This window comes from Thermobia domestica, chromosome 6 (genome assembly GCF_964235325.1).
Source record: "Thermobia domestica chromosome 6, izTheDome1.hap1.1, whole genome shotgun sequence".
Classification (NCBI taxonomy): domain Eukaryota; kingdom Metazoa; phylum Arthropoda; class Insecta; order Zygentoma; family Lepismatidae; genus Thermobia; species Thermobia domestica.
In genome coordinates, this window is record NC_137459.1 from 4,602,314 (window position 1) to 4,720,151 (window position 117,838).

Sequence of the window (117,838 nt, forward strand, 5' to 3'; positions counted from 1 at the left end):
ACCCAGGTTGGTCTATACTTTTTGTCTTATCTTGGTGTCAGGAATCACCTCCCAAACGTTGTCAGTATTGTTTTCAAACACCCTGTATATTACGTTCATCAGGTCTTCATTCTTTGTTTTTCGATTTATTCAATTTTGAAGTTCTGTTTCCAATAGTGTGAATTACCAAATAATTTTCCTTTTTTATTTTCTCTTTCCAAAGTTTCACATGATGCAGTATTTTTGTGATATAAAATACATAATGGTGGATCTGTAATACTGAATATCCGAATATATATTTATTTTTGATAAGTGATATTTCTGCTGATTAGCAAATGTCTCGTGGTTTATTAATATATATATATATATATATATATATATATATATATATATATATATATATATATATATAAAATATATATATATATATATATATATATATATATATATAAAATATATATATATATATATATATATATATATAAATATATATATATATATATATATATATATATATAAAATATATATATATATATATATATATATATATAAAATATATATATATATATATATATATATATATAAAATATATATATATATATATATATATATATATATAAAATATATATATATATATATATAAAATATATATAAAATATATATATATATATATATAAAATATATAAAATATATATATATATATATAAAATATATAAAATATATATATATATATATATATATATATATAAATATATATATATATATATATATATATATATATAAAATATATAAAATATATATATATATATATAAAATATATAAAATATATATATATATATATATATATATATATATATATATATATATAATATGGAGAAAAAATAATCATGTGACTTTTCTTGGTACAGATCCAGAGACTGGTTTAGTGCTCGAATGCAATCCCCTCCCAGTCAATTGTTCTCCATTGTTCGTGTCGAAATGGATTGACTACTCGAACAAGTACGGATTTGGTTTTCAATTGTCGGACAAAGCTGTTGGAGTGCTGTTCAATGATGGGACACGAATAAGCTTTACAGCTGATAGAAGGTGAGAAGTGGATTTATTATAAATATTTCAGTATCACAATATCGTATGTGAATATTACCGGAGTAATAGAATTCTGCTAGTATTATTAAGTGGTAAGAGCTATAGATTGTTGTGAAGGTAATGGAAACACATGTAGTGCGGCACTAACCCTGAGGATGCATCTGCGGCGCCTGGACGTTGCTAGTGATGTGTTAAGTGATCATCTGTAATATGCTAGGCGTTGGCGGGCAAAAGGTGGAGATTCAAAGTGCGAAATTTTCTGAGTATGCAGCATGTGTTAAATGCACGTGCATGGAAAACTTCGGTTCGCACAATGAAACTACCCATGTAAAAAGCTAACTTTTATATTGTAACTTTTTCTTTTCTTTTCAACGTTACATTGTAACAAAGTTTTATAACGAGGTTCTTAAACATTAAAAATGATGCTAACATACTTCAAAACTAGTAAATATGAGGAGCGAATAAATTCAAAACAGTAGCCCCGCGTTACGTAGTCGCTAACGCTCTCCCCTTCAGTGCGAGCGGTCCCGTGTTCCATTCTCGGTGGGGGCACTCGGTCGGAAAACTGTAAAACGCGCTGAATGAGGTTTCCTGAGTTTTCCTCATTCATACCAGGCAAATGTCGTTGTGGTACCTAACTTATACGTCCCAGGCCGCTTCGTTCCTTCCCCAATCCCTCACTCCTTCCTTCCTTCCCTTTCCCCGGATAGTGTGCTCGCCGAGGGACGCCAACCCTCAAACGTGACAGGTTAAATGGCCTTAGATGTCGAAAGCCCAGAAACCTAAAACCCTAAATCAAAACAGGTTAAATTTAGAATGAATCGACTGCTGCATTAACTTCAGTTAATTGGTCCTTGCTTTTTCACGTAAATAAATTTTGCGCGAAAATTTAAACAGCATTTACCAAATAACCATTACTGAACGACATATTAAATTAATAATCACCAAACTCAGATATAATTTCACTGGGCAAGTCGAATCATGACACACAAGAAAGTTGGGCAAATGCATCACCAACCTGCATTTAAATTTCAACATTAAATTTTGATTAGGTAGAATTACTTGTTACTTAAAAAGGGAAATGGATTACTACACATGTAGTAGTTTAGTAGTATCTTTCTAAAGTATTTAGCCCCCTTTTTCAAGAAATAATTCTACTACTTTTTTTAACCTGTCAATTGCTTCATAACCAATTCACTTTACATTATGCGTATATCGAAGAACAAAACTCAAGACGTGTTGTTCGAGTCACCAAAAGACCGAAGTAAGGCGCAATGTACTCAGAGGCCAAATTGTGGGTGCACGGTTGGTTGTTGAAAGATTATCTACAATAGCTGATGTGTTAGATTCATTGTGAGGAACGGTGTGCAAATTGATAGCCTACAGAATGCATGGCAGAACATCATCGGTGAGAGGAATAAAGGACGGAAGAGAAGCCTCACCGAACATTAGAGAAAGTTGTTTTCAAGAACCGTAAAATGCAGTGAAAGTAACAGCACAACTCAATCTTCACCTGAAGAGCCTGTTGCGATAATGAATTAGACACGAATCGTATATCCTGAACATCCGCGGTAGTCAAATTTCCCAACCCCTGATCACTGCCAATGTCTTTGCTCAACGAAAATTATCCCGAGGAATTGCAAAGTGGACTTCTGATGATTGGAAACTCATATGGTTGTTCTTTCATACTTCCAACGAACTCTGTTTATATGTGGCAGACACTCGAAGAATCTTATGCCCCAAACTGCCTCCTCCGTACTGTGAAACATGACAGCGACTCAATGATGCCGTGGGTTGCAGTTACTGGATATTCTGTAGGTGCTGTGATTACACTCACAGGATGCATTATGTGGACATTTTAATTTTAGGTGAACACTTGCATCCTAATATCCAGATGTTGTTTTTCACCAATACGCAATTTTCCAATGTGAGCTGTTGAGCCGTAGTTTCATGAACTAGAACACCTTCCGTGGGCCACCCAATCTCCAGACACCCGTGGTCAAACTTATCAGATATCCTCTATCCTCGATCAAGGAACTGAGTGCTATCCTCCGCTCGTAACTTATACGCCTCAATTTGAAGAGGACGAGCTGTTCTGTAGGGTAATGGTAGCCTCACAACGTTTTAGTCAGGTAAGTTTTTTTTTTTTTATTTTATTTATTTATTTATTCAGTGTTTCCATTATTTTGAAACTATATTGCATATATTCATGTATTAGATCTTTTTGTTTTGGTGATATTTTTAAATTGGGAGCATTCATATGGCTTCCAGAAACGAAGTACTTTATTTTCCGTAGCGCCAATATGTTTATTATTATTATTATTATTATTATTATTATTATTATTTTACATACTGACATTGTAGTAATCAGCCAGAAACTTGCTGAACAACAACTTGAACTACATTGTCAGTGTAACGCTTTTGTTCAATAGATTCTGCTTTCATTATCATAAGAAAATGAATTGCCTCGTTACGAATGTTGTAAACAAGGTTTGGACATGAGAATTTTCAGTAGCTGCGTAACTTTGACAATAAAGAGTAATGTCGCAAACTTTGAATGCTTCCGACAAGAAACTTCTCTCTCTCTCTCTCTCTCTCTCTCTCTCTCTCTCTCTCTCTCTTTCTCTCTCTCTCTCTTTCTCTCTCTCTCTCTTTCTCTCTCTCTCATTAATATGGAAAAATAGTAATTTCCAAATATCTATCCTAATCTGGGAGGAAAAAAAAAACTGCGTTTAGGCACATGCCTAGTGAGTCGATTTGGTAATCTGCCACTGTGTATTTGCCAATAATTATTAGGATGAGTACTGGTATTTGAAGTTATAGTTGCAGTGATTTGATTCGGATCAAAAAAAAAAAAATCCCCGTTCTAACAATCAATGAATGGTTTATTAATTGAATCAAACCTAGAAGGAAGGTTGTAATGTACATACGTAATTAAATATTGCGGTCCAGTTCGACTAAAATTACTTTAATAATCACCAAAACTTATCACGATAGTTATTTGAGTAAATTAAACTACTTTTGTTACTTTTAAACGTTGTATTTTCTTAGTACTTATAATTCATTTTGCAGAAATTAAAAATCCATTTCAATCATGGCTTCCTCACTTTATTATATCTTTAACAGCATATATATATATAAAAAAAAAGTTTAAACAAGTCTTATAAGGTACCGACTATTGTCCTTGTCTTATAACTAAATATTGTAATATTTTATGTAGATAGAATCAATAATGGACCAGGAATCTAGCTTTTCACTGATTTATTTATAAAAATACAAAATTCTGTGTGTTTTACAAAGTTAATATATCAGAATCTGGCTTATGACCAAGAGTGAATTGAGTAACGTTTCATACGGGAACCCCTTCGCTCATGGCAGCCACCGAGAGATGTCTTGTAACGACTCCAGGTTATGCTCCTAGGAAACCACGTCGACTGATGGCAGCCTCGTGAGGCATGGTTTATGCTGAGGAATCCCCTTCGCTTCAGAGCAGCCTCCAGGGATGTTAGGATAGGTAGAGTCCCTTAGTCCAGTGCGACCTTCAGAACTGTTGTGGGGAGGCGATCAGTGGTGAACTGATGTCTCTTTCCTCTGTGGTTCCCTTTTATAGGCCCTCTTCAGGTGGCTCGTCCTCTTTTGGTTCCCATCGTGTTGATTTTCGAAACTTCCTGTTCAGTGTATCGCCTGCTTGTTTATAAACGTTAGCACGTGTTGTCTATAAACGTGTGCTCACATTGTGATGTGGGGATCCTTACAATATACATAAATGTTATCGTTGCAAGATGATTTATTCTCTTTTCAAATGTTAAGCCTATAATCAGTAGTAAAGCTTCAGGATAAGGAAAAGTTGCGTTTACCCAAAAGGAAACAAGATATGGATTGTACAGTTTGTTGCTCTATTTTTTAAAGCTTGACAGCTTTTCATCAACACACAGTAGCATAACTTCTATTTACTCAGCCTAACAGAAGCGTAACACTGGAGGTTTGCGGGATCCAGGCAGACAGTGTACACGTATCTTGCCCTACAGCATAGAGCAAACAAGGTAAACTAGCTATTCCTGTCACCATACAGGCATGGAAATTGTACTGCAGTTACCATATTACGATAATTTTATTGTATTATCCAAGGTTGCATGCATATATATATATATATATATATATATATATATATATATAATATTAATACATACTTTAATAAATGTTGTAGTGCATTACTGGGTTTCGTTTTAAATGACAGAATGAGTAGACGGTGAAGTCACTGGAATTGATTAACATTGAAATGAGCTTCACTGCTTACAAGAAGTTCAATTGTTTGAAAATAATTAAAACTTATTTTAATTCTAGACCAACCTAGCTGCTCAATTTATATATATATTAAAAAAAAAAGTGCGAAAAAAGCAAGCAGTAGAAACATAACCTTTTAGTATTTTTAAGACACTGCCTCCAAAGATAAATAAGAGGTCCTTTTGCAGAAATAACAGTAATAACTGAACATTTGTTTAGAGGAAGCGCTCTTGAACTGAAGTGGAATGCACTGTCTATATATAAGTATATAATATATATATACTTCAATTAGATATTTACGTTGAAAATTCTGTTGATCTAAAATGTGAAATTACTGAAATATAATTAGTTATGTTATTGTGATTAAAGTAAGAATTTTGGGAATGCGCGTTCAACTTAATTTATATAAATATTATCCCTCTCCGCTACTGCTAGTAATTCTATTCAGCATATTAGACACACCATTGTCCATATAGATGAAAACTTTGTTAAACGCTATAATCCAACTGTGTCCCCAATTTATACAGAGTCCGCCAGAAAACTGTATACACTCTTTGTCATCCTGTATCCTTTGGCATTGACAATTGTTCTGATATTTAAGTATGTTGTAGTACAGCTTTTCGCCCAACAGATGTCGGCATTGTTTTCAGTTAAAATTATGTTGTAGTACGTTTTTTCGCTCAACAGATGTCGGTACTGTCAGTACTGTTAGTGAGATAAGAAAATATCGGGAGAACGCTTGACGTTCGAGCAGCATATCGAAGTGTTTTATCAGGTTTGAGAATGCCATCGAAGTTCAGTGTCAGTGCAGAGGGAAGATTGATACTGAACCACCAACCCGCCTAACAATCAAACGCATTGTTGACGAGTTTACACTCGAGAATCTTCGCCATTCATACATTGACCGATGTAGCTGCAGTGACCATTCGTCGTTAAGTGTTCGGCCGCCAACGGTCAACATTTTGAACATCTAATGTAAATATATGCTTACTTGAAGGTTTGTAACACATCTTTGAACAATAATTAAATGTAATTACGAAATATATTATATATATATAGATTTTTTTTTCTGAAACCGTGTATAATTTTTTCTGGCGGACTCTGTATTAGTAACGATAATTTCATTTACAGGTAGTTGTCGAAGTCATCACCACTTCTTGTTTCCTTGAAGTATTGGTTTTCGTATTTAGTGTTCATTGTGTGGTTTTCATGGGCGCGAAATAAGATTCTGTCGGAAGCATTGATTATGCGATGTACAGTTTGGGTTTTTATAGACAAAATACGCATTCAAAAGTATTGATCTGGTTGTTGTTGTTTCAAAACTTAAACTTGTGTTAACTTAGTTTTCTTTAAATTTCAGCCGTGTTGAATTTCATGACCTCCATGGTAAAATTACAGCCCACCCTGCCCACTCAGTTCCTATTCCTTTGCAAGAACGCTTTACGTTACTTCGCTCATTCAGTCAATACATGGACGACAACCTTACAGAAGGTGGCGACATGAAGCAATTGTCTCACAGACACAAGTCAACAGTTCCTCACATGAAACGCTGGGTCAGAACCAACACTGCCATTGTCATGGAACTTTGTAATGGAACGTTACAGGTAGGTCTCTTCACAATTTATGGTAGGAAGCTCATTTAAGAAGCTTCTCGCATAATAACGTTAAAATCTACATATTGGACTGTAGTTTTTTTTCAAAATCTTAATTAATGTATTTACCAGTTAAGAGTAATGGTTCTTCTTACAAGATACGTTCGTGAAGTGTCCTCTCGGAATCCGTGCAAAATTGATTCAAATGGCAAGTTATCCGCGGTCATTGTGTATTGTACTAATTTTAGCTGCCCATACCGGTACCCAGATATGACCAGATTTGGGTGAAGAGCCACGATTTCTGTATTGATGTCTGTGTATAAGTAAATTCAGAGAATATTTCGTCAACAATAAATCACGTAAAAGATTACATATACACACGGGGCCATCAACAACTTCCTATTTGGTTCAATATTCGTGAAGTAACTAACATTTAACATGTAATACCGTGTAAACGATACAAGCTACGATAAAACTTACTACACCAATGAATTTCCGAGAAAATTTTACATGAATTTGATGTATCACTTGCATCTATTCCCATTTGGGAAACCGAAAGTTGAATCCAAGATGGCGGATCCAAGATGGCAGCCCGAGTGGGTAACATTTGTCAGAAGCAGTACTTGATCCAATTTGTTTTGCGAATACCCACATTAATGTCCAGTTACATCTAAAGAAACTAAAAGCAATTTTGTATCCTAGCATTATAGTAGTGAATATTATTCAATTCCGGATATATGAAGGCCCATAAATGTGTAAATTAGCGGTATCGGCCGCTAAAATTAGTACAGTACATATTGGGCCGCGGAGAACTTGTCATTTGAATCAATTTTACATGAATCCCGAGGGCACACTTCGCGAATGTACAGTGTTAGGCAAAATCACTTTATCGCGCTAATTTACTGAAGTTTAGCTATTTACCATACGAGAAGAAACTGCTTTTGAACGTGGTTGTTGAAGTTTCGAGCGTTAAGAGTCGTAATATGTACGTTAACGATACTAGTAATTTTGAATAAGTCTGAAAAGAGAGGAGGCTCTGTGCTCTATTAGGAATGTAGGTAACCTAAGCTAATTTGACAGGTAACAGAATAGATAGAGATCTCGTCCAGAGCTTGTATTAATCTTGTTAAAGGTGAGCATATGCATACTATTCAGAGCAGTGAAATATTCCTTCTCTATTTTACAATGTATGTACTTATCAAGTGGTAATTCTTAGTTGAAAACAGTGTATCCAATGATCTATTGTTTCAAAGCACTTTCTAAGTTTCAGGGAGCTAATGTTCTCCAGAACTTAAATTCACTTGAAATAACTCTTTCTTCATGTTGTCATTTAAGGTGGTGGTAAACTAATGAAATTTCAGTTAGTTCATTCTTTAAAGATAGAACCACACACATGGTTAGAGGTATACCGCATCCATCTTTTGTATTTGTACTTGTACGTACAGAATTTGATTATCCGTGTATGATGTAATAAGTGATAAAAAGAAAAGTCTCAGGCACTCACCAGCAACACCTAGTTTCATAGCACTAGATACTACACCCCTATGAATTTTCGAATCGTCTGTGGCTTTTTGTTTAGCTTTGAATTCTTTATAAGAAAGATGATTCATTTACAAATACAATTACTAATTTAAATAATAATAATTTTAATAAAAGAAAAAAAAAAAGACTAGGCAATATTGTAACAGGTTTCCCCAAGGTGAGACATTGAAGAAACTCTGTACCACGTGCTCAAGAGATCGTTTCTGTTTATACTAATTTCTTTCTCTTTTTTCTTTTTACTCTTTTTCTTTCTTTTCCTCTGTTTCTTTCTGTTTCTTTCCCTTTTTTGTTTCTCTAGTTTCCATTTCTCTCTCTCTCTGTCTCTTTTATATATATATATATATATATATATATATATATATATATATATAGTTTGGCACGACCTCAGCAAAAGAAAATGGACATGAGATTTGGAACATGGAATATTAGGAGTCTTTATAGGGCAGGCGCGTTAAAATTCGTAACGAGTGAGTTAGAGAAATACAGGATGGACGTAGTAGTTCAGGAAGTTAGGTGGGAAGGAAATGGATCTGTGAATTCCGGAAATTTTACGTTCTTTTACGGGGAAGGAAATAAAAATCATCAGTTAGGAACAGGGTTTTTCGTTCCTAAACGTATATTACCAGCACTTAAACGGGTTGAATTTGTTACTGACAGACTTTCTTTTATTACTCTTACGGGACGGTGGTGTGATATTGTTTCAAATGTACATGCCCCAACTGAAGATAAGGATGACGATATGAAAGACAGTTTTTACGAAGAAGTGGAACGGATATTTGACCAACTCCCGCGATACCATATGAAAATTCTATTAGGGGATTTCAATGCGAAGGTAGGACGAGAGGATATTTTCAAACCGATTTTAGGGAACGAAAGTCTGCATAAGGAAAGTAATGACAACGGTGTTAGACTCGTGAACTTTGCAACATCCAAAAACCTAATCGTGAAGAATACAAAATTCCCACACCGCGACGTTCATAAATACACTTGAACATCACCAGAGGGGAAAGCACATAATCAAATTGATCACGTTTTAGTAGATAGAAGAAGGCAATCTAGCATAATTGATGTCCGGTCGTTTAGAGGAGCTGATTGTGACACTGACCACTACCTGGTAGCAGCGATAATACGAGAGAAGCTATCGTTGAATAAACGTAATATTCATTGTCCGAAAACGGAGAGATTTAATTTAAAGAAATTAGAAGAGAGCCAGGTAAGAGAGAAATACCAGATTGAAGTTTCGAATAGATTCTCGGCTTTAGATTCTGAGTGCACTAGTGTTGAGAATACCTGGATTGAAATTAGAGATAGCATTAAAATTTCAGCCAAAGAAAAATTGGGTCACGCGGAAATACGTAAGAACAAACCATGGTTCGACCAGGAATGCACAAAACTAGCAGAGAAGAGAAAACAGGCAAAATTACGCTGGCTATAAAATCCGAATGAAATAACTACACAAAATTTCGCAGATATCAGACGGGAAACTTCCAAAACTTTCAGAACAAAGAAACACGATTTTATGAAAGCCAAAAATAAGGAACTTGAAGATAATAGTAAAAATAAAAACATCCGGGACATGTATAAGGGAATCAACGAATTTAAGAAAGGCTATCAACCTCGTGCTTATATATTAAAGAAATCTGACGGTACAGTTCTCACTGACACGGATAGCATCTTAAATAGATTGAAAGATTTCTTTGACGATTTGCTTAACACGCAACCAAAAACTAGTGTGCGTGGAGGAAAGGAGATACACACCGCAGAACCCTATGTTCCAGAACCCAACCGAATAGAAGTAGAAACCGCTATAAAGAAATTAAAGAAACACAAATCTCCGAGTGTAGATGAAATTCCGGCTGAGTTAATTTTAGCTGGAGTCGAAAAATTGTGGAACAAGATACACAAACTCATTCTCCTTATCTGGAACAAGGAAGAATTGCCACGAGTGGAAAGAATCAATCATTGTTCCAATTCACAAGAAAGGCGACAAAACTGACTGTAATAATTACCGAGGCATTTCTCTTCTGTCAACATCCTATAAAATCCTTTCAAATATTCTATTAGCAAGACTGACCCCATACGCGGATGAAATTATTGGAGATTATCAGTGCGGATTTAGATGAAATCGATCAACTATCGACCAAATATTTACCATTCGCCAAATAATCGAAAAAAAAAGTGGGAATACAATACCCCGGTACATCAACTATTTGTTGATTTTAGAAAGGCGTACGACTCGGTTAGGAGAGAAACATTATAAAACGTTCTTACAGAACTTGGAATACCGAGAAAGCTAATTAGATTAATTAAGATATGTTTAAATGAATCCTAAAGTAAAGTCCGGGTAGGAAAATTTTTGTCCACGAGCTTTTACATCGAAAATGGCCTGAAACAAGGAGATGCGTTGTCGCCATTATTATTTAACTTTGTGCTGGAATACGCTATAAGGAAAATCATAGATAGCAACCAGGGCCTACAGTTTAACGGTATTCACCAGGTTATGGCATATGCTGATGATGTAAATTTAATAGGGGATGATAGGAGAACAATAGGAAGAAATGCAGAGATCTTATTAAACGCTTGCAGGGACATGGGTTTAGAAGTAAATGCAGAGAAAACTAAATACATGGAAGTGCGTCGGGACCGGAATACAGCAAATTATGGATGCGTTAAAATATTAAATAATACTTTTGATAAAGTGGATAGTTTCAAATATTTAGGATCAGTATTAACAGAGGAAAATCATATTCACGGAGAAATTAAATGTCGACTAAAAGCAGGAAATTCGTGTGTTACTATTCGGTTCAAAATCTCTTGTCGTCGCGAATTCTGTCGAGGAATTTGAAGCTTAAAATATACAAAACGATAATAATGCCTGGTGTTCTGTATGGCTGCGAAACATGGTCACTTACTCTGAGGGAAGAACATAGACTGAAAATATTTGAGAACAAGATCCTGAGACGAATATTCGGACCCAAGAGGAACGGAAATGGGGAATGGTGGAAACTTCATAACGAGGAACTACATAATTTATATGGTTTACCCAACATTGTTAGGGTCGCCAAGTCTAGGAGGCTTAGGTGGGCGGGTCATGTAGCTAGAATGGAAGAAAGTAGAAACGCTTTCAAAGTCTTGACTGGAAGACCAATCGGAAAACGACCATTAGGAAGACCTAGGCGCAGATGGGAGGACAATATTAAGATGGATCTCGCAGAGATTGGAATACAAAGTAGAAACTGGATGCAGTTAGCTAAGGATAGAAGTCAGTGGAAAGCTTTTGTGAACGCGGCATTGAACCTCCGGGTTCCATAGGCCACAGAGTGAGTTAGTTAATATATATATATAGCTCACAATTGAAGACTCACTGTAGGAAACAATGTAAGTGGCACGTTGCAATTGTTTCACTTACTTTATTTTTTTTTCATACGTTTATGCCTTAGTTAGATTTTCATACATAGATAGCTTCACTTCGTTATATGCTGGGTTGTATTTCTAAGCAATAATATTTTCTATTTTGTTACGCTTGGGCACAATTTACTATCTTTTGTCTTTACTGTTTCAGTAGCTATTGTTCTTGGCACTTGTTTTCTACAGCGAGTCTTCAATTATGTCATTTAATGTAAAATAAAACCTCCCACCAACGAAGGAACCCGTCACGGTTCGTACTATGAGCGAGCGTGAACCACTTGACTGTTGGTGAGCGCAACAGGTAGTTATGAACTATAGCCAAGATGGAATTATTTCGTATTATGAAGAAGTATCAAGTATTGGGTAATGGTTGCTGGGAATGAAATTGCTACTACCACATCTAAGCTGCTATAATTCACCCAAGTCATGTGTTGTAATACTTCATCAGAGCTTTGTGTATAATACAGATTATGTTGCATAAGTGTTATTTCTTAGAGTGAGATCTTAGATTTTCTGTAGTATTGAAAACTAAAAAAGAGTAAATCAGCGGGATTGAAATGATCTATTAAATAGCTTTACTACAGTTCTAAATATAGTTTTATTTGAACAACAATGCATTAACAATTAATATAATATTTGATTTTTTTTTCCCTCCTCCGTAGATAAACTTTTTCAAGGACCATACCAAAGTAATACTTTCTGCTGGGAAGAACGGTCATCTGGTAACGTATATCAACAGTGAACGTCAAAGTACCTCGTATAGGTTACACCAATTGGCTCAAACTGGTTGCGAGTCCGGTATCTTCGATCGGTTACATTTTGCTCTGGCGGTCCTGCGAGAATTTGCAGAGTTGGATGGCGAAGAAGTCTAGCAGTTGGTGAATAGACGTGTCCCAAGATCTGGTCACTTGAAGACTGTGATTTACATGAAGTGCATTTGTTATCGTGCTGAAGTGAAGTGTGGAAAAAAAAAAAGCGCTAAAGAAAGCAGATTTAAAAAAATAATACACTTGTAATACAAACCTAGTGGGTGTTTCGTTTGCCTCTGCTTGTTAAAATGAGTGTTTAGTAATCTTCATGCTACTATTACTTGGAAGACATTGTCAAGTGCCAATCACCCACTGTGGATGACTTTTTTGATCAGGGAGGTCCTAAGGATGGATCTGATAGTTGTTATTAAGGCCATACTATTTTGTTGGCATTATTTACTGTTTCAGCCAACAAAAATAGCGTCACTTCAATCCTGTCGTCGTAATGATTTAGTTTCGTTGTTTTGTCTTTTTCCGTAGAATAGGAAGAGTTTCCTTCGCATACAATTAGTTCTATTTGTATGTTGCAGATTTTTTTTTAATTTACTTCTTTCAGAAAAAAATAAATCATTTTTACTGGCTGAAAATGTAAAATGACAGGCTGTGAATGAACCATTGAGAAAAATTCTTGTGCTACATAATTCAGCTGTGATCTCTGTAATTCTCACTTCAGTATTGTACAGACCATTTAATGATATGGTGCAATTTTTTTTTTTTTTTTTTTTTTTTTTGTCACTATGTGAAAAGAAATCTTAGGACAATAGAAATCAGATAAAAATCTATATCAGTGAAGTGCTTGTTTTGTATGTAAATTTTTGTAGAGTACAAAATGTATAATTAGTATAAGCAAGAGTGCTTTTTGTGGGAGGGCGAGAAGGAAATATGATAAAAGCTGAATACTTACAAAAGATAGTATTTGAATATATTCTAATATGTTGTTAACAGCATACTTGAAAGCAAATATTTAGCTAGGAAAGAATACTACTTTTATTGTTGAAAATAAAAGAATGTGTGAAGAGGATCGCATTTGCAAGCGATTGAAATATATTACTTTGCTACTTCATACAAACTGATTATATTTGCAAAGATTTTTTTACATATATAATGTGGTTTCGTTTCGTTATTAAAATAAAATAAAACTCACAGCTATTAAGATTTGTATTTAAAATAATAAGTTTAATGTATTGAGGGGGAAATATATCAAGTGTGATACTTGCAATAAACTTAAAACCTAGGTATGCAGAATGGTAGTAGTTGGTTTTCCTTTTTTTTTTTTTTCCTTTAATAGCATGAAACAGATTTTTTTCGTTTCATTCTTAAGTAGTCTATTATCGTTATTTTTTAAAGTGAGCTGTGTCACAAATATACCATTTACGTCAGTTAGAAGATTCAACTGGAATTTTACCAAATTTCTATTCCATTTAACAATTTGAAACTTCATACTATAAACCAGAAGTTCATTATGTTATCATATTTATTATAGTGTTCTGATGCTCTTATTTGTAATAAGTACTTCCTATAAGCTGTCCATAATTTTCGGCTTGATGGATCCTAGAAGTTACGTCCATTAATTATATTAAGTCTGTCCGATTTTAAGTTACCTCGTTCGCGATAATTCTTAACATATCCGTTGAGATTTGTTTGAACTGAAATGCCGATTACTTTTTTTTTTTTTTTTTTTTTTTTTTTTTTATGGTAGAGTTGAGGCCTGAGCACAAGAAAATTGAGAAAAATCTCTTTTTTTTTTTTTTTTTTTTTTCCTTTATGCATTCAATTTGGAGTCAAGCTAGATTAGTTTTTTATAATGTATGTGACTTAATTGGAAATGAGTAAATTGTGTAATCATTTAGAGTCAAGATTTCGAAAATCTCAACATGAGTATTTTCATAAATGTCTTGTTAAATCAATTAAGCTTCGAAGTTATGAAGTTAAAAATTGAGTGGTGAAAAAAAATGCTTACAATAAAATTATTAAAAATTCAGTAGACAGCTAGAGCATTCAATACTCTCAGATTGGAATGTTTTTGGATTATTGGATTATAACAATGTAGATAACGAAAAATCTTTCGTGATTGAGTTTCGACTTTTTGCTTATTTCTAGTCTGTCTAATATTGATTCATAGCATTATTCCCGACAACTGATAGTGTTATCAGCCTTGCGCAAGAAATTGTATGGAAAAGATTAAAAGAACGTACTTGTACTTATTTATAAAAATGTGTTTAAAAATAAAAATGGACGGAAGGATACCAAACTTATACTTGTCAATTAGGACTTTAGACGAAACAGTATGTAAACCTTAGGAAACTAATGCTTGCTGCCTGAGTCAGTTTGAGATTTTGCAAGACAAGTGTTCGAGCAGAAACCGAAATGTGTAATAAGTTTTTTTTTTTTTTTTTTTTTTTTTAGTTGTTAATAACTGCCCTGTTATTTTTTTCTCCCTACAATACACATCAATCACAGGTTTTGACTTTGGAAAACGAGTGAAAATTCAGCTCACTTTTTCTTTTTTCTTTCTTTCTTTCTTTCTTTTTTTTAAATGGTAATTATAGGAAGAACTTACGTAAACAAAATCAAAGCTGATAAATTACTGAAAATTGTTGAAAGGTTATTTTGCTTATTTCTATTGCTAAGCCATAAATTTAGTTTGTTTTGAAGAAATATATAAGAATGCAGAAGGATTTATTAGTAATGTTGTTAAATAAGGTATATACCGGATTTTGCAGGGTTATTTCTGTATGTATGTATTAAAATCAGAATCCTATATTTAATTCCAGAAAACATAAGTAATCTTCACTGTTCCACGTGTGAGAATATAATGCAATAATGCTGAAGATAAGAATTTAACCTGTATATAATCTTAGAGCTTCCTGTGGTAGTCATACTGTAGTATATTACTTCGTTAGGAAATTGTTGATAATATTGCCTTATGGACGCAGTAATGTATGTTATCAAGCCAATTTGCCACTTTGAAAGAAAAAAAATCTTAACATACTATTATATTTACTATATAGTGTCTTGTGATATCATGTTTATAGAAACTTCTATATATATTTCCTATACTTTTCTTCCGAAACATATTTTCTTTTTCCAATGTCGAAGTGTTTTGCGAGAATTAGTTTGTAATGGTATTACGTACGAGAGAGGTGAGTGAAGGTCGCTGTGAAAGTCTTTTCCTTTTTTCTGATGCAAGCCCAAAGCAAGTTGTCTGGTAACAGTATCATTGTTCATGCTCTTTGCTTGCTGTTCTTACCCCGTTTGTTCAGGGTGCTGTATGTAAATTGGATCAGCTTTTAAGTTACGTTAAATTTGTTTCTCATTCATGTTCATCTGCATGTAGCAAGAGAAAGCCATTTTGTTGAAATGTAGAATTGTGAATCTACCTAGAAATTGCAATGAGGTAATGCATAAGACGTTAACAGTACAGCTAAAGTACTTCCTAAGATCTAAATCCAAAAGAGTGTAGAATAATTTATATCAGATTTCTTTTTTCCAGTCTTATTGCCAAAAGTTCCTACGATCGGGTACCAATATTTTATCCAATCCATGCGTTGGAGAATTAAATTTTGTTCTCTTCATTATAGTAAAATAAAGAAGAAAACGAAATTGAATTTGAAGATCGGAGAATTGGAACACGGCCTTAGGAGCCTTCGCCGCAACAACTGAAAAGAGAATCACTCATATATTGTTCTACACGAACCTGTAGATTAGTGAATTAGGATATATACTGTTAAAATTTTTGGTTTCAAGGTCCCATATCCTATTCCTATAGTTTACTTTCCACGATAAATCAGTTTTCCAGCGAAGGTTCATAACTCGACTCTAACCAGTAAAATGGAATGCATAACAGTAAGCGATAAAGCTGACAGTTCAATTACCTTCTGCGATTTCAAAGCACACAATTCAAGAATCCTAGGTTTCAGTAATACAGAACTTATACTTGCATATGAAATTATTTAGTTGTAAGAACACCATGCATTTCAGTGCCGAATTAGTTCGGTCAATGTTTTGAAATTCGAGAATTCAATGAAACTTCAGTGCCACTGAAATGGGAATCGATGATGTTCTCAAGTTCATTCTCCGAAGTCGCAGAATTTTTCCCTTTTTCTGATTGGTGCTGAGACATCAGATTAGGACTGCCGTACAAATGCTAAAACAGCCTGTGTCTATATTAATGAACACAATTGACGGTTGAATTTTATATTATATGAGAAAGGAGAGCAAACATTTTTTGTTACAGCATATTCTCTATTGGAAGTGCCGAATTCAATGAAAGTGCGACTGAGTCTGGGGGTTTGAATGAGCACCGACCTCAAGAGTAAACAGTATGTGGTTATTCAGGGAACGGAGTAAGTAGCCGAACACTTGGGTTCTAATTTCCACTCATTTAGGCTTTTTGAATTTTCATAGTTCCGTTGAGTTATATGGGCGAAACTTGTATTGTCATATGCAATACGATTGAAAAGTTTTTCTTGGAATTATTTTTCATACTGTACAAGGATTATTTATTTTCTTGTTTTTCTTCGTCTTAATCTTCAAGGTGATCTAACATATAAATTTGCTAAGGTTTTTATTTTCGTGCCTAATCAGTTCCTTGCTGTTTCTTGTATGCATTCGCTGAATTTGTTGCCTAAAACCTTTAGAAACAATGACACAGATAAAATTTATTACAATTAGTCTACATATATTTTTCTCTTTAGCTTATGTTCAGAACACTTAACTCAGATTTTCAACATAACATGCATTGAGTATATTTAAAAGTAGTTCGATTACCACACATTTATTAAGAATTGATCTATTAATGATAGTGTGACGTAACCTTGTTAGAGGAAATTAAACATCATAATTGCTAAGTGTAACAAATCCAAATATATCAGCTGCAGTGTTAATTTCCTTATATTGACAAAAGTTGTATTTAAAGAAACCTCGAAGCTAACAACTTTCAAATATTTAAAATTTATCTCGTTGGATATTGTGAGGAAAGTAAACGTGTAGTCATATCTGTTTATATCCAATGCTTTGTCAGTAATTACTTTCTCACGTAAAACTATTCATTATGCTATTTTCAGTTCTTTCAGTCTTGAAATATTTTTAAGGTATTCTAAAATTAAATAATAATTATATATTAACATACATGTTATTAAAATTTAACGATTTTAAGTAGTGCACGGCATTAATCTAGTATTTGACAGGGATTAAATACTTGAGTAAACTAACACAGCTTGTACATCTTGCGTTTGAGCTCAGCAACGCCAAATTAAACTTTCTTACTAAATAAGATTTATCCATAGTTGATAAATTATTTGATAGCTTCTGTAACTAATTAGTTCATTTGGATTTTAGTTTAATTTTACATGCAGCTATATTCAGAGGCATGTTGAAGTCTTGAAAACTCGTGGTGTGTCAAATAACCTCTGTAATCTTTATTATTTATTAGTTCTTGAATTAACAGGAAAGTAATAAGAATTAGAGAAAACTTGTCAAATCAAGAAGATTAATTTTACATATATCTGCTTAAGACAGTTTGCATATTATGTCTGCATATTATGTTAACATGCCTCTGATATTATGCATTTGAACCACAGATTACTAACAATGCTTTATACCTTTTATATTAGTTTGAATCAGTCTGAAACATACTTCTTGACAGTTGTTTAAAAGTATATGGAAAAGTAATTTTTTCAAAAGCTGTAAAGAGCTAACATTAGGAACGAAGTGCTTTTAAAAATAATTCAGTAAGTTTGTACAGCTTCAAGAATGTATGTTTAAGAAAGTAATAACACTTGCAAATCCCAGCAGCTAACACGAATCTGCTGTTTACCTTGCATTTGTATTTGTATTTAGAAGACTGCATTTTGTACTCATGTATGGAGAGTTTACATAAAATTCTCAGAGCTTTAATTTACTATGTACCTCCTATAAGAGGACGGGGAAACTTAGTTTCGTTTTGAAATCTACAAACAAATATTTTTGTGTTGTGTACTTGTAGTTCGCAAATGGTGATTGGTCTTCCTTCACTTTTCTATAGGAGTTTCATAGTATATTTTTACTTCTATTTGCCTTATTGTACGTTTTTTCTTTCTGTTAAGCAATTGCCAATCTCAGTTGTCACCAGGCAGGATTGAACAGTCAAATATACTTGCACACTGATAAGCAGTGTGCTGTTTATTTCTTTATCGTTTGTGTTCATGGAAAAACTATTTTTTTTTCCAAGAATTGAAATGTAAGTATTTGTTTGTAATTCATATTTCTGTATGATTGTAGTCTTTCATTTTTGTGCCTGTGTGAAATACGTTTCAAAGTAAGTAATGTATTTTGTTCAGTAACATATTAAAGTATAAATTAAAGAAACTAAAGTGTTTGTAGTGTTTCTCTTTTGCACTTTCTTCAAGAAACTTAGAAATATCCTGAAAAGAATTGTTAATCATCATCATCATCATTAGACTTCCAAACTATGCTATGCATAAAAGTCAGAAGACTTACAGAACGGCTTTGTCCGTCCGTCTGTCGACAAGTATCAAAGAAGAAAGAAAGAAAAAAAAAGTGCTATCGAGAAGCGGTTGTTTGTAATCGATTCAGCATCCTGAGTAGGTTTCATTTTCTTCGTTAACCTTTGTTCAAACCGGAAGTGGTTAAAATAAACTATTTCCAGTTGTAATGTGTATCACTGTAGAACAAAAATTGTAATATGAAACGATAAGAGATTTTGCAATAAATTCAACTCGTCACCCGCAGTACTCGACCAAAATCGGAAGTAGTTGAAATTCACTTGTACTTCCGGGTTCAATACATATTTCCATTGAGCAAAGACCATAAAAATATCGACAAGCTATTTCTTACAATAGATTCAGTGTCACAAAAATAGGATCCATCTCGTCAGATGATCCTCTATTCATACCAGATGTGGTAGATATCAGCCATTTCCGGTTTTAATCATCGCCATAGTACAAAAACTGGAGTAAATAGTGATTTTTTTTTTCAATCTAAAGTGTGTCTCAAGAGAACATATGAGAATTGAGAACAACTTCAATAGGTTTGACTCCCTCACTACTCAAAAAACGTATCACAGATTGCAACTCTAACGCGGTGCATATTGCTAATGGCACGGATATCTTCGTCCTAATGCTGTTTCCGTCTCCTGTGCTGTAGGTCACTCTGCTACCTGTCGGCCAATTTGTTGAACTCGAGGAACACTACTGCCAAATATCAATTGCATCATGCAACTTTTCAGCATTTTGTAGCATTTCTAAGATTTTTATTTGAATCACTATTGTACTATCACCACTCCAATACTCTACCAAAACCGGAAGTCGTTGAAATTTACTATTACTTCCGGTTTCAATACTTATGGTAAGAGATGTCGAAAACTTGTTTTCTTTGACAGATTCAGCATCTCAAGAATGATTTTTGTTCAAACCGAAAGTGGGGAAAATCAACGATTTTCGGTTACAACGCTGATCGCATAATGGATGGAACTGAGATAGTTAGCAATAAGCAGTTGTTTTGATATGTATCCACTAGCGGAAGTGTGCTTCACCTCTGATTTTGTTCCTCTGTGAAGATATCGTGTCCAGCAGAATGAATGATGTGATTTAAAGAATAATAATAAGTTTTGAACATGATATATTTGGTCTAGGAATTAATTCGTGCGGGTGGACAAGAGATGGCGCAACGAACGGAGCGTCCCACAGTTCCGTGTATCCACACATGTGTTGCAAACCCCTGTCATCGCGTATCGTTCGTAGTATAGGGCAGTGGATTAAAGCGTCAACAACACCAGTTTGTAGTTAAGTGAACATGGCGCAATTTGTGCCTGATAAAGTGTTTTTGCGGGGTGTCCTGCTGCATTACTTTAACATGCAGAAAAGTGCGACTGAAAGTCATCGTATTTTGGTGGAAGTGTATGGTGACCATGCTCTAGCTGAGCGAACGTGTCAGAAGTGGTTTGCACGGTTTAGAAGTGGTGATTTCGGCTTGGCAGACCAAGAGCGAGCTGGACAGCCAAAAAAATTTCAAGACGAAGAATTGACAGCATTGCTCGAGCAGGATTCGTGTCAAACGCAGGAACAACTTGCAGCAGCATTAGGCGTTGATCAAACAACAGTCTCCAAACGCTTGAAAGCCATGGGAATGATTCAAAAGATGTCACATTGGGTTCCACATGAATTGAAAGACAGAGACGTTGAAAGACGAAAAACCATTTGCGAATTGCTGCTTCAACGACAGAGCAGAAAGGGGTTTCTGCATCGAATTATTACGGGTGATGAGAAGTGGATCCATTACGAGAACCCTAAACGAAAAAAGGCCTGGGTGAAACCAGGTGAACCAGGTCCATCACAACCAAAACGAGATATTCACTGTGCAAAGGTTATGCTGTGCATATGGTGTGATATGAAAGGTGTGGTGTACTATGAGCTGCTGCAACCGGGTGAAACTATGAATGGAGAACGTTATCGACGACAATTAATGCGTTTGAAGCAAGCTCTGGCCAGAACACGACCAGAATGGGAGAACAGACATGATAAACTTATTGTTCAACATGATAACGCTCGCCCACATGTCGCAAAACCGGTCAAAACCTATTTAGAAAATGTCGGATGGGAAGTTTTACCCCACCCGCCGTATTCACCAGACGTTGCTCCTTCGGACTACTACTTGTTCGATTGCATGAACAACGATTTGATTGGACAGCGGTTTACTTCTTCAGAAGATATCGAAACATGGGTCTCTGACTGGATCGCTTCCAAGGATGAGGACTTCTTTCGCCACGGAATCCGTACATTGCCTGACAGATGGGCGAAAGTGGTGGCTAGCGATGGATAATATTTTTCTTAAGGTATTTATGTATTTTGTGTTTGTACTACAGCTTCAATGTGTGCGTACCAACCGCACGAATTAATTCCTAGACCAAATATATTGGACTGAAATTCTCTGAAAACTATAAATATTATTTATTTCAAATCATGGAGAAGGAATTTTCATGATCAGATAGATGTTAAAATTTCATTTTAAATTCCCATTTGCTTCAGCACAACTTATAGTTCATTTACATGTTCAGATATAAAGGAATTTCTATTTTTGTGTTCACTCTCTATTTTTATGTATTTCTTATGAATAAACAGATTGTTTCGCATTTGTCCGTATTCCTAAAGAGAACCTTATCTCAAGTCAACCTACACCTTCTACACTTCATCAGCCTGCCTTCGCTTTATTAAATCAGGAATTTAATGACCGATGCCTTGGAACAAAACTACAGAGAAAACACGTTGTTAGACTTGACTAGTGGCAACGATGAACAGATGACTTTGCGGTGAGACTTGATTTTGGAACCTAGACTTTGCCCATGTTTATAAGAGTAATGCATATAGTTCATTTATGTTCATTTATCAACGATAAGAATGATTTTATTCGGAGGTATTTGTACTCCGAGTTATTCTACCCTATAAGTTTACCCTAACTTTGGTCCTTCCAGCCCGAGCTTCTGTTCGAGCTGTTTGGCCGTCCATAGTCCAGACTCCCATGTTCTTGAAAATAGATGACAGTACAGCAGAGAAAATCATCAACGGAGGATTGCCGAATGTTCTAGGCAAGGGTTGTGTAGACTTTTACCTATCTTAAGTTCATCCTTTTGTTTCACTCTCGTTTCAGTTTACAATTATCTGCTTCTTGTTTAATGCACTGCAATCTTAAACACCCTGTATACTTCTGTGATGGCAGTAGTCTTGGAATGGCTGGTGTTGCAAAACCCACAGCATCCTCCGAAAATTCATAGCTAGCACAATTGGCATATTACAGGTGTACATTGAATGCAAGCGAATGGAAAAAACACGGCCATATTAATTCGAATTACTACGAATACTCTTAGATAACTTAGATATTTTGTTTTGTGTCTGCACTTTTACCTTAAAACAGATTGCAAGAGTTCAGTCTACCTTAAACAAACGAGAAAAAAAAAATTGCGATGATTTTACTGTAACACGTTTGTTTGTTCAACGTAGAGGCCGACGCTATCTCCAGATTTACTAGGTCACCCAGAGACATTTCTGATGAACAGAAAAAAACTAAGAGGATCCGTGTGTATTTGCTATCAACACACCCGAAAATAACACACTTAATAACGAACCTATTCTTAGAGAACAACAACTAAAAGATACATTGTAGAGTTTTTTGCCTGATCAGAGACTATAAAAGAAAGAAACCCGAAAACTGAGCGCCAAAAGTTTTACTTTTTGATTAAGGATGGAATATTATTTAGGAAACAAAATATCTCTTGGAATGAAATTATTATAGTCTGCGTCACCCGAATTGTTGTGTGGTATCAGCCAATATGCTCGCAGTGTGCTGTTACTAAACCTTCAGGGAGGAATCTACAAAACCGAACAAAATCTATTATGAATGATTAGATTCCTCCCTGAAGGTTTAGTAACAGCACACTGCGAGATTATTGGCTGATGCCACACGCCAATTCGGGTGACACGGACTATAGATACTATTCCTATTTTAGTACGTTTATAAAGTTTTTGACGCTGCCCACACATCTGTTCTTGGTTCGAATCCTGGATATTTTTCTAAAACGTTCATTTTAGTAGAGTTGAGTTGATTTTGAGTTTGTCTCTTTTAGCAGCGAGGCTATGAGACGGGACCTACTGATTAACGTGGAATGCAAACCACATGAGCTTCCGCCGGGAATCGAAGCCGGGTCTTCCACGCCAAAGGGACATTTTAGTAGAATCTATTTTCCAAATATGAAATAATACACACATCAGAAGTGTAAAGAGTGCGTTACACGTCAAATTTCCAAGAATAGGTAAAGTTCTTCATTTGGAATATTGCAGACATATCCTCAGGTTCCCCTGTTTTATCGTTTATTCGTCGATAATAGGTGGTGTGTATTAGTAACATACCGAAACACGAATATCTAATTGTAGTTGATGCTGCAACCCGCTTTACAATTTCTGGATTACTTTGTGATATAACAGCTGTTTCTGAGAGTTCTCTATGAAAATGTAATTTTGAAGTACGGAATTTTCAGGGAACTGTTAACGGATTGGAGACCATGTTTCGTTAGTCATCTATTCAAAGAACTATGTGCGATGATTGGTGCAAAGATTCTATTGCAACTGAAAGCGTTAACCAATTAGCACTTCCGGTTTCAATATTAATGTCCATTGAGTAAAATCAGTAAGAAATAATGAGTATAGGCCTTCTGATATAGATTAAGCGTCCCAGGGTTCGATTTGTTAATTTACCAGTGGGGGTATAGGTGGATCACAATATGTAGTGCATTTGCATACAGTAGCGACCGGTGGATTGTGGTTTCGGGTGTTGCAGTACGAGCGATAAGAGACAGAAGATATAAAGTTGACTCATTGACTAATCAGCATAACTTTAGATGCAAATGCTATGTGACATGATAAATTAAATAAAATTTTGTTTTTAAAAAATAAAAAATGCAGAACATTTTATCCGATTAATCACCTTAATTAATAAGTTCATTCTCCTCTCTTTGATTGGAGCAAATCTGTCTAATAGATGCTGGTTGAACTCTGGTATTCTTATTGTCAGGTCTTTTTCGATGGAAAGCATAACCAATGGTGATAACCTTTCTTGGGACATTCAATTCCTTGAAAGTGTCAATTCTTTCTCATGTGGAAAAAAACTTTTCGTCTTTTGCTGACGCCATAAGTACTGTTAATATTAAATTCAAAGCTTTGTAGATTTACTAAATATTTTTTCTAGATTATTGCGAACAATTCATTCTAGCAAACTCAGTCCTTGACAGTGATCCGAATTCCTCTTCAGCGTTGACTGAAGAGAGTTCGTAGCAGAGATTAGTGTTATAAAAAAATGTACATTGAACACACTTTATTCACAGTTTATCCAGGAAAATTTAAAATAAATTGAGGAAATTTATCTGGTGTAAACAACACTACTGCATAAGATATCCTGTAAATTTAAACTGGATTTTTTTTCGAACACTCTCCTGAATTGCCCTTTGCTTGTTTTTGTCTAAGCCTTAATTGCAATTTTTTCCTTAGTTGAAAGCTGCTCAATGTTTTTTGTAAGTTATTTACAGAAGTCATGGTATACAATTCATTCAGAATGTGTAGGTTATTTACAGAATTAAAGCACACACAATAAAATTAAACCTAATAATTAAAAACCAAAACAGCTGATACAAAATAGGTACTGGTATATGAATTCCGAATGTCACATATTCATACATCAACACACACACACAAGTGCGTAAAAGAAAACACTACATTCCAAATCATCCGTCTTGCTTGTTACTCAATGCACGATGAACACAATATACTTCCACATGAGGCGAAACAATGCCTACCAATGTGATATGTTCTGGAAAGGAAACCTCGAAACCCACCAGATGAAGGATCAGCATGTAACAGAAACCAAAAAAAATCAAAGAACATCAAAATAAAGAGCACTGCCAGTTCTACACCCAGAAATATTAACTGGGAGGGGTCCAAAGTATTTGAGGGAGGTCCAATACGTCTACATAATATGGAACCTGTCTTATACTGCACCCGAAAAGACGATAAGTAATTCGTATTTACTGTCACCTATATTTTTGGAAAAAATGATAGAACGATTATTTTTATAAGAAAAGAAGAGTACATGATGAGGCGTAAAATAAAACATTTAGCCTACATCAATCGTTTCTGTCTTAGAAAAGTATAGTTTATTAAGAAAGTCTATAAATGTTAGGCAAGTTTCGAAATTTTTGGGAGGTCCGGACCCGGTGGACCCCCTCGTGGTTACGCCCCTGAGCATTGCTAATTAGTCCCAAATTCAATGTGGCGTTCCCCATCATACAGTTTTATGTGGAAATAACCAAGAGTATAAAATATACTTATTTTATAAAATAAATATGTTTATACTAAAATACTATCCACAGAGGGAAGGGGCGATTCTACATACTGACTTATTAATATTTGATTCACAAATTACTGTAGAAGAAGCCTTCATTATCAATATAAGCTAAGAATTAACTTGTAAATGTGGTTCTACTTTCATTTGTTTTTTCCTCTACTAGATATTTTCTTTCTTATTTTGTAATTTTACAATCACTTTTTTTAATTGTCATTATATTGATTTGCTTCAGTATGGTCCCGTAATTTAAAAATATGAATGCATAAAAACAAATTCCATTTGTAAATTGCTAGTGAAAGAAAATTCAGAAATCTTATTTAGCGTGAAAAACCTTCTCGTTCACTGGAAATCGTGCTGTGTTGCAGAAGCACTGCAACGACCAGTCCCTTTAACTTCTGAGATAGGGGAAAGGAGACTTAACATTTGCTCCAATTGCCGCGCTGAAGGAATCTGGTCGTTGCATGCTCGCTGCAACACAATGTAAATTAGAGACTCTGTGACGGATTATTTTTCGCTTTTTAAAACGGATTAACGGAACGGACAGTTACAGAAGTAAAAAATATGTTATTTAAAGTGTATATATGCAAGTATTAAAAAGTATTTTCTTGTTCTTTACTACTATTGATAATAATATTTTTTTTTCTTGAAATACTTTGGTCGTTGCGCAACGCTGCAACACTAACATTAGCCGCCACTGTTTGCATATACATTAGGGACAGTGGGGCTTCAAAGTTGGGAAAGTATAATAATACAGAGTAACTTGAATTTCCTCTATACTTGTAATTTTCCCCATTGCCTTTTTTCCTTCTCAACAACCATTCTATTCTAGTGATAGTGTAGGTTTCCAGTGTTGTTCTGAGATCAAATTTTCCAGTTCTATTCCTTTATTAGCTATTAAAAGAAAAAAAAAAACTACTGTAGATGACAACACAGACTTGTATTCATTCTTGAATTTGGTTGGGGAGGCTGTAGGATCCAACATTTCAAACATATGTTGACCGCAAGAGCAATAAACATTTCTTTATTTGTAATGTGATGCACGGGGAAAGAGGGGAAAAACTAGTCCACTTATGCTTTTTATTGTACCTCAATTGTTCCTTTTCTTGTCGGCGGAAGAAGAAACTCATTTATTGGTATATTGATGTCCGGTGCTCAGAGTTTCAATGGTAAGCTTAAACATCAAATCTTTCCCTTCATCTTTGCTGACAGAGGAAGGGGACCTTGCAAATATACTACAGACCTTGAAACAACACGCATCTTTGGTTTTGTTTTCTTGCAAGATTCGTTTAAAACTCCCCAAAATGATATTTTTATGCGAGTAGCTAGCACAAACAAATACAGCCTCATGTACGGGAAAGAAGAAAAGAGAAGCGAGACAGAAGAAGCGTCATCCAAACTTAGAAAACAGAATGCTCTAAGAGTGGAATTTTAAATATTTTCTATGATAAAGGCACTATGTACAGAGGGGGGAAAATCACTATTCCTGGTTGGGACGACATTAGCTAAACTAGAAGCCGGGATGATTTTTCCAGAGGGGAGAGAATCCCTGGCATCCCTCCTACAAATCGAACACTGAAGCGTCCCCTATTTTAAAGTAGCTATAGATGTCTGCTTCACATAGTTTCAAAGTCTACCGTAGTTTCACACTGTCAAACGAAACTCACTTGTTAATACAAAGTATGGCACAACGCGTGAAGTTTAATCCGAAACACTATTTGTTATCATAGTTTCCAAAGCATGTTCCTCCACTTAACGTGGCGCACAGAAAACTCTTGAGTTGATTTTGAGTTTAACGTCCCGTTCAGCAGCGAGGCTATATGAGACGTGGACCTACTGATTAGCGTGGAATCCGAACCACATGAGCTCCCGCCGGGAATCGAACCCGGGACACCCACGCCAAAGGCGCGTACGCTAATCGCTTAACAGAAAACTCTTGTTCCTTATGTTATTTATTTGTCGATTCTTTTTAAATATGCTTATTTTGGTACTGATTATTCTTACCAAGATAAAAGCTAAGGCATGATAGAAAAAAAATATCTTTTTCCCTCTCATCATTAGTTGATTTGTCGCTAGTTTCATTTCCAATATTGTGCTAAGTTTTGGGTTGGCAGCATTAAAATGTACGTGCCACTTTTAAAGAGGTACTAAAGTAACAACACATGATTAGTCAAAGCAGTCTCCGCTGCAGCCATACACTTTTGCCATTGGTCAATGATGAATGCGATGGGAATAACTCAACACACGTCATCAGTGAAGCTCTCCTTTGAAAACACTCTCTTCCACCGTCACGCCAGTCTTCGATGTAAAGATCATTCTGGAGACGCCACGAGGAATTTTGTGGATAACATTGAAAGATGAATGATTATGAGATGGTGGAATGAAGAAAGTGGGAGGAAACGGGAGAACCCCGAGAAAATCTAGCGAGTGTTGTCCATCACAAATTGTCATGGCATGGGATCGAACCTCGTGCCAGCGGTGCACTCTACAATGGAGTACCGTGTTCCTCGTTCTAAGAAATGTATGATTATATATGTAAATAAGAAGCATTCCATGCAGTGATAAGTAAGAACGTTGTCTGATATAAGTATTTCTGATAAGTTTCGTGCTCATGTGTACTTGTATTGTTAAATAAAGCATTTTTCTATTAACATTACAATGGTGAAATGATGAAAGTGATGTATAAGAAATAATAAATATTGAATGGTCATATAAGATAATCTTGAATATTAAAAGTGAAAATTGAATTACTCGCACACAAATCGTATTCAAAGAATCAATACAAAGACGTTTCATCCACGCTTGTATAATGCAACTAGATAGTTCGTTCGTTTATTATAAATTAAGTTGAATGCTTGTTCCGATGAAATTTCAGCTAAGTATTAACAGTCCAGATAAAGAAACGTTTCGTCTTCTGAAAGTTCATGTATTACTAATTTTGATACCAACAGATAGTTCTAGGCAGCAAAGTATGTGATCTTATGTTTCGCGGAGATTGTGTTGTCCACCTCCATGGACTTGTCGTCCATCACAAATTCACATGTTCTGAGATTGAACCATGTAATAGCATTTTAAAACACTATCTTATTCACTTTTCCACTTTTAGCTATCGGCTTGACCATACGAAGTAATCGTCTGAGAAAAAAAAAAGTTCCTTATATTTGGTGGTCGATCTCAACCATAGTCTCAGGTTGACAACAGAGGCTGATTTCTTTAATTCATTTGTTCGAGAGTTTCCGAGTTTAATTCATCTCGGTAGGTTTCCATTTTCTTCGTTGTGTTTAGAAAAAAGAAAAGTCTAAGGTGGAAGACAACGGAAACACTTACTCCGGCAAGTGTCTTATACACCAATCTAATAGCCCTATAATTTTCAAGGTAATTGTATAAAGCTGTGATATTCAAACCGTGGTCCGTGGACCATAGGTAGTTCTTGAAATCTATCCTTCTGATATTCTTAAACATTAGTCTAAAAAAATACAAATTAAAATTCAAGTGACCTGTGTATCACATACTAAACTAAGAATCTCAAACAGTTATTGCTACTACTGTAGTATTATTATAAAATATTCTTCATTGCTTTCAAAAATCGTTCACCTCTGGCGCGAGGTGGGTCCATGGTTTGATCTTAGCCCGCCAAGTGGTTATTATGGTTGACACACAGCATGTAAACAAGTTTTCTTAGGATTCTCTCATTTCCTCCCACTTTCATCAATCCACCTGAAGTAAGATTTGTTATTGTTTCCAAAGAAATCGCGAACTAAAAGTAAACGTTCGATATACATTATTTAATGATTATTATAAGGTCTGATCATAGCCTTGTGGTCTTTCTATTGCTGGAGAGAAAGGGAGATCAAATTAAAATGTTTTGTATACAACTAAAACTAATTCAATATTTCTAAAAGAATCAATATAGCCGTTCCAAAGATAGAATTTTATTTCAACAGTCACATCTTATTGAACGCTTGCAGGAACATGAGTTTACTAAGAAGTACATGAAAGTTCGTCTCGTAATGTTACAGAGGGCCGGATCTAGAATCCTGCAAACTACGCGTTCGCAGGAGGCACCAGGTGATGGGGGCGCCAAACTGGAAAATGAATTTCGGGTTTTAAATGTGAATATTTATTAGAGAAAATGTCATGATTAAAAATTTGGTGCCAAAGCCACACACACAAGTGATGCTAGTTTGAGGAAAATTTTCCACGGCACATGGAAATACAGGGAAGTTTCTTTTAAAGAGGGAAAAGGGAGATTTTACGAATGAGATAAAATGTAGGGAAATTTAGCTTTTCAATAGATGTTTTATTAAGCACTACGGTAAAGAAAACGCTATTCTCGCCACAATCCCACCATATGCACAAAGTACAAATATAACATACTTAATTCCTCTCCCAACAATCCTTTTGCGACTTTGCTACAGAATATCATTGCCAAATATGTCTTTGAAATGGGAATTGATCAACAAACAAAAGGAAGTCAATTGTACGTGTTGCTTATAGATTGGGTGGCATTATTACAGTAGAAAGAAGTGTCTCCAAGGATACTTCACCTTACCATAAATAGTGTCCCCGCATAGTGCTTTTTCTCTGTAGCCCCGCGTAGCGGTCCCGGGTTCGATTCCCGGTGGGGGTACTCGGTCGAAAAAAATGTAACAGCTTTTTCAGGCCAGCCACCTTGAATGAGGTTTTTCTGAATTTTTCTCATTCACACCGGGCAAATGCCGGGGTGGTATCTAACTTATAGATCCCAGGCCGCTTCCTTCCTTCCCCAATCCTTTCTTCTTTCCCTTTCCCCGGATAGTGTGCTCGCCGAGGGACGTTATCCCTCAAACGTGACGGGCTAAATGGCCATAAGGTGCCGAGAGCCCAGAAATCTAAATCCTAAATCCCGCATAGTGCTTCTGTCTACGACCATAGTTAGAGTTGAGAAAGGTCATCGTAAATGAAATGCACATTATCGAAGTCCAAGCAACTATTCTTTTGTTGTCCGTTAGTCCATGGGGGGAAGGGGGCGATTACTAAGAAAGACAGAAGGTACAAATAAAATTGCTTATCATTTCTGAGGGGAATTTTAACTTATGATCCTAGTATTAGCGACTCTCACAACAGTTGCCCGCAGCTTAATGCTCACTTTGTTAATATTTATTAGTCCATTTGCCATCATTTTCGTTTCTATTCTGAGTCGTTTTGTTCTTTTATTTTAATGATGTGTGTTTTCAATAGTATTTTGTTTTTCGTGTAATAATAATGACCAACGATATAAAACCAAGTATTTTATCGGAAAAGAAAACTACTAAACTTGAAAGATGAGAGGCAAGTGAAGGCAGTAGAAAAGTTTCTTTTGACTTCTGGACAAAATTTCGAAAGTGATAAATCATACAAATGTTGAGGTGAGGGAGTTGTCAATACCAGTCATTGTTAACGAAGCATTTGCAAGTCAACAAACTTTTGAAACTAAGCTTATTTTACTTGATTGCAGCAATTTAATAGGCCTGGTAAAAATTAAAATGGAATGGATACGGCTACTTCAGCTACGGATCTGAGTTAAATTTAATGTATTTCAAAATTTGTTAGAATACAATTAGTTTTCACGCAGTATTTGTGTATATAACTCGAAAGGCTAACTGTAATCGAAAGATCATTAGGATTGTAAGTAACACTTTTTTCAGAACTCTCAGTGTCACAGCAGCGTATACAAAGGCTCTTGTATTAGAACAGTGTAACAATCATTACCAATCCATTCTCTCGTATTAAATTTAGATGGAGTGATATTTTTAAATAATAGTTCTAATTGTAATAGTTCTAATGCAAAGATGAGATTTGATTATTAGATACTCGTGTTCAGGTATGCATGAATGGAGGTGGTCCGAGAGTCTGGATCCCTGAGAGCTTTTAAGAAAATTAGCACAATTTCAGGGGACAAATTATTTGCAGTTTTATAGGCTACTCCGAAAAATCTTCGGACTCAAAAGAGGAATCTTGGGTGTGCCCCTGCTTGTGCTTACATTGTGTTACTCATTGCTTGTTTTCGAATGTCTATGATGTGAAGAGACTTGAAAGGACTGAATTGTTTTATAGGCCTAAGGGGTCCTGAAAAGAATTTTTGCGGTGGGGACCTGATTTCGAAGTTTCGTCAATGGATCGAAGACAAATTAAATAGCGATTAAGGCACACACTTTTGACATTTGTTGTGTATTAAAAAAGTTCAACTAAAATTAATAAAGAATTATTTGAGATCAACTATATCTTAAGAACTATTACATGGACTAACTTTGATGGTGATTGAAAATTACGTACTCAATGAAATAGACAGGATGCAATAATAAGGAATTTTGCTAAATTGAAAGCCAGAAAATTGTCTCTATAACATGAACTTTTCAGTATCAAAGAAAACACGATATTAAGCTAATTACCATAATCGAATCCCTAGAAAATACTATGTAAACATGCTTTTTATGAAGCAAAAGAGGGTACCTCTTTGTCAAAATCGAACCTGTGTTAATGTTAGACTTGAAGCTCATGAATTTTGTTCTGCTTCGATTGTATATAGTATATCTCTTAAATGAACGTGTGTATCTAAATATCTGTTCTTGTATTTTCTCCCTAGCGTACGTTTAATGCAGGGTGTCCAATATACAATGCAACCCGGAGTTTAGGATCGTACAACTTTTAAACCTGAAATGATACACAAATAACGGTTATACCAAAATGAAGCCTTGTTCATGTATATTTAAAAAAAAAACTAGGAAGCAACGATTGAAATACAGTAGGAATCACAAAGTGTTGCCAAGTGTAACCGAAACTTTTTTTTTTTTTTTGCAAAATACGTAAATTCACTTATAACTCATCCATATGGATATGCTGTTGTTAATTTTCAGTTTGTTTAGTTGGAGTAGGTTGGAAACTATGGAGCAGAAAAAATAATTTTTCATTTCCACCGATAACTAATCGGATGGGGCATCTGTACGGGGGAACTAGGAAAATCGTAGTTTTCATAAATTAACACTCTTGATTGGCAACAATGCTGATGTTTCAGGATATCAAAAGGTGTGTTAAGGACGGTGCCGTAACAAAACTCTTCGGGGCCCCGGTGCAAGAGGATATCCCCCCCCCCAAACGAACGTATTTTTCAATATAATAGTAAAAGCAGTAAGCACACTACATACACACACATACATACATACATACATATACAGAAATACTTTCCTCCAAAGTAATCTTAAATAATGGAAAAACATAAGATAGAAAAAGTATATTTACATACTACAGCATTACACAATTTACGATAATTTTACAGAGCTTTTAAAAAGCACAGTGCCATATCCCTCGTGTAAAGTAAGTAAAATGTCTTTTCAGTACTAATCAAAATGAAAAAGGTAGACCCTATTAATCACATAAATTTTAAGAGAAAACAAAAAATATCAGAAAGGCTTTATTCATAGTGTATCATAGTTACACACATGTTATTTACAGAAAAGAACATCATGATTAAGAAATAAAAAGGGAATATCAGGGATGTTGCACAACTGCTGAAACAATTTCAAAATAAGCTTATTGTAATGGACTCAAATATTCAAACATGCGAAGTACCATACAATACAACAAAAGTTTACAGTCGTTTGAAAAAGCTTCTTTCTCCTAGCTTTAGCATCAGCAAAATCTGAAACAATCTTGTCTATGCTTAGTCTTGAAATTCGTTTTCGTTGTACGTTTAATATAGCAACATTTGTTAACCTTTGTTGCAGTGTTGGGAAGTAACGTAACGCAAGTAACGTTTCCTAGTAACGCGTTACATCTTTTCCAAAGTAACTGTAACGGTAACGCGTTACAAATTTTTAAGTAACGTAGCTAGTTTGCGTTACTTTTTCCGCGTTACATTTCGGATGAGTAACTAGAATATATGTATATTTTTTTCGGAAACAAATGTTTCTTTCCTGTAAGTGAATTTCTCAGAATGAAACAATCGAGCATGAACTACGTATGTCAGTGACCGACAGTCACAGACACACAGAGAAACAGATAAGTTCGTAGTGCTACTTGCTGTTTTTTGAAGATGAGGATGGCCTTAGGGAAATCACGTGTACTGATTGCAAGCACCTGGAAGATTTTGTCGTAGATTTTGACAGCTCCAAATCAATACATTCAGTGAGTGAACTAGGATTGGTGTTGTTTCTATAAAGATGGAGAACGAAAATATTTTACTGTTCGAACATTTGAAAGAATACTTTTTCTTAAAAGCTGAGGATGATCGTGAACAGAATTTAAAAGTAAAGTGTATGAAGTGTCCCGGCGGAAAATATTTATCAACAACTAGGGTGCCACAATTAACGATTTACAGTTAGGGGTTAATATGAATAAACTGTGTTCTGATGAGCAGGCCTACTTAATTACTAGAAAATAGTTTGCTGATGGCATGTAATATTGGAGTTCTTTCAGATCAGTTTGCTTATCCTAGAGTCCCGTTCATTATAGAGTAGTGTAATGCTTCTCTATATTCTGTATTTTTAATTTTACATAACATTGTTATTATTATATAATTAGTTTAGCAGAATAATAATAAGCAACCATTTTTTCTAACGCATAGGGATGAGCACGAGTCAAGCTAAAACTCGACTCGACTCGAATTCAAGTCGAGTTTCGAGTCAAATGAAGGGAAATATCTTCGAGTCGAGTACCGAGCCTATTCAGTTTTTCCCGTCAAGTTTCGAGTCCAGTCGAGTTTGATAAATGGCTCGTTCGTTTTAAATCGTCTTGAAATCATGGCCTGATTACACTGGGAAACGAAAGCCATGAGAAATGTAAGCTAAACAGTAATATCGAATACTTTTAGTGTTGCTCACGAGAAGGGACACTGCTCGCATTTTGTCTCGTCTCGATAGCGAGACCACAAAAGCTTTTTTATAATAAGCTCAGCTCGGCTCGACTCAACTGAGAAGATGGCTCGAGCCGGCTCACTTGGGATGAACCATCGACTCCAGCTGGTCTTTTAGGGATGAGCCATTTGCTCGGTTCGGCTCAACTGAGCCGAGGGCTCTAGCTGAGTCGATTGGGTGAGCTGTTGGCTCGGCTCACTTCTTGGTTCGGGTCGATAGTGAATGAGCTGTGAGCCGAGTTGCTCGAGTCGTTGACAATTCTAAACTCGAGCCGAGCAGTTTTGAAGATATTTGGCCAGTGCCCTATAACGTTTAACAGTGTTTGGCTCGAGCCCGAATACTCAACCTAGACTCTCAACCCAAATTCAGAAGCTCGTGAAGAATGGCCTTGACTCCTAGACTTCACGACTACCGAGGTTGGTAATCAACTAGTGTTTTAGTAACAAATATAAACCGCCCATCTTTCATTTTTATATACAGTGTTGTTATAATTAATTAATTAATTAATTAATTAATTAATTAATAATAATAATAATAATAATAATAATAATAATAATAATAATAATAATAATAAGTTGTAGTAGTAGTAGCGTCATAGATAATAATTATACTGTCTATGTAATATACTTGAAGAAGTACTCGAAACTGCACACCGGATTTGGCTCGAGTCGACTCGAAACTCGACCCCAATTCGAGTCGAGTTGGAGGAAATTTTTCGAGCCTAGTTCTCGGTTCGAGTTCAAAGATGTCTGTTTCTAGTCGAATCGAGTTTCAAAGAAAACTCGCACGTGTCCATCCTTACGAGTAACACAGTATGGCATTTTATCAATGTTACATTATATTGAAATGTTCATATACCAAGTAAAATTTGTCCTTGCATTTACATAAAGCGATTCAGAACGTGCAATAATAATAATAATAATAATAATAATAATAATAATAATAATAATAATAATAATAGCGATAGTAATAGTAGTACGGAAAATTGAAGTCATTTTTTCCCCACATTTTAAAGTTTCGGACCTAAAAGTAACGCGTTAGTAACGCGTTACTTTCGAAGTAAAGTAACAGTTACTTTTTTGGGGCAAGTAACGCGTTACATTTTAAGAGAAAGTAAAGTAACTTGTAACGCGTTACATTTTTACAAGTAACTTTCCCAACACTGCTTTGTTGTGAGGTACTACTTCTCAAGTAGCTCTTTACGAGCTTTCATTTCAAGAACCAGCGTTCAGAAGCAACACTTACTGGTATTCTTAGAAAAAATACACATGAGGTAAGCATATCAGGAAAAGACGTAGAATTACTCATTTTTCACTAACAACAAAGCTATTTCCCGAATTGTTCGAAGGTAACCTATCTCAGGCCTATTATAATCTCTGAATATCAATATTTGCCGTGGAAAATCTGAGCTTACATTTCTACTGTACTTTGTAGTAAAGTCATATACAGATTTCTGAAAATCTTCTTCAGATGCAACCAACAATCTTGCTGGGATGAGAAAAGCTATTGAGCACTTCAGTCATTCCGTGGAAACAGGTACTTAGTTGTGACAAAATACAATCCAGAATACAATAAAATACAGTGACACGAAATGTCTTTTTAGATACATCTTGTCCACTATCCCTAATCAGTTCATGAAAATATTTCTTTGCAAACCTTTTGCGTTTCTCTTGAAATGTTTCTGAAATACTCAATTTCGAGCACAAGTCTTTTGTGAATTTTATAAGCTCGTCATACTTTCCCCGAAGATCTTTCATTTGCTGAAGTGATTTCTTCAGATTTTTCTCTGCAATTTGAAGATCAATATCAGAAGACTGCAAACTTTTGGAAGCTATGGACATTTGGATCTTTTCCCAAATGACTAGCATCAACAAAAATTCAAACATCTCTATCTTCTCTAATACCTCAGCTGCTCTCAATCTACCTGTTTTCTTACTTGTCAAACAAATCGCGGTAAGGAACTTTTGATATCAGCAATTCTCTCTTTCATGTAGCCAACAGCAGTTTTTTTTTCACCTAGTTATACATTTTTTAAAAAATTTTCTTTAATTTTGAAGCCATTTATCACCAAGAGCTAAAAATGACCATCTAGGAGCACTAGAACTAAAAAGAAAAAAACAAAATACCTTGAAGAACATAAAAAAATGGAAACTTTTGCAGCATCGGCAATAACAAGATTCAGATTATGCGTACAGAACGTACGAAGCGTTTGGAGTACTATTACTAACACTTGCTTTTAAACCACTATACTATAAACTCCGCTCATTACTGATGCTCCATCATAAGCCTGCCCTCTGCCCTCTGCAAAACGCACTTTCTTCTGAAATTTGATACTCGAAACCCTTATCAATTGTTTCATTTATCATCCAACTAACTCTGAGCTTCATAGCATCCATATGAATCATACTTTCCTCATGAACAGTTATTTTCTAAGAGAGATGATCCCAATCATCAATACCGTCAATTAATTCTGTTTTAAAATGATTTGCACTTCTATCGATAAACAACCAACAATGTCTACTCTACAGTACACTTTATTCATGAGAGGAGAATAAGACAACCACAATCGAGGAATTTGAGACCCTGATTTTGTTGTCATAAAGTTATAATCTTCAGAAAACTTGCATTTTGTAATTTCAATGACAGGAAAATTAATGTAAGGCCGGCAAGTAGGGATGCGCACGAGACGAGTCGAGACAGGATTTTCCTGACAAAATTCGAGTCGAGACACGGCTCTTCCAACAGAGAAATATACATTTTTCGAGTCGAGACATCACTTTTACAGCACATTTTCGAGACGAGACAGCCACAAATCTTGTCTCGTGCGCATCCATACCGGCAAGGCCCATAAGACAAAATGCTCCGCTTCAATCTGTCGGAAGAGCTCCTTCATGGCTAAGCGGTTAGCGAACGCGCCTTTGGTGTGGGAGACCACGTTAATCAGTAGGTCCACGTCTCACATAGCCTCGCTGCTGAACGGGACGTAAAACTCAAAATCAATAAATCTGTCGGAAATGTTTTTCCTGAAGTGCTCTCTATCTGTTGAAAGGTAAGATCCAAACCTGTCAGAAAAAGGAGAAGGGGTGAGTGGAAGGAGAGAGAGATTTCAGTTAGTGTTTACAATCAGCTGTTACGTTCTCATCCGCTTTATCATCAACATAATGCAAATCAGCGAAATCAGTTTTACTTTCCAACATAACTTGCAATTTAACATAGAAAGGAATTCCCAGAGAGAGAGAGAGAGAATTGTTATATCAAAATTGCAATAGTAACCTAAACTTTCAAAATGATTATTATTTGGGCTTGGGGACCCAAAAGACGAAAAATGTTACACAAGTTACTAGTAATCAGAATGTCACCACAATGATTATTTCTTACACATAAGAAATGGCCCTATAGACTTGTGGGGCCCCAAAACAAAACAAAAAAGTTACTAAAATTGTTGGCAATTTTAACATTCACAATGATTTCTTCCCACACATAAGAAGTGAATAACAATATAAGTACTCAGTACTGAGTAATAAACGGGTTCAACGAGACCTCTAAGCTTGTGGGCCCCCAAAACAGAAAAAAAAATATTAAAATTGTTGGCAATTTTAAAATTGACAATGCTTTTCTCTCGCGCATACAAAATGAGTATTCAGTAACCTGCTGAGTAATTAACGGGCTCCACGGGGCCCCATAGGCTTGGGGGGCCCCGGTGTGTTGCACCGCTTGCACCGCCCGTTGTTGCGTCACTGGTTAAGGATCTGTCTACATTATGCAATTCCTGAAAATAACGAGAAAGAAACTTTGAAATTACCATGATAAAACTTTTATTTACATGCACTCAAGGGGGCAGACTACTAAATATTTTTCAAAAGCTAAAAATTTTTCTTTTGCACGTTTTCCGTAAGTGAAAAGAGATAATAAAATATAACTTACCACAATAATAGATCATGTTATTCTACACCCGAAAATACGAACTGAAAGAATTTTCAGTTTTGCCATCCATGGAAATCACAGTGTGATCAGAATTTGAATTACATAAAAATCTATGTTAAGACAGTGACTAGAAAAATGAACTCAACGGGAATTGATGACTTATCGTGTTGTCTTGGTTCCTTGTTAACTAATTTTTAAATCACATTTGTATTTATTTTGTAATAACTTACATAAGTTATTTCAAAATAAATAAATTACAAAACAAATAATAATATTATTTAAAATGTACCGTAGTTAACAAGAAACTAAGACAACATAATAAGTCATCAATTACCGTTGAGTTCATTATTCTAGTGGCTACCTTAACCTAGATTTTAGAGCAGGGTTGGCTGTAAACCAGCTTAGTTAAAAAAAAAAAAAAAACAATTGGTTTAAACCAAAAAACGAAAAATGTTCGTAAAAGTGTAAGTGTTCGTAAAATCTTGATGGACACACATTTGTGGGTTATCACGTTTCACTCCCGTATATTATTCGTGTTATATTCAGACCTAAATTCCCCATTCAGTACTCAAAGAGATTATGCTACAAAAGCAACTTTTGTTCTTTTTATAACTTTATGAATGTTTCTTTTATGATTTTTTTATAGTTTGTTATTAATGTTATGCACTTGCAATCAAAGAAAAATTCTAAATATCGTTTCGTTTTAATAGTGTTTACTGTTGGTAAAACACATCGAAGTGCGGTACTTTTTTTTTGGGGGGGGGGGGGGAGGGTCATACAAAATCCCACCAGAGGCATTTATTGAAATCTGAAGTATCTTTGGTATACATTTATGTATAAATGGGTCAGGACCAAAGTGAATTCAAATAATTCGTATCTTTATTCACTTTCCTTACTGATATGCAAATTAAGTCGTCGTATTTCTTTAAGTTAAAAATATTTACTAATAAAAGTCGTAGTAAAAGTATTTACTAATAAAAGTCGTAGTAAACTAACTTGGACTAAATTAGTTGCTCTGTACTCTGCAGTATTTTGAAATTGTCCATATGTAATTCTGTATAATGGTTTCACTTCTGCAACTGTTTATTTTTTTATTTTATTTTTATTTTTTATTTTTTTATTTTTTTGTCCTTCTGAAATGGCCCTTGACAATTATATTAACAAGTATGTAAAGATCAGTACGATGTATTTTTATCAGGAGTTCTTCGTGAGTGAGTCGGCAGACGTACCGCCAGTTAATCTTGGTTTCGAGTTCAAATAGAGGACAATTTCACGGATGTAAGCCGAGAAGCGGTTTGGATTTCGCTTTAAGCTTATGTAACCCCTTCCGGCGTAACCCGATTGTTGTATAATAACATCAAGGCGAAACAAACTTATTTCTGTCCATATGTGATGTATATAAATAGAGCAAATTATTTAAACCAAAAAAACCTGGTTTAAACAAAAAAAAATAGTGTTTAAACAAAAAAACTTTTTTTTTTTGTTTTTTCAATAAACACCATGGGTTTTGCCAACCCTGTTTTAGAGTAATTAAAATTCTACAATGTAAAGTTAACCCTGCTTTTCCTTTAGAATGAATATACCAGGGTCAACTTTACATCGCCTTAAACTTTAAACCAGTGGTTCCTAAGGGGAACTTGAAGAACAAGCGAGGGATCAACCTGACTACAGAAATAAATTATAAAATTGTCAAGAAACCTAACAGACGTTACGTGTTTGATGTTTTGTCTTTCTTATACTTCCATTCGAGATTTTTAAGTAATTAAACACTTAATAAAGATAAACAGATGAAAACAAGGCGAGTGGTTTGAGGTTTGAAGACCCGTTCAGCACCAAAGCCATATAAGACTTGAAGCTACAGCTTAATGTAAAATCCTAACTACATAAGTTCTCGCCGGAAAACAAACTCAGGTCTCCCGCGCCGTAGACGTCTAGTATTGTTGTTTATAAGTTTGTAGCATTACGGTTACATGGTTCAGTGTATAGACAAGCTAATTCCTAAGATATTCTCTTCGTTTCTAAATTACTGCATAAAACTTCTTAATGGGTAGGTGGATAGCGTACGTACCTTTGACGCAGGAGGCTCGTGTTCGAATCCCGGAAGAAGCTCATGAGGCTTCTGCTGAAAGGAACGCTAAATTCAAATTGAAAATCAAAACTAAATTACTACATTTTTCCTGTAAATTGTCAGCTTTTGGAATGCGATTTCAAAATCTGCAGTAAATGCAACATACAATTGTCTGCAGTGTTTTAAGGCTAGTGTTTTTAGGTCTGTTATGCTTTCTCTTAACCTCACTCCATGTGCTATTCAGGTGCCTGTTTTCTTATGTCCCCTACACTTCATAGTGAATTATGAAGTAAATCCTATTGAAAGCATTCGTAGCAGAATGAAGAATAGGCCCATTTAAATATTACGAGTTTCTTATAGAGATTATTTTAGAAAATGAAGTCCTGCAGTTCGTACGTGCATTCGACGTGGAGAGATATTTTATAACAGAAGCTATTGTCGTCTCTTTACTGATAATGGTTTCTTGATGCAATTATATCATCAAGTGCGTACAATACAGGTCAATTTGTCCTGGGTGGTCTGTACAAGCTAGTTTTGCATCAAATCCGCACAAGGGCTGGGTGAAGCAGGAAGCACAAGTGCGAGGTTATAAAGTGTAAGTGATAATGTTGAAAGCAGTGATTTCCAACCGTTTACCTGGCGCCACCATCTTAAAACCTGGATACTTCTCCCTAACCTCCCTCCCATTCATTGGTCATATGTGCTTTTTTTAAAAATCAAATTTCAGATTCAGCATTGAAATCTCAAGTCTTCAATAATAATAATAATAACGCGCTTACAACAGAAAGCACTAAGGGTTGCGTTTGGATTGTCACCAAAAACTTCTTGCAAGCCCATCTTTCGAGGACAAAAAATATTACCATTACCTTATTTGTATCTATATAAAATTATCTTGTTTACCATAAGTAATAAGCACTTATTCATTGAAAACAGTAATGTCCATAAATACAATACTCGATTCGTTAATAATTTGCATATCTCCCATTTTTTTTTTTTTAAGATTATATATTGACTGTACAAAAAATTTTCAGTAAGTTACCTGACTTTCTAAAGCAAAATAAATCATATTCTATGTTTAAATCTGCTCTTCACAAGTTCTTAGTAGATAAGTGTTACTACTCGGTAAATGAGTTTTTTGAAGACAATGTATAAATGTATTTTGTTAATTATGTTATGAATGTGTAAGCTTATAAAAGTCATGGTTATGTATGTATTTCTTTTTTGGTAAGTTTTTATAGCATATATATATATATATATATATATATATATATATATATATATATATATATAGAGAGAGAGAGAGAGAGAGAGAGAGAGAGATTCTATAATTTTGAAAACTGTATGCGTACTCGAGAATACTCTCATTTGTATGCAAAAGAGGCAAATAAATAAAGAAATAAATAACCATATTTTCATCTTTAGTTCCCTTGTAGCTATATGATTAGCATAGACATCTTCGGCGCAAGAGACCTGAGTTTGATTTTTGGCAAGAACTTATGTAGTTAGGATTTTACGTTAAGCTGTAGCTTCAAGTCTTATATGGCTTTGGTGCTGAACGGGTCTTCAAACCTCAAACCACTCGCCTTGTTTTCATCTGTTTATCTTTATTAAGTGTTTAATTACTTAAAAATCTCGAATGGAAGTATAAGAAAGACAAAATATCAAACGCGTAACATCTGTTAAGTTTCTTGACAATTTTATAGTTTATTTCTGTAGTCAGCTTGTGATCCCTCGCTTGTTCTTCAAGTTCCCCTCAGGAAGCTGGCCCTTGGGAACCACTGGTTTAAAGTTTAAGGCGATGTAAAGTTGACCCTGGTATATTCATTCTAAAGAAAAGCAGGGTTAACTTTACATTGTCTGGAACTATATCGCGACTATATCGTTAACGTACGCGTCTTTGGCCCAGCAGATCCGGATTCGATTCCCGGCGTAATTCCATGTGGTTCGGATTCCACGTGAAGCAGTAGGTCCATGTCTCGTTATAACCTTGGTGTTTTGTATACTCTAGTTGTATCCTTATGTGATTCATAAAGAATGCTAGCTAATAATAGCCATCTAGTTCAGTTTGGTGGGCATTTCTCGTGCAATTGAACTTAGCATGGTTTATCAATAACGACACTACAACTTTATGTGCCGCAAAATACTTCTAAACCAGACTTACTTTTGGATGCAAATAAAGACGAACTGGAGCGTGTAATGTAAAGTTAATCTGAGAAACATTTTTGTACATGGTAAAAGTAACAAGGCCAAGACGTTTTCAATTTTACATCATCAATTAAGTGGAACCCAAGTTCTGTACGTAAATTTGAAATCAAAAGAAGATGTTGCATAACAAAGTGCACGATTTCTGCAAAAGCCAGTGTATTCATTCTGAGCACCATCAGCTAATATTGTCTCTGTGATCTAATAAAAATGTTAAAATTGTAGACAATATTATTATCCATGTGAAGTGCGTTTTATAACATTTTTATTTGGACAAAGACTTATTTAAGGATAATTTATTTGTACTGTACCGTGTATGAAGTTAACATAAATCAAGAATTATAATGCAATGTATTTCACAAGTAATAATACTGATAATCTCCTCTCTCTGTTTTCAAACACGCACACACACAAAACAGAGAAACGAAAGCAACAAACATAGTAGCAGGTTGAACTTGAATCTTCGTGATGTCATCCGTACGTGGCCAATAAGAGTGTTACTTTGAATACATTTAACTTTTAGGGGGTCTAAAGAGATGATGAATTATTTCCCCGTGTTATGTAAATGGCCTTTTTTGAACCTATAATCTCACGTTTTAGGTACTTAGAATTGAAATAAAAACTTGAAATTCGGTATGCTTGTACGTTTTTGTTAGCTTTACCTAAGTGAATCATCACAAATAAAACATTTCAACCGTAAAGTGGTTTTACAGGCAACTGAAAAATCTTTCCCATGTCATTTATATGGGACGTCTTCTACACCATGAAATGTTTAGGCACTTCTGCCAGGATTAGAATGATGAAATTTGGTATGATTGTAGCCATCCAGGATTAACCGACAGAAAAATTGCCAAAAAGGAAATTTTTAATTTTTAGGGGTCCTAAAGGGAGATGAAGAAATTTCCATGCTATTAAAAGGGCGTTTTCTTGGGATACAAAATCTTATCTTTTTGATAGTTGAAATAGGAAAAGAAATGATGGAATTTTTGGTTTAAGAGGTGCGAGGCCGCAGGCCGAGCAAACTCAAGGGTTTGGTATATATATATATATATATATATACATCAGGGTTGATATGTTTAAAACAAGTGTTTAAAACATGTTTTGAACGAGGGCTGTTGTTTAATTCAGTTTGTTTTAAACGTGTTTTTTTTTTCGATGGTGGTTGGACATGTTTAAAACTACTAAAATATCAGATTGAAGAAGCTAATTTAATTTTATAACAAACAATCCATCCCAATTTCTTTCTCCGGAATTGAACATTTGGACGGATCGAGATTAGGGAAGTTCCCGAAATTTGATCTGACGGTTGAATATAGATGGCAAGCAATACCTGTGAACGTGTAAAAATGGAATATATATGCCTATTTAGATTATTGTTTTAAAGAAAATAAACATTTTAAACGTGTTTTTTTTTGTTTAAAACAAAGTACTTTGCCTTAAGCGTTAAAAACGTTTTAAACAAAAAAACATGTTTTAAACATAAAAAAACGATCTTGTTTTTTTAAAAAATAACGTGTTTTTTCAACCCTGATATATATATAATGCAGCAACTGAAATGAGTAGACAGGGGGCGGGTATATGTAAATCGATGATCGATTGATCCAAGGAGCTATAAAATTAGTTACGCCACTGACTTCAGACGCTGACCTTTCTCTTCTACCATGCAACGCAAACATTGTTTTCTCGACACATTGCACGTCTGTTTGAGTATAATAAATAACAATTCCTAATAGAAGTAAGAGTATATTTCCAATTTTCATGTCTCAATAGTGTTGGCGTTCTTGAGATATGCGAGAACACTTTTCGTCAGTAGCATTTCCCGTGAGAGAGTGGTTAACGTCGTGTCTTCATAAACGAAAGGTTCTTGGTTCGAAAGCTGTGATTTTTTTAATTTTTCATTTTCCAAATGTTAAAATCTTTCCCACCGTGTGCAATCACCTGATGCTTCAAAAATTTAAGCAACTTAGTTCGACAACTACGACTATAATCGGAAGCGCAAGAAATCTGCTACCACTTCCGGTTTCAATGATAATTGAGAAAATATCACTTCGTACAAAGCAAATTCCTTCACGTGGTGTACACATGACACTCCTACTTGTTTTACAGCTATTTTAAGCTGCAACTAAATTGTTACAATAGTTTTAGGTAGGCAAATTGTTTGCATACTGGCGACATCTTTTAACGGCCGGCAGGCAAAAGATAACACAAGTAGTGACATCTATGTTTATAATTAAGAATTAGTTTAACCCACTGAGACGTTTTCGTTTTGCAAATAGTATTTCGACCTTTATATCAACTAATAGTTAAATTATTTTACATTTAAGAAAAGTTAACATACTTTATAACTATGTACGTTAATATGTTTTCCGTGAAAATATGTTTTATTTACAATTCAGCTTCTTAAGAAATACCAACTACTCTTTATTAAAAGTATTCACTGTTAATATATTTTATTTCTAGAAATAAACTGTTATTAGACAGAAAAGTGTTTTGTTTTTAAAACACACCAACGTATTAGTAAATGAAGAGTCATTTTGAAGAAATGTGTAATTTGTTCCTTTTGTAAACGAACGAAGGGCTTTCCTCTAATTACGGACTGAATTTTTGACTCATATTTCAGATTCAGGGTTACGTAACGCTTCCAACTCAGTAGAATCAATTGTCCATTGTCTGATTTCGAAGTTAATATATATAGTCTTAGAACAGACAATTGAGGTGTACTCATGTGACTAAGTTCATGACGTATGCTGCTAATAATAATAATAATAAAATACGTGTGCGCATTATAAGCCGTATGTTTAATTAGACAAGTACAGAAGTCAGTCATTCCGGAAGAAACAGTTGACTAGTGCAGAAGAGCTTAGCAGGCTTGGAAATGTCAGAGAAAGCAAGTGGAATTCTTGAAGGTATTGAGGGTCCATACAAGGAGAACCAACTCTTAGAGGATGAAGGAAATGTGAACCAACCAAAACTTGAAGGCATCGAAGGTCCGTACAAGGAGGGACAAATACTAGAAGATGAAGTCGATATGGGCAATGGTGACGCAGCCCAAAATCATCCAATCATCGATACTTCATGCAAAGAAGAAATTATAGAAGTTGAGATTAATGCGGATGGGAAGCCTCCAAAGGGAGGAATCCTTAAGAGCAAGGACAATGCTAAGAAACCAGGCAAGAAGGAAGTGGCTATCGAGATGAAAGATTTGGAAACTATAGAAGAGGTAAGTTTTATGAAAGACGGTACTTAGCTATGACATTTTAGAACCTGTTACATAGTTAATGGCCCCTGCAGAGGTGGGTACTTCTCGAACTTCAAACTTACTACATTTCTGAATCATCTATATAACTTTGCCTCACATTACCTCGCAATCCTCACACTCTCACAATCCTTATCACTGCAACCTCAACTGTACATTAACCAAACGCAACCTCTCAACCAAAGTTTAAGTGAGAATGAGGTCACATGCAGTGGCAGGTCTTTAGAGAAGTCACATCGAAAGAAAACAATTTTGTCAGTACAAGTTGAAAGAAGATAAATGATCTAATATCCTAATACACCAGAATAATATAGAAGAATTAGTACATTAAGAAATCTATCTTCTCTTCACCAATGTGACTTCCCTTAAAAGCCTGGGAACGGTAAGAGTGACGCGAAAAATTCCATCACTTTCTCAGATAGTTTTTGATGAATGGAGGGCTCAAAATTGAAAAATTATCAAATAACAGACAAACACACAGATAGAGAATTCAGTAACGAACTTTTTAAGTTCGTATTTAAAGTGTATGTTTAATCCCCTTTCCATTTTTTTAAAAGAGGAAAGGGCCTGTGACACATCCATAAGGTGTGTGGGCCACAACCACCGATTTTGATGAAACTTAGTAGACTAATAGGACATCTTGCAAAACTAATGTAACTAGCAGGAATTTGTCGAAAAATCTCTAGTTTCTGAGATACAGTCGATTCATTAAAGATGACATTTGTCGTGATATCTCGGGAACGGCTCCACCGAGATCAAGCAAACTTTGCAAGCCATAATAGATACATGATAGCTTTTAAACGAAATTAAAACGAATTGCCTGCACTGTGCAGAACTGCGTATAATGCGCAAATAACTGTGCGCATGCGCATATCTCGAAAACGTGAAGATTGCGATATATTTGTCTCTTGCTTAGTTTGAACTACATGACAAGTATAATATAATGCAAGAAAAAATAACTAGTGTGGCCATAAAACGAGACCTTTGGGATTGTTTCATCTCGTCGCATGAAACAGTCATGCCGCAAAAAGTATAGGGTGGTTCCAATTAGGGATGGGCAAAACCGGTTTTTATAAAAACCGGAAAACGGTTTCTAGAAAAAACCTAAATCCGAAAAACCGACATTTCGGTTTTCCCCAAAACCAGTTCGGTTTTGCACCAAAACCGATTCTGTTTTTCACCTAAACCGGTTCGGTTTTCTCCAAAACCCGGTTCGGTTTTTCAGCAAAACTGGTTTCTGTGAAAACTTTTGGGAAACAAATCTATTTCCGTGGAAACGGAATCGATTTCCGGAGAACAACGAAACACTATTCTGGTCAGAAATAAAAACAATTTTGAAAAAGACCGGAACCGGGTTTGAAGAAAACCGAAACCGGATCCGGTCAAAAACCGAACCTGCTTTGGAGAAAACGGATAACCGGTTTCGGTGAAAACCGAACCGATTCCGGTTAAAATCGGTTTTGGTGAAAATCGGTTGTTGAAACTTTTCAAAACCCGGTTTCGGTTTTCCTAAAAACCGAAAAACCGGTTTTTGTTCCTACCACTAGTTCCAATAGATCGCAAGACCCGGGTTCGATTCCCGGCGGGAGCTCATGTGGTTCGGATTCCACGTTAATCAGTAGGTCCACGTCTCATATAGCCTCGCTGCTGAAAGGGACGCTAAACTAAAATCAACTCAACTCCAATAGATCGCAACTATAGGCCTCATAGTTTATCCTTACGCTTTCTTAATGCTGTGTTACTGTTGTGCAACATTGATTACCTACAGTACTTGATATCACTACGACCCGAATATGGCGAGTATTAACGTTAACTATAGGCCTATGACTTGTACACAGGTGTAATGGAAATGTATGACTGAGAAGCTAGGCAGAGTGCGTAACTAGAGAGGGTATCCGGGGAAAAACCACCGCCAACATCTTCTCACCTCAGTTGCTTGAAAACGCTCACCTTTGAGTCTAGTTTTTTTTCTTGCATTATATTATACTCGTCATGTAGTTCAACATAAGCAAGAGACAAATATATCGCAGTCTTCACGTTTTTGAGATATGCGCATGCACACAATTATTTGCGCATTATATGTAGTTGTGCGCAGGCGCAGACAATTAGTTTTAATTTCGGTTTAAAGCTATCGTGTATCTACTATGGCTTGCAAAGTTTGCTTGATCTCGGTCTAGCCGTTCCCGAGATATCACGACAAATGTCATGTTTAATGAATCGACTGTATCTCAGAAACTACAACCTTTTCGACAAATTCCTGCTAGTTACATTAGTTTTGCAAGATGTCCTATTAGTCTACCAAGTTTCATCAAAATCGGTTGTTGTAGCCCAGACACCTTATGGATGTGTCACAGGCTCTTTCACTATAAATTTTAGAAAGCTTATTGCATTCTGACACACTATGATATGTGACAGTTTCAAAGCATTCTAAAGTTAAACCACATAGCTAGTTCTGTTACTAGGATTAGGATTTAGATTTCTGGGCTTTCGGCACTTATGGCCATGCTAGTCTATCACGTATTAAGGATGACGTCCCTCGGCAATTATATGTATACATTTAATACATATTTTCTAGAATGCTGTAATAAATAAAAAAATATATAAATTTATTTTCGTAACGAAAGAATGTAATTCAGTTATCCGGGTTGTAAATTTGGGATATCGTTATGATTACGTGTTGTTTGCCACGACTCGATTTTGGTGTTGTTTACCACGGTTTTGTTCTGTCTGGCATATCTTATATCACAATCGTGAAGATTTACACAAAATCAACGCGTAAGCTAAGGGTTGCCAGATAACCATATTATAGCAATCAAATCTATAATATTTACAAACAGAATACATATAATACGAACTGTCTCAAGCACGTTATTAGGTTGCTGCACTGACATTTTTTTTTGTGTTCAACTGTGCAGCCAACGTTAAATCTAGGCATATCATTAGGACTACCCATAAGGGGGGGGGGTAGCAATCCCGACTCAAACCTTTTGGAGAGGGCGCAATATATAATATTTCACAACCTTTCTAGAGATCAAATTTTAAAATAAATATATTTAAAAATATAGGTTTAGCGATCTTTTAACCACCTTTGGCGAGAGAAGGAAACTTTAGTATATTGGTAATACAAAAATTTAGTGACTTTCGTATTGTTACTTGGCTATTTTCAACTCCACACAAAGAACTTCCTAGCGGCTAAGCGGTTAGCATACGCATCTTTGGCGTGGGAAACCCGGCTTCGATTCTCGGCGGGAGTTCATGTGGTTCGGATTCCACATTAAACTGTAGGTCCACGTCTCATATAGCCTCGATGCTGAACGGGGCACTAAAACTGAAAATCAAATCAGTCTCACAGAGATTACTAAAATACAAGGGTCAGCAATCCCTCCACAGCCTTTCTGAAACAAGATGGAATGTGCACAAATTGGAATGGATTTGAGTTAAGCATTCCATTCAGCAGCAGACTATGAGGTCTGGGCCTACAGCTTAACATGGTTTCCGATCCACATAAGTTTCCGCCGGTAATCGAATCCGGGTCTCCCACGCCAGAGGCGCGTACGTTGACCACATAGCCACAAGGGAACCCTATGTACGATTTGAGACAATAAAACCTATGGGAGAAATAAACGGGCAGATTACATTTCTCTAAGTTAGAACCGTTAATTTTCTCGGAAGTTTGAAGGGAAAATTTAGACCAAATAAATGTAAGAAATTAAATCCCACAATCGAAAGATAACTCATATGAAACTGGACTACTCCCAGAAGAAACCAAAGAAGAACAATTTAAAATATCGGCTTTTTGATATAATCGTACACAAGATCGTATCTCAGGTGGATTCTCGGTGTGCAGAAATGAGAAATATTTGCTTAACTTTTCAAGCAATTCTCAGAGAAACACTTTGGATTACAGTGGCGCAATCAAGAAATTAATCACAATCTATTCTGATGGCTAGTTATAATTTTGTCAAAGAGAAACAAGTTTATAAGCCAGTATGTGTGCAGATACTTTCTCAGATCTTCACAATGAAATTTATAAATTGAAGTCATATTTGTTTCCTGAACTTTATAAGGCACTCAGAATTTCCTCGCGCGAAGTACGTAGGTTTTGTGCTGAACAAACACCATATGCGTGAGTTTTATCGGGGTTCTTCTCTTTCCTCCCACTTTCTTCATTACAGTATTTTTCATTCATTTTCATCATTACCATATCTTTTAGCTTACACGGCATAAGCTTTGGACGTAAAATTGAAATAATTCATTTCATTTTTCTTAAGTATATAAAACCCAGTTCTTTACTCGTGTAGCATAACGGAAAAGAGAATATTATGTAACAGGAGATGATATTAAAACTCCTTTAAGAGAGAAAATGCAATTATATCAATTTACTAAGCTATTGTGTTATTAATGATGTTTTGTATTCATTTGTTTGGAGTTTCATGTTCTTTTTCAGCAGCGAGTATAATGAGACCTCTCTCGTTCAAAGGCGAGAACATTTACCACTTATTACAAAGGATCAAAAACAGAGGTGCTTGACAACCCTTCCTTTTACTCCAGGGGTGTGTGAATTTTCACGATAATGAGGTATGATAAGATCGGAATGCAAATACTGTGGCAAAATCGTGGCTAACAACACGAAAATCGAGTTGTGGCAAACAACACGTCACCATTGTTATGGTATTTGTTGTAGTATTACTAATACAACATTTCAATATAGCAAAATTGAAGTAGAAAATTACAAATATATGTTTTCGTGAAATCGAACTAATGAATTATAATGAATTATGAATCTAATTATTATACGGGTGGCTATTGAAACTGAAGATACATTTGGAAGTTAATGGCAATATTGCCTTCCCTTGAAAGGTGAGCCATAGAAGTTAATTTATGTTTATGGAATGCCGTGTTTACTCGCGTAATAGTCGCACTTTTTGTACCAAGTTGCGACTATTACACGAGGAAACCTGCCATTCAGTTATTGCATCGAATGTTTCGAATTTTGATACATACAGCGTTTGTGTACAACATTTTGATACATTTTTTGTCAACACAAAAAATAAAATATAGCCTCCATAGGTAAAGTATTAAAACTTGTAGGTCAACCAAGAAGTGATTTTTGGGATCACAACAAGCTGTTTGAATCCCTCGAGAGCTCCTCCGTGGCTAAGCGGTTCGCGTAGGCGCCTTTGGCGCGGGAGACCCGGGTTCGATTCCCGGCGGGAGCTCCTGTGGTTCGGATTCCACGTTAATCAGTAGGTCCACGTGTCATATAGGCTCGCTGCTGAACGGGACGTTAAACTCAAAATCAACTCAACTCATTGAATCCCTCGAAACAATATAATTGAATGCAATAGCAGACGAGGTACTTATAAATAGGTGTCAAACTGGGATGAGTTATACTTGGACGGGCACGCAGAGTAGAGGGTGAAAGTAGGTTGCCTGATCTGTGTTGACAGATGGGTCACTATGTTACGTGTCAGTAAACACGAAAAATTCTTTTGATCGGACTCGCACAAGGTAAGCAATTTCGAAGAAAGTCTCATTACAAAGACAAAAATCCCGTAGATTGAAACTTTTGTGCAGGGAAACTCTTTGGCGAATGTGTTTACTTCAAACTTAAGGTGCGACTATTACGCGAATAAACACGTTACTTAAAATGCATGTGCAAACAAAGAGTATGGGTCATTTTATACAATTTTTTAAACACTACTTTTCCTGCTTTCAACACGTATGATAATATATTTCTAGATAGCTTTTCTCTTGGTATATCCGTAAATAGTTGCTCAGATAGATACCTTGAGATTCATATGCTTGCCTATTTTAAATAAATAATTTTAAGTAGAACTGAAAAAAGAAAGAAAGAAATCGATTTTTATAATACGTAATAGGTATTTTGTTGTAATTTACATGTATAGTGATATAGTTTGAGGGACGAAGGAAGATCGCTCGTTCTGAAATGCAGAGTATTATCTAACTAACTAACTAACTCTATGGCCTATGGAACCCGGAGGTTCAATGCGGCGTTCAAAGAAGCTCTCCACTGACTTCTATCCTTAGCTAACTGCATCCAGTTTCTACTTTGTATTCCAATCTCTGCGAGATTCATTTTAATATTGTCCTCCCATCTGCGCCTAGGTCTTCCTAATGGTCGTTTTCCGATTGGTCTTCCAGTCAAGACTTTGAAAGCGTTTCCACTTTCTTCCATTCTAGCTACATGACTTGCCCACCTAAGCCTCCTAGACTTGGCGACCCTAACAATGTTGGGTAAACCGTATAAACTATGTAGTTCCTCGTTATGAAGTTTCTGTCATTCCCCATACCCATTCCTCTTGGGTCCGAATATTCGTCTCAGGATCTTGTTCTCAAATACTTTCAGTCTATGTTCTTCCCTCAGAGTAAGTGACCATGTTTCGCAACCATACAGAACAACAGGCATGATTATCGTTTTGTAAATTTTAAGCTTCAAATTCCTCGACAGAATTCGCGACGACAAGAGATTTTGAACCGAATAGTAACACGAATTCCCTGTTTTCGGTCGACATTTAATTTCTTCGTGAATATGATTTTCGTATGTTGACATTGATCCTAGATATTTGAAACTATCCACTTTATCAAAAGTATTATTTAATACTTTAACGCATTCATAATTTGCTGTATTACAGTCCCGACGTACTTTCATGTATTTAGTTTTCGCAGAGTATATTTATTTTACACTATTAGTTGTTGCTCCCGAACACTTGGTAAGCTGTTTACTATAGGCTCTAAAATTGTGCTTATTTCAAATTTTTACTTGTTTACAGGGGTCATGGTGGCTCAGTGGTAGAACATTTTCCTCTCGTGCGCGGAGTTTGTTTCGATTCTCGGCCAAAGTAAGTTTGTGGATTATAACATCGTGCCCGTGGGCTTCTTCAGGGTATTCTCGTTTCCTCCCACATTCTCATTCTACTAATTTTTTGATCATCATCCACTTGCCTTAATCATCGTCTCTCTTAGACTAATTGGCATAATAGTCGGACGTTAAACTGAGATTTAATTTACAAAATCGGTTGAGGAAATCGTTCGGAAACAAGATTTAATTTAGATTTTTTAAGTTTAGGGTCCCTTTCAGAACGAGGCTTAATGAGACGTGAACCCATAACTTAACGTGGGATCCAAAACACATGACCTCCCATCGAGAGTCAAACTCGGGTCTCTCACGTCAAAAGTGCCTAGGGAGACCCGAATATCTTTGGCGTGGGAGATGCAGTTTGATTTCCGACGGGATCTAATGGGACGAAATTTAACACCAAAAACAAACTACCCGTTGTGGATATTTTCAGAAGAAATTTCACACCAAAATATAGGGCTGCTTATGAATAGACTTCGGATTGATATGCACTAAAAAACGGCAAAATATGCATGCAAATATGCGCTAAAAATCACGAAAATATGCAAATATGCACTAAAATTAGTAAGTATGCACCATCCAAAGCTAAAGTTAAATTAGGAAAAGAGAAAAAAAAAAAGGTGTATTACATGACCTATACTTGGTGTATAACTATGATGCATTCATGCTACAATACACAATATATGAAGCACCAAGAAGAATCAGAGAATGTCCCCCCGCTTATACACAAGGATATTAACTTTCACAACAAATGCATGAATAAATCCAGACTACATAGTGTTGTACGAGAAATACCAACGCAAAATAGATTCGCAGTTCTAGAAGACGAACCAGAAGGAACTAGTTATGTAATCACACCATCTCGGAGTGCTTTTCAAGTGGGTAGCAACAAATCAAATCGTTCTTCGACCAAAGTCAAAAGCAGTGCAAGGGTAAATTCATGCATTAGCCCTTCTGGTTTAAGGCCAAAAAGGACAAATCCTCGGGAAAATATTAATTTACCGGTACAATGTAAAATTGTGAATCAAGTCCGCACGAATAATACAAACGCTAAAAAGCAAGAAGTACAAGGGAAAATCATTATTATTAGTGACAGCCATGGTCGCGATATTGCCACTGGGCTAAACTATAAAATAAGTGACATGGATGTTTCTGGGTCGGTAAAACCAGGTGCTAAGATAAAAGACGTTGTGTTTCCTTACATCCACAATCAAAATTATAATGAACATGACACAGTTGTAATAATAGGCGGTGCAAATGACGTTGCTTGTAATGAAGCTGAAAATGCACTAAACATACTAGAATTGGCTCTACAGAAACTTTCAGGCACAAATGTAGTGGTAGTAAACTTGCCGTATCGCCATGATTTAAATGACTCATCGTGTGTAAACAATGAAATAAAAGAAACAAATAAAAAAATTGACGTGTTGTGTAAAAGTTTCAAAAATGTCAAACTTCTTGATGTAAGTTGTGTGCCCCGAAACTATCATACTAATCACGGCCTCCATTTAAATCGTCTAGGGAAATTGTTTTTACGCAACGCACTGTATAATATCATTATGCCAAATAAGTTGAAAGCACAGTGCACAGCTTATAGTACGTTAATACCTATCAATTGTGGAAGTACATCAGCACTGGTAATAGACGGAAATGGAAACGATTGTGAAGGTGATCAAATTTCGTCTGAACAAAGGAGACACAGTTCGACTTACAACGGAGCGAATCGGGATGAGGGTGAAGTGTTAAAATTGACAGGAAACTCACACGTAAGCCATGATAAGGAGCCAGGAGTACTTTTGGCTACTGAAAGTGAAGAAATTGATCGAATATCATTAATACAAGGTCCACATAATACAAATCACGGTACGAAAGAACCTGGACTGGATATTAACAGATCGCAGCAAGTATCCACAAATGGTATAGAACAAAACGATCCATCTAGTACAACTCAGCGAAAATCAAATAGAGTAAGAAAGGTTCCTACAAGGTATAATGATAATAGTTTTTTAATGCAAGTCCCAATAAAAATTCCAAGCACTTAGCCAATAGAGGTAACAGTGACTACAATGTAATAAATGTATATTACCAGAACGTGCAAGGTTTAGCTAGTAAACTTGATTTTTTTGATGTATTAGTTGAAGAGGATCTTAAAGGCATGCATGTCATTTGCTTTAGTGAACATTGGTTATCTGCTAATCAGATGAATATGGTACACTTAAATAACTATCAGTTGGCTACAAACTATTCACGCGCTAGTAGGCAACATGGTGGGGTATGTATATTTGTAGGTGACCATTTACGTTTTAAGGAAATAAATGTAAGTCAATTCGTTGTTGAATTGCATTTTGAAATAGTTGCTATTTCAATCGAAAACATGTGTATAATTTGCATCTATAGGTCATCAGCAGGAAATATTAATGTATTCTTTAGGAGTCTTGAAACTGCTCTTGAGTCTCTGTGTAAGAAATATAGTACGGTAATAATTTGTGGTGATACTAACATTGACTGGCTGGTTCAATCAAGAGAAAAAACAAAATGTCAAAATATATTAGATATGTTTGGGTTGGAGCCTCTTATCAGAGAACCAACTAGAGGGAAAACTGCGTTAGATCAAATAATAATAAGTAAACAATACACAGAGTCAGTTACCTCTTTGAATATCTTTAAGCCAGGCTTTTCTGATCACGATGCAATAATAGGGCAAATACACTCATCTCAAATATTCGTACCTACGCAATCAGAAGTTATAACAAAAAGATGTTTCTCAAAAACTAATATTAATTACTTTCTACACTTGCTAGCACAAGAAACCTGGCACAAAATATATGAAAGTGGTGATACGGATGGTAAATTTAACTTTTTTCTAGATACATTTCTCTTTCACTTCAATATTGCGTTTCCCAGAAAGAACTACAGTAAGGTTAGGTTGGGGAAACCATGGGTCACTATAGGAATTAGGACTTCTAAACTCAAACTACTTGAGTTATCAAAAAAACTAAAAACGTGTAAAGATGTAACACCTCAATTTATTGAATATGTAAAATACTATAGGAAGACATACAAAAGAGTCATACGAACAGCAAAACTTTTACACAGTACAAATTACATCTTAGCAGCGAGAAACAAAAGTAAAGCTATGTGGAAGTTAATTAATGGTAAGATGAATAAGGTAAAAACAACAGGAATTGATGCAATAAAAGTAAACTCTCAAGTAGTATGTAACCCAGATAAGATTGCAAATCATTTTAATAAATATTTCTTAACTTTAGAAACATTTAACCCAATCAAAATAGCTCATCAAGAAAATAACTCTAAGCTACAGAGCGGAATAACTAAGTCGCTTTTCCTGAAACCAGCTACACCAGAGGAAATCTTACAAATAATAAAAAGCTTAAAAAGCTCCTGCTCTCCAGGTTGGGATGAAGTGCCATCCATGATTGTAAAGGAAAGTTCTCTTCTTATTGCACATCAACTCTGTCATATAATAAATCATTCATTTTTGACAGGAATTTTTCCTACGCGGCTTAAGTTAGCTAGAGTTACACCTGTGTATAAAAAGGGAAGTAAATTGGAGTTAAATAATTATCGTCCTATTTCAGTTTTGTCGTGCTTTTCTAAAATATTTGAGTTAGCAATGAAAGCACGACTAAATAACTTTTTCCTTTTAAATAATATAATATCCACAAGTCAACACGGGTTTCAAAGCCAGAAGTCAACCAACACTGCAATCTTTAATTTCATCTCTGATATAGCAATGGATATAAATAAAGGAAAGCATGTAATTGGTATTTTTGTTGATTTATCTAAGGCGTTCGATTCTATAGACCATGGTATTTTGCTAGAAAAATTGTATTCTTATGGCATCAGAGGTGTGGCAAACAATTGGATAAAGTCGTATTTATCTGAACGTAGTCAAACTGTTGGCATCTGTAAAGAGGTAAATGGCAGAAGAACAATGTTTAAATCATCTTTAATGAAAGTAACAAAAGGAGTACCACAAGGATCAATATTGGGGCCTCTTTTGTTTGTTGTATATATTAATGATTTGGTTAATAGTCTAGGCTGTGTGAAGTCAACATTGTATGCTGATGACATAAATGTTCTTGTCAGTGGAGACTCAGTAAATGAAGCAGAAAGGCTCACTACAAAAACGCTAACAAAAATTATTAGTTGGTTAAACATAAATAAATTAACTATGAATTTAGGAAAAACTAACATTGTCAAATTTCGATTCCCGGGCCAAAGAAATGAACTTGTACCAATAACTGTAGACACTGTAGAATTATGTCAAACACCATCTATTAAATTTCTAGGAGTATATGTTAATGAAGATTTAACATGGAATACTCATGTTGAATACATTAATACTAAACTCAGTTCACTCTGCTTTGCATTCCGTAGGTTGCAAGGTAGTTTGTGCAAGGAAGCTGTCATGTCCTTATACTATAGCAAAGTTTTTTCAATAATAAACTATGGTGTTATATTTTGGGGGAATTCGAGAATAAGTGCTAGTACATTCCGAATACAGAAAAAAATTATTAGAATAATGTTAAGTATGCCTGAACGATCCTCATGTAAAAATATTTTTAAAAAATATAAATTATTGACATTACCTAGTTTATATATATATCGCACAATTATGTATGTAATCGAGCACAAGGATTTATTTACTTTAGCTAATACGATTCACTCATACAATACTAGGCAGAATTGTAATATGTATATTATCCAACAGAATTATGCAAATTTTAGCAAAACTGTATATATGAATTGTATAAAATTATATAACAAATTACCAGCAAAGTATAAGAACATTAACGAAAAACGGATATTCAGAAATACTCTGTTAGAATTATTGTTAGAAAAAAGCTATTACTCTGTGGAAACTTATCTTACTGATAATATATAGAGAATGTAAATCATATCTGACAACTGTAATGCTTAATTGAGGATTGTCCTCATTTGTAAGCTATGAACAGGCAAATAAATATGAATATGAATGAATATGAATATGAATATGTAGTTTTCCGTTTTTTTTTTTTTTTTTTTTTTTGGCAAAACCCTGCATTTTGGTGGTGTGTGTTTCGTTGTTGAATCAAACTGCTCAAATGCACTACAAAGACCTTCTTCGCTCTTCTAATCTCGTTATGATCTTTGAAATCAAACTGAAATGAGTATTGATAAACGCATGGTCGCTTTTAATGTTTTTAGCTCAGCAAGCGTCCACGGTTTCTTGAATAAATTTGGTTTCTTCGGGTTCAAACAGTTCACGGTCTGGATGTGAAATTAAAATATACATCTACCTATATAACACACATATATATATATATATATATATATATATATATATATATATATATATATATATATATATATATATATATATTTGCAAATAAAAAATAATGCACCAAGTATCTGTCAATAAAGAATAAATATACTCAGAGAAGTAAATAAACATTTCTGGCATAAGCATATAATAAAACCTACCTAGCGAAATTGAACAGGACTCTCCGAAATATCCATTAAAGGTTTTAAAGTTAACGAACATAGATGTATGTTTTAAAAAATTAAGTGATGTACATACATATAATGGATATAGCGAGATAAAATAAAATGGTGTACATAGGCCTACCGTATTCAATTACAGTATTTATTTGTGCTACGAATTAATACACATAAAACTTACAATAAACAAACAAACAAAAAAAGCTTACCTACGGTTTCAAAGACCAAGACAAAAAGTAGATGCTATGCTCTTTTCAGCGTTTTTCCCTCTACTGTTCGCTCCCTTTTGAACTATTGTGTATATTATGCTCCTTGTTGCATGTCTCTAAACCAGCTAGAGAACGAGTTATTGGTATTTGAAAATTACTATGTGAATTGCACTTCGTTGAAAAAGTCGCATGGTATCTAGGGCCTTACATGGCGGTGGACTAAAGGTTAAATATGTAGGACAGCAAGCAAACTCGCAACTAGAGGGGGGCTAGGGGGCCAAGCCCCCCTAAACTTTTTGTGGCACCTCCAGACTTCAATAAAAAAAAAACAGAATCTAGATATTTGTAAGAAAATTTTTGATGACTTGACCCCCTAACATATTCATGGCCTCCCCCGCAACCTCTGTGGCTGGTTTCGGGTCTTGTAACAACTAAACGAAGACCTTTATAGAAAACGTAATTCATATATCTAACCTTTTACAAAATGTCGAAAAATTTTCTAAATTCTTGAAAATTCCGGAATTTAAACTTTCTATTAAAAATATATTTTAACATCTGTTTTTCGCAACACAAATTCCGCCTAATCAAGAGAATTTAACCATGTTAATTTACCTTTAAATTCATGTGACGGTGAAATATTTCCATTTAAAATAAATTTCCATTTAATAAGGGACCTCTTGAAGGCAGTTTTTCTGTATTAAAAACCTGTGTTCAAAAACCTTATGTTCTTGTTTAAAAGAAAATAAATTCACTTGAAATTACTTTTCGTATCCAATTATGTGTAAATCCCAAAATATTTTCTTCTAGCGTAATATTGGTCGTTTCAAACAGTAATAATTTGCAATATATAATATTGATACTTTAAAATGGAATAAAGTGATTTGAGCGAGACATGGAGCATGAATAGGAAGAAGGTATAGTTATCGAAAACATAACAGAAGGCTTAGTAGGAAAGTTACGTTTCGAGAAACCGAGGTGTGTATCAAATCAACACAAGCTTATATTTAAATACTCTCATAAACACCTTAAAGGAAAACTTGGGAACTTATCTCCTTCTTTCACAAAGTAACTGCTGTGGCAAGTTTTAGATTTTGTAAAGCAAATATTTTAATTAATTTAGAGCTCATTTCCAAAGGGTTGTTCATTTCTTCCTGAAATACATTCTTCAATGGTTTCTTTAGGATGAACTCTGTCGAGTATTTTAAAAAAGCCACATCTGAGTTGTTTCACAGTTGTATAAACTCCTTATTAGGCTTGAAACTGCTTTGAAAATATAAGGAGGCCATACAATTGAACGCTGCTGACGTTTGAGCTTTTGAGGACAATAATAGAAATGTCCTCTTCTGAAATCAAGCTTGCTTACTTTGAAAATATCACTTGTTTTGCATACACTTTGCATCATATATTTTCTTCTTGAATTGTTAACGTCTCTCAACTTCAATCCACTGTTTCAGAAGATTTTTTGGGCCAATTTAGTTGTAGTGCGACATCTCTGTCCAATTTTTGTCCATGTTTGTCCACCCAAAAAAACAATTTGTATATACCATTCAAATTAACAAAGGAGGGACTTTCAAAATTTCACGATACAAGATTTGTGGCTGTCTCGTCTCGAAAATGTGATGTACAAGTGATGTCTCAACTCAAAAAATGTATATTTCTCTATTGGAAGAGCCGTGTCTCGACTCGAATTTTGTCAGGAAAAATCCTGTCTCGACTCGTCTCGTGCGCATCCCTTGCCATTTCAAAATTTCGGCCACTTCGATCACCTGTAGGGCGACCTCTTCAAATTTGAATTTTAAGTATCTCAGAATTTTATCCAATTCTTGTCAATTTCTGTCCGCCCCAGAAAAAAATGTACAATTCAAATGAACGAGGGAGGGTCATTTCAAATTTGGCCACTTCGATCACCTCTAGTGCGACATCTTTAAATTCGAATTTTAACAAGCTTAAAATTTTGTTCAAGTTTTGTGCATTCATGTACCACCAACAAAACAATGTGTAACATGAAAATAAACGAGGGAGGGTTATTTCAAAAATTGACCACTTCGATTACGTGCAGTGCGACATCTTCAAATTCGAATTTTAATTAGCTCAGAATTTATCCAATTTCCGTTTATTTTTGTACTATAAAAAATTTGTACAATTCAAATTAACAAAAGAGGACCAGTTCAAAATTTTGGCCACTTCGATCACCAGGAGTGTGATATCTTTAAATTCGAACTCTAACTATCTTAGAATTTTCCCTATTTTTTGTACGTTTTTGTACCACCAAGAACTTGAAAATGTCTCACTACAGATGATCTAAGTGGTCAAATTTTTAAATGACCTTTCCTGGTTTATTTCAATAGTACAGAATTTATTCTTCGTGGTACAAAAATGTTCAAAAATTCGACACAATTCTGAGCTAATTAAAATTCGAATTTGAAGCTGTCGCGCTACAGGTTATCGAAATGGCCGAATTTATTGAAATGGCTCTCCCTCGTTTATTTGAATGGTACTTTTTTTTTACAAAAATTGGACAAGATGTAATCGATGTGGACAAATTTTGAAATGACCCTCTCTCGTTTATTTAACTGGTACAAATTTCTTTGTTCGGTGGACAAAAATGGACAAAATTCTGAGCTAGTTAAAAATCAAATTTGAAGATGTCGCACTACATGTGACCGAAGTGGCCAAAAATTGGAAATGTTTCTCTCTCGTTTATTTGAATGGTACAATTTTTTTTCTTGGGTGGACAAAAATGGACAAAAATTGAACAAAATTCTGAGCAAGTTAAAATTCGAATTTGAAGATGTTGCACTACAGGTGATCGAAGTGGCCGAAATTTTGGAATGGTCCTCCTTTGTTAATTTTAATGGTACCGAAGTTTTTCTTGAGTAGACAAGAATGGGCAAAAAGTGGACAAAATTCTGAGTTAGTTAAAATTCGAATATGAAGATGTCGCACTACAACTAAATAGACCCAGATTTTTCTTTTGGTATTCCTATACAACCACACGACCACACAATTTCAAATCCACCCACACACAACAGTAGCAACTTTAACTGCCGAGATGAGTGACGTAGAAATTTTGTTGTAGGTGATTTGACATCGTTATTTGTATCTTCTTCCAAAATGCTGACATTCATGCATCATTGGTATAGTACGGCCGCTGTATCTCTGGCTCTGACAGCTATGCGAAAAAGAAAGCGAGGATTGATACTACATTGACACACCCCCTTAAGGCCCAATGAGTGACCGAGCTGTCACCGCGCTGGCATGGAAACCAGACGTTGTTGCCGTTCCGTATTCTTCATTTTGTTTGTGCATAGTTGAGTGAAAACTGCATTGCCATAGTGTTTGGTTATTGCAACTTTTTTTCTTTTCTTTTTGTGTGTTTGGGTGTGCTGTTAAGAAGTATTGTTATTAATTGGTGACAATGGCTAGTTCTTCAGAACCGAAGCCAAATAAAATAATGTATAAAGGGCAAATTGGCAACATTGTTTTGTCCACGTGCAGAACTGTCAAAGCCAGAGACGTAGCGGCCGTACTATAGTAGGATGAATCACCAAATCTTTTGTTATTCTTCTCTCACATGACCTTGGAAGATATTCTAAACCTACAATAATGAACCATTTAAAGATTTTGAGTCTATTTATATTAGAAACTTCAAATTCCACTTAGAAAGAAAGTTGTTGAACGTTAAAAATTATCAATTTGTTCGTTTCTTTAAATATGCATTTATATGCAATAACGACATAAACATGCACCAACCTCCGAAATATGCAAATATATGCACTATAAAACTCTGCTATTCTGCCTCAAAACAGCTGAAACGAATTTCTGTTTAAAGAACATACCAATATCACATCAGGAATAAAACATACAGATATGCAAAAATCCGAAGTCTACTTATGAAACATGAACAAAATCGGAGAGGCACGATGGATCAGTGGTAGACCACCTACCTCTGGTGCGTGGGATTCTGGTTCGCTCTCCATGTGGTTTACATCTTCATGTCCATGGAATTTTTTAGGGTATTCCCTGCATTCTCATTCCACCAATTCTTCCATCATCATTCACTTGCCTCATCATCGTCTCCCTTAGCCTAAAGGGTTTCACACAGGATGTTAAACCGAAAGAATTGTTTCTAATTCTATACAATTACCATTTTCTGGCTTTGCCCACCAATAAGCTTAAGGTTATTCAAATATTAGTGCTTAAATCTAAATGTGGTTATGTTCTTCGAACTAATAAAGCACGCTCATCATTCGCATTATCAGTAAGTATCCATTTTCAAATAATTACATTGAAACAATTCTGTTTAACTTACAATTAAGAGCCCTAATCACTGCGAAATTAAAATACTGCTAATTTTACAGTAATCATGAGATATCTTCAGATAGATAAAAGATAATTGAAATGTGGAACAAGAGAGCCCTAGAAAATATTATTTTACATGAGGTACCGTTATTACAAGTCACCTAGTAGCTTTCCGTTTGTAGTCATTATCTTTTAGGCTATCTGTTGGAAGATATCACATAATTACTGTAAAATTGTCGGTATTTTAATTTCGCCGTGATGGGGCCTCTTAAATCCTCACAATAGTTTCATGTTGGCCAATTGCGTGGACGCTAGCGACATCTATTAGAGCCAAGTATAGACAAGCGACAGCAGAGGTAGCGACATGTTTTAGGGTTTACTATATAGTATTATGAGTTACTATGACACGCTATGACTTTCATTTTACAAGACTAAAAAGGAGTCAAGAAAGAAATAGGCTCGGTTTATATCTTCCGGTCACGAATGTGCTCTAAAGTTTACCGAAATGCGAAAAAAATCACAGTTTTACGATAATTTTAAACAAGTTTAAATTAGCATATTACCGAATGTACTTGCTCAATTCTTATATATTGAAACAGCAGAAAATAACATTCAAATATTATTCAAATGCATCAACATCTTCCGGTTGAGCATTACATTGAAATTTAATAACATTTTGAAACAAAACTTACAAAAAAGTGTAGATCCCAGTTCAAGGAAAATAATACAAACAACATACATGTTTTTTCTTCATTGAGTACAAGTTTAATTCTTTAAACACATTTTTTTCTAAACAGATTTCTTAATACACAAAAGTAAGTTATGTTATTAAAAATTCGGTTTATAATTACTACTAGTGGTCTAATGCCACTGATATGAAAAAGCCAGCCGAAAATCTTTTTTCTTTCATGCTAAAAAAGGTATTCTCTTCTACACCATTGGCCCCGCATCGGTCGAAAAAGTGTAAATGGTTTCACAGGTTAGCCATCCTGAGTTAATTTTTTTTTAATCACGCCAGGCAAATGCCTGAATGGTACCACACATAATAATCCCAGGCCGCTTTTTCCCTTTGTTCCTCTCCCAATTCCCCGGCCTGTGTAATCTCCGAGGGACGGCATCCCTCATACGTGACGGGATAATATGACCATAGATGCTGACACTCCAGAAATCTAATTCCTAATCCCTAAGTGTATGGCTATTCAAGAGTTACCCCTCGCAGCGAACGCGACCTAGGTCGCTACTCGGTAATTTTATTTTCAGCAGAGCTATAAATCATACTGTGAGCCACTCAGAGTTTCCAGGTCTTTTTTCCAGGTCCAGGTCTATAAGAGCAGAGTTGCAATACCCTGCACAAACCATTTTCCAAGCAGATTTTTCTTCCTAAAATCTCTTTGCCTGGCAACACGTCTTTCCTTATTTCCTACCTTTAGATATCTTTTAAACAGCAGGCGGTCTATTGTTCCGAAACGCACTAAATACGCTCGAGCCGACGTTTTCTATGCGTTTTTATTGGTTTCGCGTTTGCAGCGAATTGTGATTAGCCATCCACATTCAAATACCTGGTCAGTGTATTCCAAACGTACTCATGAGCCATAAAAACGCGTTGCGAACGCCTTGGATAGCCATGCAGTAACCATTGGCCCTGCAATGTACTTTTGTTCCAGGTGCCACAAATCGACGGATTCGCTCGACTGACCGTGATCAAATTTCGTGTGGTCACCAAAACCATCAGCAGCCAACTATAGCAAATCTTTTGAAAAACACGTGGTTCAAGGATCAGAGGTTCTGAATATTTTTTTACTGAACGCTCACGGCATCGCAGAATACTATTTTTGGATCAAAATATTCAATATATTTCAGGCAAAAATTTTCTTGTTCGCCTTATATCCGGAGAACTACATATAGTGTAGCCAAGCCCAAATTATAACTTAACTCAGGATGATGTGCTTATTTCGTAAAAGAAATTAAATAAAAAAAAAAACTCGATTTAGGACCCTTTCAAATATTTTGTGGCCCCAACTTCAGAAACTAATTATTGACCAAGATCGCAATATTTTGATCCATTGTTCGGATCACTCCTAAAGTTCTTGTTATGTATATATATTTTTAGCAACAATAATATATATTATACTAGTGTAAAAATGTAGGTTTCTGTAAAGGAATGATTAAATGAAGTGTTCATAGTTAGAACCGCTGGAAGTATTGACTGGTAAAGTCTGCCGTAAAAAATTGATTTTATAAATTACTAGCATCAATTACCCGGTTAAATTAAAAAAAAAAATAGTAACACGTTTCGTTACTCAGCCACCTTTTACTATTACTAAAGCGCTTTTTGATATTGGTTATTTTCGATCATTTTTATATATCATCCTCCTCTCCCCTGTTGCGGGGCACGGCATCGGAAGTGTCATTGTTCATCTTGTCGACCCCGAAAACTATCAATTCGACACTGATACTGGTCATTTAGATCATTTACATAGATAGATAGATATAGATATAGATATAGATATAGATATAGATATAGATATAGATATAGATATAGATATAGATATATAGGGTATTAATGAACTATACGGACAAACTTTAAGAGGTGATTTCTCACATCAAAATAAGACAAAAAGTTCATATGGACCTATGGCTAAAAGTGCATAGTTTCAGAGCTAGGGCTGTCCAAAATCGCGAAAAAGCCAAATTTCAATAGGCCTTATTTCGGATTCCAGAAACTGTGGATGGTTATCCTTATCAGCATAAAGGAAGTCACGCATACGCAATCAAAAATTCATATTTCATTATTGTTCAATAGATGTACAGATTATTCCCTGCAGGGTGAAATTCCCAGACATCAAATCAACCGAATTTTGAGATATGATCTGACTTCATGATTTGTCCAAAGTAGGCAAACCATAAGCCTTCATAGCAGTAAACACGGAATCCTTTGGCATCATGTCGGAAGTGTTAAGAATCGACAGCAACACGTTTTTCGTCCTCAGGAAAACGAATGCTGCGATGTTTTTTTTTCACGCTTATTAGTGAAGAAATCGTGAAATATACCGTGACGAAATACATATCACCACACGTTATTGCGAACATAAAGAAACATGGAGCTGCCAGTTCCTAACACTTCCGTCTTCCTTACGAAGTATTGCATATCTGTTGTTCTCAACGTTTACCTCCAATACTATGGGTCCTACCGTAGTCGGGTGAAGACTTCACTTAGGAACTAATTTGTGCCCTTTCCAAATATCCATGTTTCAGAGTCCTTCGGTACTTCCGCAACAACTTTTGTAGAGGTAGTTCGTATTTCAATTTATGTGGCCGTAGCTAAACAGCCACTACAAAAATTGTTGCTTGAAACAGCCTGTAGTGCAACTCATAAAGTTCATGTATACACACGAGCAAAAGTGCATTCACTCTTCCATTTTTTATATCCAGCAACGTTAGACAACCAACAATACTGTTGAGGTTTCCTGGTTGAGAACTACATAAGGCGTTTTACAAGAGCAAGAGTTTGCTCGAAACATGTCAGTGTAGGAAACGGTAAAAAAATAAAAAAAATATCCATGCCTCTGCGACGAAAAGAAAATACGCCGTTTAGTACAGAGCGATTGATATCATGAAAAAGTCACAAAGAGAAACTAATTCAAGTGTGACACGAAATTTTGGACGAGTTTATGCGTAAACGAAGTGTTTTATGTACAATCAAACCTATTGGAGGGAAGGACCCTCGATCTCAACCATTCCGGAGATATTAACTAATAAGGAGAAGGCTGCTGCTCCGATAGTTTGGGAATTTTTGAATATGTAACGACAGTACACGTAAAATGAAGAATTTCTTCATCCACGAAACTGTAGTAATACATCTCCTTAGACATAAGAGTTACAAAACCGAAGTGTCCATAAACATTCTATTGGAGGAATGTTTTGGAGGAAGAAGGCGAAAATACCGGAGTACAAAGTGCTGATTAAAATAGGCTTCTAAGGTGTCTATGTACAGGTTTCTTGGTACGCTGAATCGAATAAAAACATTAGTCAAATAGGATCAAAAATGTAAAAAATGGTGGGCATCCGAACTTTCCAAACGTTTATAATTTCTACAATTTTTAACCGATCGGAACTGTATGTGATATAAATATATAAGGTTTTCATTTTCTAAGTTTTTGTTTATTGATTCATACTTTCCGTTTTAATATATGTCACACAACTACATACTGTCGTACTTACGTTTGTAACAATATGTGTTTATGTTTCATATTATTTGATTTGATTTTCTACAGCACTTTTGTACAGAATAAGACCTTGCACTTTTGTTCACATAATAACGTCTCTGTTCCTTTGTAAATATAATTAATACATTTTCATATCAGATTTTATCATTTTCTACGAAGTAAAGACATGACTATTAGAAGTAATATCATACAATTTTGTTTTTCGTGTCAATGGCGTTTGTTATTCCTCATATCCTTTCTTTTTCTGCCCCGGGTAAAAGCTATACAACTCAACTCAACATTCAACAGCATTTTTATTTGTTCTGGTGCATCCTTCTTAACGTTTCAATACAATTTTCAAACATATTTACTCGCAACATAGCCGAAAACCAACAAAATATCAGGGCACCAGCTTTCTCCTTACTCCTTTATATTTCCGGAACCGTTGAGATCGAACTCTTTTTTTCCTCTAATGGGTTTAATTGTACACTGAAACACTTCGTTTGTGCATAAACTCGTCCACAATTTCGTGTCACACTTGGATCGGTTTCCTCGTTAGTTAACTTTAGACATACCAAGAAAAATCAATGTTGGTGAAACATTCACTTTATTTTACAGATTACAGTATTTTGTAAAATTTCTGAAAGTTTTGCATTATTCGTTTCAACGTTACCTTCACTTTTGTTAGCTATCAGTCTTAATATCTGTATTAAAACTTTATGAAAAACAAATCAGGCCGGGGTGTTTAGACTTCCATCTTTTTTCCCAGAGAATATTTTTATCAGCAAGACCATCTTAGTTCTTATTTTTAAAAATGTATTATTATTATTAATTTTCATTTACACATTAAAGCTAACGAGAATATTTTCTGAATTCACATTACAGGTTTCCAGTGTGTATGGAAAATGAAACAAAAAAGAAAAAACGAAAAAGATAAAGAAAAAAGAAAGACTATTTAAGAAGATAAAAACAAAACATGCAGTGTGTGTCACTTCAACTTGCAAAAACCATTGTATCAGTAAAAAACATGTCATATGTTTCAAATATGACAAATAGTCATATTTTATGTGCACATGAGTTAGTGTAATTTAATCCCCAATGGATAATACAATCATATTTTTATCAGAATCATTTACGATATCAAAAAAAAAAACGCCGTAATATCTCATTCACTACCCCTTGCTATGTTCTAAGCAGGGGTGCCCACAAGGGGGGGCTATGACGCAAACTGCGTCATTGAAATATTTGGGGGGGGTTAAAAATCCATATAAATATGTTTGAGGGGGGGTAAAAATTAATCGAAAAGATTTTTTTTCATGGAAGAACACCTACAGATAGACAATTGAGGGGGGGTGCGTCATGGACATGAGGGGGGGTGGGCACCACTGTTCTAAGTAATCGAGAACTGTAATTTCGTAAGGAAGAATAAACAAAAATGAACTTAACATAAAGAAATATGAATATCAATCAATGTTTCGGATAATATTTCAATTGGAGATATCTCCACTCTCTCTTTCTCTCGGTTAACATGTTCATGATTCTTGCATCTCATCTCTAGATGGAGAACTTTGAGCAAGTCTTTATACACATTGCAAGAACAAATTAAATTTAAAAGTATTAAAGTTACTTACAGTGGACTTGAACCCACAACCCCAAGATTTCTAACGTAGTGTCTACAACACCTCGACTATTTTTTCACTTCTGGCCTTGCCTCCTAACTTGAGAGTTGTGTCATGAATTGATGGTCGAAGGGAAAAGGAAAGGAAACAAAATTTTGATTTTTTTAAAAACGGAATAAACAGAGAAATTTTGGTTTGCCGAATGAATGCTTAAGAGCCGAGTCTCGGTTAGGGCAACCCTTTTAAAGAAATTTTGAGTGTCACACAATATTTCTTTTCTATCATAGAAACCTGTGTGTCTTGGTAGGTATTCAATTAATTACGCTGAAATCTAAAACAAGCGTCTTGTGTCTGTTAAAAAGCTTTTTGTCGCGGGTCTACGTTGTTTAACCCTTCTTGGAATCGATGTTATAAACAATCAGTCAATACACTACGTATCCACTTCGTAATTTAATTATGTTTAACAATGCTATTCAAGTAGCAAATATGAATAAAATAAATATTTACATTTATTTTGCTGTTGCAGTTTACACAATAAACTAACAAATCTTCATAGCTTAGCACTTATAGTTAATACAAGAAAACTGTTACAACTAAGCCCAGATATTATGTTTGTTACAGGAACTTCTGTTGTGTATTGCTGGGTCAGTAGATATCGTACTTGACACTGAAATAGACATAAAGTGTCTTGGATTAGAATCTCCTGTACACATAATTCGTGACTCTTTTTATAATGCTTGTTAACAAAAACTTAAATAGAAGAAAACACTTCAATCACTTTCATTTGGAGGTGAAGGGCCGCGGTGGCTCTGTGGTAGAGCGTTCACCTCTGGTGCTAGGGGTCCCGGGTTCGATCCCAGCCCCGCCAAGTGAACTTTGTGATGGGCAAACACCGTGCTCGTGGGTTTTCCCGGGGTTCCCCCATATCCTCCTACTTTCTTCATTCCACCATTTCATTCATTACTCATCATCACCGTCTCCTTTGCCTAACCGGCATAAACGTGGGACGTAAAACTCAAAGATTTCATTTCATTTTCATTTCATTTGGAGGTGACCACGTGATCCTTGTGCTTCAATACTACGTTGAACAAACGTTTCTCTAGTGGCGGACATAAGTCCTTGACGAGGTAATGGCGACTGCTTTGAAACCAAATGCAGAGTATGAGCATTTAGTTTGTCATACCTGTAGTTTGGTGTGGAGAACAAACAAAATTCAGGACCAAAATTATAAGAACAACTCGGGTTATTAATTAAACTATGTAAAAGATTTTTGAATTATATCATCTTAAATACGTAAGACGTTTTGAAAAGAATAAAAATTGTGTAGAACTTTGAAAGCGGAGGCAAATAATCCTAACATGAACACACTAAGGACGAATCTTTTACCGTGTATCTATCATGGTTCGGTGATCAAGGCGCTGTGCCAGTAGTCTGAAGGTCCTTAAATCGGATCCAGAGAGGGCAATTCATTCTTTTTTACTTTAGAATTTTTGGTGGCGATTGATCGGCGATGAATCACGTTTTATTCAGATATTTGAAAACTCTGATGTTTCAATACTTGAACTGTAGTAGTAATTGGGACACCTGGCCTAACTTTGGACTTTGACCCCGACTTTTTTACGTCATACGTCAAAGGTCAATGACCTTGGCCCGGGGTCAATGACCTAGGGGTACTTAAGACCACCCCCTCTAGATTTTGGCAGGGGTACCTTGGCCCACCCCTAAATTTTGGCAGGGGTACATAAAACCACCCCCTTAAATTTTGGAAATTGCCAAATCTAAAAATTTGGTATGGTAGCCTAGGACCACACTATGTACCTCTATCAGTATTGGGTGTCTATGTTGTTCCCTTTCATGGGTAAAAAATTGCCAAAAATTCAAATTTCGGAGGTTTTTGACCTAATTTATCCCCTTTGATGAGGTATTATTACCCTATATGGTTGTACGGGCGTATACAGGGGTTCATTACCTTTTATAAGATATAGGTATATTAATGCACCCCTTTAAAAATTTGGGAGGGGTACCTTGGCCCACCCCTTAATTTTTGGAAATTGACCAATTTAAACATTTAGTATTATAGTATAGAACCCTAACATGTATTATGATAAATTTGGGTGGTCCACCTCGTCCCCTTCTAGGGGTACAAAATTGCCAAATTTTACTACAACCACGTGTTTGGTATTTTGGCTCATTTTATCACCTTGGATGAGGTCCTATTACCTTATATAGTTATATGGGCGTATACAGGTGTCCATTTCCTATCATAAGACATAGGTACATTTGTGCACCCCTTTAAAAATTTGGGAGGGGTACTTTGGCCCACCCCTTAAATTTTGGAAGTCGCCCAATTTATATATTTGGTATTATAGTATAGGACCCTAATATAGATTACTATAAATTTGGGTGGTTCACCTCGTTCCCTTTCATGGGTACGAAATTGCCAAATTTTAGTACAACCACGTGTTTGGTTTTGGCTCAATTTATCCCCTTGGATGAGGTCCTATTACCTTATATGGTTATATGGTCATGTATATTGATCCATTTCCTATTATAAGACATAGGTACATTTGTGCATCCCTTTACATTTTTTTGGGAGGGGTACCTTCTCCCACCCCTTTAATTTTGGAAATTGCCCATTTTATATATTTGGTATTATAGTATAGGACCCTAATATAGATCACTATAAATTTGGGTGGTCCACCTCGTTTCATTTTAGGGGTACAAAATTGCCAACATTTTAGTACAACCACGTGTTTGTTTTTTTGGCCCAATTTATTCCCTTGGATGAGGTCCTATTACCTTATATGGTTATATGATCATGTATAGGTGTCCATTCTTTATCATAAAACATAGCTACATTGATGCACCCCTTTAAATTTTTGGGAGGGGCACCATGGCCAATCTTTTAAATTTTGGAAATTTTTCAGTTTAAGCATTCGGTATTATAGTACAGAACCTCAACATGTATCATGATAAATTTGGGTGGTCCACCTTGTTACCTTTCATGGGTAAAAAAATTGCCAAAATATAAACATAAGCAATATGTTGTACCATGTGTTTGGTTTTTGGCCCAATTTCTCCCCTTTGATGAGGTTCTATTACCTTATATGGTTATATGGTCATGTATATGGGGTTCATATTCTATCATAATTCATGGGTACGTTGATGCACCCTTTAAAATTTTGGGAGGGGTATTTTGGCTCATCCACAAGGTTTTAGAAATTGTTTAATATAAGCTCTTGGTATCATAGTACAGGACTTCAATATGTATCACTATAAATTTGGATGGTCCACCTCGTTCCATTTCATGGGTAAAGAACTACCAAAAATCAAATTTCGGAGGTTATTGACCCCTATTTAACACGTTATATCGGTATGTACAGAGGTTTATTACCTTCATATGTTTATGTTCCCTTTTAAATTTGGGAATTATCAAATTACAAAATTCGGTAAACGTTTTCTAGGACCCATTGTAGATGTTGGTGTTCCTCTTATGGCCAAATATTCAAAATTTAAAGGTTATTGACCGTCTTTATTATTGAATAAGTACAGAATTTATTACTTTTTCACAAGACACAGGTGTATTTGTGTACCAATCTTAAATTTTGGGAGGGGTACATTTCTTATTGTCGTATCAATAATTGGTAATTGTTCTTAAAATTGGATAGTATCTCATTCATTGGGTAAATCATTGTCAAATATGAGTATGATCACGTGATCAGTTATTGACCTATGATGGAATTAGAAGTCCAGGACATTGGTACATTGAAATTTTGTAGGATAATTTGAGAATTGTCAAATGAAATTCCGTCATTAGTTTTGATTATTCCAGCCTATGGACCAAATATAAACGTAAGCAATACGATGTACCACGTGATTGACCTTTATGACGTAGTGTACAGGGATTCATTTCCTTTGTTATGGTACTTCTTAAGTTTGAGTACACACTTGCAGAAAAACAGTTGGTTCTACTCAGGTAAACAATTGAAGGACATTATTGCCCTTATTGAACATATAATGATATGATTAATTCTAAGACTTAGGTATATCGAGAGAAGTATTCTTTAAATTTCGGAATTGTGATAAACAGAACTTTAACATAAGGCGCGAAATTTGAAACAATACTTTGAACTTTAGTCACAGCTCATAGTCTAAGATCATTGGTGGTGATTGATTTGACGTTGAGCTTTAGAAATCTTATAGCTAACCTTATTTGAATCTTATGACTCATAGACGAAAGGCAATACATGCTACAACACTTTGAAATTTAGCAAAGTTATTGTTGATGCAATTTGATTGGTTGATCACTATCTTTCATGCAATCTTATTGGTTGATCACTATCTTTCGCGCAATCTGATTGGCTGATGATTTTCAAATCTTTGCTGCGTTCAGTTTTGTTTTGTTTAACATTTAAAATGTTTTTGAAATTTTTGTTTAATTTTTTTGAAACTTTGGTTTGACATTTTTCTTTTGATATTTTTAGTTTGAAAATTTTTTGTTTCGAAATTTTTGTGAAAAATTTGTTTGAAGTTTTTTTTTTCAAAATTTTTTGTTTGAAACTTTGGTTTGAAATTGTTTCGTTTGAAATTTTTAGTTTGAAAATTTTTGTTTCAAAATTTTTGTTTGAGAAATTTTTGTTTGAAATTTTTGTTTGAAAATCGTTTGTTTGAAATTTTTAGTTTCAAAATTATTGTTTCAAAATTTTTGTTTGAAAATTTTTTGCTTGAAATTTTTGTTTTAAAGTTTGGTTTGACATTTTTAAAAGTTTGTACGCTCATTCGTAAAGAACCGCAACTGTTTAGAACAAAAACCTCTGGCAGCATTGTTTATCATGGTGCAATAGTACACGTCAGAACATGATAATGCAACGTCATCAGTTTTTGCATCATATATAAGTATCGTTCGAGTTAGTATTCATAATAACGTCATCATGGCTACTTGTCTGCAGTTTGTAAACACACGTGATGTGATGAAATCATTTACCAAGATTACTGATTTACAACAGAATGTACGTTATAGAATCTTAGCTAGCCAAAAAATCTCTACAAAGTTTGGATTAAGGATCGTAGTGAAGCTTCAAAATGATAAGAATATAATTTTACCAGCAAAATATTTACCCATGGAAGCATCAAAACAAGAAGAACTGCTGCGTTTTTTAAATACTGGATATGTATTTTTATGTTACAAAGAATTCTTATGTCGAAGTCATCAATTTGAATTTAGTACACAGCCGGTTTCGTCAGCAATTGTGATGAAATCATGAATTCAAACGTCAGCTCATTCCTTTGACATCAGACGTAGTTGTATGCTGAATGCGATCTATGAATTTGGTTGGTCAGCATGACGTTAGCAACTGTGATGAAATCATGAATTCAAACGTCAGCACATTTCTTTCCAATGACGCCAGCCGTAGTTCTATAAATCAACCAATACAGTGTCAGCCCGTGAAATCATTTGAGCAAGTGCGTTTCAGGAGGAAAGATGTGTACTTCTAACGATAAAAAATTCATCTTCGGAAGCTATTATCCAATAAATATATTTCAAACAAAACATGTGATGATTGGTATCAGTGCTAGAACATTTCAACCAGTGATTCGATTGGGCAAAGCAGAACAATTTGGTGTACAACTGAACTTTGAAGAATGGCAAATATTATGTTCACGAATCGACCAAATGAATGATTATTTTCATGATGAGCTAAATGTGACCATAGTCAAATCATTAGGCTCAAATCATGAAGTGGTGCTGCGTACAGTCCTCGAAGAGAAGATGGTGCTGTTACGTAAAAAGAGTACATTGCATGTCCCTCGCAACATGGTGTATCTAACGCAAACGGAATGGAACAAATTCATCAACGTATTCCAGTAGAATATTTCCTACATAAAACTTCATTGGAACGCTTTCGTTTAAAGTTTGGGCAATAGAGTTTTAAATCCCTGTATAAATATTCCCCACAAAGTATTTTAAAAAGTTCAAACGTTTAGAACATTTTGGACTTTACAACTTTTACGAGGCAAATACAGGTATGTTATTTTTTCATGACAAACTGTTGCTAAAGTGAGCTCCGGGGGTCAAAAGTAACCCCTGCCTCTGCATCATGAAGTGAAAAATCTTGAGATGAGTATGTATACTTGTATGAATTTAGATGGCAACTGTCGCCGATCATTAGAAAGTGAATATGAGAGAACTATGAAATGAAGTAAAGAGACATTTGTCATTTTGTTATAAAATTACAACAATGCGAATGCCTTTAGTCACAAGGTTGGTAGTTCGCGACCATTCCGGAGAATGTTTTTTTTTTTTTTTTTACTTTTTAAAAGTGTTGTTTTATACTCGCCTTAATGTAAACAAATCACGTATATTGGCGATTTAACGTATTTTGAGGGAATAACTTGTAGTTCATTGGCGTTTCGTCGCGTCTCTGATGTTGGTGGGCCAATGCTGGTATAATTTCCAAACGGAAGTGGGGCCACCGCGTAGAGTCGCTGCGGGGCAACCAATTTTTGGTGAAATATAGCTAGTTGCCATTTGTGGTCCATTATTATTATTATTATTATTATTATTATTATTATTATTATTATTATTATTATTATTATTATTATTATTATTATTATTATTGAAGTTTTGTGAATTTAATGGTTCATCCAGTACCGAAAAGATTAGGTGCTTTGTATATAGTTGTTTCAGTCGTAGCCCACTAAGCTCTGGAGCTTTTGTCCGTGTATCTATTCCAGCTCCCCTCAGTGTGCATTGTGTTGTACAAACGGCGTTTGTGAGGTTCTCCGTTTCCTCCCACTTTTTTCATTCCACTCTTTCTTTCATTCTCATAATCGATATCTCCTTTAGCTTAGCCGGCATAACAATGGAACGTAAAGCTTAAAATCATAAATTTTCGTACCCCTCTTGTGAATTCAGTAACTCTACTTTCTACATGAAAGTTTACTGGAAACCTTTCGTTCAACATTTAGCTACTTGTAATAACGTAGGCAGGGGGTTGTCCTGGTGGTACGGACACTTCTCTCCAATTTCGACAATTTTATAACTTTTGCTAATGTTAGGGGCGATTTTACAAATTTTCACACAATTTATCCTCATACGGATTTGTATTCTATATTATTGTCTCTCTTCTTCTTCTTCTTTTTCTTTTTCTTCTTCTTCTTCTTATTATTATTATTAGTCAAGATTTGACACCTCAAGATGGAATATATTTTTGGGCTGTTTCAATGGTACACTCCTGTTCACATAAACTTGGAAACTTGTTTAGACACTAAGTTCAAAAAGTAAGCCTATATCCGTAACAATTCCCGGAGATTTATACAGGGGATATTGCATTTTCCCTCTGTTCTTTATATGGACACTAACTGCAAGCCGTACATATGCCGCCAAAAGGCAAGCACGTTGAGCCGCTCTGTCTTCGTAAAGAGCTTGTAAAGTTTGAAGATCAAGAGTTCGAAACTCTGTCTGACATGTTTTATTTATTGCTTTAACATGAAGATATGATGAAATAATTAAAGATGTAATATTTTTACATGTGTGAGAAAAAAAAAACTTGTGAATGTAGCAAATTGCACACTTCTACGATTCAAAGGTTTTAATAAGGATGAAACACTCTGATTTAGTAGGATCGTGGGTTTTCCTACACGTCAAAGAAAAGTCGCCTCTTGCAAAAGTAAGTAGCACGGGCTACAAGCTAGGGAAAGTGTTGTCGTGTTAGTTGCTACATGGGTAAAAGCAGGTGACGATTTCTAAAATGTGTGAATGACATTAGATGATGTCAATGAACTTTGATGCTTGCAGGGACTAACTGAAGCATGGCTCCTTGCTTGATAAGAGTGCCTGAAGAGTGCCCATGTGGTCCTGTATTGTTCCGGACCCCTAAAATGGTTTTAGGACCCTGTCCTTAAGAAAATAATTCTGGAACCTTCCAAGACCCCTCCAATGGATTTATACCCTGTCCTTATAAAAATAATTGTAGGACCCTTCCAGGACCCCTAAATTGGTTTTAGGACCCTGTCTTTGTCTTTTTTACTTCATTCGTATCTTTTAACTCTCTCGAAACTTTTACTCAAACGTTCTTATTTGTTTTCTCTCGCATTATTTATTTTTATTGGATCATTGTATACCAAATTCTAAGCACTTACAGTGTGAACACATTAAGAGATCCTTGTTTTAAAAAATCCTATGGAAAGTCGAATAGAAAAATTTGTTAAAATGGTTCCAGAACCCCTCCAATTAGGACCCTGCCCCTGTAATTTTAATGGATTGCTTACTTTTTGGAAGGGAGAAACATTTCTTTATTCGTTCGTAATATTTATTTTATTGGACCATTTGCTTTTGCAAATTCAGAACACTATGAGTGAACGTATTAAGAAGTCGCTGGTAATAGTCTGAAAAGACATCGTAAACTTGTGAGTTTGATTAGAGAAAGAGATCATAATGGGAATGAACCCTCAATGAGTGTGAACAATGAAAAGTGGAATTAGAAACTGTTTCGTACGAAAAAAAATTCACACCAAGGGCGTGCACAATAAGCGCTCAACCATGGAATAGATTGAATATTACTTGTGGGAGGGAGAAAATGTAAAGGAAGAGAACCCAATGGGAATTGAATTCGGGATATGGAAGGGAGAAACATTTCTATATTCATTTATTTTTTATTAATTTATATGCTTAGCAAATTCAGAACACTCGTTCAATGTGTACATTTGAAGAAGTCGTTGGTAATAGTCTGAAAAGACATCGTGAACTTGTGAGGTGGAAATATTTAGTTCTATATCATTCAATTATATTTTCATTAGTTCATATGCTTTGTATATTCTGAACTCTCAGCTACACACCTCCTCTCTGCTTGACTCCTTACTTCTAACTGAAGAGGAAAACTCACTGTGTTGGTGAAAGTGTCTCTATGTCTCACGTGAACCCTGCAATGTGGCTGGCCTTCAGTGCCCAATGGAAGAAATGTGTATGAAGGCATTGGCACACTTTGCTGGCGCTGCCTTCTCGTATTTCATTCACCTTACGAAATACTTTCCCTTCTCTTTCTTCTTCTGCATAGCCTGCGTGACTAAGCTGCAACTATGAAGTGAGTGTGTGTGATTGACCTGGGTGACATACAGTAGTTTTTCCCCTTGTTTTGAGGAACTTTTCTGTTGTTAGAGATGAATGAGTTTGAAAAATTTTTTGAGAACACAGAACTTGTAAATGCATTAACAAATGATAGTATCACCCTTTGTAATCAACATATTAAATGGCTATGCAATAGAATGAAATGTTATCGTACGAGCTGGACATGCACTCTATCTGCGAGTTGCAATTTCAATTTATGAAAAACAAGGTGTGCTGTTTCTTAACTGATGTAATTCCAATTACTCCCTTTTGCACTAAAAGTTATAATATTCGAAAGTGGCATTTACTTAAAATCGTCTATGCATTTTTGCAGAAAAAATTGTAATAAAGACATATATAAACTTTGTCTTTTTATCTTTTCCTTATATTTGATAGTATTTTGTGCTATACACTGTGTCGGTGATTCTTTCCCTAATTACGTGATTGAACTTTGTTTTTTCTTGGCGTTACGACACAGTAAGTTGTTGTTTTTGTACTTTGTCATTTTTTGAGATATGGGTACATATCAAGAATCTTATTTTCTATGAAAAGGCGTTAAGAGGGAGTTTACAATGTTAGAAAAAGTTACGGAATGAAAAGCGGGAGGAAATGGGAGAACACCGAGAAAACGTACGGGGACAAACCAATTGTATGGTTCAAACTTAGTTTGTTCAGAAGCTACTTAGTGCATATGTTAGCAGTAATAAGCTACAGTCCTTGAGAAATGAATAAAATGGTGGGATGGGAAAGTGGGATTAAATGGGAGAACTCCCGGAAACCCTCAATGTGATTTAAAGTATTATGAAAAAAATATGCTAGGGAATTATATTTATTTTATTTATTTTACCTTTTGCTTTTCTATGAGAAGGCGTTAAGAGGAACGTGTTACGATGTAATAAATAATAATAAATTAGTCGAAGTTGTTATAATCTTTGAAAAATTAGTAGAATGAGAACGTGGGAAGAAATGAGAGAATTCCGAGAAAACGCACGGCACAAACTCATTTTCTAGTAAAAACCTAGCTTGTTGAGAACCGTGGTGGCATACACTTATGCAGTAATAAATTACAATCCTTGAACAAATGGTAGACTGAAAAAAGTTGATGGAACCCCGAGAACTCACGATCATAATATAATTATTTAGTCCAAACCTAACGTGTTGAGAACCATGTTATATTTATTTTACATTATATGAAAAAGTTACAGCGTTTGAAAAAAGTAACGGTTGAGGACTTCCTTTATTGTTATTGGAAGATATAAGATAGTACTTTTTTTTACAATCGAGACTTGGTTAATGGATAATTAATTGTACAGAATTTCTTGTGGTGGTGTTTCTAAAATGTATGCTTTACATTTAAAGTAGCCGTATTGTTTTATAAGATAAATTCAGTATTTAGGAACCAAGAGTTGAATTATAGTTTAACACCACAGATGTATGAAACAGAAGAACTCTGAAAAATCATGCACACTGTTCATGACCAAAATAATTTATACCATTGCAAAAATATGTTTGTCATGAAAAATGTTAAGATAATCTGCGGGAGCTGGAATCGTACTAAGGACCCCAATCATATGAAGTGAATTCTCTACCACTACACCACTTTTTAATAAGTAATTTGTATTAAAGCGTATCATAAACATACGTGTTTTCGCTAGGAATTAAACTTTTATCAGAACCCTACCGAGGATCGTACATAGGTTTACGACAGCATTGAAACATTTTATAAAAAAACTGCTTTCAAATGTAATTATACTGTAAGGAAAAAAGAAATCTTTGAGTTTTACATCCCGTAACTATGCTGTGTGGGGTAACACAAATTAGATCAGTTTACAAACTTCAGTTTTAAGATGATAAAACTGAAAGAAGGAAGGATGAAAATGGGAAAAACCGGAAAAATCCATGTCCATGGTGTTTGTCCGCCACAAACTTACTTTACTAAGGATCGAAACAAGGACTTTACGCACCACAGGTGAATTATTCTTAAACGAATATAAATAAAGTTTTTGGAGTGTCAAAGTTTTAAAGAATTAGTTGGAGGGACTGGGATCAAACCCAGGTGCCCATCTACCAAAGGTGTACTATACTTGAACGAATACAAATAGTTTTCCTATTTTTAACATTTAAAGGAATAAGTTTGAAATACGCATATAAAAGATCTTGGAAATGATAATATAAGTGTGAAAAGAAAGAAAGAAGGCAAGCTATGACTTGAATGTTAGCGACCATCTCAATATTTAATTGAAGAAAAGGTATCTTCTTTTGAACTTAGAAGCATTTGCACGAAAGGCAACACAATTTTATTTATTTATTTATTTAACCATAACCAGATATAGCTCAGACACCATTTTATACTGGATATCTAAGAGCGACAAAAATGGGAAGGTATTCCCCAGACCTTGTTTTAGTAGCTACCGTTCGGGTATTCACTTGATATGACTGAGGGAAACTTCATTTAAGATAACATATGTTGAAAGGAAGGAGGGAAGGAATTGAACCCCCATCATCCAAAGTGTGAGACTAATGTTATACCACTTAAACATTCCTCTCGAACGTCCCAAAGAATATATTCGTTAGGGTGAAAAATAAATGCCATTCAAAAGAAATGCATAAGAGGTAAACACTTTACTACTGAGCCAATTCACCCTCGAAAAACCGTTTAAATCCAATAACAGTTCACACTGTAATTTTTAGTATTTAAAAATTTTAACAATGCGTTTTTTTAATATTTCGGAATATATTTCCTCTGAGCTTCCTATGGAAGCAATACATTAAAAATTACGAGAGAATGAATAGGTTCAATGAATAGGTTCAAACAGCTTGCATGAATGCATGTATGCTGGTCAAGAACTTCTGACTGATTTTGTATTTAAAAAAAAACTATATTACATTGAGTTTCTAATATCTCGGAACAAATTACCGGTTCACACTCATTGAGTGTTCTGTTAAGAAAAAATACTGAGTTTTCTTTAATGAAAACGAAATAATACAAAATAGGAACCGAACTATGTTTTTTTCAGAACTGAAGGAATAAAAATAAGAAATAAATTCATTAAAGCAACACCAAGCTATACCTAACGTGCTGATAGATTTGTGAACAAATCTTTGGAAAACTGTTAGGATCAATTCCAAATATTTTGTGTAGCTTCTCATGTTATTACCTCTATTTTGAACATTCGATTCCCGGCGGGAGCTCATGTGGTTCGGATTCCACGTTAATCAGTAGGTCCACGTCTCATATAGCCTCGCTGCTGAAAAGGGACGTTAAACTCAATATCAACTCAACTCTATTTTGAACACATTGTTGTACTCAAAAATATGATGTTGGGTAAGTAGTACAAAGTTAGGCTTGATGTACATTATATGTAATATAGCTAAAGCTGTTGCATATTGGCAAGATAAGAGGTTTGAAGAAACGCAATGAAGTATACTTGAACTCATATATTTGAGATTTTATCTGTTATGAAGAACACTATTTCTAAGACAAGTGAATGAATGAGATGAAGGAACACATTAGTGTGTGGCGGTTGAACTAAATACAGCACATTAGAGATGTGTAACCTATTACATATACATAGAAAGGTATTTCAGTAAGTAGATGTTCTTTGAATGCATAGAAAACAGATTTTATCTGTAACACAAATTTCAATTTCATGAAATAATTCTTCGTACATGTGAGGAAGGAGGGGAAAGGTGTTAAGTTGGAATTTTTTAAATTTACACAGTCTATTAAAATATTGTTAGGAATTAGATTTTCCTTTGAGCTTTTTATCATCTAAATATATTTAGGATATAGATTTCTGAGCTCTGGAGTTATATGGTCATGTTAGCAGCATATATGAGGGATGACGTCCCTCGGCGAGTATACAATCCGGGGAAAGTAAAGAAAGGTTAGGGGGAAGGGAGGAAGGAAGAAAGGAAGCGGCCTGGAACCTATAGATTAGGTACCACCCAACCGCATTTGCCTGCCCTAACAGACGAAAACCCAGGAAAATCTCATTCACGGTGGTTGGCTTGAGAAAGCCTTTTGCACTTTTTTGACAGTGTCCCTACCGGGAATCAAACTCGTGATCGCGTCATCTAAGAATATGTTAGGTATGCTGAGGTGATAGTGTCTATTAGGAAATAACTTGTGAATAAACGTTAGACAATATTTCGAAATTTATCAAGTGCAAATGAAAATAAATGATTTGAATCTGAAAATGGTTTTAGCAAAGGTATTTACTGTGAACCTGCGACTCGTATCACGAAATGCATAATGAACCATATACAGTAAAAGCATATACCAGTAAACATTATTCTAATCCTTAAAATGTGGGATAGTGAAAAGTAGAAAAATGATCACTGGGAAAGACTTAGCTATGCCCAAAGTAAGAAAATAATCTGTAGAAAGACATAACTATAGTTGAAAGTACGAAAATGAATAAAAAGTGGGTTCTAAGTATGTTCAAAGTAAGAAGTAGAAAAAAAGAAGTACAGAGTGGCTGATCATTGTCACGCCTTTTTTGTTGACTTTATGAAAACGGAAATGTTAAATTTCCCCTATGAATTTTATATATGTTGGATACTTCTTATTATTAAAACGATAAAGAAAGATTATGCCATCAACTTATATTTTATTATATTGCTTCTTCAGAGGCTCTTTGTTAATTATTTCTTAGATCCGTTTATGTCTTTTATATTCTCCTTTCGCACCTTTCTCGGTTCACTTCCTATGGAACTCGGTATTAAGTTTTCGATTGGGAACTTTCAAAAATTCGTTTTACTACCAAAACTCCTAAGAGCGCCTACACTGTGAATCTACAAGTAATTCGTTTCTTATAGAAACTCATTGTTAAATCTGATTGTGATTGAATAATTTTTCACAGTTCGTTTGTTAAACAAACTCGGATTATGTCTTAGATTGTAAGCTTAGCATAGTCCTTGTTAAAACTGTTTCGAAGTAGTGAAAAAAGATGTATGCACAATAAAACTTTGAAGAACAGCGTGTACGTGAATACAACCTATACATTGAAAAATATTAGTTAAATATAATCTTAAATTTTTCAAATGTGTGTGAAAGCGATATTGTTAGTATTACGATGAAAAATGTGCTGCAGATTTTAGAAGAAATAAATTCATAAAACAAAACGTAATAATACAATTTACATTTTTATACCGAGCATAAAAAGAATGAAATCTAATGTTTGCAGGGAGAATTGTTACCTGTTGAAACCTGTTTTTAAGTGAGCCTTTCAAATAAAAGAATAAAGGAGCCCTTAAAACGTGGTCATTGTTGTAATGGGGTCACTAAAACTATATAAATACCGTAATTAAGAGGAAAAAATCTGTGTGTGTTCTAGTCATTGAAGATTATTTCCTCGTTTTGCTGTATATATGTAAATAATTCCGTACTTCTGGTACGGATGAGGAAATTTCTTCGTACTCTTGTATACATGTAAATAAAAATAAAGAAAAAAAACAGCATTTAAAGAGAACTTAATTTTGAAAAAAAATTCTGCTTCTTTTTGTACGTCTTGCTGATTAGAATACGAAAAATGTGCGATGGAAATGTGATGATCTGTCATTGTGATGAAAACAATATAAATATTCAATGTTTAGTAAACACGTTCCATTTGTGGGACCTAAAAGAATAAATTTGTTACTGAGTAATGCCTGCGCAAAAGGATTTAAACATGCTATTAATCTTGACTGTGTAATTATTCATTAAAATATTTTGAAGACAAATGTGATAAGTATTATTACTGATATAGATACACAAGATGAAATTCTCCGAGAATTTCGGAAGACACATGGAAATACATTTAAAAAACTACAACAGTTTTTCCATATTTATGAAGAAGCAATTAATAATGATGCATTTATTTAAAAATAATAAAATTATTCTTAGAAAAAGTTTCAAAAGTTTTTACTTGAGAACAATATTTGTAATTAGAAACCAATGTAATTAAAACTATGAGCTATGTTTACAATTGAAAATCCACCAAGTGATAGAATTATGTTTTAATGGCTGATAGTTGCAGTGTTTTGGCACCATAAAACTGTCCAAGAATTTTTTTTAAAATGGTTAGTGTGCAGTGTAATGAGTTGGAACGCAATGCAATAATGCTGGACAGTTTTTCTTCTTCTTCTTCTGATAAGGAGGGGGTGGATAAACGTTGTGCAAGTGACTATTTACATTATTTACTTCAAATGTTAACAAGTGATTCTTGCTGTTATAACTCTTTGAATGGTTTAAAATGAATAGTCTAAAATGAAATACACTGGACAGCTCTTAATAAGGAGGAGGAGGAGGAGCAGGAGGGGTCAATTTTGTTCAACAAGCAAAAATGAGTAAAAATTTAAACTGTAAAGTTGTACATAGACAATATTGAAAGCTAGAGTGAAATCATTATTATTATTATTATTATTATTATTATTATTATTATTATTATTATTATTATTATTATAGTGAATTAGAAATAAATGGTTATATGTCTTGAGAAGGGGGATAAAATTAAATAAATGGTATTACTATAAATAGGTATAAAAGACTATATATTTACTGTATTTAATGAAAATCGAAGAAAAAGATTGAGAATGTTTTGTTAACTATGGCTTTTTCTTATTTTTTTGTTTTGTATGATACACTCTTAGAAGTTGTTTCACACACACACACACTATATATATATATATATATATATATATATATATATATATATATATATATATATATATATATATATATATGATAAATTCCATCTCACAATGCTTACAATATCTTTGTTTGCCCATCAGAGATGTAATACACGCCATTAATACATAGTGGCCATTTTCATAAAGCATAAGGATTTGTTTTCTCTGCTTTTACTACCGGATAAATTACATGCTACTCTTAGTTCAGAGTCTTCCTTACGTATACGACGATTTGATAGTTGGGTGTCAAGTATTGCTAATTTTTTTTTTTTACTTCATTAATAGTAAAAGTATTCTTACTATCAATGTCTATGTTTATTTCTTCACATCATCAATAGTACATCCGCGCTATTCTTGGATGTCTACATCAGCATCAGTGGTTATTTTTATGGTTTCTTTGAGTAGTCTTTCCGTTTGATTTTTCAATTTGTACACTTGTTCATATTAATAATCGCCCATTGCCATCCACTGAATAATACTCTTGGGAAAACAGTAAACTGCTTTTTCCATTGGAATGGTACTTGCTGAATAGTAAGTTCAATGTACTTACTATTACCACATGTTTTACATTTTCCCTTGCAAAGATTTATAGTGTGTACTCTAAAAATCACCAACCCCTCAAAAACGAAAGTGCATGTTACTATTAAGCATGTTAATACTGTTCAGCTGTCCACATAATATACATATTTTCACAATTTTGTATCTACTATTTGAAATTAAGGTCCACCCATACTAATCATTCTCTTAGGTACTTCCACAAAACTCTCAAAACTTGGTCCTTCTAAGTTCATAGGTTCATCTAGTACTTTCACTGTGACCTCATCAGTTAAATCAATTGTCTTAACGAAAGATACCGTATGGTTGAACTTTTCACAAGTCTACTTTTTTATTTCACCCTCATGTAAAAATCGTGCCCAATACACATTAAAAATATCAGCATCAGATTCACATTCTACTAAGATAGCATCGTATCTAACCTGAAAATGTCTTATTAACTCAATCAACAACTGTTGACATTTTTCGCAGGTTACACGTGTACTCCAATCGTTTCCAGGTATAGTACACAATTATTAGGGGAAACAATCAATTCTCTAAATAAAGTTCAACAGTTCTTGAGCTTCCATAATTTATGTGTTTGCTATGTGTAATAATGAAACGAAAACATCTCACCCTTCTGCATGTTGAGATTTATCATTGTGTCGCTGTACAAACATAATGCTGTCTGTGTCGCAGTATAATACAGTTTCAAAACCTACAGCCGTTAACAAGTCATAAAGCTTTGGCCGCGCAAAGTAATAAACGCGGCAAGTGCAATGTTTGGAAACTTTATCGGTTTATTCTCATTTTCCATATCTTTGTATGTGACAATCAAATGTTCGTCACTAAGGGACGATGCTGTTTGCACGTCGTATTACGCTAACATAAAGTCTCTGGATTGTCTAACAGCTAGTCAAAAATGTCTCTGGATTGTCTCTGCTAAGTCCGTTTGCTGCTCCTCATTTCCCATGCAATGAGTTGTGGAATATCTTAACGATATACCATATCCATGCTTTTGATTTAGCTACATAACTTCGCTGGACATAATAATCTGCTATGTATTGTTTCTCGTCTGCTTTGGTGTTACACCAAGCAGGAAATCCTGAAGCTTCCTGCTTTATTTCGTGAGAAAACTATTCAATTATAGTGTTCAGAACCAGTTAGTTAAAATCCACAAATTTCTTTTATTCCTGAGTATTTTCTATTCATGCTTTACTGCTTTATGTAGTTCAGGAGTACAATATATGTATGTTAGAACATCACAATGTGCGCAATTGTTGACATTAGTCTCCTCCACGGTATATCACAAATACAAGTCTACTGTTACATGCATATGTCGGAATCAGTCCCTTTTGTATTTCCTTAGTTTGTGTGTACTTGTTTTATGAGACATTACTCATAACATCTAAATAATGATTTATTACGTTAATATATTTCTTAAGTTGTCGCAATCATCGAAAAAGGTGACGTCGTTCTGATGGATCGAATTAAATATATTTTTGTACTTAAAATATATTTTATGAAAGAAATATTGCATTGGTATTTATTGTTTAATATATTCATACCAATTTTACTTCGCAATTATTTTTGTGCGCACTTTGGGAGTATAAATTCTGCGCATGCGTTTGGTTGTACTAGTACAAATAAATTGATTTATACGTTGTTAAGATGTACAGTCAAAAGCCAGCTGTTTCAACGGATGCAAAAGATAAAATAAAGACTTACATAATGCTTTACATGTAAGAACATATTCTTCTTCTCATAACAATAAAAGGAGAGGTGAGATTCAAACCAATCTTTCCTTATCGCAAAGTAAATTATATTTCACCACGTGAAAAACGTTTTGAACCTGAAAAACAAAAGAAAATTATTCTTGTACATCGAAATGATCCTGATATTCCTGAAGAAGGAGGTGAAGCATTTAAAATTATCTACCCTATACAAGATATAATACGTGATGCTATGTATAGACGAGATTTCAGATATCCAAATGAATTAACCTTTGAAGAGGAAGTGGTAGTTCAAAATACAATTTCTAATGACATTCTAATATTCAATGAACTGAAGTGTGAATGTACCCCTAATGAAGTAAGTGAATCTTGTGTAAAACAATTTTTAGAAAATTATAAAATTTCTAAACCTCTACTTTGTGAAAGTTGTGCCATTCGTAGTGAGAATGACAGTGTTCACAATTGTGTAACTGAAACTGATGAAGAATTAAATACTTTTGTGTGGAGTTTCCTAATTAAAAAATCAACACAGGACCAAATATTAAAACAGTATCTGAAAACACATGTAAATTATACTGTATAGATGTGAATATTATTCCATATCTTGTAAACAAATTTAACTATACATATCAAGAGATTACATTTAATGACTGATTCTGATTTTAAAAAATCGTATCTTGAACAAGATAAATATGAGTTTCAACAATCGTCACTGTGAACATCAATGTGTTTCCCTTAATGTATATGAAGATTGCGAATATCAGTGTACTTCCTTTTCTCTAAATGAACAATGTGTGTTATTTTGTGTTGCAAGATGGAAGCCACAGCATAAAATTTTATGTTATGGGTGCTTTGAAAATCGAAGTATTTTAGATGAACATGAATGCATTACTTTAGACTATGGTATGTTATGCAATAATGTATGGCGTGCTATGGTTAATATACAAATCCTTGATGACCTATATGAAGAATTTGCATCAGTGCATAATGATATTGAAATTGATGATTGGACATTTACATATGCAATATACAATATATTATTAACAAGGACTTTATTCAATTAATTACAGAGTTATTCTTACAAAAGAATTTACAATATAATATGCATTTTTAAAGTTGTAAATAATAATGGAAAATAAAAACTCTTCTGTTAATCAAATAGAAAATTTATTAAATACTGAAAACAATGCGTGTAGGTTAACGAAAAAAGTGATAAAAGATTTTCAGCATTAAATTGGCCATTATGTAATTATACACACAATATTACAAATATTAAATATATCAAACAATATCTTAAGGAATGTCATATTGAAATTTGTAAATAAAATTTTTGATTACTTATATTTATTATTATTATTTCCTTACATGACTTTTAGAATTTACTTATATATTAATACGATTTACAATGTTGTACTTGAATAATTCTATGAAGAAGAAGTAGAATTACTTCTTGCAACAGAATTTTAACATATGTTTGTATATGACAAATGATTTTCTGAATTTTATAACGTAAGTATATTTTAATGTTTGGTAAATGACCTTTATTTCTTTCAAAAATTTCCGTTCTTAAATTTCAACTCTACTCTTTTACTAAATTATTTATTCGATCCACTTCTGTGAAATTTTATTTGATTCGTTATCAATTATGAAAAAAGTAGTTGTCAAATAGTCGTGGAGAATGTAGACTTCTAAATAATTCAATGTAATATTAGTAAAAATGTTCAAGATAATAAAAACACATCCAATTTCAAAGTTGTAGGAAGGAATGAATAAAATCGTGTACCATAATTTTAAGACTATAAAAATAAAGTTATATATGATGGGTTTCATCTTGCAAATATAATTCTTATATCAATTATAACATTTATTCAGGAAAAGTTTATTATTAAATAAAAATCAAAAATAAATTTTCTATATATATTTATTTGCATATATCAAAACATAAAATAATAATAATCAACATAATATGTATATACAAGTATAGAAAATAATAATATGTACATACATAGATACAAAAGAAACAAAACGTAAGCCACAATATTATATATACACATGAAATCAGAGATTACACATCAATAAGTTTTATCATTTGCTAATAGGATGTCAACAAAATCTTTCAGATAATCTGAGTCTTTTTAATAAACTGAAATATTCTTCGTTAAAAGTGTCCTGATTTTTCTTATTAAAATGAAATTTTACATTTGTATTGTACATTTCTCACACTGTCCTTGAGCATGATACACGATGTTTCTGCTTCAAGTGTGTATTTATTTACAAATAAGCATCTGTGTGCAAACTGTTTGAAATGATTTAGGATGCACTCGGGACAAAATAAAATGTCCTTCGGTTTCCAGTTAACAATACTGTGTTTAACACAATTGTCATGCACGAGGACAGAGTTACATTCAGTGTAATAACAATGGTGAATCACATCGTGAGTGTATGCGTGAATCAAGTGGTGATTTACTTCGTGAATTATTTGCAGATATACTTGGTGAGAGTGAGTCTGGCTTACAATCGTGTAGTTCATCAAATAATCGAAGAATTTCTTCATCCTCTCCTTCACTAAATATTTCCGGAGATACCGGTCTTTGCACCAAGTTCCATTTCATTGTTGAAATTTATAGTGTTGCTGGTGGACATTCTACTGGAAACACTGCTTCTACTGGAGCCAATGCTTCTGGTGGACCATCTACTGGACCTTCTACTGGAGCCAATGCCTTTGCTGGACCTTCTACTGGAACCACTGCTTAACTGGAGCCAATGCCTTTGCTGGACATTCTACTGGAACCACTGCTTCTGCTGGAGCCAATGCTTTTGGTGGACCATCTACTGGACCTTCTACTGGAGCCAAAGCCTTTGCTGGACCTTCTACTGGACCCACTGCTTCTGATGGACCATCTACCGATAGTAATGATTGTGATGGTCCCGGTGATCCAACTGGTGACATAGGAATTAATATTGGATCCTCTCTTAAATCTATGATCTAATCTATAATAATATCTGGATATTTAGGAGAATCCCATGAGGACTTATTCTTATTCGGGGATTCAGTGTAAGCAAAGGGTGAATCCCAGTTAATTTCAGCGGAGAATGCTATTTCACGTTGTGTTTGACTGAAAGACTATATGACGATTCTATGCTCATTTTCTCTTCAAACCTCATATGTATTTAAAAAATTACCAACGACGTCATAACAGGTGATACTTTAAAACAAAATTTTCAAGCGGTTCCCTATTACTACGTTTAAAATATTTTTCAAAACAAACAACTTTGACTTGTTCTTTCCCAATGCTCTATACAATTTTTATAAGTGTAGGGTATAAAATCATATATTTACATTTCATTTCTAGGGTAACTTCATGCCATCATATATTATACACGTTGTAGCGTCCGCAAATATCATTCAATATCTGCCCCCCATTTTTTCTTTTTTCTTTTCTTTGCATTTTATTGCAACAGAATTCGCGTCTCATTTACTTCTTTTAAACTCCGAATTCTGTTGGGAAGTTTTGCTGTTAAATTTTCCTAGCTGGAAGCCAGACACGATGTCTGCTTCAAGTCTCGCTCTAGAGTTCCCCCTTTCTGACCTGTAGGTCAAGAGCAGTTAAGATAAACATTCTCCCCTTTGGTTCTATACAGAAGCCTGTTTTTTTTATATTTATGTAGTCTTTTAACAAGTTAGTTTATTATTATTAGTGGTAGAATACTGTTAAGAAAACCCATATAGTTTTGTGCATATTTTCAATGTCATTTTCTGCTTCTAAAAAGAAGATTCTTTTTCGTTCTTCGAAACATTAAATATATATGTAAGTCTTTGGTCTAAAACAAGTAACATAAACTGTCGAAGGGTCTTGAGTTCATTATGTATAAAACCTTTCAAGTTTATTACTTGAAATCTTTTACGTTTAGTATATGTTTTATAGTTTAAGATACTGTTTGTATAATTCTCTGTAAAATCTAGATGTAACATCATTCTTCCAGAGAAAGGGGCTCACGCACCTAAACTCAAGGACTACACATCACACGCACACGCATGCGCACACACAAAATCTTATCTTTTGCCTGGCTCCGCCCAAGGCACCTTGTTCTAGCCAATCTAGATGTTAATGGCATGGCTTGTTCCAATAGCTAGTATCTCCACCCCTCAGAGTGGAACGCTTCCGAGCTCTTATGCACCCGAAACCGTGTGCAAAATCAATAATCTTCCTTTTCAGGATACTGGTCCCCCTCGGGCTCCGCCCTAGGTACTTTTTAGATCTCCACGCATGCTCAACCTCTGACCTTACGGTCTTGGTGCAACGTTTGCTCACGTTACTATTTTGCACACAGACCGTAAATTGGTGCCGGTTTCACCCCCGATCGAGGCCCTTAAAAACGCATGTTTTGGGCTCTCGCATCGGACAACGTCCCTCTCCTGAACCCCTCAGAGACGTGCGGCCTACGAGGAGTACGCAATTCGTTAGGTACGTCTCAGTTCAGGAACTTATCACGAAGAAGTCTCTAGTTGTCCAACCATCTGCCTTCCAACCTCTCTGCCTCCACGGAGGCCTGCCTACTCACTCTCTTGGTTACCTACCTCACTCTCTTGGTTTACCCAGTACTTGGCAATCTGTTTCTGAAAGCTCGATGGCTCAGCCAGGGTTCTCCCATAATTGCTGGTCGGCTTAGGAAACTGACGGTCAAAGTACTACCTTACCTAATCCTCACGGTAACTTGGCAATCTGTTTCTGAAAGCAAGACGGTTCAGCCAGGGTTCTCCCATAATTGCTGGTCTGCTTAGGAAACTGACGGCTAAAGTTACCTCCTTCCGAACTTGGCAATCTACTTCCGCAAGTTTCGCTTCAGCCCGGACTCGCTCCAGAAACTGCTGGCAAGCTTAGGAAGTTGACGGCTAAAGTTCTGTCGCACCCCTATTTGATGTGTGTTTTGACAGACTCTAAGTTTATTGCTTAGCTGGCCTAAACACACGGGTAATCAAATAGTTACACCCTGTTTGATGTCTGTTCGCAGACCGGTAGATCAAACGGTAAACCCTTATACCTTCCTTGTTTGATGTCTGTTCGCAGACCGGTAGATCAAACGGTAACCTTAATTCCTTCTGGTAACCAACTTTGTTTGATGTCTGCTTAGCAGACCGGTAGATCAAACGGTAACCTTTACACCTACCCTGTTTGATGTCTGTTCGCAGACCGGTAGATCAAACGGTAACCTGTTCCTAACCTCTGGTAGCCTACCCTATTTGATGTCTGTTCTGTAGACCGGTAGATCAAATAGTATACCCCTTACCTACCTACCCACTAGGACTGATTCGTGCCCTCCCAGTCTAGTGCAGCTTTGTTTTATTTGTGAACAGTGTAACAGTTAACTTCTTTTTAAAACAGTGAAGTTATTTAGTGAGTTTATTTTTTTAGTGAGAACTATCTTTGAAACACAGCCACGTAAGTTAAACTCTTTTATATATAGACACAGTACTTACACTATCGCCCCTGGTTTACTACAGGCTCTGGTTTACTGCAGGCTTACTGCAAGGAACATATTTGTCGAGTTTTGTTTCAAGAGATATCCCAAAGGATTGTTTGGTTATCAAACCTTAATCAAGATAACGATTCCATTGTTTCCACTAGAAGTTAAGTCTTGGCCCAGGCCAACGCTACCGTGTAATACTAAGATTCTTTAGACTGTTTTGTTAGCTGAGTTCCTGTTTCCAGTATAACTTTGCCGCTCGAGTTATAGTGGTGTTTTGCAGAAACTTTGGTTGACTAATTAGAAGTATTTTGGTAAATTACAAAACTCTCTTGTAAGGGTGCCGGTCTACGCAAACGCATACCGCCGGCCCACCACAACGTGATCAAGGGCATTCACTTATTCTCTTAAAACAGCAACATACCATCAATAATATTATATACATCATGTTCTTATCTTTCACATCTTCTCATGTTCTTGTCTTTCTATGTTACTCTATTAAAGAACATAGCTTCATTAATGTAATTCAGGTATTCATATCATATACCGTTCATGCACATCTGTTACAAAACATTTCATTAATATTATTATTCACGTGATCACTCAAATGTCACCCATTTGCAAATAAATAGTTTACATATTTTCAAAAGAAAATCTATGTTATTTTATTTCACTATTAATGTTATTGTTACAAATATGTTATTTACAAATAATCTTTTATTAACAAATTCTTTTAAAATATAAATCTCATTTTCTATTCCAGGTCAGTATTTTCTGAGGCCTACCCTTCGCAATGGCAAATTTCTTTTCTATTCTCCGTTGGTATTCTGTGCCGTTAAGCTTCTTTTCTATTAAATGTCGGTATTCTCTGTCTACTCACCGCGGCGCCAATCTTCTTTGCTACTGCATTCTCGGCATTCTGTGATGTCAAACTTTTTTATTCCTCGCCGGTATTCTCTGATATCTACCCACCGCGGCGCTAAACTTCTTTTCTATTGCGTTGTCGCTATTCTGTGATATCAAACTTCTTTTCTTTTGATCTATTGGTATCCTCACGTACCAGTAAGGTCATTACCCTACACCATCAACTTTCACTTCCGCCCATCCATCCGGGTTCCAAAAGCCTGCGAAAACCTCAATTAATATCCTGTCTTCAGCCAAGAAGGACCTATCTAAAAACTCTTCCGGATCCACAACAAATATGAGCTTCTACAATAAGTCCCACATGAATAAAATTTATTCCCTCCCGTTTTTAAATAACTTGTATTATTATAAATAATACGAAAGAACAAACAATATTCGATTACAATCAAAGATTGTTCCACATTACGTAAATAAGCTTCGTATCAAAGCGATAAATAAATAAATAAATAAATAAATAAATAAATAAAATAAATATTCCTTCCTTCCTTCCCTGAAAGGGTCCCGAAATAATATTAACAATCCATTTCTGACACGAGCTGAGGACCATTCTCTTCCTCTTCACCTACAGGGAGATGCAGGGAACGTAGGAATCAAAAGTTTATAGTTATCAATTGTTTATTGGGACCCATAGACAACCTTCTACAGGGGTCATTCTCTTCTTTTTAAGGCCTGGAGAACCATTCTTTAGAGGGGCTACAGAGACCATAGGGATCAAGTTTTAACAACTAATTTTTAATGAAAATGAAAAAATAAGCTGAGTTCAAGATTAATTTTATTTTTTAATATGATAGCAATCAAATTAAACAACGTGTATGCTATGCATACGATCCATTAAAAATTATTACGAAACTAGCAGCGTTCACCCCGCTTCGCTGCGGTCACCCCGGAACGCAATAAACTTTGTTACTTAAATAATTTTTACTTTTTCGCTTTCAAGTGATATGATAAAAACCATAGAAGATTGCAGTAAATGTTAACATTATATCGCCTGTCATTTATGTTAACCCGCCCCGCTTCGCTGCGGTCACCCCGGAACGCAATAAACGTTGTTACTTAGATAATTTTTACTTTTTCGCTTTCAAGTGATATGATAAAAACCATAGTAGATTGCACTAATGTTAACATTATATCGCCTGTCATTTATGTTAACCCGCCGAGTGACACGGTCATGCGGGTTGCATATAAATACGTTTATTTTTACCTATGATGAACTAACAAAGGATTTGTACGTTATGGACACTTGAATGGTCAATTATCTCAAGACACTGGTAATTAAAAATTAAAGTGATATGATAAAAACCATCTAGGGTCCAAATCCTAATAACCCCCCAAAAATGAAAGAAATTGGTTCAGCCGTATTAGCGTGATGAGGGAACAAAGGATTTGTACGTTCTCTTTTATATATAAGATTGAATTACATCACAAACAAATTTAACAACGTGTATGCTATGCATACGATCCGTTAAGAATTATTACGAGAGAATAAAAATCATGTGATACAGGTCATTCACCTTACAGGAGAATCCTCACCTACTTTTACCCATGTAGCAATTAACACGACATCACTTTCTCTACCTTGTAAACAGCTGAAAAGCTATTCCAATTACGCAATTTACCGTTATGTCGGCTTCCTTTGCCGTGTAGAATAAACCCATGATCCTACCTGATTTTCGTCATGATAAAATCCTATAGTGCAGAGAATTCAACTTTAAATTAGAAAACAAAAGAAGACACAAACAAGCAAGGACATGAAGGAGAAACTGGTCTTGAGAGTAATTTCAATCCTTAACTGGAAACTGGTGCTTCAGACCACTTCACCGAAAATTTCTCCGTAACTTGTCTCTATTTTCTACTAGGTTAGACTCGTTTTACACTTCCATTAACCTTGAACGACAGGGACACGAACACAGACATCGAGAACATTTAAAATTTCAAAGGCTCTTCCACCGGGAATCCAACTCGGGACCCCTACTACAGAAATACCTGAAGGGTTGGATACCTGGATCATTCCTAAAGCAAGAAAGTTTGAAATGGACATCATCGTGCACGTGGGTTTTCTCGGGACACATCCGTTTCCTCCCACTTTTTCATTCCACCAATTCGTCCTTCATAATTCACTTGGTTTAATCATGGTCTCGCTTAACCTGAAGGCATAATCGTGGGATATGAAGAGCAAAGAATTTATTGTGATTATCATTTAACAGTAAGGTATATAATAAACAAACTTTTGGGATATGCATTATGAGTCATTATAAAAGCTTTATAAAAATCCTACAAAGATCATAGTCCGATGATCTCAGAAATACAAAGTAACAAAATCCCATAAAAGATTCAGTCTACAAAGCAATTGTTACTTAATGAATGGATATACATTATTCCGAGAATCGAGATAATACGAGAAATGTTTATGATACTTTTCGTCTCGTCCTGACTCTCATCTCGAATCTCATAATTTAAGTTAGCCTTGTCCGGTCTTGAATGTAAAAAAATGTTAATTCTCGTCTCGATTTTTTTTTGTTTTAGTAACGAGATAAGAAATTCATCTCGTGGTCAACACTAAACAAAACCGCAATATGATTGCCAAGTATTCCGTTTCTGCTTTTAATGGTATGACCTGAGCGATAATCAGCTACTAGCATGTAATCTTATACGATATAATTATTATTATTCCTGAAGATTTGATAGTTTAAGCATTAAAACATCCAAGTATTCAAATATCTGAAGATAATAAAACGTGAGTCATCGCCGAGCAATTGCGAGGAAAAATTCTAAATTAAGAAAAAATTACCAGCTGGGGATCCAACCCGAGTACCTTCAGATTATTGACCGAGCACCTTGACCATTGAACCATGATCACTACGCGGTGACAGGTTCATCTTTAGCGTGTTTACGTTACGTTTCTTTGCCTCCAGTTACAGTTCAACGTTACTTTTCTTCGTTTCAAAACGTCTTTCATATTTCTTTTATTATGACATAAGTCAATAATCTTTGACATGCTTTATATTAATAACTTTAGTTCAAAATTTAAAGCTTTGGTTCACAATTTAGTTTATTCTCCCCACCAAACTACAGATATGACATATTTGATTCTAATACTCGCATTTGGTTCCAAAGCAATCGCCATTACTTGCTCAAGGATTTATGTCCGCCAGATTTTATAACATCGATTTCAAGAAGGGTTAAACAATGTAGACCCGGAACAAAAAGCTTTTTGACAGATAGTAATGTATTATTTCAGCACACAAGACATTTCTTTTAGATTTCAGCGTAATTAATTGAATACCTGCCAAGATACGCTGGTTTCTATGGTAAAAAAGAAATATTGGGTCACACTTAAGATTTCTTTAAAAGGATTGCCCTAACCGAGACTTGGCTACTTAATCCTTCATTCGGCAAACATAAGGTTTCTGTGTGTCAAATGAAATATCTCCCTCCGCCCATAATTTCATGATACAACTCTCAAGGTAGGAGATATCGGCAGTAGTGAAAGAATAGTCGAGGTGTTATAGGCAGCAGGTTAGACATCGTAGGGTCATGGGTTCAAGTCAACTTAACACTTTTAAATTTAATTTGTTCTTGCAAGGTGTATGATGACTTCTCTTTACTCAAAGTTCTCCATCTAGAGATGAGATGCAAGAATCATGCACGTGTTAGCCGAGAGAAAAAGAGAGTGGAGATATCTCCAATTGAAATATTATCTGAAACATTGATTGATATTCATATATCTTTATATATTATTTCATTTTTTTATTGTTCTTAACGAAATTACAGTTCTAGAGTACAAAGGGATAGTGAATGACATATTACGGTGTATTCTTTTGATATCGTAAATGATTCAGATAAAAATATGCTTGTATTATCCATTGGGGATTAACTTACACATATTTTGTTTTTACTTTCTTAAATTGTCTTTCTTTTTTATTTTTATTTTTCGTTTTTTTCTTTTTTGTTTCATTTTCCGTACACACTGGAAACCTGTGATATGACTTCAGATAATATTCTCGTTAGCTTTAATGTGCAAATGAAAATTAATAATAATAATACATTTTTTAAAAATAAAAACTAGGATGGTTTTGCTAATAAAAACATTCTCTCACAGAAAGGTGGAAGTCTGAACACCCCGACCTCATTTATTTTTCATAAAGTTTTAATAGAGATATTAAAACTGATAACTAACAAAAGTGAAGGTGACTTTGAAACGAATAATGTAAAACATTCAGAGATTTTACAATATAGTGTAACATGTAAAATAAAATGAATGTTCCACCAACATTGATTTTTCCTTGGTATGTCTAAGGTTAGATAAGATTTCTTTGTAATTTTCTCATGATATCAATCGCTCTGTAGATACTAAGCGACGTCTTCAAGCTATTTTTTTATTCGTTGCAGAGACATGGATATTTTTTAATTTTTTGCTGTTTGCTCCACTGACATATTTCAAACAAACTAGATCACTTGTAGAACGCCTTGTATAGTTCTCAAACAAACAACCTTAACAATATTGATGGTTGTCTAACATTGCAGGATATGAAAATTGGAAATGTGAATGCTCTTTTGCTCGTGTACATACAAAGTTCATTAGTACACTTCAATATGTAGTACGTTACTTAAAAGAAATCACGAACTTATGATTCTAGTATTTTATTAACATTTTGTACATGTAATATTCTATTCTAACTATATATAAAACTACTTGTACTGATGTAAAATAAATGGGTACTTCCAGTTGACGTAGAAAGTTGAAATTTGCGTGATTGTAGCTTTTTGGAACTAACCTCCAAGTAATTTGCCAAAAGTGAATATTTTTAATTTTTAAGGGGTCTAAAGGGGGTGCAGAAATTGCCACATTATTTAAATTGGCGTTTTCTTGGGGGAAACAAAATCTTATGTTTTCGATAGTTGAAATAGGAAAAGAAATTTGAAATTCCGTACAATTGTATTATAATAGGTGCGAGGCCGCAGGCCGAGCAAACGTGAGGTTGTGGGGGCAGAGCCCGCAGCTAACCAAAGGTTAGTTTGAATCTAAATATGTATTTTTTTCTCCAATAGGTGAATGAGGAGGCGATTGAAATGGAGAATCTTGAAACTCCGGACCCTGAGAAATCCACTTCGAAGGCCCAGGACCCCACCATCTCTAATCCTCAAGAACTCGTTTCTGCTGGTCGTCGAGGATTCCAATGGAAATGGCTACTATGGGACAAAGAAAGTGGCATTCCCTTTTACAGCGTCATTGCTTTTCTTATTTTTTGGGCTGTAGTATACGCTTCCATGGAACCCTAGGGAAGCTGCATCAAAGGTTTGATTAAAGGAGAAGTACAAATAAAAAGATGTTGTTAGGAAAATATCTGTGATACTACTCTAGAAGTTTCTTTATTTTGTAATATTAAAAAAAAGTGTACTTCTAATCGAAGAAATGGCTGTGATAGTAATTGACACAAAGTATTGTTTATAACTGTATTTGAAGTTATCTCTGCATGTGCTTCCATAGAACTGCAAAGATTCTAACCTTCCTGATTTCGATAGCTCAGTCAGGATAGTAAATATTTCGGAATCTTTTTTTTTAATTTTTTTTATTTAGATAAAAGACTGATTAAGGGAATGTATAACCTGTTGAAAGAAAGAGAGAACAACATTTTCGAGAAAAAAAGAAGAAAACACTTCATACATTGAAACTCACAAATTAGAACAAAAAAAGAAGGAAAGAAAATATTTAGTTCCTATTGATTTACCTTATTTTTTAGAGTTGTGATTTGATTCCGACATGTTGGTATTGAGTGACTCTAGTTTGTTTAGGTATTTGTCAAAAATGTATTACAAAAATATCATATTCGAATAAAGTTGTGTGTAGTTTCAGACTAATTAAGTATTCATTGTAGTTTTAATCATAATATTGAGTAAGATAAATGACTGAAAATGAATTGAAATGGAATATTTTAGTTTAACGTCTCACGATTATACCCTTTAGGCTAAGGGGGACGATTATTAAGGCAAATGTATGGTGGTAAAAATATTGGTGGAAAGAGAATGAGGGAGAAACGGGACTACTCCGATAAAACCAACGGACACGATGTTGTTCACCACAAACTTGCCTCCCCGGGAATCGAACCAGGGACCCGACGCACCAGAGGTAATACCTAGACCACTTTTTTAAAAGTTAACTGATTTACCGAAAGTTCGTCGGTAACTTATGTACCTAGTTATCTCTATGTCTTTACTACATTTTACTCGTTCTACTCCCAGCTTGCGCCGAATAAACTTTGTGGTGGTCAAACACCATGTGCGTGGGTTCTCCCGTTTCCTCCCGCTTTCTTCATTATACCACTTCCTTCATTTATCATTTTCGTTTTCTCCTTTAGCCTAGCCGGTATAACCGTGGAAAGTAGAACTTTAAAGTTTTAATTTCAGTTTTTACGTGTTTCCAATAACCAATAACGATAGGAATACGAACACACAAACATCGAAAATTAAATGAAATGTTTCAGTTTTACGTCCCACGCTTATGCCGCGAAGGCTAAAGGAGACGATTTTGAAAAAAATGAATAAACTTGTGGAATAAATAAAGTGGAAGGGAATTCGAGAACCCCGAGGAAACCCACGCACACGGTGTTCGTTCACTACAAAGTTCACTTGGTGCTAGCACACATACATCGAGAGCAGTTAAAATTCCAAAAGCTTTCCCACCGGGAATCGAACCAGGACTCAGGCGCTTAGCCAACTACACTAAGACATAACTGGCAATTAGGTGTGGGGGGAACTAGGTGTGAAGTGTCTTAAGCAAATTGCACACTTTTACCATTTCAATGTTGTAAAACTCTTGTTTCGGTCATAATAAAATAGAGAGTGTTATGTAGAAACAATAGTCAAGAGAATTCAAATCTAAATTGTCAAAGTAAATTGGATATGAGTGATAGAAGTAATAATAATGGATGTTGTTGGAGCATTTAGATATGAGGAGGTTTAACTTCCTGCTTGAGCATCGAGGCTAATGTTATGCAGGGTTGACAAAAATACAGTTTTTTTTTTTTGGAAAAAAGAAATGAAATGAAATGAAATCTGTGAGTTTTACGTCCCACGGTTATGCCGGTTAGGCTAAAGGAGACGGTGATTATGAGAAATGAATGAAATGGTGGAATGAAGAAAGTGGGAGGAAACGGGAGAACCCCGAGAAAACCCACGCACACGGTGTTTGTCCACCACAAAGTTCACTTGGTTTGGAAAAAAGAACAAAACGTGTTTACAACATGTAAAAGATGTTTAAAATGTTTTAAAACAAACACGGAAAAACATGTTTTGAACATTTTGAACAGTTTAAAACATGACTTTAAACATATATTTCAAAATCGAGTAATAACTTATTTCGTAAGATTTCTTGCTCTTTACTAGCAATCAGTGATGTTATTCTAATTGTTTAACAACCGGTTCTGTATATATATATATATATAAATATATATATATATAAATATATATATATATAAATATATATATATATATATATATAATGTGTGTGTGTAGAGAGAGAGAGAGAGAGAGAGTAGATGGATAGGTAGATAAATAAATATAACTCTCTTAGGAAACAAACCGTACAAGGTACACAAAAGCAATTTTTTACTGGATACCACAAGTGACAAGAAGTGACCTACACAGCATTCTAATACAAGGTGGTGTGACGAAATTAGATACTACTGCAAATATCTAGGAAACAAATTACCCAACATAGATGGTTGTCAAAAAGTACTGGAAAGACCTTAATCCAGCAATGGATCGGCAAGTGTTGATAATATGTATGCGTTTCAAATATACGTAGACCTAAATAACCCTCATCACTAAACTCATGTGATCCCAGTTTTCATTCTTGATATCTGGGCATTTGAGATTAAGAAATAAATCGCTTATACTTTGTTTCTCGGAATCATATGTTTAACCTTTTAGCTGTGAGAATTTCTAAAATAAAAATAGTTAAACTAAAATTTACTGTTCCTGAGTATAACTGGGTAAAATTTACTGTCATGTCTGGTTATAACAAAGGATTGTGCGAACTTGGGATATTTAACAACCGGTTCTAGCAAACCGGTTGGAACCGGCTGAATAGCGCCACTGCTGGTAACCGACTTTTTCATTTATTTTGTCCTTGTTAAGACTACAATGTTTTGGGTAGAGAATATTTCAGTATAGATTAGCAATTCTCAGTTTTTTTCATATCACGACCCCATTTTATTACACCCTCTTCCCAGTAACTCTCATAAGTACTTTCTTGGTTGTAATAAGCTTTTTAGATAGATTTCAAAATCTACCTACTATGGAGATTTCACACAATCTATCAATGTACATGGTGAAATTAAAGTCCTCACCACCCTTGTGTGTTGAGAACGGGTTGAGGGAGAATGATGAAACTTCAAAGTGGTCTGACACATCATATGGTGCTACCAAGCATCATGGCGGCCATCTTTGATTGCAATTCGAAATCTCAAATGCAAAGAGAGTCATTTTTCATGTTTTAAGTTTAGAATTTTTCCAGAAATACGCTTATGCGGTTATTTTAGCCCTAAGATAAGTTATTTCAAAGTTACTGTTTCTGAAAGTTTCCTAGTTATGTCCTTAGGGGCTAAACTCACGTTTTGTGAGGCGGGTGAGATTTTAGTTGCAAAATTTGATTACTATTTCAGAACACTGATGCTAATAAAATTATTTTAAAACAATACATTTTCGAAAAGTAATATTTGGAGCTCAATTTGCGTTAACTTTATAATATTTTCTGCAAACCTATGTAATTGGTTCCTTTTTTCAAGTCGATAATTTATTGAAGAAAAGTAATGATTGGGGCGTTCAGAGCACACTGGATCCAAGTCCATTTTCGATAAGGCTCAGTTTTACTCAGGAAATGAATTCTATTTCAAAACGTAATATCTTCGGTCAAGAGTCCGAAATAAATGTAACTTAAACCACGTAAAATGGCGTAGGATAGTTTCATATGACAGCCACTAGACAGAGACATCAGTGAGGTAGGAGGGCACCCGCCCTCAACCACGCCCTGGATCTCAGATTTTGGGGACAGAAAGGCAGTTTTAGAAACCTTTTGATAAGCAATGTCCAACAGAACATGTTTGAGGTCCTTGCACCGAATAAATACGGAGAAAATATAGATGATCAAAACTGGAACGTTGCTTAGGCCCAATTTCCAGAATTTTAAGCAGGCCCGAAACTCGAAAGTAGATCTGCCTTTGAAATCCTAGGCCAAAAAATAAACAAGAGAGCAATTTAGGCCTATAGTTCCATGCGGTCAATAGAAATGATGATCAAAATCCGTATTTATTCGATATAAGGAATTCAAATTTTTTCTGTGTATTTTGCTCAGCAACGGGTTTCTAAATCTGCATTATTGCTCCCAACATCTGAAATTGAGGCTAGGGGGCGGATGACCTCTAAACGGACGCCCCTCTCTAGCGGCAATCATATAAAACTCTATATTACACCTTGTCATGTAGTTTTTGTTTCTTCAATTTCGGATTCTTTCTTTCTCTAAAGATGTATGTATGAAGACTGAGAACCAACATGTAGTCTCGGTTCAGACGAGGAGAAAAATCTGCTGCGGACCCGCTCGAGCCGGAAATACATTGGTTCTTATCATTCATGCCACACGAACAGATTCTTCCACGCGACTCTGCTGCGGACCCGCAGCGGGCAAAAATTGAGTTGCGGGGACTACTGGCTCTCAGCGAGTCCGTGCAGGGGTAGCGTGTCGGCAAAACATTGCTAGCTATGAGTCAAGCCACACGAGCAGACTTTCCCGCGCCCGCAGAAATGGAAATCGAAAAACTGGACGTAGAATTATTCATTAAAGAAATACAAAAATATTCCGAGATATGGTATTTAAAGTGTGAAAAATATCGAGACAGAAATAGAAAACGAGAGGCGTGGAACAAGATGTGTGAGACCGTAGGCCTATGTGAAAAAATTTAATGAAAGAACAAAGAAGAAAAAACAGTATTGATATGTATTATTATCACTTTTTAATGTGAGAATCTAATATTCATGTTGTTGCTAGTGTCATAGTAGCACCTTAAAACTAGAGTCAAGATATCGTTAAGTCATGATTGTTTTGTTTTTCCTTTGTTTGGTTTTCTTTTTGCTTTGTTTTGTTTTTGTTTATCAATACCTTGTCTGTGGTTGTCCCTGACCTTCCTTTCCCATCTTTTTCTCTCTTTTTCCTTTACTTATGAAATAAAGGATAACGAAAATAAAAAAATAAAAATTTCCAATGATGATACCTCGCCGGTTTTGAATGCTCAAGGCACCGGCTGACAGTTATGAGGCTGAGCGAATGTATTATTATTATTATTATTATTATTATTATTATTATTATTATTATTATTATTATTATTATTATTATTATTAATAATAATAATAATAATAATAATAATAATAATAATAATAATAAAAATTTCATGTAGTATTTACATTTGATTATCGTTTAGCATCCCTTTTCAGCAGCGAGGTTATGAACATTTTATTGTGATATTAACAATAGACAACAAATAGTGTTGGAGAACGAGCTTCTATTGTTAATGCAGTTCCTTGATGAGATTTCTTATATCACTCACTCCGGAGTGGATGGACCATTTGTAACACAGCATTATACTTTAGGTCGAGGTCACGTATTATATAGCCTCTGTGCTGAAAAGAGACGCTGAAGACCAAAACAACCATCAATATAATAGCAGAACAGAAAAGAAAGAAAAATCATCGTTATTCGGCTGACAATTTGTACTCCATTGCTAACCTATTAAATTTTAAAAATATTAGATTTAACCCGAAAATTAGTTGAGCATCAGGGTACTCATGAGGTTAAAAAAAGCGTGCTGGATACGTAAGAAAAATATTATTGGTTCGCGTATAATTGATAATATTGTGCACATCGTTGCTATTTTAGAGATAGAAAGTGAATGCTTTTTGACATAAAGAACAACTTAAAAATTTACCATGTGCAGTCGCCCCTTGCCGGTCTGAGAGCTAAGCACGGTGTATCAATGTAATGGTAATTTGGCGCCAAAATACTAATTTATTCAGTTTATAAGCTGCTGATAAGATGAGCAAGAAAAAGAACGTGTTCTACAAAGTTAACCAACAGTTCTAAGTAACTGAAGAAACAATTATGTCTATATGAGTACTCCTTTTTCTCCTTCTCTTCGATGTAATTGTTATTACCGGCAAGACTTAGAAACACAAACAAACCAAAACAAATTCCATAATGACATGGCCAGTGTCAAAACAAAATTCGTCACCAACTTCACAGATGTTCCTAATCCATCAAATCTTCCTTTGAGAACCGTCTTATTTTTTCCTTTTTTTTAAAAAAAAAACTTCATTGCAGAGAAACAGCTTCCACTTCTTTTCCTTCTTCCATGGGAAAATACACAGGTAAAAGACGCTGAAAGAGATCGCAATTCTCCTTGTCGAAAATACACAATACAATACGGTCTACGTCACCCACATGATCCTCTAAAAATTTTCGTGTATTTAACAATGCAATACTCGCAGCAGGTTCCTTAGGGAAATGAAATGCACCAGCAGCGATGCAAGGAAAAGCCACAGTTGAAAACTGATTTTTCAACACAAAATCAAAACAATTGTTATAACAATTCTCCAAAGTCTTCTTGTTTGCATCTCTAGGACCACACGTCAATAATACATGATCAGCAGGGAGATTATAACCTGGAGCAATCTTCACTTGTCCTGGTTTCAAAGAACGTGTTTTCTCACAATCTTTACGAAATTCTTCTCCTGCAGCTTCTTGGATACTTCGGTCTGCTCCTCCTAATGGAATAAGTAATTCGTTCGTGGGGTTGACAACAGCGTCAGCTTTAAGCATAACAATATCTCCACGAAAAACACTGATTTTCTTGTTGATTGCAGAATTGGCACCAAACTTCGGTTTCAGACCGGAACAATTCTTCCCTGTTTCAGCCCAAGTGGGTAATTGGTTGGCAATCACAACCTCACGAAGATTCACAGATGGAATATCTTCTTCTTTTTCTATCATGTTTACCGCAGGATTAAAAATAATTTCATAGTGTTCTTCTTTTTCTTTCTCTCTCTTCTGGTTTTCTTCCTGTGCTTCGGCACAGAAGGCATTCGCAGTAGGATTCTCAACAACGTCTTGTATATCCAAGTCAACGTCATCTTCTTCTCCCTCTTCTTCGTTTTTCTTCTCCTGTTTCTCGTAGTAGTTCTTCAATCTTTGTACTGCAATCGAATCAACCTTGAATCTTCCTCGCGCAGTCCTGAACTTAACAAAATAGGAATTTGGGTGGTCAATATCCTGAATGATTCCTGGACCAAAGTAACGTCCACTGAAAGCTCTGGTGGATCCTTTCTTCATGGTACTGTCCAAAATCCATACCTTGTCTCCGACTTTAAAATTGGGTTTCGAATGACGTTTGTCATAAAATTTCGTTGCCGTCTTATGTCATTGGAACCATTTATCATGTGCTTTGTCTCGTATTTCTCCAAGTTGCCGTAAACTTTCAGCATTGTCCTGAAATTGACAGGGGTGTCCAAAATTGCTTCATGTAGCATCCTACATCTGAATCCATGCAAAAGTTCAAAAGGGCTATATCCAGAGGATAAGTTAACAGTTAAATTGTGGGCTAACACAACAGATGCCAGCAGTTCGACCCATTTTCCTTGATCCTTATTACACAACGCAGATTTCAGTCTCTGTTCAATGTTTCGGATAGCTATCTCAGCAGTCCCGTTAGCGTAATGAGCTTGAACATTTACAAATCGAATCTTAGCCCCAATCATAGCACACAACTCCTTGAATAGGCTACTTGTAAAACATATACCTTTGTCTGTAACTAATTCTTTAAAAATACCGTATTTCAAAATTACATTTTCATAAAGAAAAGTACTTATAGAAGACGCTGTTATATCTGCTAATGAACCACAAATAGTATACCGAGTAGCAGCATCGACAACAACAATCAAATACTTGTGTCTCAAAATATTACTTGAGGACTACACCCCTCCAATGTCTACGAAAATGCGATAGAAAGGCGGCACTTGAGGATACGTTTGCAATGTACCATAAGCAGAACCAGGTTTACTTTTGCTTGACTGCATATTAAATATTCCTTACATTTCTGATAGATATATTGTTTCATATTAGGAAATACACAGATTTCACTAAAAGATCATATGTCTTAGAAAAGCCTCCGTGACTTGAACCAATGGCAGAAGTATGAGCCGCATCAAAAACTTTATTGCGTAATGAAACAGGTACAACTAAAAATTTCCTACCACTAGATTTTTTTGTTTTCTATACAAAATTCCTTCTTTAACAATGAAATAAAATGCTTGTCTTTCGATTTTTGGATTTTTCTTTTCCTTGTTTTCTAACCAATCAAAAATATCCTTATAAAATGGGTCCTTCATTTGTTCATCTCTGAGAGAAGGCTCGTCACTTAGCATATTGTTACACTCAGTAACAGTGGAAGAAAATACTCGAGGGTCTTCCTCATTTTGTTGCTCATCTGAAATGTCCCTGGGGGCACGAGAAAAACGTGAAATTGCATCAACTTCTATGTTAGACACCCCAGATATGTGTGTCACAGTAAAATTATACTGTTCAATAAAACTAAGCCAACTAGCAAATTTACCTACATTTTTTGTCTGTTTCAGAAACAAAAGACTCTTACAATCCGTTTTAAAAAAGTGACGTTCTAGCAAAAAATAGCGAAAGGATCTCAAGGCATATATAATGCTCAAAAGTTCAAGTTCATAAGGATGTCTAGATTTATCGCTTTTACTTAAGCTACGGCTACAATAAGCAATGGGTGCTAACTCTGGGTCATCTGCAGAACATATAGATTGTTTGAGCACGGTAGCAAGACCGCGAGTTGATGCATCACAGAACAAATATACAGGGTGTTTCGGATTATAATGCACCAAATATGGCGATTTTATAGTAAGGTTTTAATTTTCTCAAAAGCATCTTGTTGTTTTTGTGTCCACTTAAACGGTACATCCTTTCTGAGAAGCGAGTTCAAAGGCTCCGCAATTTTAGAAAAATCTGGTAATAATCGTCTTTCAAAGCTAGCTAATCCTAGGAAACCTTTCACATGTTTTTTCGTCTTCGAACGTTCATAATTACTAATGGAGTCTGTTATTTTCTTGAAAATTCGCAAGCCATCGTACGAAATATCGTGTCTCAAAACCGTTAATGAAAAATAAGCCAATTTCGTTTTTTCTGGTGCAAGTTTAAGACCACGTTCTCTAATTCGTTGAAATAACTTCTTGGTGAGGTTGATAACATCCTCAAAAGTGTTCCCACCCCCAAAAAATCATCAAGGTACCCGAAAATTTGTTCATATTCTAATCCTTCCAGTGTCATTTTCACTAATCTGTTTAAACCAACGGAACTAGTGATAAGGCCCTGTGGGAGAGCTGTAAAACAAAATGAACCAACTCCTGGGATTGAAAAGGCAGTGACGTGTTGGTATTCTTCCGCGATTTTTACCTGGAAGAAACCACTGAGCAAGGCAGAGCAGCAGAGGTAGCGACACTTACTAAGACGCAAAATAATGTCTTCTATCGACGGTACAGGCAAACTGTCTGGTGCAATGTGTAGGTTAATAGCTCTACAGTCCAAACAAAATCTGAAAGATCCAGACTTCTTTTTACGAGAAGAATAGGCGAGTTATAACTCAAGATACACCTCCTAATAACCTTTTGTTTGAGCAAAGTATCAATCTGTTTTTTAACTTCTTCTCTTAAGTGGATGGGTATAGGAAACTGATTGGTGTGGACTGGGACATTATCTAGCATTTTAATTTCATGTACGTAACCCTTGGCCACTCCAAAATCATCCTCTGACCAAGAAAAACAACCTTATACTTCTCTATAACAATAAATCATTTGCTTCTGATCGTCCGAAAGTTGAGGGTTAATGTCCACACGCTTGACGTCAAAACCAGCAGGAAGGTTAGTGATGTCTTGTTTACTGGCTAAACCATGATTTTGAACACTATCTGTATCATTTGGCTAATGTGCACCCGGCCTAATGCCAACAGTTGCACCTAAATGAAGATTTTTCTCTAAACACAACTTTTTGTTGGTTGGGTTGACTACTCTAAAAACAGGATTAACAGGATCCACTCTAGACTCATTGACAAAAATTTCGGCTTTAGAACAGATTTTTTCATTGAGTTGCAAAATATTTTTAACTCCCACTAAATCATTAATTTTACGAACAGGTACTGAAACGGTAGAATTTGGTGGCAAAGTAACAGATTTCGCCGTTATGAAATAGGCTTGCATTAGGCTCGCTGTTTGTCCGGAAACTGTGCCTATAGCATGACTTTCAGGTAGTGCGTGATCAGTGGGCTTCCCAAACCTAACTATGTGAACTACGTGAATATCCTGGTTAATAGTAACATGTTGAGGAAGTAACCAATCATTCCCCAACAAAGCAGAAGATGCAAATTTGACTACAACTCTAAAAGTATGCGTAAATGAATAGCCGTCAATTTTGAACTTCAGCACAGCTAACATGTTAGTTTCAAGTCCTTTACCCGAGATGCCACGGATAATAGTACGTCTTTTAACAAGTCTAGTGTTCGGAGGAAGAAGTTCCCTAGTGCAAATTGAAATTTGACTACCATAGTCCAACAACGCTTTATACTCTTTGTTTCCAATAGTAATTTTGATACAAGGCAGAGTCCTATCCCTAACAATAGGCGTAGTTATCATGTGAGTCTTAAAAACAGGTCTCTCACTATTCCCTGAACTATTTCCGCTATGTAAAACATTACAACTATTACTTCCCTTGAATTGCGCCATATTGCACTCTGATACTTTAGCCGGACAGTGTATTTTGTTATTCACGTGAGACGTACTATGATTCCCTTTGCGCTTGTTCTGTTCGTTAGCAATAACAGAAGTATTCGTCGCAGAGCCCATTCTATCATGCATATTATTATTATTTTTGGCACTCTTACATTCAGAGGAACGAAAAGAAAGAAGGGAGTTACATTTCTGTTGATGAGGCAGGATAGAATCTACAGACTGTTGATCACCGCATTCTTTCCCATCGGATGAGATATCATAATGCAAACGTGCAAGCATTTCTTTTCTTTTCTGTTGTTCTTCGAGAGGAAATGAAACATGAGAATTATCGCGCAATGAAACATCAGCTATCTTAGCGATAAATTCAGGTATACTATACTGCAAGACTTGTTCTTTCGAATTAGCTTTAATAAGCGCCTCATAATTCACTATTAACTCAGCTGACTGTTCTTGTAAGAAAAATTCGCACAACGCATCAACGGATGGAAACGATTTGTTGCATGCAAGCTTAAAGTACTGAGGCAATAATCCTTCAATAAGGAAGTTGATTTGTTGCTGTATAGGCATAGCTTTATCAAAACTAAGTATGAGATCTAGCCTCTCATAAATATATGTCATAATAGGTTCCCCTTCTTTTTGATCTCTAGAACGAATGGTGTGTTCCATCACCTTCTTAACTACAAAACCTCCAAATAATGTAATCATACGTCTCTTTATGTCTACATACGACAAGTTAACAAATTCGTCTGTCCTAGTTAAAGCTAAAAACCACGCCAAGGCCCCGTCCTGTAATAGATATGGAAGCAAATGACGTTTCTTCACTGTATTGAACTCATAAATGACGCAGTATGATTCAAAATACTCAAAAAAACGAATAACGTCTTCCCCATACTTGCCGTGAAAAAATGTGGGGTGCACAATCAAATCTAGAGACGTAAGGCGAGCTTGTGCCATAATGCTAGTATTCACCATTTTCTCTAAGTGTCTCTAAATAATATGGCTAAAAATACACATAAAACAAAATAACACAACAAATTGAGAGGATGGAGGGAGGGTGGTAAAACAAATAGAATTTCATCAAATTCTAACGGTGGGCGGCGAACAAACTAAAGCAAAATAAATCTTAATTATGTTCAGCTAAATGGGAAAAATCGAGGGTCACAGATATGTGTGTATTCACACAAGTTAAAACCACATCTCCGCCATGTGCAGTCGCCCTTTAGTCGGTTTGAGAGCTCAGATAATGTACTTATATATGACGTGATTGGGGATGACAGAACTCACAAGTTGCGCCCAGGATTAGCAAACATAGAACTTGACAAAACGTGAGGTACGGGATCTAACCTGGGTTGCATTTAAATAAAATCTGACTTATGTAAAAGGTAACAGATTGTGATATAAAAAGGAGGCAAAAGGGGTGAAAAGGGAGTAACTTTTAGGAAAGGTTAACCTACTTGCACTTACTTGCAGGTCTGATTGTTGCCCTCTTGACGGTTCCTCCAGCGGGCCGACGTCCGTCCATCTCTCTGTTTGGCTGGCTGGTCGTTCAAGTAACCAAAGGTTAAAAGTCAGCGGAACCCGTACTGAGAAACCAACTTTGCGAAGACCGCAATTTTAGTTAGAGTCGAAACTTCTTCTCAAAAAAACAATATATCGTCATTAACAGCTGTCTGATGTTAGCTGAAACAAAGGTGCTCTACAGAACAGAGCAAGGCTATATCAATCGTAAATTCCCAAAGGAGGTTCGCGGTCTACATCTTAACTCGTTTCTAACTTCATGTCGACTGACCTTCTCAAAAGTCTCTCAATCGATTTTGTATAGCGTGCCTTCCGGGTTCATATCCTCGGTTATTCACTTTGATTTGCGTCTCGATGAAAAAGTGCGTGCTCGTAGATTAACCAAGGTAAGGTGATGGTAGGAATGCGGACGGGGAAGCAATCTGTTGTTTTTATTAATTGAAAAATTACAAACGTAAGAAGTAAATGACAGACAGCAAAGGCAAATGAACTTAGAAAAAGAAAGTCGAAAGGTGATTTAACTTAAAATGAATAGTTATCCTTTTCACTATAATGTTCTTTTAAAATAAAATGTCCCATTGTTGAAAATGAAATATTTTGCCATGTGTCCAAATGCACATATCTTCACAAAACTGTACCTATGTAGCTTACAAAATAATCACCCCATCTTTTTCTGTTTTCGTTTGCTGCATTGCCTCCTTGTGGTGTGCTACATATATTGGGGATTTTTTCAAATCCTTTTATGGTTATTCGTAAAATATTTGAACCACCTTTCATTCCTCTGATGATCGCATTTCAATAAAAAGTGTAATTACAAAACCCCATTAGATACTCTATTTTTGGCATAAATTTTGAAGTCCCCTATCCACTTAGACTGTAAATAAATAAGCGGAAATTTCGATATTATATAAATGACCACCCTTCCTCTTTTAGCAGAGGAATATACAAAAGCCTTGAAACATGTTCCATTGTTTTATGTAAGAGTTCATATTTGGAGTTCTCATCTTTAACTTAAGAGACTCTCTCACACGGCACTGTGTGAATAAATAAAGGGAAATGTCTTTTGATGGATCGTTTCGATTTTCATCCTGAACTATATGATTATGTAATCTTCAACACTGTAATTGGGCTCCAGCATGTTTTGTTGGCAATAAATAAATATAGTAAAATGTACTTTTGAGCCAAGTTTCGTTCCGGTCGGTTAATAATTGTAGTAATTATTAATGTTTGGAACATTCGGACAGCCACCATTTTTTACATTTTTCATCCTATTTGACCTTATGATGCTTTTATTCGATTCAGCATGCCAAGAAACCTGTAAATAGACACACTACACGTCTATTTCAGAGAACAATGAAACTCCGTTATTTTTGCCTTCTCCACCCAAAACATTTTTTTCGTAGAATGTTTATGGACTCTTCAGTTTTGTAACCCTCATGTCTAAGCCTGGATTTCTCTTGGTGAGAAAACCTTGAGTTATAAAGGTTTCTTAGTACTATCGCTACATATTCAAAAATTCGCAAAATATCGAAGCTCCAGAATTCCACTTATTCCTTTATATCTCCGGAACGGTTGAAATCGAGGATTTTCCCTTCTAATGGGTTTAATTGTACATAAAAAAACACTTCGTTTACGCATAAACTCGTCCACAATTTCATGTCACACTTGAACCGTTTTCCTCGTTACTGTTGATACGACTTTCTTCAGTGCACTCGCAATAGAACAGCGGCCTACAAGATGACGTCAGCCGTATTAATCTTGATTCGTACTGTTTGGGAACGTAACGTGTTTTGCGAACAATTAATGAATACGTAAGGCATATCGTTAGTATAGGTTAAAAATACGACTAATCAAAAACAAAGGCTATTATTTCACACAAATTGCTTATGTTTCTACTACTTCTTCTTCTTCTACAGGTACTACTACTGCTAGAAGTATTAATGTTTTAAACAATTCACAATTTCAGATGCTTTTCATAACAAGAAAAAAACTTGAAATTGAATAACCAAAAACTTCATGTAATATGTAGCCAAGTCTCGACTTTTCAACAACAACAATAATAATTATAATAATCCTAATAATAATAAAAGAATAACATAATTAATATAGCAGTTGCGTAAACAATACCTTCCAATACATAAAAATAATTGCCACGACGGAATTCGAACCCGTGTCTCTGCCATACAAGTTTTATAATTTGCCAATCTACCACAAATTCCTCATACAAAGTTACGAAAATAAACTAGTAGTTACGGAAGATACAAATAGAACTTTCTATTTCTATATGTGTTGATACAATTCAAAGAACGCGAAAATAATGTCTAGCATCTTTTCTTCTTTGGAAATTAGAAGTTAAGATAACGAAAAATAGTAATGTAAGCATGGACCATCGTTGAAAACGATGAGGTAGCTTCAAGAACAATTTGTGATATTTTTCTCATTGACGAAGGTCTATATAAATTGTTTTGGAGTTAGAAAAGGGAATATGAGTAAGTCATTGTAACATTCACATAAGGAACGTCTTTTTATACGATCATTAGTAGCTTGTGTATATGTTTATCTTACATAAACGATTTAACTAGTTAATAGTTTGAGTGGAAGCTGAAGTGACATGGTAGGTAAGTGGTCAGTGCATTGAACATGTCCATGCAACATTTCAACAAGTCTTCAACATTCAATCGCCGCATTGCGGGAAAGGATCGTACAGTTTAGGGAAAGATATATTGACCTAGCTACGTATATATATATATATATATATATATATATATATATATATATATATATATATATATATATATATATATATATATATATATATATATATATATATGGACGATAAACGCGTCCTCCCCAAAGGCGGGGCCTGAGCGGTCACCCCATTAGCCATCCCTAAACTCAGCCTCTTACTATAACTTCTATGATTTAACTGAGCTACACTGAGAAAAATATATGTGGCATACGTAAAAGCGTAGGTTACATGTGTTAACCCTGCAGTTTCTTGACTTAACGTACAGCAAACGTATAACTGAGAAAGGATATTTTATACGTACTTTCCGTATATGTGTTCTGAATAAAAGTACTGTATATAGGCGATCAGGATCTCACATACAGATAGACGTATGTAACATAAAGCTGACGTCTGTAACATATACATGTATGTTATATGTAAGGCTGTTAAATGTCATAGATCCTGCAACGATATGATGCAACATCTAAGCGGGAATCGTATGTAGCATATGAATAACGTATGCTCCGCACTGATTTCCGAAATAAATATAAGGATTCCGTATATTTGTACAATATCCGCTGGCCGGATAACGGATTTTTCTCAGTTCAGCAAACAAACTTTAGTTTCTGATTTTACATCTTGCTGCCACTTTGCATTCCTATTACTCGACAACGACATGAATTCCAAAACGTAATGGATAATTGAAATCGTGCATGTTTTAAAGTGGAACTCGAACCTATGGTAGACCTAGACGCTACTCTAGTGGTTAGCACGTATGCCTTTCATAAACGTGATCTCGGGTTCGGTTCGATTCCTTGTTGAACTCGTTATGATAGTATAGGCTTCACCTTAGATTGAAATTGACGTCTCATACAGCCTAGGCACTGAGAACATGTGCTAAACTTGAACACACAAACAAAATGAAAAGGAAAATCATACCCACTGCGGTACCGCTACACCAGAAAACAAAAAAAAAACATCAAATTTGGATGTCATTTCGCTTAATATTTGAAAAAATAATTTACTGTCAAGGGAACTAGAAAGTATGTTTGAAAAATTGCCACAGCCTACTTCCACTATATTTTCTGTGATGTTACAAAAAGTAACTTAAAAATGTAATTAATATAATAGCTACTACAAAATGCACCTAGCTTCTTTGCTTATTATTTACATATTTATGCATGATATATTTTAATATTAAATATATACAATTAAGTTTATTATTTAGTGTAAGTCAGGCCTGACTCTATTTATTTACTCTTAGTGTTATATATATATATATATATATATATATATATATATATATATATATATATATATATATATATATATATATATATATATGTATATATATATATATAATGTTTTATTATACATATGATGATCAAAAAAATGGAAACACCTGAACGAAATTGCAACTTACCAGATTAATATGGTGTCGGGCCACCTTTCGCCTTCAGAACAGCCTTAATGTGACGTGGGATGGAGGCATAGAAGTCGTGAATGGTAGCAAGTGGAATTTTACACCATTCCTCGTGCAGGGCATCGGCAGTTCTGTGAGAGAGGATGGAGGTGGAAATCGTCGCCGGAGTCGTGTTTCCAAGACGGACAACAGAATGTTCAATTATGTTGAGATCTGGGGATTGGGCGGGCAAGGGGATGTGTTGAACTTCATCCCGATGTTCCTCAAACCACGCTGCAACAACGCCAGCTGTGTGAATGGATGCATTATCATCCTGGAAGATGGCGTCATTGTCCGGGAACAACATCCGGACCATAGGATGCAAGTGGTCTCCTAAAATTGCGACCTAATCGTTGGCAGTGATTCGTCCGCTAAGTGTGACCACAGAACCCAATGAAAACCATGATATGGCGGCCCACAGCATCACCGAGCCGCCGCCATGTTTCACAGTTGGGCGGAGACACTGCAGATCATAAACTTCTTTGTGTGTTCTCCACACATAAACACGGCCCGTGGTTGGAAATATGGTGAAGGATGACTCATCCGACCATATCACACGTTTCCAATCCTCAACGGTCCAAGTTGCATGGTCGCGGCACCCTTTGCTGCGTGCGAAAGCGTTATGGTCCCTGATGAGCGGATTGGCCCGTGCAACACGACCCCGTAAGTTCATGTCATGTAATTCGCGGCGGACTGTGATTGTCGAAACAGGGTGGGGGAGGTGCTGCTTGAGTTCCTCCGTCACTTGCTCCGCAGTGGCACGACGGTTCTGTGTGACAATGCGCTTTAATACCCGGCGTGATCTGTCACTCATGATTTTCTTCCGCCCACTGTTCCGCTTCCCCGATGTGGTTTTCCTGTGTGTTGTGTAGGCCGTCATCACCTTCGACACTGTCCCACGCGACACATCTAACACAGTAGCCACTGTCGTCACACTCACTCCACATAACCGCGCACCAACAATTTGCCCTCTTTCAAAATCTGAGGGGTCTCCCATTTTACACTAACTCCGCCTGCTGCAGCCACTGGACACTGCTGTTCCACTGCGCCTAGCGTAGTATGGAGATCGACCTAACACACCACCACCAGCAGTCCGGCGCTGTGGGCGCCACGACACCACTGCCAACCCATACATCTGACGTGTTGCCAACTACAGGTGTTTCCATTTTTCTGATCACCATCTGTATGTAAATGTACGTAAACATCAATTAGAGAATTATGTCTATCATTTACATATATATTGAATTTCCCATGATTCTATTACAGTTAGCTAGATCAAAAATTTCACTCGCGCCCTCTTGGTCATAGGTCTGGGGAGAGATTAGTTTTATTGAAGGTTTCTCTTTGTTGCTTGCTTTTTTTCAGTAATTTTTCACTGCTGCAGAAGTTTCCAGAACCGTTGCTAAGTTGAATTTTTTCTACATTTTTTTTTGTCCTCGGAAAACATATAAAGAGGCGGATTTTTAATAGCTTTTGCTGTTTTATGTCAAGAGGCTAGTAAGGTGGAGGTATCTTTGCTTGTGGTGTTTCAGTCCGAAGGAAATTAGCAAGAAAGATTTATTCCGGGAGATTTGTCCTTTAGAATTGTCGCTGGATGTTCTGTGGATATGTTAGTCCTAGGCTTCCAGTCCCGCTAGAGAAAGTGATCTCTGGCAATAACTTAAGGATTTTCCCGAGATTGGAGTAGGAATTAAAGTATCTATTAGAGAGTAGAGTCCTACGTAAGACTAATGGCTAAAATGGGCTCTAGTTTTAATGATTATGAAGAATGAAGAAAAATTCATTCTTGGGGTGATCCTAGGAAGAATGTGAATTTAGAAGCTAGAGATTTTTCCCATGTATTTTGAATCCATTTTGCGATTTGGGTAGTAGTGAGGCAGTCGTGAGTAGTGAGGCTTGGCAGTACTGAGGCTTGGCTGATGTTTTTTATTCATACCGCGACTTTCGTGTTCGAAAGTATAACAGTGTGTAATTTACTTAGAAGGGTTACAACATTGACAATGCATTAGTTAATGCTGTTGATCTGTCATATTTCCATAAATAACGTAATTGTTGTGCATTGCGAAATGCACATCCTGACTTTTAAAAACATTATTATTAGCAGTAGTATGAAAAGAACATAAATACGGTAGTATGTGATGTATTAAGGGGTGGACATAATTATTAAATGGTGGGCGATAATGTAAAGAAGTTGAAACAAAAATGAAAAAGTCTTAATGACCACAATAGGAAATCCAAAGACAATAAACATTCCTTCAAATTTTATGTGGAGATGGACTTCACTTTGAGCAATTTTCCGCTCACTAGTGGATTTTCTTTGAAGATGAAAAGCCAGTTTGAAACTCATTTTTTATATCTGTACTAAGTTGCCTCGACCTAAGAGGTCTGCATAGGCAGGAATTTTTAGCCTGGTCTAGCCCTTGAATTTGTAATGTGAGACCTGACCTGAGTCCGAAATATGTTTTAGCCTTTAGGCCTGAGCTCATGTAATAATGAAATGAGCTTGAATTAAGTCCGAATTACAGAAACTTAATAATTAAAACTTAATTGTATTTTTATTTAATGAGAGGTTTAATTTTGCATTTTAAAAGCTTACATAATTCAGAGAAAAGAACGAAATAAAGATTATCGTTTACACTTACTAACTATAAGAGTTCTCTAAAGAAAATTGTCATTTATATAAATTCCGGCTCTTTTAGTCTCGGCGCATAATTGTGGGACGTTAAGCTAAATATTTCATTTCATTTCATTGATATAAGTTCTTATGAAGTGGAAACATGTATACTTCAAATCTTTAAAACAAAATGTCAATGTGTGCAAATTCTTATGCAAATGGATGTGTACTGGACTCACTCAGATAGTCCTCAAACCAATCATTGTCGATTGCAGTGAAGAAAAAAATGGGATCCACACTCTGCTGCTCAAAATTTCACTCACAGATAAGCTAAGCATGTTTATTTCTGTTACTTTTAGTTTTTCTTTCAATTACATAGTTACCTTTACTCTTAACTGCGTAATTTAAACCATGTTTTTTGTATACGTGTCTCAGTTACAAATTTACATGTACTTTAAAAGTTTTCTAGAAAGAATGGTCCGATAAAAATAGTTGTGCACTATATTTACAAAGTTAGGCTCGAAATAGCCCGAGATATATGGTTGTATATTTACATATTTACGGCTCGAACCAGGGCGGGCTCGGGAGGTCGGCCCGAGCGCGTGCAGGCCTT

The 117,838-nt window shown here is 35.2% G+C and overlaps 2 protein-coding genes across 2 annotated transcripts in view; both read left to right on the forward strand.

Annotated features, from left to right (window-relative positions):
* LOC145687821 (serine/threonine-protein kinase PLK1-like) overlaps nt 1–19,058 on the forward strand; it is a 168,263-nt gene extending 149,205 nt beyond the window's left edge. The window contains exons 9-11 of the mRNA XM_081761256.1: nt 888–1,065; nt 6,710–6,953; nt 12,554–19,058. Coding sequence (XP_081617382.1) covers nt 888–1,065; nt 6,710–6,953; nt 12,554–12,763 — 632 coding nt within the window. The 3' untranslated portion in view covers nt 12,764–19,058. The remainder of the gene's footprint in view (nt 1–887; nt 1,066–6,709; nt 6,954–12,553) is intronic.
* A 26,404-nt stretch (nt 19,059–45,462) lies between these two features.
* LOC145687626 (uncharacterized) lies at nt 45,463–98,871 on the forward strand. The gene is made up of 2 exons (XM_081761092.1): nt 45,463–45,869; nt 98,110–98,871. The coding sequence occupies exons 1-2, from the start codon at nt 45,525–45,527 to the stop codon at nt 98,338–98,340; spliced, it is 576 nt and encodes a 191-aa protein (XP_081617218.1). The 5' UTR covers nt 45,463–45,524; the 3' UTR covers nt 98,341–98,871.
* Nucleotides 98,872–117,838: the final 18,967 nt, after the last annotated feature.

Bases quoted from the DNA above. Each gene is read 5' to 3' on its own strand.
- LOC145687626 (XM_081761092.1), top strand. From the start codon at position 45,525: ATGTCAGAGAAAGCAAGTGGAATTCTTGAAGGTATTGAGGGTCCATAC. The intron at 45,870-98,109 runs GTAAGTTTTATG...TTTCTCCAATAG, and splicing joins ATTTGGAAACTATAGAAGAG to GTGAATGAGGAGGCGATTGA.